Raw genomic sequence first — 135,104 nt, forward strand, 5'->3', positions numbered from 1 at the left:
CGTGGCTTCGGCGTGCTGGAAAACTATGTTTGAGTTGCCGTGACTGCATGTCTTCAGGCTGTTAGACAGCCGCAACACATGCAGGAATTGCCTATTTGTTAAAAGTTCGGGCAGTACTCGCTTCAGTGAAAAAAAACGGTTGCAACTAGGGCGTAACCTCAGAGCATCATTGTTCTGTCTCTCTTGGATGGTCTCACAGGGATGTGTGAACGGAGCCCAATGGCCCCAACAGAGTCCTAACTCTGCGCTCCCATCTGTTATGTCAGACACAATGGAGCAGTTGACGTCACCATTGTCTCTACATAAAAGATGAAGGACACCGGAAACAAGGTCAAAGGGAGTCCAAAGTGGAAGACTGTGAGCTCAGTTTTCCAAGGGCTTATACTGCTCCTCTGATTGTTCCTCTCCTGGTTTTGGGTTAGAAATACTGATGTGAAATACTGAAGTTCAGGCCTTACAGCCATCATTGGTATTTTTTTGCCCCGTTATACTCCATGTTTTCTTTTAGGCTTCCATCTGAGATCTCCTGCACACGCTGCTTCTTTTTCCTTACAGACTTGAACCATCAAAATATTTTTTTCTTTTCCATACCTGCAGTATATCAATCCTTTCAGTGTTTTATTTTCATCCATTCAAGTGAACGGGAAGAAAAAAAAAACCTGCACATAAAAGCAAGTATAAGTTACTATGTTTGTCTGCCAGCTAAAACCTGCTATATTTACTCCATTTAGCTCCATTTTCATAGAGTTCTGTGCAATTTTTTCGCTGTTTTTTTTTTTTTGGGGGGGGGAGGGGGGTGCAGATTACTGTACATGTGATTTATCTACAGTACACGTTTAATAAAGTTTAGTTTTATTCACTACAAAACTTTTGCATGTTTGCACTTTCTCATTTGTTTCTGTGCAGAAATGCTGAAAGGATAAGATGCAGATTACAAAAAAAATCTCAATCAGGAAGAAAAATAAAGTGTGCGCATGACCTTAAAAAAACGCTGCATGTGAACATAGTCTTAGGCTACGTTCACATTAGCGGTGCGTCGGGCACAGGTGCGGCATCATGCGCCCCTATATTTAACATGGGGGCGCATGGACAAGTGTTGTCTTGCGTTTTGTGACGCATGCGTCTTTTTTGGCGCAAGCGTCAGGGCGCAGAGGACGCAGCAAGTTACATGTTTTTTGCGTCCAAAAGCAAGCCAAAAAATGGACGCATGCGTCACAAAAACATGCGTTTTTGCACGCGTTTTGCATGCGTTGTGTCGCCGACACAAAGCAAATGTGAACGTAGCCTTAGTGCTGATGGAGATAAAAAGTAGGAGAAAACCCACAGCATTCGCGCTATATGTGGACATGGTCTTATGAAGTACAAGTAAGTCTAAGTTCACATTTGCGTTGTGCGCCGCAGCGTCGTCGCCGCAACGCACAACGCAAACAAAAACGCAGCAAAACGCATGCACATGCGGCCCCAATGCGGCGCCAATGTTAAAGATAGGGCCGCACGACGCATGCGTTTTTTAAAAGGTCGGCGCCGCACAAAAAATCCAACATGTTGCGTTTGCCGCGCCCAGACAGGTGCGCCCTAACGCCGCATGCGGCGTAAAACGCAACACAACGCATGCACATGCGGCCCCATGCGGCGCCAATGTTAAAGATAGGGCCGCATGACGCATGCGTTTTGTTGCGGCGGCGACGCTGCGGCGCAAACCGCAAATGTGAACGTACCCTTATCCTCCCCCAAGCTTTGGTGCCTCTCTGTGCAGGAATAGGTTACAAGGTAAGGTTTATTCTGCGCAGACATTACAGTGAGTGAGTGAGTGGTGGCTGCAGTTAGCGGCAGCGCCAGCAGGTGGCGCCGGAGCTCAGGCCACGGTCGGGCCGCGCCGGGAGCGGAAGAGTTACAGCTCAGGCTGGGGGAACGTTAGTGATTGTCGGGGAGGAGGATGCGAGCAGCGCACACAATACAGCGCGGCGCAGGCGGGGAGCAACATGGAGGCTTGTGCCTGATGCGGCATTGTGATCACCCCTCCCGGGTGCAGGCGGCGGCTGCTGCAGACTCCTCTGCGCTCCTCTCCCCCCGGGATCCTTCCAGGAACATCTAGGGCTAGAGGAGAGGACATGACCGGCTCTGTGGCGGCGCTTCTCCTCGGTCTGCTGGGCTGCAACGTGTGGAGAGTGGCCACCAAGACCCTGCAGGAGCAGAATGCAGCAGCTCAAGGTCGGTGGACGACAACCCCCACCATCCTCATCCTCATCATCCTCATCCTCCTGCTGCTGCTGCTGCCGGTGCAGGGGATGATGCTCCGCACTCACACACCCCGCGGGCTGCAGGGAAAGGGGATTATTAGCCTCAGCAGCAGGGGTTAAATATCCCCCCCAATGACACCGGAGCTTTCCTATGTGCGTTTAACCCCTTCCATGTCAGATTGCATGGCTTCATGCATTATATTCTTTTTATGTTTAACCCTTCCCATACCTGCTTTCAAAAACAACAAAAAAACGTTCCAGGATCCTGCATTCCTACCACTCAGCAGTCAGAGTTCATTGTCAGCCTCGGGATTGACCCTTGCAGTGCCGGGCTGCTGTGATCTACCCTTGACATGTTGAGTTTTTTTTTTTTTTTTTTTTCTTTAACCTTTTCTCTTGCCGGATTGCAGGAGAATTTTGGGAGGGGGGGGGGGGGATTAATCTTGAGATGACGGGGAAACATTGTTGCTTGGGTTTGATACAATGTGATCCCTTGCAGTTAACCCTTTGTGCGAGCTTTCTTGTTTTAACCCTTTCAATAGGAAGTTCAAATTTAATTCTCATGTTGTTTCTGTTTATGGGTGTAATAATAATAATATTATTAAAAAATATATATATATTCAAACAGGATCAAATTTGCTGATATATATATATATATATATATATATATATATATATATATATAATTTATTTTTTTTTTTTTTATTTTTTTTTTTCCCAACGACTCATAGAAAAAGATGAATTTTTGGATTGTGGCGTTGAGCGAAAAGATATGTAATTTTATACTTTCTTGGTTAATCCCACATGCCAAAATTGATCCTGTTTTATGTGATAAAGAAAAAATTAAAATGTTTTCAAACAAGAACCATTGTGCTGAGAGCTGAATGTAAGTGCTAAACTCTGTGTGTGTGTGTGTGTGTGTATATATATTAGAGCTGTTAGTGAAAGGGTTAAACAAAAAATGTTGTTTGAACTGTTAGTGAAAGGGTTAAACAGAAAATGTTATTTTCGATAGCGCATAAGAACAAGATGAATTTTGCGGAGACCTGATGACAGTGCTGAGCGGTAACCTTGCTTTTTTTTTCCTTGCTTTTTTTTTTCTTGCTTTTCACCCTTTCACTGCCAGTTTAACATTCAGCAGAAGCTGGAGAAGGAAAAACCAAATCCTGGCTACAATGTTAAACCTCCTTGTAAATATTGTGAAACTGTATCCATCTGGGTTTATTATTTCTGTCTTTGGAGGAAGAGGGGGCTTTCTCTCCTGGATGCGGTTTCCTTCCATTGTTCTAATGTCATTTTGCTCAGGAAACTTTGGCGCTTTTCATTTCTGTTTGTGCTGCTTCTTGGACAGATGGAAATTTGAGCCTTCGCTGCTGCAGCCCCCCTTTTATAAGTCGTAAAATGAAAACAGTTTTTCAAAATGCCCTCTGATCCCTCGCCCTCCACCCCCACATCCCCACTCCTCTCCACGTTTTCTCTATCAACAAAGGGGAGAGGGGGGGAGAAAAACTTCATTTTTGGGGCCTTTTTTTTTTCTGTTTTCAGAAAGCGGGGATGACTTTGGTATGTGTCGGGTGCATGTCTCCCCAGTTCCATAGTGTTCAGCTTCCAGCCCAATGGTATTACAGTAAATATTGATTGGAATTGTAGATTAGAGTTACAATATTGTAAACAAAAATATATTGTGAAATATTAGCAAAAAAATCATGACTTTATTTGGATGTAGCAATCTTACCTTGCGCAGGCGTGTACTATGGAGGACAGAGAATGAACTTCAATCCAATATTGCAGCCAGCGGGTAAGGAAAGGGTGAATCAAACACCCGAAAACCCTGCCCCTATGGCTGAAGATTGTTCCCTCCAAATTCAGGTGACAGTGTCCCTTTAAGTGCACAAGGTGCTGGGGTGTTGTTTTAGTTAGGGGGGGGAGGAATGTGTAAATTATAGCGTTCTTGCTGCTTGAATTGATTCAGAAGTCAAATTGGGAAGATTTTTCTTTTCCAAGACAAAAAGTCATAAGTCACACTTAAAATTTGCCAAAAATGTAGGACTCAATTCACATGGGCACTCTTCTCGATGAATTTATCCCATCTTACGCCAGTGCTCCTTTCATTAAAGGGAGTCTGTCGCCTCCAAAATGCCAAATAAGCTGCCCAAACATTTATATATAGGTCACCTAATAGGTGATTATGTATTTAATTAAAAAAACAACTTTTATTTGATATGCAAATGAGGGCGCTTCAGTGCACCTCTGGCATGGCCTATGACTTAATGCACCAGACTTGGCCTGCAGAACAATTGCCCCAAAAAGTGTGAACATAGCCTTAAGGAAGCTTAATTGTCATTTTGGGGGTAAGAGACTTCCTTCAATAGTGGTGTGCAAAAAGCAAATCTTAATTGTGAACTTCGTTTTTAGAAGTGCAATTTTTTTTTTTTTACCTGTAGTTTTCGGCCACTAAAATCCACGCAATATACTGTATGAACATATCCATGCTGATTTTTCCACCTGGGGGAGAAAAAAATGTGCATAAAAACTCACCATGTGCTAACTAGGCTTCATCTCTCATTGCAATCAATAGGAAGCTTTTTCAAAGAGGCTTTTTTTTTTCTGTGTGGATTCAGTAGCAAAATCAGCTTTGAAATCCATGGGGGGAAAAAAAGTCCCTGAGAGCATTCTCTAAGTTTCCTGCAATATGCAGATTGTTCTCCCTTTTAAAAATTAGCAATTCTGCAAGTAAACTGTGAGTATGTGGAACCTTTTCATTATTGTTCTACTTCTTGGGGTAAAAACAGAGGGGGAATAACTGAGAACTGTAGTGGTTGGCACCGGTTGTGATACATCTCCCACAATGGCTCTTCCCTCCTCTAGAGTAGGTATTGTTATGCACTAAGATGGCCATAAAGTGTTGTTTTTTTTTTCTATTTTTTTTCTCTCCCATTTTGTTATGTCCGCTTGTTATCCTTTTCTTGTCACCCTTTTTGTCTTGAGCCCTTTTTTTTTTTTTTTTTTTTTTTTCATGAGCCTGGCCTTGCTCCAACCCTCTCCTGAGTATTCACGTAACGTTGTGATCTCATTTTGTAGAATGTTCTAAATCCTGAACGATTCTATTTGATTTTATTTTTATACATTCCGAAGTTGGGTTGACTCGTTCGTCAGGTATCAAAATGCGTTGTATGAATGGATGAAGATCCAGAGAACATGCACCCTCGTCTTCTCTCTGTGGCAGCGCCCGGGAATCGCCGCCCTTTTCCTGTTTGGTTTGAATACATAGATGGCGGTTATCATATCCATTATGGTATGATTAAAGCTGAGCGATTGATGGGTTACGAGAGGTTAATGCCGTCCCCTCAGACAGGAGAGGGGCTTTTAGGATGATGGAGAGGGCGATTGTCCATATAGTGCAGATGGGGATGAGCATTTTGCGGCAGATTCGTCCATTCCTGCTGATAATAACTTTCTCGCTGTATTTCCTTTGTCCAGTTGGATTTTCTTTTTTTTACCACTTTTATGTTTGTTTGTTTTTTTTTCCTTTTCCTCTCATCATTACATTGCTTATTGGATCAGAGGGATTTTCCAGTTTTGGAAACCCCTGTCCACAGCTGCTGTTCATAACAAAACAACAACAACAACAACAAAATCCGATCTTTAATCACCCCCCCCCCCCATGTTCAGCGTCGATCTTCTGCAGCTGCTCCCAGTGTTGTTGATTGGCCGCAGCGGTGCAGCTAGTCAGTGAGCTCAGCAAGTCTGATTGGCTCACGCCATCAACTCGGGCACAGGTTGTAATGGGTATGAGTTGCATCCATGAGAAAAATAAAAAAAATAACACCGACGTGCAATACGGAGGTCTGAATGAGGCCTACAGCAGTTTACGTGTTTGTTTGTTTTTTTTTACTTATTAGATACCAACTACCTTAATTGCTAATATCTGCTACAGACAGGTGAAATCTAAAAAATATAAAATAAACTCTGTGCAGGATTTAAAAAAAAAAAATAAATAAAAAAATGTTTTCCTTATTTTTCCCATGAGACGTTTCCAATTTTTGTTCTATTGAAAGTGTCTGGTGTTGCTGCAGCATGAATGTGAAAGAGCTGCAATAGCAGACGCGTTGCGTGGAAAAGGGAGGCGCTGTGTCCTAAGCAAAGCCTGTTCCCTAAATTCTAAAGAACCTCTTCTATGAGCGCAGATGTAAGTTGTCAGAACCAAACCTGCGTCCTGGTGGAGTCGGATGGGACGGTGGAGGCAGTGGTTCTTCTGGTCTGATCTCCTCCTTGGATGGAGGGTTACCCTTGTACGAGACTCTGGACAAGGCTACGTTCACACTAGCGTTATGCTAGTGTGCGTCGGGCGACGCACGCGTCATGCGCCCCTATACTTAACAAGGGGGACGCATGCGTTTTTGTTTGTTGCGTTGTGCGACGCATGCGTCTTTTTTGCCGCAAGCGTCGGACCAAGAAAACGCAACAAGTTGCATTTTTCTTGCGTCCGATTTTCGGCAAAAAACGACGCATGCGTCGCAAAACGCAGCGTTTTTGCGTGCGTTGTGTGTTGCGTCACCGATGCAGCAGCGCACAACGCTAGTGTGAACGTAGCCTATGTGACCACTTCATGCTCCGAGGCTGCTTTCCTCTGTGCTGCTGTTCTGTATGGAGATGATGGGTGTGATTGTGGATGGCCGCCGTCGTTAGCCGCAGAGGGGAACAGATCTGTGTGTTGCGCGGAGATTCTTGTTGATTGGTTCTGTAAATCTAAGATCACTGTGTGCGGTGATTATACATGGAGACAACGCTGATCAATTTAACAGGAGTTGACTGGTGTCCAGATCAGGTTTACCATTAATTCAGCAATTACTCGGCCTCTTAATTAAGGTCCTTTTTACACAGACTGATAAATTGGCGGCAATGATTGCCGACCGGCGCCTGTTTACTTTCCTTCACACGTGGCAATGATGGTGAGAAGGTTCGTACTCCCCATTGACCATTTGTTCCCCACTCACTTTTGTTCTTGTCGGCAGCAGAATGATTCCACCCGATGTGCCCACCTAAAAATATGCCGCCATCAGTAGGAATGTTTTGTAGCTCGTTCACTGGGCAGGATTAGGCTGAGGCCACATGCGGCTGTGGTAGTCGGTTGTATCACAGCGAGTGGGTGAAGAATTGGGCACATCGTCGGCCACAACCCTTCCATTGGGCAATGATTGGGAGTGTAAAGGGTTATGGCTACCAATTAATTTGTGTTTTGGATGGTGACACCATTGGTTCTGGTTTTTGCTCAGAATTATTTATTTTTACACCTACAGCACCTGAAAATGATGAAAATTAAAAAAATCCACCATGATGGATCAAGTTTGTGATAGATATCTGCTGTCAGTTAGCATCTGTCATGCTTGTTCACCAGTGGTCCACATCTCCAGTCGGAGACCCCATTAGAGACTTTAGCCTATGGGGCTTGCTGACTTTCCTCCAGCAGATGATGGTAGACGGAAGCATGGCTTTGTTGTATTTCCAAAGTGTGATCTTTTTATTTGGTGGGGAGATAAGCTGCTGGCAGAGGAGTGAGCAATGGCTGTGTCCTAGAGAACACAGGAGCACTCGGGTGAGCAGAGGGTCCCCGCGTATATGGGAAGATGGCTGACGGTTCATTATAGCTAATTCTTTAAGGCCATGTTCACACAGTGCGTTTTTTACCGCGGAACAGCGGCGGTTTTGCCGCTGCGGTTCCGCAGCTGTTTTCCATGCAGGGTACAGTACACTGTACCCTATGGAAAACAGGACACACTGTGCACATGGTCCGGAAATTGTAAAAAAAAAGACGCGCTGAATAGCTCCCGGAAAAAAGAAGGAGCATGTCACTTCTTTTTCCTGAACCGCAGCGGTTCTGCACCCATAGACCTCCATTGTGAGGTCCAAACCGCAGTAAAACCCGCAGATCAAAAATATATCTGCGGGTTTTACTGCGGTTTGATGTGCAGAACCGCTGCAGCAGGAAGTGCGGGGAGCGGGCGGAAGTGCGTGGGCGGAGTGTGGCTGCCCCCCCCCGTGTTCCGATCCCGCCCCCCCGTGCTCCGATGCCCCCCCCCAGTGCTCCGATGCCCCCCCCGTGCCCTAATCTCCCCCCCTTATACTCACCCGGCGTCCCGGTGTCCGTCCGGCCGTCTTCTCCCTGGGCGCCGCCATCTTGCAAAATGGCGGGCGCATGCGCAGTGCGCCCGCCGAATCTGCCGGCCGGCAGATTCGTTCCAAAGTGCATTTTGATCACTGAGATATAACCTATCTCAGTGATCAAAATAAAAAAATAGTAAATGACACCCCCCCCCCCACTTTGTCACCCCCATAGGTAGGGACAATAAAAAAAATAAAGAATTTTTTTTTTTTTTTTTCACTAAGGTTAGAATAGGGGTAGGGGTAGGGGTAGGGTTAGGGTTAGGGGTAGGGTTAGGGTTAGGGGTAGGGTTAGGGTATTTTCAGCCATTTTAACCCTAAAAAAATTCCTAGAAAACACAGAGACTCTGGCTAGAAAACTGCATCAAAAAAACGCATCAAAAAACGCATCAAAAAACGCATCAAAAACGGACCAAAAAAGGACCTGCGTTTTCTGCCAAGAGCTGCAGTTTTTTAAAAAACAGTCAGGAAAAAAAAAGGATGGAAATCCTGAACGTGTGAACATACCCTAAGATGGGTTCAGAAAAGTTTTCAGGATGAGGATAGAAATAATGCCAAACTCCTGTAAGCCTCAGGAGCCACTTTTTGTGGGGGCTTTTTTTTTTTTTTTGCACTATGCCGACCTCAATCCACCCAAACATTGAGTGCCAAGAGCAAACTTCTAGGTGGCTGCCAGGTTCCTGACGTCTACTTCTCCAAGTTTCTGATTACCGCGATACAATGTTCTTCCATTCGCTGAGCAGCTGATCTGTTGCTTCGCTCCAGGCTTTTTCAATGGTTCTTTTAGTAGCCTGTGTTCTACAGTTCCGGATGACTCCGATGGATGTTGTGGTTACTATGGCGAGCGTACTATAAAACATCCTGCAGAAAGGAACCTTTTCTGGAAAGTCCTCGAGTGTTGTCCCTTTTTTTTTTTTTTTTTACGCCGATGCTTCCGCATTCAAGGCATTCTTTGCCAGTGATGACGAATTATCCGAGAGATACGTGGCCATCGGGATACCTCTGATCATCATGATTGTGTAGCTGTATGACCACGCAGTGGTGATGAGCGCCCATTCCCAGAGATACACGTGCTTCTCACAAAATTAGTGTTGAGTCCATTTACTGAACAGACATTTCAGGAGGCCAACATTTTGGATTTTAAAATAAATTTTCAAGCTGGTGTTATAAAGTATTCTCATTCAATGAGACTTTTGGGTTTTCATTGGCTGTAAGCCATAATCATCAACATTAACAGGAATAAACACTTGAAATAGATCACTCTGTGTGTAATGACTCTATATAATGAGTGTCACTTTTTGTATTGAAGAACTGAAATAAATTACCTTTTTGATGATCTTCTTCTAATTTTGTACCTTTGTGTTGGTTAGTCCTGTCCTGGAGAAGGTCCATCCGTGTGTACGTAATATAATGACTCAATAATCTGATGTTGTGCCGGTAGCTATTAATTTGGTGGCAGAACCTCCTGTAAAATACTGTAAATCCTCGCTCATTCCTGTTGCTGCATTGGTGTGGAAAATTGTGCAGGCCAGCATGGATTTCAAGGAAATATAGCCTGGATTCCAGTATGAGACCGTAATAAAGTTCCATATTACCGTCTCATTACCGTAGATTAGTCAACTTTTAGAGCTGATGAAGTTGTGATTTTCTGTGTCTCTTAATCTGATTGCATAATGCTAAAACTGGGAAACCCAGCACCAAAATCTGTAATTCGCATGTTCTGGTTACATCAGTTGATGATCCTCACCCATTGGACAAAATCTTAAATTATGGCTTCTAAGGATTTTTTTTATTTTATTTTTTTTGTTAGAAGAGTCCTTGGAAAATTAGACCCCCCCCCCCCCAGGGTGTCGATCTACTACAATCCTTACCAATTTGTTGAAAGTGTACAGCTTTCCTGCAGTGCCTCCGCAGGAGAGATGAGGCATTACACCGTTTCGTCAATAGGGAGGCTACTATATTAAATGATTAGGGTCCTGAACGGTTAACCCGGAGGGATTTAGATTTCTGTAGTTTACTGCTCATTGGTTAGGTTAACGGCCACTTCTGCAGTCTACCAGAAGAGGCCGGTTTCCTAGGCAAGCAGTGCAGCACTTACAGGCTTGTTGTTTAACGCTATGTTAGACCTTCCGCTTCAGCGGCCCTGCTCTCCTGCGATTCTGTAGCTGCAAAGCTGCAGCATTAAGGAGCGCCAGTTCAGACAGCAGTTCGCAGCCCCGGATGCAACTGGTCAATCAGGAGCTACTGCCCCTGTGCAAGCAGGAGGCAGGGGAGTGCTGCGCTGTTGAAGAGAGCAGTAAACGACTGTATATAAAATGTTGGGTGTTTGTTTTACTGCCTAGTGGAGAAAAACTTCTAACCTTGGGTTAGGTCATCTAAAAAAAATAAAAATAAAATACTGTTGAGGGTCTAATATTAAGAAGTTTCAGTTTTCGGTGACATGGCTCTTTCTACACCGACGTCTGCTTGTTTGGTGGTAATCCCTTCTCTCAGCCAGAAGCTTGATGTTGGTGTTTGTCAGCAAAATTTAGTAAACGTGCATTTCCTATTTAGCTTCTTCCCCCTAGAATCTGTCTCGCCCGTAGATCTTAACAGTTCATTTACATACTAGGAAAATAGGAAAAATATGGAATTTTTGGGAATAAAGGCATCGGATCACCGATATCAAGATGTTTTATTCAGCTTCCCATGACCTACATGTATGTATGTATGTATGTATGTGTGTATATATCCATCATCCTACTTATAGATTTCCTTTTACCAGTTTTGGCAACTTTTTAAGATCAAAATTTACATATACCGTACTTTAGAAAGCGCCAAATTGAAAACTTCTCGAGAGACCTTACTCCAGTGGGAGACTGGAGTGATATGACCCAACAAATACGACATTTGGTTAAAGTCTGAGTTCATGAATCTAAAACATCTAAATGAGCAAAGTTGTTGAGAAAAAATACTAAAACAAAACAAAAAAAAACAAACTTAAAAATGTCATAAAACGTGTAGAGAATAAGGTGTAAATAATGACACTATCAGCAAAATTCTACAGGACTGTAATGAAAAATCTATGGCCGTTTACTGGTGCTTTACTGACAACTACGGTATTTAGCCCTTTTTTCTGATTTTGCGTGATCTAACCTTTCTAAATTAGATGCTAGTACTCATGCACGAGCAAAGTGGAAGATGTCAAATATATAAAGGTGCAAAATTCATCTCCCGGGCCCTAATACAAAACCTATAATGGGGCCCCATTTCTATGGCTCCTATACTACAGACAGTGATACTTATAGAGACGTATCGGTGTGTGTGTGTGCACCGTATGGAGATACAATCTGGCTCTTGTCTAGACCTTTAGTTGAATAGATGGGTCCTCTGGCTTCTGCTTATTCTGTCCCAGTCTACACAGCAAAGCTGACAAATGATCTGTGCCAAACATAAAATGGCAGGTGATTTTTTTTTTTTTTTTTTTTTTTTTTTTTTTGTGCATGCGCAATGTGAAATCTAAAATTATTTGATTTGTTCAGGTTTTTTTTTTTTCTGCTGCCAAAACCGGCTTGTCATTAAAATCCATAACCTTTCCAGAGAGGGGACATATCACCCTCACATTGAACATAAGGGATAAATTTGGGCTGTGGAGGGAGAGGAACTAATTATAAATAGAGAAGTGAGAGAGAGATGACATGTCAACCTCCTTTATAGTAGTACCTCCTGTAGTCACCAGGTAATTACAATAGATTTGCTTTTGGGAAAAAGACCAAGAATGAGATTCCTTTACTCAAAGGTGGGGAAGTATGCTTCCCTGGCAGTAGAGGAAGCAGCCGCGGCTTTGTCCATCACTTGTCAGTCTATTACGTAATTGTCCTGACGATTGGAGGCAGCGGAGTTGCATCCCGTAACAAGCTGGTGACAGCGATGGGATCTACAAGACTCCCACAACTGTTATCCAGAAGGCTGTGTATGTGCCGACACCAGCGCCATTTTCTTGAAACTCACCGCTGGGAGACAAATGGCTCCTGCCTCGCTCCGTCGTGATGCCCCCTCCTCCCAGCCCATGGCCCGTATCATCGCCCAACTCCTGCTGCTGCCAGCTTCGTGCAGCGGCAACCCTGCTCCCTGTGACCTTACTCCACCTCTGGCGCACCCCTATTTCCCTCCCAAATTTATTTTGAGAAAACAAAAGTGCGTCTTACAGTCCAAAAAATACTGTAGTTCTTCAAACGCCGCCAAAAAAAAATTCTGTAAGAGAAAAAACAACGCTTCATTTCTCAAATTCAATCACGAAAAGCAAAAAAACAAGATGTTAAAGAGATTTCTAAAGTGCGGCGCTGGCCCTCCCTAAAGTGCGGCGCTGGCCCTCCCTAAAGTGCGGCGCTGGCCCTCCCTAAAGTGCGGCGCTGGCCCTCCCTAAAGTGCGGCGCTGGCCCTCCCTAAAGTGCGGCGCTGGCCCTCCCTAAAGTGCGGCGCTGGCCCTCCCTAAAGTGCGGCGCTGGCCCTCCCTAAAGTGCGGCGCTGGCCCTCCCTAAAGTGCGGCGCTGGCCCTCCCTAAAGTGCGGCGCTGGCCCTCCCTAAAGTGCGGCGCTGGCCCGCCCCATGGAGAATGAATAGAGCGGCGGTTGCACATACGTACTACCACTGCATTCTAATGGGGAAGGAGGGGGGGTAAAAGTTCAGACAATCGGTGCAGGTGCCATCACTGGGGCCCCCACTAATCAAGAACTTATCACCATTCTTGTAGATGGGTAATGATTCACTGTACAAAATCTTTGATAAAATCTCCCAGTAAAGTCAGGTGGGAGGGGCTTTGTAATATAATTATATTTCTACCTCTGTGAATAAACCCGTGAAAAACATACTAAGAACCTCTGCACCTTTTTCTTCCAGTCGGGCAATATTGTTGTTTTTGCCCACTTTATGGAACAAAAACCTAAAATGTTGTCATGGGATATTTGTGTCTAGCGAATTCTATTCTAAGCCTTATGTTCCAGTTATCAGCTGCCTGACTGATTAGTCTGCAAGTCGGAGAATGTGATAACCTTGGATGAAGTTCTATTTTTGACTTTTGTTGTTTTTTTTTTTTGTTTTTTTTTTCCACTTGTTTTCTTTTCCAGTTGTGGGAAAAATGTTTGTAATTGTATGACCAAGGTGCAGAAGTACAGACTCGTCGCCTGTTGGCAAATTCTTTTTGGAGTTTTTCTGTCCAGAGACTATGTGGACTGACCGATTTATTTTTATGGGTTTTGGTAATCCCTTTTTTGCCAAGGGTCGGTGATTGGATTTTTTTTTCCATTTGCCATTCTTTGCTTTGTAATGGCATTAAGGCCTCGGTAGCATTGGGATGATAATGAGGCAAAGCATTATTTGTCAATGATTTACTCCGCCGTCGGCATATTTTGCATCGTGCAGATGCCATCGCACTCACCTTCTCTATTGATCTCGACTCGAAGACACTGAACCATCTGGCTAATGAAACTGTCTGGACAATCCTCGCACTCCCAAAGCCATTTATGCCGGATTACATCTAATTATATTACATCTATTTATCAAAGTTGCTGGTAGAATGCCTGTCATGTCCTCTAAGAGCCTCTTTATACACATGTGAAGGCGAACGATTAGATCGTCATTAGCCTTCAAGAGTCATCAGACAATAACCTATTTTGTGTTGCGTGTATCTTTTTTTATTTATTTTTTTACAAAATTACAAATTTTGCTATTGCCACTATGGCAATTTTAGGCTTACCGTATGTTTTCTGTCTTTTCAGGATGAGTTTTCAGCAGGCTCTCTGTATCATCACAGGCAGGATTACATTGAGTAACAACTTTATACACAGCTGATAACACAGGTGATGTCACAGCTCACCTCCTCCTGTACAATGACTGATGACACCTCTATATACAGCAGATAACACAGGATCCACCATTCACAATAGGTGATGTCACAGCTCACCTCCTCCTCCTGTACAATGACTGATAACACCTCTATATACAGCAGATAACACAGGATCCACCATTCACAATAGGTGATGTCACAGCTCACCTCCTCCTCCTGTACAATGACTGATAACTCCTCTATATACAGCAGATAACACAGGATCCACCATTCACAATAGCTGATGTCACAGCTCACCTCCTCCTCTTGTATAATTACTTTCGCACATGCTCATTAGATGCTTCAATATAAAAGATAGGGTTGTAGTCTGTTTGTTGCGGCTAATGTGCAAGTGAATTTGCTGAAGCGGGAAGTTAGTCTGAAAAAGCCCCAATGACCAGTGTGAAAAGTTTGCAAGATTTCTCATTTTTTATTTTTAATAAGGCTACTTTCACACTAGCGTTGTTTGGCGTACGTTGCAATGCGTCGTTTTGGAGAAAAAACGCATCCTGCAAATGTGCCCGCAGGATGCGTTTTTTTCTCCATAGACTTGCACTAGCGACGTATGGCCACACGTCGCATCCGTCGTACGACGGCTGCGTCTTGTTTTGGTGGACCCTCGGCACAAAAAAAGTTACATGTAACGTTTTTTGTGCGTCGAGTCTGCCATTTTTCGACCGCGCATGCGCGGCCGAAACTCTGCCCCCTCCTCCCTAGACCTTACAATGGGGCAACGGATGCGTTGAAAAACTGTATCCGCTGCCCCCGTTGTTCATTTCTTTCACAACGTGCGTCGGTACGTCGGGCCGACGCATGGCGACCGCCCCGTACCGACGCTAGTGTGAAAGTAACCTAAAAGTACTGATGTAGAAGAAAAATTGCCTAAAATGTTAAATACACATAAAACAAATCTGATTTAAACATTTGTGATGATAAATTCACTTTAAGGGCGTGCTGGTTTTGTGGTCTGGTTTTTTTTTTTTCTTTTCTTCTTCTATTTTTGGCATATTGGTCAAAAACACTGCAGTTTTGCAGAACAATGGCAACATTTGTATGGTAATGCATGGTTCCTGCAGTGCGTTATTCTTTTCTTCTGTTGGATTTACACATATGACTTTATAAAATTGGGAGCATGAAGGGGGTACTCTAGGCTAAACTAGAAGCATGTAGACATAGGTCCTAGAAGTACCGTATATACTCGAGTATAAGCCGACCCCCCCCCCTAATTTTGCCACAAAAAACTGGGAAAACTTATTGACTCGAGTATAAGCCTAGGGTGGAAAATGCAGCAGCTACCGGTGAATTTCAAAAATAAAAATAGATGCTCCATACTGTTCATTATTGCCCCAAAGGAGGTTCCATGTAAAGCTGTGCCATATATAATGCTCCATACCGTTGATTATTGCCCCATAGATGCTCCATATAAAGCTGTGCCATATATAACGCTGCTGCTGCAATATAAAAAAAAAAACCACATACTCACCTCTCTTGCTGCCCGCAGCTCCTCAGCGTCCGGTCCCGGCGTCTCTCTGCACCGACTGTTCAGGCATAGGGCGCCGCGCACACTAGTACGTCATCGCGCCCTCTGACCTGAACAGTCAGAGCAAGAGGACGGGAAGAAGGAGCGGCGCCCGGCGGGTGGAACGTGGACAGGTGAATATAAAATACTCACCTAGTCCTGACGCTCCCCCTGCCTGTCACACTGTCTTCGGGTGCCGCAGCTCTTCCTGTCAGCGGTCACTGGCACCGCTCATTAGAGGAATGAATATGCGGCTCCACCCCTATGGAAGTGGAGTCCATATTCATAAGTTTAATGAGCGGTGCCAGTGACCGCTGACAGGAAGAGCTGTGGCACCCGGAGACAGTGTGACAGGCAGGGGGAGCGTCAGGACCGCCGGGACTAGGAGTATGCGACAATCCTCTCTCCCCCTCACCCGCCGACCTTGCCACAGACCGTGACTCGAGTATAAGCCGAGAGAGGCACTTTCAGCCCAAAAATTTGGGCTGAAAATCTCGGCTTATACTCGAGTATATACGGTAGGTTGTTTGGAGCCATAATATAGCCATGTGTGTTTTTTTTTTTTTTTTTTTTTCACACACACGTTGGGACTTGATAATCCAGAATGTTTGATAAATTGGCATATTTACGCCCCTTTTTTTGTTACAAATTATGATGAATTTGTCGGCCATAACCTTCCATGGCCGCTCTCATCTATGCTCTCACCCACTCTGCATAAACTCATGTAAAGACGCCAGTTTGCAAAATTTTTGAGTTGCGTAAAAGTTTATTTTAAAAATTGCAACATTTCAAGCGAAACTGCTTGTTCTTTTGGGGGACGGTTTGATATCAATTTTAGGCAGTGTATTCTTGGGGAGCTACAAGGTCAGGGATGTTCTGAGGGAGGCGGCTTTGCAGTCTCTCGGGTCACTTTTGACTAATGGCTTATTATTTGGAGAGTGGACAGGAACGATCTGTCATCTTTTCAGTGGCTGGAAGTTAATTTCTTTTCGTTTCTAATTGAGAACAAAGCCTCTTTTCTTTGTGTGCGACACCAACGTAGCGGCTGTGGACAATGGACGTTTGCCCTCCACCACCCCACGGCAAGCCTCGGCCTTTATCTCCTCTCTAATTAAATCTGTTTCCCTGCTTTTTTGGATATTGGCCAAATGGCTGTCCCACTTCATAGTGACGCGCCTGAGAATAAAAGGCCGCTCTGAGGTTTCCCTATAACTTGGCCGCACGCGGTGTAGAATAGATCTCTGTAAACTGAAAAATGTATCCGTAGATTACAAGACAAAGTGCGCATGATAGAACCTGTCTTCTTGACATTGGCTCAAGCTATCGATGTTCCTAGACTTTTGCAGGCTGGATTAAGGAGTACGGTAATTGTCGTTTTTATTTGTTTCCATCAATCAATGTGAAAATAAGAAACTTTGTAAAATATCTTAATACAGACTTTCCCTTTGCTGAGAGAGATGACAATTGGTGCTCATAAAGTTCTATGGAGAAGTGTCACTGTCTTTTCAGGAGAACTTGCAGCAGAATGTCTGTTCCCCTCCATAGAACTTTAGAAGCACCAACTGTCTAGTGGGAGAATCTGTCTTCACAGAGTTTACAGATTTCATCAATGAGCTGAGAGTGAAGGATCAATGCAGGATGAAGAACAATCCGACTTCTCTGATCAGATATATTAGAGTTGCTTATTGTAGTATGTACTATTGATTTATGACATACAATTTAAAATGATGGTTACTCTATGAAGGCATATTGGTTTTTTTTTTTTTTTCTTATCAAGCTGCTGGTGTGTGTACGTAATGAGGAATACCATTATCTCTGACCATGATATGTATCCAGAATTTTTCACTAATTTCTATCTATTGGAATGGCTTGGTCTTTGATGTTCAGTTTTCTCTGAGCTAGTGGGTGGAAACTCACTACTATGGTGTTCCCATATACTATATACACACACAGATATGAGGGATTACCTCTATGTAACACATATTCACAAACAGCAACAGCATATGTAGGACATACAGCAGTACTGAGCAGTGTGTCTGTGAATCCAACTCCAAGGTGAGAGAAAACCCTTCAAATGATCTGTACCTTCCCTCTCACTAGACTTCATTAGACATCTGTAATCTGACATCTCAGATGGATATTAGTTTTTTTTAAAAGTACATAAGTTCAGGTGGCGGAGAGGGGAGTTAGTGGCTCATAAATGGAGGTATACCGTAAGTTTATTTCTTTTTATATCCTAGTTAGAATGGAGTGGTAGTGGCACATATGTGACAGCCACTCCATCTATTCCCTATAGGGCTGCCAGGTCTTCTTTCAGCTTTTTCCGACAGTCCCGCAGAGAATGAATGGAGCGGTGGTCGAACACGCCCTTCTTCTGCTCCATTCTTACTGGGATAAACGTGCCCAATTCTACTGATCGGAGCAGATCCCAGTGGTCAAACACCAACCAATCTATATATAGGTTATACTGGACAAATATATATATATATATATATATATATAATTTTTTTTTTTTTTTTTTTTGCTGTGATAAGCTATGTGTATTATCCAAAGATGTCATCGCATCTGGCTCTGAGTAATGGAAACCGTGGTCTGGATAGTTGGAGAAGAGCGGCTTGGACTCTGTTACTTGACTGAGATCAGTGATTGCTGCTGACACGTACGTTATACAGTTATCTGGATGGGATTGTTGTGTTCCGACCATCTATAGCAGCTGGTTTCAGTCAGATGCAGTAACTTTAACTACTTTTAAAACCAAACTTTTCTCCTCCTGTTGATGATCTCTACTTTTCTGAGGTTTCATCTGACTGGTCTCATTCTCACAGGGCCCGAGGCCCCGGGGTGGAGGTGGCATCATGGCCAGATTGCCCTCATGTATAATGTCTTTTTTCTGACCCCATCGAGGCGCCTCCTCACCAGCAGAGAGGGTTCCTGTTGCTCAGCTCTCAGCAATAGTAGCGGCTGCCTTTCACGCTCTCTGACTCCATCCGGTACGATGATGTGCACGTCTATATTTAGCGGCGCAGTGTGGGAGATTATTCTTTTTTCAGGGGATCAAATATGTATATTACACTGGTGATCATTACATAGCGTACCCTCTTGTTATGTATAGCACCTTCCCTTATTAGATAGTATCCTGCATTGCTATGTATAGCCCCGTCCCTTATTACATAGTATCTTCTAGTGTTATTTTTAGTGCTGTACATAACGGAAAACATTTGGCGTCTGCAGATGTGCACCATAGCACCTGTGTTTATCACGTCGCTTGTCACATGACCTCCCAAAATATCACGTGACCTGTCACGTGATACATCGGGTGCTGAGGGCCCCATGCCCCTAAACTGCCCAGGTCCCTGACTACTGTCTGCCCCGAGTCTGAGGCCTCTAACCAGAGAGTAAAACTTCCTTCCTTTTAAAGAATATAAAAGGCTCTTAGATTAAAGGTAGTGCAGAATGGGGGGTAGTGCGATTTCCCATTCATTTATAGTAACGACTGACTTGTGTGGACTACCGTAGCTGCCATAATGACACAGTGACTATTTTTCTTCTAGGTTTCCAAATTTTATTAATGTCAAATTTAAAAATATAATGTCTGATTCCTCCTAGTGAGGCGGACATAACGCGCCTCCCGGCTTTGTCCTTTTTAGCAGACCTAGATGGGATCTTGACATCTGAAATCCTATTATAAAAAGAAATGGGATTTTTATTTTTAAGGGTAAGATCACACAGGGCGTTTTTGCTGCGTTTTTTTAATGCTAATTTTCTGCTGCTTTTCACAGTACCAGCAAAGCCTATGAGATTTCAGAAATCTCATGCACACACATTGGTTTTTTTGTTTGATCGGTATTTTGTGCTTTGCTGCGTTTTTTGGACATAGGGCATGTCACATCTTTCAGCGTTTTTGCTGCGTTTTTTCACCCATTGACTTGGGTGTTGAAAAAAAACCAAAAAACGCAGGTATCATTTCTTTCCTGCCAAGATGATCAGGTTTTGCTGCAGAAAAAAAGCAGCATAAAAGCCCTGTGTGAACTTACCCTAAGACTGGTTAATTTTTTTTTTTTTTTTTTAAGGGTCCTTCTACGTTCTTTGTTTTTCTAGATTTCTGTTTGGAACAAATGTGAGAAATCTGCTAGGGCCTAAGTGGCCTGGCGGCTGGCTGCCCCTGTGCCAAGGCGGAGGAAGGGGGCCCTTTGGCGGGCTGTCTCTGTGCTGAGGTGGAAGGGGGACCCTCTAGCCGGCTGACCCTGTACCATGGTGGAAGGGAGGTGGCCCTTTAGCCAGCTGCCCCTGTGCCATGGCAAAGGAAGAGGGGCCCTTTTTACATTCTGCCTCTGTGCCATGGTGGAGGGAGGTCACCCCTCTAGTTAATTGCCCCAGTGCTGAGATGGAAGGAGGTGGTCCCTCTAGCCGGCTTCCCCTGTGCTTCCATGTCAACCAGTCTGTTTTTTTTTTGTTTTTTTTTAACTTTATGCATTTATAATAAAACAATATTATATAATTTTCTGTTTGGCGAGGTTGCTGAATCTTTCATTGAAGAACTCTGTCCAGCTCTATTAAAGGACACCCGTGCCTCACTATTGTCCCTCTTTTTGCTTGCACGTACTCGTAGGCTGTAGCACTGACTTTAGTGTATGACCTGACAGTCTCAAACAGTTGTACAACAATCTTGTGTGCGTTTATTTTCTGCTCTGTGTCTTGTGTTTGGCGCAGAGGTAATTCGGAGCCCCAGCTCCACACCGCCGCTGCCTCCTCACTGCATTCACCAAGATATGCTTGGAACTGGCCAGTCAAGAAGTGGCTATCCCGGCTTTAAAACAAACCGCAGCTTTCTTATCTACATGTTGTACATAATGTGTTTTTTTTTTTTGTTTGTTTTTTTTTAATCGCAGAGAGATGTTGTTCAGATGTCTTTTTTTTTTTTTTTTTTTCTATGCAAATCTGAAGATAAAACAAATGAAAATGATCCTTGTAACTACTTTGCATATTGGTTGCCAGATACAATTCTCCATTGTTAGGACAAATGTTCCTTTTTTCTTCCCCCTTGTAAATCTCATTGGCAACTGGCAGTCTGGGACCATAAACCATAAAGCTCGAAATACAAGTTGTGTAAGAACTAAGTTATGTTTTGTGATAAGTTTTAGGCTATGTGCACACGTCAGGAATCTTAGCAGAAATTTCCTGACTCAAACCGGACTTTTTTCGCAGAAAATCAGCATGCGTTTTTATTGCAGATTTTTTTTAGTTTTTTTTTTTTCCGGAGCTTCCCCAATGCAATATATTGCGGCAAAAACGCAAAAAATCCACAAAATTAATGAACATGCTGTGTTTTTTACCGCAATGCGTTTTTTTTTTCGCCGAAACACGCAACATGTGCACAAAAATTGTGGATTGCATTCTATTAATAGGATGCTTATCCCTCCGTCAGGGGAAATATGCTTCATAACGAGTTTAGGGGCATTACGCCTGTCCGGCACAGGCTAGAAAATTGGCTATATTTTCCTTTTTTTAAAAATGTCAATGCTCTAAAAGTGATCAGTTGCCTTAACCCCTTTACCCCCAAGGGTGGTTTGCACGTTATGGACCGGGCCAATTTTTACAATTCTGACCACTGTCCCTTTATGAGGTTATAACTCTGGAACGCTTCAACGAATCCCGGTGATTCTGACATTGTTTTCTCGTGACATATTGTACTTCATGATAGTGGTAAAATTTATTTGATATTACTTGCGATTATTTGTGAAAAAAAACGGAAATATGGCGAATTTTGAAAATTTTGCAATTTTCCAACTTTGAACTTTTATGCAATTAAATCACAGAGATATGTCACACAAAATACTTAATAAGTAACATTTCCCACATGTCTACTTTACATCAGCACAATTTTGGAACCAAAATGTTTTTTTGTTAGGGCGTTATAAGGGTTAAAAGTTGACCAGCAATTTCTCATTTTTTCCAACACCATTTTTTTTTAGGGACCACATCACATTTGAAGTCATTTTGAGGGGTCTATATGATAGAAAATACCCAAGTGTGACACCATTCTAAAAACTGCACCCCTCAAGGTTCTCAATCAAGACGTTTATTAACCCTTCAGGTGTTTCACAGGAATTTTTGGAATGTTTAAATAAAAATGAACATTTTACTTTTTTTCACAAAAAATTTACTTCAGCTCCAATTTGTTTTATTTTGCCAAGAGTTACAGGAGAAAATGGACCCCAAACCTTGTTGTACAATTTGTCCTGAGTACGCTGATACCACATAAGTGGAGGTAAACCACTGTTTGGGCGCATGACAGAGCTTGGAAGCGAAGGAGCGCCATTTGACTTTTTAATGCAAAATTGACTGGAATTGAGATGGGACGCCATGTTGCGTTTGGAGAGCCACTGATGTGCCTAAATATTGAAACCCCCCACAAGTGACACCATTTTGGAAAGTAGACCCCCTAAGGAACTTATCTAGAGGTGTGGTGAGCACTTTGACCCACCAAGTGCTTCACAGAAGTTTATAATGCAGAACCGTAAAAATAAAAAATATTTTTTGTAAAAAAATAATGATCTTTTCGCCCCCAATTTTTTATTTTCCCAATGGTAAGAGAAGAATTTGGAACCAAAAAGTTGTTGTACAATTTGTCCTCAGTACGCTGATACCCCATATGTGGGGGTAAACCACTGTTTGGGCGCATGGGAGAGCTCAGAAGGGAAGGCGCGCCGTTTGACTTTTCAATGCAAAATTCACAGGAATTGAGATGAGACGCCATGTTGCGTTTGGAGAGCCACTGATGTGCCTAAACATTGAAACCCCCCACAAGTGACACCATTTTGGAAAGTAGACCCCCTAAGGAACTTATCTAGATGTGTTGTGAGCACTTTGACCCACCAAGAGCTTCACAGAAGTTTATAATGCAGAGCCGTAAAAATAAAACAAATTTTTTTTCCCACAAATATTATTTTTTAGCCCCCAGTTTTGTATTTTCCCGAGGGGAACAGGAGAAATTGGACCCCAAAATTTGTTGTGCAATTTGTCCTGAGTACGCTGATACCCCATATGTGGGGGGGAACCACCGTTTGGGCGCATGGGAAGGCTCGGAAGGGAAGGAGCGCCATTTGAAATACAGACTTAGATGGAATGGTCTGCAGGCGTCACATTGCGTTTGCAGAGCCCCTAATGTACCTAAACAATAGAAACCCCCCACAAGTGACCCCATATTGGAAACTAGACCCCCCAAGGAACTTATCTAGATGTGTTGTGAGAACTTTGAGCCCACACGTATTTCACTACAGTTTATAACGCAGAGCCGTGACAATTAAAAAAAATTTTTTTTCCCACAAAACTTATCTTTTAGCCCCCAGTTTTGTATTTTCCCAAGGGTAACAGGAGAACTTGGACCCTAAAAGTTGTTGTCCTATTTGTCCTGAGTACGCTGATACCCCATATATTGGGGTAAACTCCTGTTTGGGCACACGGGAGACCTCGGAAGGGAAGGAGCACTGTTTTACTTTTTCAACGCAGAATTGGCTGGAATTGAGATCGGACGCCATGTTGCGTTTGGAGAGCCCCTGATGTGTCTAAACAGTGGAAACCCCCCAATTATAACTGAAACCCTAATCCAAACACACCCCTAACTCTAATTCCAACGGTAACCCTAACCACACCTCTAACCCTGACACACCCCTAACCCTAATCCCAACCCTATTCCCAACCGCAAATGTAATCCAAACCCTAACCCTAACTTTAGCCCCAACCCTAACTGTAGCCTTAACCCTAACTGTAGCCTTAACCCTAGCCCTAACCCTAGCCCTAACCATAACCCTAGCCCTAACCCTAGCCCTAACCCTAGCCCTAACCCTAGCCCTAACCCTAGCCCTAACCCTAGCCCTAACCCTAGCCCTAACCCTAGCCCTAACCCTAACCCTAGCCCTAACCCTAGCCCTAACCCTAGCCCTAACCCTAGCCCTAACCCTAGCCCTAACCTCAGCCCTAACCCTAGCCCTAGCCCTAACCCTAATGGGAAAATGGAAATAAATACATTTTTTAAATTTTTTTTACTTTTCACTAACTAAGGGGGTAATGAAGGGGGGTTTGATTTACTTTTATAGCAGATTTTTTAGCGGATTTTTATGATTGGCAGCCGTCACTCACTGAAAGACGCTTTCTATTGCAAAAAATATTTTTTGCGTTACCACATTTTGAGAGCTATAATTTTTCCATATTTGAGTCCACAGAGTCATGTGAGGTCTTGTTTTTTGCGGGACGAGTTGACGTTTTTATTGGTAACACTTTCGGGCACGTGACATTTTTTGATCGCCTTTTATTCCGATTTTTGTGAGGCAGAATTACCAAAAACCAGCTATTCATGAAATTCTTTTGGGGGAGGCGTTTATACCGTTCCGCGTTTGGTAAAATTGATAAAGCCGTTTTATTCTTCGGGTCAGTACGATTACAGCGACACCTCATTTATATCATTTTTTTATGTTTTGGCGCTTTTATACGATAAAAACTATTTTATAGAAAAAATAATTATTTTTGCATCGCTTTATTCTGAGGACTATAACTTTTTTATTTTTTTGCTGATGTTGCTGTATGGCGGCTCATTTTTTGCGGGACAAGATGACGCTTTCAGCGGTACCCTGGTTATTTATATCTGTCTTTTTGATCGCGTGTTATTCCACTTTTTGTTCGGCGGTATGATAATAAAGCGTTGTTTTTTGCCTGGTTTTTTTTTTCTTTTCTTACGGTGTTTACTGAAGGGGTTAACTAGTGGGCCAGTTTTATAGGTCGGGTCGTTATGGACGCGGCGATACTAAATATGTGTACTTTTATTGTTTTTTTTTTTTTTTTTTTATTTAGATAAATGTATTTATGGGAATATTTTTTTTATTTTTTTTTCATTATTTAGGATTTTTTTTTTTTTTTTTTACACACTTGTAAAAAATTTTTTTTTTACTTTGTCCCAGGGGGGGACAATACAGATCGGTGATCTGCCAGTTTGCACAGCACTCTGACAGATCACCGATCTGTCTCAGAGCGCTGCAGCGTTACCAAGTGCCTGCTCTGAGCAGGCACTTGGTAAGCCACCTCCCTCCCTGCAGGACCCGGATCCGTGGCCATATTGGATCCTGGACTTGATGCAGGGAGGGAGGTAGGAGACCCCCGGAGCAACGCGTTGCTGCGGGGGTCTCAGGGAAGCCCGCAGGGAGCCCCCTCCCTGCGCGATGCTTCCCTGCACCGCCGGCACATCGCGATCATGTTTGATCGCGGTGTGCCGGGGGTTAATGTGTTGGGGGCGGTCCGTGACTGCTCCTGACACATAGTGCCGGATGTCAGCTGCGATAAGCAGCTGACACCCGGCCGCGATCGGCCGCGCTCCCCCCGTGAGCGCGGCCGATCGGCTATGACGTACTATTCCGTCCTTGGGAAGTAAAGCCCACCCCACATGGACGGAATAGTACGTCTAATGGCAGAAAGGGGTTAATAGGAATGTAATAAATGAGAATACACATAATGAGGTGTGTAAAAAAGAAAAAAAAATTAATAACCAGAAAAGTAATGTTTCTATGTCTTGAGCATCCTCCTCACTCTCTCCATCTTGATCTGTATCAGACACCTCTGGACATTCTTCCACATGATCTTCTGAATCAATGTCACTTTCTTCCCCCAAATCTTCTAGCTGTAGGGGGTCTGTCTCATCATCAAGCAGTTGCACTTGCTCAACATGAAGGACATTGGACAAGTCAAATATTCTCCTCGCCATTTCATAAGAAAAGCTGAAGCAAGAGAGAGAATGTGTTAGGGCGCAATGTGCCTGAGAAGCGCACTCTTATTTCTAAGAACACCTTCTATGACAAATCCACATATTTAGCACTAGCTATTCATAAAACAAGCTAAAAAAACAATTGGGATGAATAAAAACAGCAAATTCTAATTGTCAAAGGTGTGACGCATTCAGGGGCAATGAGCCTGAGAAGCCAAAACACTGATATCTGATCTCCTGCAGCACAAGAGGCTTCTCAGGTTTCACACAGCCTGCTGCAGACAAGACCATGGGGACAGTCTTCTGCTGCAGCCAGTTGTCTTACCGCCAGACTCAGGACTTTGAGGCAGAACATGACTGATCTCCTGAGTCTGGCTGTAAGACAACTGGCTGCAGCAGAAGCTTTTCCCAACTGGTTTGTCTGCAGTAGGAGAAAAGATGATAAAGGGAGAAGTTCCTGCAATATAGTTTTGTTCCTTTTAATGAAGGTACTAATTGCACGCTGGTTTACGTTACTGAAGATTGCATAGTATTTGGAGAATGTCTTACGTCGGAATGATTGTAATCCCATAGTATAGAATAAACTGATTCATTTTTTTTTCTACATAAACTCAGATTTCCCTTAACCAAACGTCAGTCCTTTCCGAGGAATAGTACATCAAAAGCCGCAAGTCTGAAGAATATTCAGCCTGTCACTTAGAGGAAGTGTGATCGGATATAGATAACCACATTTTGTGCATTATGTTGGTTTTACCCTCCCGGAGGAATCTCCTTGGTAAAAAAAAAAAAAAATCTTGGCGCGCCTTGCTATGTGTTCAAAGGGAGCTGGGATATTATTAGCCGAGTGCTTACCTCCGGTGTTTATTTTAGGTAAGTTAATGCTTCTCCTTTTGGGGGGAAAAAAAAACCCCAAACTTTTGTTTCCAAAGTATTGCGGTTTACATATCGAGGATTACTCACCACCAGGCTTAATGGAACAATGCGTTATGAGCGGCACATGTTATTTATGGCTCTGCATCATTCCGGTCTCCCCTGGGGCCTCTTTACCGTGACTGTAAAATTTGTAATGGGACATAATGACGTTGGCGCACGGGGTCAGTGATGATGTGTCGGGATGAAGGCTCAACTGCTGGTGACCTCTTCCATCGTATTACCATCTTCTTTGTGGCTATGGAGTTAGAAATCGAGTCGTGGATGTATCCGGAGCACCAACACCATTTGCATGGCTTCAATGCAAAGCCGTGGGCGCTATCTTGTTTTGTTTTTTTTTTGTTTTTTTTTGGGAGGTTTTTAATATACCATATATATTAATTTATTTTTTATTTTTTTGCATAGTTATTTCTCCCAATAACCGTCTGAAAGGGGCTATTTCAGCAGGGCTTCCCCAGCATGGTATGTGGGTGTCGGGGGAGCGGTTTCCCTTGCCTAAACCCACTTTCTAGAAGACCAGCCACAAATTTCGGTACAGCTGCCCTTCTAGTGGTCACGTCCTACTGTAACCTGTGTAGGTAGCCCAAATTTTCACCAGCAAAATAATTTTCCTACCTTCCCGAAGGCATTGCAGAAAACGTACATAAAAGCTATGCTATCGGATGCTGTACTACGGAGGTACCCTTCCTTAGTCATACGATTCCTAGAGGAGACCACCTTTTGTAATTGATTCTGTTGCTTTGCAATTGTTCTCTTTTTTTTTTTTGTTTTCTGCACCTTTTGGTATCCTGCGTTGACATTCTGACCGCTGAATTTTTTTTTTAATTTTTTTTTCACGCAGTCAAAATGCAACTTGTGAGCTTGGTACTTGGCTGAAGTGCAGTCATTCATGGTGAAATGTCACTTGGCCTCTTGAATGGAGGACACCACTCACAGCGGAGAGCAGGTGTCTGTCATTATCCATAAAGAATGGAGGCCAGCGGCTTCCTGTCGCGGGGAAAGCTCTGCTGGGGCTTCCACTCAGTGAGAAAGTGCTCTCTCCTGTCCCTGGAGATGTCTGATAAACAGCTGTGTCCTGCACAATGTCACACAATGGATGAGCTGTGGACCAAAGAAAAAGCTTTTTCATACAGCAGCAAATTGTGTAGTGATCAGTTTCAATATGGAAGTCGAAACTTTTTTTTTTTATAAATGCCTTTTTTTTTTTTCTTAACGTGCAAACCACCCTTGGGGGTAAAGGGGTTAAAGGGATCCTGACAGCTGATGCATGCTGCCCAATCCATGTTTCAAAGGGGAAAAATACAGTACTTTAAAAGCCACCATGGTCTGAGCTACACTGTAGATTAGTTGGACACGTGGCTTTCCTGCACTGATCGCTCTTTGCCTACTTAGCATATAGGTAGAGACCGGTGAGAGGACCTGACTGTCCAACTAGACTACAGCGCAGCTCTGCCCTCGGAGGCTTTTTTTTTTTCTTTTTCTGTCGAACATACCTGGCTGGCTGAGGTCATACCGCCACTGTATGCTGCATACTGCTCGTGGTTATGACCACCCTCACCATCCACAATACAGGTACCGTAAGGCCCCCGAACACATAAGACTAGTCTGCCAACAGTAATGTGTATCGGGGCACCTCCAACTCTCCCCTGACAGATGCAGTACTGCAGTGGATCCCAATATAGGGCCTCATGCACACAGCCATATTCTGGAGCGCTCACAGGTGGGCTGGGAATTGTCTAGGCCCCCCACAACACTTACAACTCAGTTTAGGTTCCTTGAGCTCTGTTCACATCTGCGTTGTGGCTTCATTGTGTAATGGAAAGCACATTACTGTACAGGATCCAAGGTATAGTGTATTCGACTGGCGTGTAATATCGATTGCGTTATAATGGGATCTGTTGGAGGTCCTAAAGAGTATCACCACTTTAATAGCAAACTTAGCGTTACTTGATCTGTCATTTAACTAATAGCACCTATCCCTAGTTCACTGCTTAGTGGTGACATCCGCATTTGGCGTAGTGCCCCACTGATCCAGCCACGGGCCCATCCATCTGGTCCATCAAAAGTCACTCTGAACTCATTACTCCAGTGCTCAGAGACATGAACACCTTGTTCTTCTGTGTCTTGCTCAGTGGTGGTCGTGCTCAGCCTCCTCACCTCGGCCGGATCTCTGAGCACTTTGTTCTTCTGTGTCTTGCTCAGTGGTGGTCGTGCTCAGCCTCCTCACCTCTGCTGGGTCTCTGAGCACCTTGTACTTCTGTGTCTTGCTCGGTGGTGGTTGTGCTCAGCCTCCTCACCTCGGCCGGGTCTCTGTGCACATTGTTCTTCTGTGTCTTGCTCAGTGGTGGTCGTGCTCCGCCTCCTCACCTCGGCCGGGTCTCTGAGCACCTTGTACTTCTGTGTCTTGCTAAGTGGTGGTCGTGCTCCGCCTCCTCACCTCGGCCGGATCTCTGAGCACTTTGTACTTCTGTGTCTTGCTCAGTGGTGGTCGGGCTCAGCCTCGTCACCTCGGCCGGATCTCTGAGCACTTTGTACTTCTGTGTCTTGCTCAGTGGTGGTCGTGCTCCGCCTCCTCACCTCGGCCGGATCTCTGAGCACTTTGTACTTCTGTGTCTTGCTTAGTGGTGGTCGTGCTCCGCCTCCTCACCTCGGCAGGGTCTCTGACCACCTTGTTCTTCTGTGTCTTGCTCGGTGGTGGTCGTACTCAGCCTCTTCACCTCGGCTGAGTCTGTAACCACTGAACATCTTGAAGTTCTGGAATATGACAGCACTCTAGGATAATGGCTTCCTGGTCTCTTCACATTTTGATTCTTCACCTTTGGCAGTTCATGGTTTGTTTGTTTTTTCCTCATCTTTTCATCCTAAGGAGAAATATGAAGTGTTTTCTAGTAAGATGCACCAAGTTTGGCACAGCTGGTGCCTCTACGTTTGACAAACTTTCTGCTGCACTTATCTAGTGGTCTCTCCTCTCCTAGTTTCACATTGACCCAACGTAGGTCCTGCCAACACATCTTACTCTTCTCTCTAATGCAATCAGATCCTTTTATATCGCAACATCCTGCACTTTGTTTTTTTGTTTTTTTTAAATTTACCATTAGTCATATCTGCTGATTTTTCACCAGCGGAGCACAATGGTGGCCTTTACCACAAGGATGGTTGTGTGCAGAATACCAGACAGCAGACCCCAGTATGGACGTCCTCATCGGGGGATTGACCGCGTAGCAGTAGGGCGCACCTGTTCTCTAGATGAGCTCTACTTGACTGCATTGAAGTTGGTGGCCTATTTTTTAAATTTATAATCTCCCAACTTTTTTTTTTTTTTTTTAATAAAACAAAAAAACTTTTGAAACATTTTAAGTGGTAACACATGTGAAGCAGCTGGCTGCAGGGAGGCCGCGGCCTGCAAATCTAAACCAGCTGACTGTGACATCGCTGCTGACTGCTCTCCAGCCAGAACTGTCAGCGTTGGATTTATTGCGAGCCTTTCCACAAGAATGGCACACTGTGTACTGGAGTAATGGAGTTTCCTGTGCTGCTGTCTAATAACTGGGATATCGAGACTGCGGGAAGAAAATACCAGGTCTATGGCATTGTTATCGCAATCATGGGGGTGAGGGGGCTTGGTATTATAAATGTACAAGGATAAGGCTTGTATAAGGTGCCGGTCACACAGCCATTGGAGCCTATTGGTCCTACCCATATCTCATAGCTCTGGGCCGCCCGCCTGATGGAAATGCTCCCCACCAGGAGAGACCTCCTAATTCCCCCTACCAACAATAAAGATGAAAAAATCCTTGAAGTATTTGTTGATATTTTGGCAAAAATAAACATGCATCCCAACGTGCTTCAAGGGTCCTCATTGTCTTGCGAATCCCAACACTAAAAGATCTTTTTGATCTATTACTGGAGATACTAGATATTCAGAGGGAAGAAGAGGCTGCTCACACTGCTGTCCACCCTGTCTATCTGATCTAATACTGGAGATACAAGGGGTGCTGAGAGAAGAGGCTGCTCACATTGCTGCCCACATTGTCCATGTGATCTAATACTGGAGCTACCAGGAGTGCTGAGGTAAGAGGCTGCTCACACTGCTGTCCACCCTGTCTATCTGATCCAATACTGAAGATACCAGGTGCTGAGGGAAGAAGAGGCTGCTCACACTGCTGTCCACCCTGTCTATCTGATCCAATACTGAAGATACCAGGTGCTGAGGGAAGAAGAGGCTGCTCACACTGCTGTCCATCCTGTCTATCTGATCTAATAACGAAGATACCAGGTGCTGAGAGAAGAAGAGGCTGCTCACACTGCTGCCCACATTGTCGATCTGATCTAATACTGGAGATACCAGGGGTACTGAGAAAAGAGGCTGCTCACACTGCTGTCCACCCTGTCTATCTGATCCAATACTGGAGATACAAGGAGTGCTGAGAGAAGAGGCTGCTCACACTGCTGTCCACCCTGTCTGATCTAATACTGAAGATGTCCGGGGTGTTGAGTGAAGGGGCTGCATGAGCTCAGTCTCTCTCCAGGTCACAGCAGCAGAACTTTCGACTGCATATGCTCACAGGCACCTGTCCTATTCACGCTGTTGGGCTGGTGTCTGCTAGTGTAACAATACCAAGATGTCATCGATTTTAATGTACTATATAGGTTATCCATTAGACAAAATGTGCGTGCAATCTGCTAATTAAAGTTATTTTGGAATTTATTAGCAATGATTTACCTTATCTATTTTTTTCCTCATTCATGGGAAAATCCCTTAGTGATCACCAATACATCTTTTTACTGACCTCACAAATCAGACAATGGCTTCCCCAGACTGGTGAAATTTCAGCTGCTGCCCACTGTACACTATAGCGGACATCTTCCTATGTCAGCCTTGATTGGTATTGGTACCAACCATGGCTTTTTAACCCCCTTAGATGCTGCTTACATTTCCCCCTTAGATGCTGTTTACATTTCCACTGTCAGTAATTGACAGCGTGTATTCGCATGTGTTCATTGAACCGTGCGGAATCACAGTGCCCAATACATTGGATGGGTGATATTTATCTTGTGGAGACTACTTATCTCTGCAAGATAAACATGCTGCGGTCTGGAAAGACGCACCACATGTCCGTCTCCATGGGTGAGCCACGGGCATCTGTACACACATAGTGGACATGGGATTTCTTGAAATCCCATCCACCATGCGGTAACATCTGGACGCTGTGGATGTACAGTGTCCAACCCGCAGCGTTTACAGACTGTCACAGCTCTGCCAAAGTTACTTCAAAACCGAATATGTCCCTAAAAAAGTACGTTTTGTAAATTTTCTTGAAAAATTGCTGCTACAATATTGAACCTTCTAACATCTTAACAAAATAACAGGATATTTTAAAAATGGTGCTGATGTAAAGCAGACATGAGGAAAATGTTTAATTACTATTTATTCGGACTCCCATGACAGCACTACGAGAGAGGGTGTCGTCAACCTGCACGGCAAGGTCAATAATGGTCTGGCTGGACCAGTTAGAAACCCAATTAAAACAGGGGGCCTCTAGAGATTCCATACTTGCAGCGTTACCAGTAATCCAGGAGGGGGCAGCTTTTTTATCAGATGCCTCAATTGACTCTGTTAAATTGGCGGCTAGGGCAGCAGGTCTTTCTAATGCTGCGAGAAGAGCCCTATGGTTGAAATGCTGGCCGGGGGATATGCAGGCAAAAACAAAACTCTGCGCTATCCCTTGTAAGGGCGAGTATCTATTCGGACCTACCCTGGACGAACTCCTGGAGAAGGCAGGAGATGATAAGAAAAAATTTCCTAACCTTTTCAATCCATATCGTCGTCCCTTCAACAAAAGAAGGTTCAATCGGGGAGGAAGGCGGAGCTTCTCACTGGGTAGGGATCGTTCCAGATGGGATGATAAGCGAAAAAGAGGCACAGGTCTCATGTTTCGCCGTAACCCGACGGAAAACAAAAAACAAGACCAATGACTGGCAATCCCGGTGGGAGGGAGACTGTCGCATTTCTCAGCAGAGTGGTCAAAAATCACAAACAGTGTTTGGATAAAAGACACTGTTTCCCATGGTCTCAGACTTGAGTTTGTCCATACCCCACGGGACAAATTCCAGTTAACACCCTGGCGCTCATCTCCCACTGAACAATTTGCCTTAGAAGAGGAAGTGAGGACTCTTTGCTCCAAAAATGTTTTGATTGAAGTGCCGTATTCTCAGGCAGGGAAAGGGTTCTACTCTCCCCTTTTCCTAATTCAAAAGCCGGATATGTCTTATAGGACCATTATAAACCTTAAGGGTCTCAATAAGTTTTTGGTGAAACATACCTTCAAAATGGAGTCCATCAATTCAACAATAAAAATGCTTTTCAACAATTGTTTTATGGTAGTAGTGGATTTGAAAGATGCCTACTATCATGTACCCATTCACGCTGATTTCCAACGATACCTAAGGGTAGCAGTACTAATGGGGGGTAGGATTCAACATTTTCAGTTCAGGGCACTCCCCTTCGGGATAACTTCTGCTCCTAGAGTGTTCACTAAAATAATCGCTGAAGTCATGGCACACTTAAGAGAATCAAACGTCCTTATAATTCCTTACTTGGATGATTTCCTCATTGTAGGGAACTCGATAGATCACTGTCTGTCACAATGGGAGGTTACTAAAGCCAAGCTAGAACACCTGGGTTGGATCATAAACTTCGAAAAATCTAAGTTACAGCCCCTAAATATTCAAAAGTTCCTGGGTCTAATGTTGGATTCAGTGACACAACAGTGTCTCCTCCCCATAGAAAAAATGGATCTAATTCAAATTTATGTGTTAAATGCAATTAATACACCTTCCATGACACTTAGGCAAGCAATGTCCCTACTTGGGTCACTCACATCTTGCATTCCAGCAGTTAAGTGGGCTCAGTTCCACACCAGATCCCTACAAAGAGAAGTCTTGTTCCATGACAGAGCCTTGGGAGGCGTGTTAAATGGGAAAATAACGTTAGAGCCAACCACGCTAGATTCCCTTAGGTGGTGGTCAGATAAAAAGAATTTATCAGCAGGGGTCCCCTGGATAGTAAATGTGTCCCGGGTGATAACCACGGATGCCAGCTCTTCAGGGTGGGGAGCCTACATGGGGGACATGGTGGTCCAGGGACAATGGGAACCCTTCACAACATTCTCATCCAACCAGAGGGAGTTGTTGGCGGTTGAATTGGCTGTTAAAAAATTCCTCATATATCTGCAGGGCCAGCACGTCAGAATTCTGTCGGACAACAGAGTTGCAGTCGCTTACATAAACCGGCAAGGGGGAACTCGTTCCGAGACATTGATGCAAATCACGGATCGATTGTTCCAGATGGCAGAGCTCAATTTTCTATCTTTGACGGCTCTCCACATCAAAGGAAAGGAAAATGTGGCAGCAGATTTCCTCAGCCGAAACATGTTAAGGCAAGGAGAGTGGTCTCTCAACGAAGACATTTTCAATCTGATCGTCTGCAGATGGGGTCAACCAGTGGTAGACCTGTTCGCCACCAGAAACAACAGAAAAGTAAAACTTTTTTGCTCGCTAAATCCCAGGGAAAATCCCTTGGCGGTGGACGCGTTTCTGATAAAATGGGATTTTCCACTGGCCTATGCTTTCCCACCACTGAACCTGATACCTCTAGTGGTGAGGAAAATCAGGGAGGATCGAGCGAAAGTCATCCTTATCGCCCCCTTTTGGCCCAGAAGAACCTGGTTTGCCTGGCTCAAGACAATGTCTGTATCGGTTCCCTGGGTACTACCAGAGATCCCGAGCCTGCTTTCTCAGGGACCGATCTCCCATCCACAAGTGGCAGCACTCCATTTAACGGCGTGGAGTTTGAACGGTCACTATTAGTGGGGAAAGGCTTCTCTCCAAATTTAGTCGAGACACTCCTAAAGAGTAGAAAGCAAGTAACTACAAAAATCTACTCTAGAACTTGGAGGAAGTTCTTGTCTTGTTCAAGATTTGACATCCAAGACGGGATACCAATACAACAAATCTTAGAGTTCCTACAGAGGGGTTTCGAGTTAAAACTCTCTACTAGTACCCTTGTTTTCATGCAATATAGCAAACAATTATTGGATAGCGAGGTTTATGAAGGCAGTTAGTAGATCTAGACCGGTATATAAGGATAGGACAGTTCCATGGGATTTAAATTTAGTACTGTCCTCTCTAACAAAACCCCCCTTTGAACCTCTGCAAGAGGCCTCAATCAAAATGTTGACACTTAAGACCGCCTTCCTGATTGCCATAACCTCAGCTCGCAGGATAGGGGATATCCAGGCGCTTTCCAGAGCTTCTCCATACACAGAAATCTTATCAGACAGAGTAGTCCTTAGACCAGACCCGGCATATCTGCCGAAGGTAGCGTCACGTTTCCATAGATCACAGGAGATAGTTTTGCCATCCTTTATTCCTAATCCCTCTAATCCTAAAGAGCAGGAGCTTCATACGTTAGACGTTAGGAGATCTCTCCTTCAGTATATCTCAGCTACTGATAATTGGAAGAAAGATGGAGCACTGTTTCTTTCATTCCAAGGTCCAAGGAAAGGATTTAGAGTGTCAAAATATTCACTAGCCAAATGGATTAGGGAAACTATATCTCTAGCTTACACAGCAGGTGGGGGGCCAGCTCCGCAGAATCTAAAGGCACATTCCACCCGGGCCATGGCGTCATCCTGGGCAGAGAGATCTGGAGTGTCAGTGGAGCAAATATGTAAGGCGGCCACTTGGTCATCTCCTTCCACTTTCTTTAAACACTATCGGTTGGATTTGGGGTCCTCCTCTGATCTCTCCTTTGGGTTAAGGGTGCTGCAGACTATAGTCCCTCCCTAAGGTAGCTTACATCTCTGTAAATCTCTCGTAGTGCTGTCATGGGAGTCCGAATAAAGCTACTTACTGGTAGCGGCATTTTTCGGAGGCCCATGACAGCACCCTTAGTTCCCTCCCTATTCACGTGGGGGTAGCACTTCCTGATATGTAAATAGTGTAGTATGTAAATCTCACATATGGTGTCTGGTTACAATATAGTAGATTATTTTTTGGTTTCCAAATGTATATAATGTATGTTTGTGTACCACTAACCGCGGTAGTCCTCTCAGGCTCTGAAATACAACTGATGCATGGGAGAGGTGCCGCCCTTTTGTATCTGTAGGTTTCCTGTTCCTTAAGGGCGGATCCCCTCTCTCGTAGTGCTGTCATGGGCCTCCGAAAAATGCCGCTACCAGTAAGTAGCTTAATGCTTTTATGTAGTATAACTGTCTGGATTAAAGGGATAATTGTTCAAAGTTTGAAAATTTCACATTTTTAAAAAAAAAAAAAAATTTCACAAATTTGTTATTTTTATAAATAAATGCAGAAAATATTGACAGTTATCATGAACATAAAGCACAATGTGTCATTAAAAAAAATCTCAAAATCGGAGATCTATTGAAGCGTTCTAGAGTTATTACCACTTAGAGTGACACTGGTCAGTTTTGAAAAAGTTGGCCCAGTCACCAAGGGGTTAAAACAATTCCGGAGACTATCACCCGAATGTCACTTTTACATTACATGGAGCTCACCTATATAGTGAAATATCATTGTCACAATCCATTTTTGGATTTGTGGCAGCTCTGGTTCCACTCTGTTTTAAATGTAGCTTTTTTTCCTTTCAGAACCAGTGGGGGTAATGCCAGTTTTTTCCACGCTGGCAATCTTCTGCAGGTGTAGAGTTGCTGGGTCAGCTGATGTGGGTGGTGACAACTCCCACCATCCTTTAAATGGTCAACTGATGCATCAGCTGACTGTTGGTGATAGTTTCTCTGTGGAGACCAGCCTTGCAGTTGCAGTTCTCTGGTGTCAGCTACTTCTGGAGTTTGGAGTGCTGCTTCTGTGTTATCTGTGGTGTGGAGCTTGGCAGCAGAGTCTGAAATCTAAGTGTAGTGTTTATTCCTTGTCCGTCTCGTGTTTGTCATTGTCCCCTGTGTGGTACCATTTGCATTGTTGAGGCTAGCGCCCTTGCCAGCCAGGGCAGTGCTAGGTGGCAGCGAGGAACAAGGTTCCTGATGGCGGTGGGGGGGAAGGACCCACTTAGGGCGTTAGGTGAGTGCAGGGACAGGCTCAGGTTTGAGCAGGAGGTGACCATCCCTCATTCCTTATTGGTAGGGCCTTCCTCTCCCCTATACCTTCCCTGTGTGTGTGTGTGTGTGTCTCGTTCCGTCTGCTGACCGACCCCTTGGTGGGATCGTGACAGTCATGGCCAGGTAAATGGTGGCTCTACTAGGGGAGCTGTCATTTGTCATCCACTCTTTTTGGAATTGTGTAAAAGGGCACAACTCTACGAACAAATATCCGGCAATGATCCCCGATGGCAGTTTGCTGCCAGTGTGTTTACTGTGGACCATTCCTTAACAGGGTTCCAATGCCAATGTGCAGTCAGTGGAGAGGATGAAGAAAACCAAGCCCAGGCATTACCACCTAAGATAGCAAAGATCCAAAAAAACGATGCTGAAAAATAATTCTAAGCCGTCATTGTTGGAATATAAAACATACAGAAGGTTAAAACACAACGCGTTTTAGCTCTCCAGCCTTCATCAGGTTTCTCTAAAAATGCAATGTTTAGAAGTTTTTTTTTTTTTTTTTTTTTTTTTTTTTTTTTTTTTTTTATTACCGTAAGTTTTTTGGATGTTTGCTTTCTTGGTTGGTAGCACCTGGGCTTGGCTTTCTCTATCCTCTCTATAGACTGTAGAGGTAATGCTATAAGGTCTCTGTCGGCACCACATATTTTACTAGTCAGTTACCAGGGGACCAGATGACGTCACTCTTGTCTAACAGTTGGAGGGGGAAATTCTTGAGCCTGATAACATTGTACAATTAGTAAATGAGAATAGGACGGGGATTGTTTTCTGTTGCAAAACCTGCTCCAGATTGTGACAGCTGCAAGATTCATATTAATTTCATGATGATGTAACCTCCATCAAGTTCTCGGGGAACTTGGTGCAAAGGTTAATATTCTGTGGTGTAATGGGTTGTGCACAGTAGCGTAGCTTCCTTGGGGTGGCAGAATGAGCTCCTATGTACTGGATAGTCAGGTGAGATATCTGCCGGTGAAACGTTCATTCGGCCGACCGCTATCCATAGTGCATGGGAGCGCATATTTCTATAAGCAATGCAATATTTATCAGAATATCCATTCAGATTGCGAAAATACCATTACTGCTTACATGGGCATTTGTTTTTTTTATTCCAGCGTTTCATGAACTAGTATGGGTTACCAACACGCAGAGCTAGAACAAACCTATTTGTTCCCTATGGTTTTTCAGGAAACGAACAGTATTGAAAAGTGATAGTGGCAAAGTCCGTGATTAAATATTCCACACAATCGTGCTAAAGAAATCCAGCATCTGGCATCACAAGAGGTGGCGTTGATACATAACATGATCCTATAAGGCGTCCTTCATTGTGAACATTAAGCCTCGTCACTACCGGTCTACAACTGCCAGTTCATGTTCCTAATCGCATCGCAAAGAAATGGATGTCATTCTGCAAACACTTTCTTTTTTTTCTTTGTCTATTGATTATGTCACGTGTTGTGGACTCAAACAATAAAATATGGCAAGTGGCGAGGTCACTGTAGGGAAACCCAATGTCCGGATTGTGTTACGAGTGTTTTGATGCTGAGATATAAGCTTGTTTCCCTTCACCACTTGGCCCCGTCTAGGAGTACAGAAATTATCATTATTAGACTAAATCCCCGCGGGATCCGTTAATGACCCTCTTCTTTGAAAAGAAATGAAAGATCTTAGTTTATGTTGCACTTTGCCCATTTGGCAGGTTAACCTTCTTTTCCAACGAGAACATCGTGGAGGGATTTACATTTAGTCTGTCTTGTAAGCAGAACTTCCAGTGACCTCTTCTTGCTCATCATTTTTGTTTTGTATTATGGTTTTGAAAAGTTGGGATAAGATTTTCCAAAGTTCTTAAACTTTTTACTTTTAGATGAAGTTTGTACCAGAAATCGTAATTGGGATAGGTTTAAATTTATTTATTTTTTTTTTTGCTTTTTAATTCCACAGTGCTTTACAGACATGATTATCATTATCTCCATTGGGGCTCACTATCTAAATTCCCTAATAATGTCTTTGGAGTGTGGGAGGAACCGGAGAAAACCCACGCAAACATGGAGAGAACATACAAACTCCTTGCAGATGTTTTCCTTCGTGGAATATTAAGAACACTGCTAACCACTGAGCTGCTACAGACTGACTTTTTCTCTTCTCATTCTTCTCTTCTTCGTACTACTTTCTTCCGTCGCTCTTTCTTCCGTCGCTCTTTCTTCCGTCGCTCTTTCGTCCGTCGCTCTTTCGTCCGTCGCTCTTTCGTCCGTCGCTCTTTCGTCCGTCGCTCTTTCGTCCGTCGCTCTTTCGTCCGTCGCTCTTTCGTCCGTCGCTCTTTCGTCCGTCGCTCTTTCTTCCGTCGCTCTTTCTTCCGTCGCTCTTTCTTCCGTCGCTCTTTCTTCCGTCGCTCTTTCTTCCGTCGCTCTTTCTTCCGTCGCTCTTTCTTCCGTCGCTCTTTCTTCCGTCGCTCTTTCTTCCGTCGCTCTTTCTTCCGCCCGCTGTCTTTCTCCCACACCAATCGGGGAGCTTGTGGGTGAGTATGTATAGCAAGGAGGACATATAGACTTGCCACCAATACCATTCTGCTGCATGTAAAGAATCATTAGTGCTTTACAACATGCTGGTGAAATGTGTGCACTTACTGTGATTATAAATTATTCCTTATGATTTCTTGAATGCTATGTTATAAAGGTTTTCAGCCCCCCCCCCCCAAAAAAAAACAAAACATTAATGAGCTTTAAAAATTGTCACATAACAGCACTATATTCCTAACTTATCCAGGTGCTCCCATCATTTGTAGTTGCTTCATCCTGGGTCCCAGCAGCTTGCCTTCGACTCCAGTCCTCGACGTGACCGGCTAGGCGCACGTTACCTGCCGATCGCGCATGTGTCCCTCCTGGCATCTGAAGGTGCTGAAGTGAGAGCCCCTGAGAACCCCTTTCCTCAGTGCCTGCACAGGGCATGCAAACAAGACCCTTCCACAGTGTGCGAGGAAGGGGTTAACTGAGAATTCTGTAACTTAGTTTTACAAAATGTGCTTTATTTTTTTTGGACTTGAACTTGCCCAAATGTGGAGCCTCCTTCAAGCTGTGGCTGTGGAGTCCGTACTTCTAATTTGTTCACATGTTAAACTTATCTTTTCTGCTTTTTCTTCTCTTCCCACTGTAAACATTTGTGACATCAATGGAAAGTTCATGACCTTAAGACTAAAATAGAAGCGTCCCCCACTCCTGAGAGATTTGGATGTCAAAAATTCCCAGAAGGCAAAAATTGGAAGAAGAATCTATTAAGCATGAAAGAATTAACAGACACGGTCACTAAGTTTGTTTTGTTTTTTTAATCTACAGAAGATGGCGAGTGTTGAGCTGGAGCATGAGACGGTTCAGAGATTTAGTATTGCCTGGGTCTCTATTGCAAAAAGAGAACTTGGGGAAGTTTCTGTATCGGCAAGCTGCCTCCTAGTCTGGGTCCATCAGCCCAAACCCCATCCAGTCAAAACTAATATGGTCTTTGGCTCATTTTGTTGTGTAAAGTGGGAACTGGGTGTTGCTGCTATAGCTATGGCTGCACTATACAGTGGACACCTTGATCAACTTATCGGACCCTCCTACAGATCTTACGTTCGGTGCTACAATACAGTACGCAGTCGCGGCGGCTAATTTCACTGTTGGTTCTGACTTTCTCTTACGTGCAGACCCTAACAACGTATAAAAAAACAGCGAGTAGGCCTAACAGATGACTCCTCAAACATCTTCTGAACATTCCGAAGCTGATGGGTGAAGGGAAATTGAGGAGAGGTGAATATTTTACTGTAGGGTTACTGCCATCCAAAAAAGCTAACAAAAAACAGTACGGCCCAGTCCAAAGCCTGTGTGTCGTTTTTGCATCTCGGATCTATTGAAGTGATTGGTGGGAACCATATGGATATGTTTTTTTTGGGAAATGATCAACCAATGTTTTCTTATCATTGCCACTTCCTTCAAAATATCCCATAGGTGCCCAGAAAGATTGTTTGGATAGTTTCTTTAAAGCAACCATCTACCCTGGGACTGAAAAATGACTGTACATTTCTCATGAATAGTCATGATATCGTTTGGACTCCCGCTACCTCCTATGGTCAGATCCACGTTTCATTCCCCCTGATGTCACCTGTGCCATGGGGAGCATGGCACATCTAAACCAAGCCTCAAGCCTTCCCTGTCTTTTTTTTTTTTTTCTTTTTTTTTTTGCACTCTAAGGCCATGTTCACACAGTGCGTTTTTTTCTGCGGAACCGCAGCGTTTTTGCCGCTGCGGTTCCGCAGCTGTTTTCCATGCAGGGTACAGTGTACTGTACCCTATGGAAAACAGGAACCACTGTGCACATGATGCGGGAATCGGGGGAAAAAAAGCCGCGCTGAATAGCCGCGGTAAAAAAGAAGTACCATGTCACTTCTTTTTTCGGAGCCGCAGCGGTTCTGCACCCATTGACCTCCATTGTGAGGTCAAACCCGCAGTAAAACCCGCAGATGAAAAAAATATCTGCGGGTTTTGCTGCGGTTTGTGGTGCCGAACCGCTGCAGCAGGAAGTGCGGGGAAGCGGGCGGAAGTGCGTGGGCGGAGTGTGGCTGCCTCCCCGTGCTCCGATGCCCCTCCCCAGTGTTCCGATGCCCCCCCCGTGCCCTAATCTCCCCCCCTTATACTTACCCGGCGTCCCGGTGTCCGTCCGGCCGTCTTCTCCCTGGGCGCCGCCATCTTGCAAAATGGCGGGCGCATGCGCAGTGCGCCCGCCGAATCTGCCGGCCGGCAGATTCGTTCCAAAGTGCATTTTGATCACTGAGATAGATTATATCTCAGTGATCAAAATAAAAAAAAATAGTAAATGACACCCCCCCCTCCCCCTTTGTCACCCCCATAGGTAGGGACAATAAAATTCCACTAAGGTTAGAATAGGGGTAGGGTTAGGGTGTTAGGGTTAGGGGTAGGGGTAGGGTTAGGGTATTTTCAGCCATTTTAACTGCATAGAAAACTGCATAAAAAAAGGATAAAAAAAGGATCAAAAAACACATCAAAAAAGGACAAAAAAAGGACCTGCGTTTTCTGCCAAGAGCTGCAGTTTTTTAAAAAACAGTCCTGAAAAAAAAAGGATGGAAATCAGGAACGTGTGAACATACCCTAAAATAGGAAAGGAACGGGAATGTGAAGTTTAGACATGAGACAGCCTGCTCACAATGCAATTGAGATGGCCAACTGGAAGCCGGTGGGAGACAAATTGAGGGCGACTATTCAAGAAAAATGTATAGTGCAGTAGAAGCCGTAGAAGAAACTGGACTATCTTCAACGGCGTTCCTCCAGTGTGGAAAAACTTTCGATACCAGGGTGCAAAAGCAACCATTTTATTAAGCAACGCGTTTCGGCTCTAAAAGGAGTTTTCATCCAGTACCGAAATGCGTTATGTTCCATAAAATGGTTGCTTTAGCACCCTGGTATATCTGCTTTTCTACATCAGTTTCTTCTTCTGCACTTTGCTCCGAAATGGTCTATCTCGACCACCGATCGGACTCTGGTGGCTTGAAGCCCCTTGATGTCTCGGCGCTCAGTGGAAATGTTCCCATCTATTGCACAATGACTCATTGGTTTATTATCCATTCGCGTTCACTCCCGTAGAAATGCTCAGTTCTAGAAATTGGTTTTGTCTCATGGCTAAGTTGCAAATTTTCCATCATATAATGAGCAATGATCTTCTCTCCGTATGCCTACATTTCTCTAAGATGACCACAATGCGTGGAAGTAAAAATGGTGGAATCTGCAAGGAGTGGAAAGTATGTAGAAACTTCAGCTATTACTCCAGGGAGTTCAGTCGGATACACCCTTACGGCCGATGGTGAATTCATCTCTGAGCTATTCCATCACAATCGTGGTCGCTGCAGCCCAACCCGTTCCCCAGCAAGGAACGTATCTTTCAGCAGCCTTCATTCAGCCTGCTGAGATAAAGACGCTGTGGTGGATATTGCTTTTTTGTTAATGGCTGTAATGGATGCTTTCATTACTCCGTAGCATTGTGATTATCCGTGGGTGCATCAATCATTTTATTCCATATCTTCACATCTAATTATATTATACCGGGGGTGAAAATTGCTTGAAAGCTGCACTAAAGTATAGGCTTGCTTGCCACCTGTCTTGCAAAAAAAATTGAGTAATTTCTTTAAGAGAATGTGTTATCAGAAGGTAACTAAATCAGATTTTTATGCTAAATGAGATCATCTAAATAAAAAAATAAAAAATCAGAAATCTTGAACATTTATACTGAGCTCATACTTTGTTTTCTGTTCAGAAGACTTTTCAGCAGACTCATTATCCTCACTGACAGGAATTACATAATTTAACAATGGATGGAGCGCACATGGATCCACCAGTCCTCCATTCACACAGGGCTCGGAGCCCCAGTTTTCAAGATCAGTGGGGGCCTCAGTGGTCAGACCTTCAGCAATCGGGACATTATCCCCTTTCCATTGGATAGAGGATAACTTTCAAATGACAGTACCCCTTTAGTGCGAAAGAGTTAAAATGGAAAGCATGTGAACCCGGATCATATAATATAAATATAATATATACACACTAGTTTATTTTATTTATTTTTTTGGATAATCCGTTTTCTTGGAAGACTCATAAAGGGCCGTAGATTAATTATACACATGGGGAAACATTTGTTAAAAAAAAAAAAAATACACAAGAAATAAGAACAATATTTGAAAAACTAACAATGGAAATTTCAATCTGTTCAGTTGAAGTTTTTGGACTCTGCCAGTGCGGCTCTTTCCTGCTTTGTGCACAGACCAAGACATCTGTACTGAATTGAAGACATCTGTTTGGCAGGATGACTCTTCCTCACTTCCCATCTCTGGTGCAAGTGTTTTTTGTTTTTTTGTTTTTTTTAATACATTTAGAAGTTCGGCCATTGTTTCTGGAAAACTAATAATCTGTATTTATGATCACACTAGATGGTGGCCTGATTCTAACGCATCGGGTATTCTAGAATATGTATGTACGGTAGTTTATTTATGAAGATTTTCGAATAATACATTGAATACACAGGATTCGGTTGGGCGCGACCAATTAGCGAAGCGTGGTTCAAATCCCACGCCAATTTGCAGCCGGACTGCATCTGTCGCTGATTGTTCGCGGACGGCCACGTAGTATATAGCACAGCCACGTAGTAAATAGCACAGCCACGTAGTATTTAACAGCCCGCGTGGTAAATAGCACAGCCACGTAGTAAATAGCACAGCCCACGTAGTAAATAGCACAGCCCACGGAGTATACAGCAATGTGGGCATCATATCCCTGTTAAAAATAAGAATTTAAAATAAAACATAGTTATATACTCGCCCTCTGTCGTCCCCCCGGATCCAGGCGAGGCGTTTACTGATGCTCCTCGCGAAGCTCCGGTCCCAAAAGTGCATGGCGGTCCCGCGAGATTGCACGTCATCATCTCGCGAGATCGCAATGCATGGAGCGGTCACCGGAGCGTCGCGAGGAGCGGGAAAGGCCTGTTCTGGATCCGAGGGGCTGACGGACGGTGAGTATATAACTATTTTTCATTTTTTTTAATTATTTTTAACATTAGATCTTTTTACTATTGATGCTGCACAGGCAGCATCAATAGTAAAAAGTTGGTCACACAGGGTTAATAGCAGCGTTAACGGACTGCGTTACACTGTGGCATAACGCGGTCCGTTAACGCTGCCATTAACCCTGTGTGAGTGCTGACTGGAGGGGAGTATGGAGCGGGCGCTGACGGCTGGGGAGTAGGGAGGGACTAATTCTCGGCCGGACTGTGCTCGTCGCTGATTGACGCGGGATTTCCGGGACTGACAGACAGACAGACACAGGCGGAAGTGACCCTTAGACTATTATATGACCCTTAGACTATTATATAGTAGATGGTCTTTAATTTTTAGTGCAAGAGTGGTGCAGTTCCAATCTAAAATGGTGCAGCTGCAGGGAGTGGGAGCTTGCCAATAAACACAGTGGTGCATCATCTATTAATGCACAAATGGGCATTGGGTTTTCACCAAATCACATCCATTTTCACTTCAACTGTTAAATGCAGCATATTTTTTGCACAAAACGACAGTGGGGGATTAAAAAAACAAAGTTTATTCCCTAAAGAATATTGTCTCTAGGCTGCATTAAACTTTTTATTTAACTCTGGAGTCAAAAGGAATACACTAAATTGTGTGCAATCTTGTGGCTGCAGTTGGTAAGCCTGCAGAAAGTCTTGGTGTAGCATTAACCTAAGGCGGCATTTAGAATGATATAGGTATATGTTGTATGAGGCAATTATTTCGGGTTGGTAGACCCGCGATCAGTCTGGGTGGTGCCAAACCCTAAAGGACCGTTCCATTGATGGGTATGGTGCATAATACAAGGGGTTCAGCCATACCCTAAAGGACTGCTCTATTGATGGGTGAGGTGCGTAATACAAGGAGTTCGGCCATACCCTAAGGACCTCTCCATTGATGGGTAGGGTGCATGATACTAGGGGTTAGGCCATATCTTAAAGGACCGCTCCATTGATGGGTGAGGTGCATGATACAAGGGGTTCGGCCATACCCTAAAGGACCGCTCCATTGATGGGTAGGGTGCATGATACAAGGGGTTCGGCCATACCCTAAAGGACCGCTCCATTGATGGGTAGGGTGCATGATACAAGGGGTTCGGCCATACCCTAAAGGACTGCTCTATTGATGGGTGAGGTGCGTAATACAAGGAGTTCGGCCATACCCTAAGGACCTCTCCATTGATGGGTAGGGTGCATGATACTAGGGGTTAGGCCATATCTTAAAGGACCGCTCCATTGATGGGTGAGGTGCATGATACAAGGGGTTCGGCCATACCCTAAAGGACCGCTCCATTGATGGGTAGGGTGCATGATACAAGTGGTTCGGCCATACCCTAAAGGACCGCTCCATTGATGGGTAGGGTGCATGATGCAAGGGGTTAGGCCATACCTTAATGGACCGTTCCATTGATGGGTGAGGTGCATGATACAAGGGGTTCGGCCATACCCTAAAGGACCGCTCCATTGATGGGTAGGGTGCATGATACAAGGGGTTCGGCCATACCCTAAAGGACCACTCCATTGATGGGTAGGGTGCATGATACAAGGGGTTCGGCCATACCCTAAAGGACCGCTCCATTGATGGGTAGGGTGCATGATACAAGGGGTTCGGACATACCCTAAAGCAGAGGTCCCCAACTCCAGTCCTCAAGGCCCACCAACAGGTCATGTTTTCAGGATTTTCTTTGCATTGCACAGGTGATGCAATTATTACCTGGGCAAGACTAAGGAAATCCTGAAAACATGACATGTTGGTGGGCCTTGAGGACTGGAGTTGGGGACCCCTGCCCTAAAGGACCGCTCCATTGATGGGTAGGGTGCATGATACAAGGGGTTCTGCCATACCCTAAAGGACTGCTCCATTGGATGGGTAGGGTGCATGATACAAGGGGTTCTGCCATACCCTAAAGGACTGCTCCATTGATGGGTAGGGTGCATGATACAAGGGGTTCTGCCATACCCTAAAGGATCACTCCATTGATAGTTAGGATGCATGATAAAAGGGGTTCGGCCATACCCTAAAACAGGGGTCCCCAACTCCAGTCCTCAAGGCCCACCAACATGTCATGTTTTCAGGATTTCCTTAGTCTTGCCCAGGTAATAATTGCATCACCTGTGCAATGCAAAGGAAATCCTGAAAACATGACCTGTTGGTGGGCCTTGAGGACTGGAGTTGGGGACCCCTGCCCTAAAAGACTGCTCCATTGATCAGTAGGTTGCATGATACAAGGGATTCAGCCATTGGTGATCTTTAAATCCCGGTGTTATAGGCTGTTTCTTAAGGTCATGCACTTGGCTCGACAAACCAGTATATAGCGTTAGTTTCGCACAACTGTAGTATAGTCCTGTTTTAGCTTCAGCATTGGTGCTACAAAGCCTTATAAACTGCGAAACCTTCCCATGAAACTCTACCAGCTCTTTGTGTGAAGTGGTTTCCACTCTTGTTAGTCGCTTTTACTACATACTGGCATCACTCTATTCCTCGGGGAGAGTTCAGACCCTTCAGTGAGCACTTGGCAATATGTGCTGCTGGTTCATGGATCTCTGATTCTCATACCATCCTACTCCTCTTTGTGGAAAATTCAATGCATGCTTGGCTTTAATAGACTGTGCAGACCGGAATATCACTGACAGGCGCTAAGCTGCTATGGGGGCTTAAGTTCAATCCTAGCGAGACTCCCATCACTGGAGGCAAAAAATTGAGTTCGGCCTTAGTTCTGTATCAACATACCTTAGAGTAGGGTGGATTGTCTGTGCTCCTCTTGGTAGCCATCACTTGAGCACATACACTGATGGATCCACCCACTGCTATGCCCTTGGTGTGGTCTTGCATTTTAAGGAGGTTAGCTCTATAAATGGTTAAAACAAACATTGCAATTTACTTGTTAATTTTTGTCTGTTTTCAAGAACGGGGATTTTTAATTCAATAGTTTATACAGTTTACTGGCCACCTCTGCAATCTGAGATGTGGCCGATCTTCAAGACAAGGAATGCAGTTCTTACAAGCTTTGTTTATCGTAGATCTTGCCAAAGTGCTACTGGATGGATCAGGCCAGCTTCATTGTCGCTGTGCTTCTCGGATGCTGCGGAAGTAAAGCTACATCTGTTAATGGCATTGGAGAGTGGGCAGTTTAGGTCGGCGGCATGGATGAGACTCTGGCCTGAGCTGTCAATCTTCAGGAGCATACTGCCCCCCCAGAAAACAGGACCATGAGACAAGGCAACAGGCGCACTGGGAAAATGACCTTGTGAAAACTGGGTACTTTAGGTTTATGGCTCTCTTCGCATTGATTTGGAGATGTCCCTACCTAAAGTTCAGTGATGTCCTGCCCGCACCACTGACATCTCTCTTCCAACTGTACCACTAATCTTTTTAAAGGCTAAATTATGCAGACCCCCGGCCATTGAGACATTTCTTATGGTGCTCGTACACATTAGATAAATCTGCCAAAATGGTTAAGTTTCACCTTTTTAATGAACGATTATTTGTTATCGTTCAAAACGCCGGTTGTAAGTGTCGAAATTTTTTCTTTGTGCCCTTTATCAAACCTAGCCAGATCATTGGCTTAAAAAGTCCAATATTGCAGTCTTGGATGTATTTTGGGCCATAGGTGAATGGCCATTCGTCCAAATGATGAATGATCGTCGGTCCATTTTCATTCAAAGTGTTTGGTGGTCTTAAACCAAAACAATGAGTGCGTAGAAAAACCCCTTGAACTGAATGGTCTCCTTTGATCCCCCACTGCAATATTTTTCTGAAATGTTAATACTGGGTTGTCAATGTACCCAACTTTCTGATGCCAGGAACTGTTCCATAATAGATAGTTGATCCAGTAGCAACCAAACCACCATCACCATACCCTAACCCTTCTTGTATAGAAGACCTAGACGGCACAAAACCATGTATATAAAATGTTTAAAACTGAACATATTAGGAGGTGCTTTAAATATTCATCCCCGTGGGTGCTTAACTATAAAAATGGGGAGTACCCAGAGAGGGTAAGACTGCGATCATTCTGTAAGTGATACAATGATGTGGGGTATTGTGATTGCGCTCTGCTATTTAAGCAGTTGACTCAACACAGGATTTCCCTCGTTGCTGCCTGTCACTCAACATCAATGAGAATCGCACCATGCCATCTGTGAGCCCCTCCTTTTAGGAGCAATTTCAGGCTTTAGTGCCCCAGCTGACATTCCTGTGCCAAGCCCTTCCACATAACATTGTGCTGGAGGTTCTCCGGCTCGGACGTCTGCTTTTTGGTGAGTGCAAGTTTTTAAAAAAACTTTTTAAACTTGTTTTGCAAACTTTTCACATGGCGGCAACAATGGCCGTCTTCATGTTTTGCTTTTTGTCTGCTGATTCTTTTGTGTAGTGATATTACTATAGGGGGGCTGTCTGACTCCAGCATTATTGTAAAGGGAGACCCTGATTTTGCAGGAGAGTTGTGTACCAGCGATGATTCTCCAATATGGTGTCTCCTTCCAATGTATAACGTTGTATTGGCATTCTGCTTCGAAGGAGCATTCATGAACGCAAACCAGGTTGGGATTTTGATTTCTGGAGTGGCCATTTATCTGATGTGTACGGTGAGTGTTGGGGACATCGCATAGGCTCCAATGTATGTGCATGAAAAATAATTCCTCCTTCTTCCCAGTGTTGTGTGACTACCACGCTCACAGGCTGAATCGTCTTCTTTTTAGCTGCTGATTTGACGTATTCTCACATTAGCATTTGGCATTTAGATCTGAATACATTACGACGTTAATTTGCAATTCTAAACCTGCAGTTTTCATATTTTCTATTAGCAACTTGAAATTTTATGCATTTCAATGGGATCAGTATTTTGGTTCATTTGCCCCTTTTATACATAAATTAGCAATAGTTCAGCAACAATTTATGCATTTTTTTTTTTTTTTTGCAAAATATATTGCTAGGCTTTATGAAATGCATTACATTTTACTACCAGTTTTATACCCCCTTTGTATAGTCTAAAACTACAGAGGGAGAGGACAGCAGTGGGTTGAGATCTGTTGCTTCGGCTTGTCTATTTGCTTTTTATTAAAAAAAAAAAAAAAACTATATATATATATATATACATATACACACACACACACACACACACACACACACACACACACACACACACACACACACACACACACACACACACACACACACACACACACACACACACTAGATTGTGGCCCGATTCTAACGCATTGGGTATTCTAGAATATGCATGTCCCCGTAGTATATGGACAATGATTATATATTTAATATTGTGTCCTGCTAGGTCATCATCACCACCTTTTTGGGATAGTATAATGGTTCCTGTTCACATTAGAAGCTGAACCTGCCGATTTTAGTGGGACTGGCTAAGAATCTTTGTATGATGGTCTCTCCTGGCTGTCCCTGAGACAGTCCTAAGTGTTAGTTTTCTCCAAACTAACCCCGGCCGAACATGCTGATATCGACAGGTTCGGTTAAGTCTGTGTATGGAGGCCCGACAATTGTAGTAGGAGGAAAGGATTCGGCAGGCCGGATTTCGTTCTGACTATCCTTCTTAGTTTTCAGAGAGAGAAGCCGCCATAGACAAGTCTGGCAGCGGCTCTCTGAGAACACAAAAGCACTAAGCCGAGTGAGCTCCACTGCAAGGGAGCGATGGCCAAGATGGAGGATCGACACACGATCACGCAAGTAGTCTCTGAGACAAGAGTTACAATCATTGTAACGGATAAATCAATGTCTCTTGCAGACATGAAAAATGTGATCATTCGCGGGCTAGATCATTTATGCTGGCCTATAATCGTTGTTGGCAGCATATCTCCTCATGTAAACATTGGATGTGCTTCCAAAAATATGAAAAATAAAAAATATGGAGCTTCGACAATCAATTTAGTGATCGCTCGTCCCAGTACTGTTTGTGCTGGCTTGCATGAAAGGGAGTTCAAACCAGCACCGATCAACTGATCATCAATCAACACTCGCTGTTTGTGGAAATGTAGCCAAGGCTTATGGACCCTGAGCTGTTGTGGTGATTTCTCTGCTGTTGTGTGATGGACAGGAAGTGGCCATGTTCTAGTAATTACCTGTTAAAGGGTCCATCGCTGAATGCTGTCAGATAGTGGGTGACTGATTTCCATAGTGAAGTGTGAAACAGCTGCTGATGAAGGCTTTCTTTCAAGAATTGTTTCCATGGTGGTCAATTCCTCCAGGTTTAGTCCAGCTGATGGGTGTCGATGTCAGATAATGATGCCGATCGGTCAAGATGCAACCACAAATGTCCTCTCCTCACAGTGGTAAATAACAAGATGACCCCCATTGTACATTACTCTGTTTATTTTTAAGTACCCTTTAAAGGCTTTTGGTGTTGGCCAAACAATGGATCAACCAACAGCTCAGTCCTTGCCGACTCCACCATACACGTGATCCCTTAGCTCGGCCGCACATTCGTGTGGTTTCATTGATGAGCGAGAAGAAAGCCATCACCGGACACCTTCAGCGATATCTCATCTTCCCTGAAAAATTTTGACTGCCTTATCCTTGCCTCCCTCGATGACATCTTTCTGGGTAGCTCCTACACAAATCGGATGGTCTGCCAGTCTCGCTGAAATTGACAGGTTTGGCCAATTTTCAACTACTCTATATGGGGGCCTTAAAAGAGGTTATTAAGGATGATAAAAAGTCTGCTTTCTTTCAGAAATGGCGCCACCCTTGATTACGGTTTGTGCATGGTATTGCAGTTCAGCCCCGGTCACTACATTGGAGTCAAGTTGCAAAATCCAATCCATGCCATGGTCAAGGGCTTCTTTCTCTGGTAGGCTCGACATGTCTAGGCATTACATAGACAGCCTGTTCATTTCAGTGGACACTGTGCAGTACTGTCTGTTTGCCCTGTGGTGGCGCTGCAAAAGAATAAAGAGCTTATGAGCAGCTTCTCGCAAAGATTAGCATTGAGCTGATCTCAGGGGCAGCAGGATAATTTAAGGTCATCATCCGGGAACCCTTCTTGACAAAAGTAAGCACTCCATTAAACAAAAGACTTTATGGGGATCTAAACTGGTGTCCTAAATATATATATATATATATATATATATATATATATACATACACACACACACACACACACACACACACACACACACACACACACACACACACACACACACACACACACACACACACACACACACACACACACACACACGGGCAAAAAAGTATTTAGTCAGTCAGCAATAGTGCAAGTTCCACCACTTAAAAAGATGAGAGGCGTCTGTAATTTACATCATAGGTAGACCTCAACTATGGGAGACAAACTGAGAAAAAAAAATCCAGAAAATCACATTGTCTGTTTTTTTAACATTTTATTTGCATATTATGGTGGAAAATAAGTATTTGGTCAGAAACAAACAATCAAGATTTCTGGCTCTCACAGACCTGTAACTTCTTCTTTAAGAGTCTCCTCTTTCCTCCACTCATTACCTGTAGTAATGGCACCTGTTTAAACTCATCAGTATAAAAAGACACCTGTGCACACCCTCAAACAGTCTGACTCCAAACTCCACTATGGTGAAGAACAAAGAGCTGTCAAAGGACACCAGAAACAAAATTGTAGCCCTGCACCAGGCTGGGAAGACTGAATCTGCAATAGCCAACCAGCTTGGAGTGAAGAAATCAACAGTGGGAGCAATAATTAGAAAATGGAAGACATACAAGACCACTGATAATCTCCCTCGATCTGGGGCTCCACGCAAAATCCCACCCCGTGGGGTCAGAATGATCACAAGAACGGTGAGCAAAAATCCCAGAACCACGCGGGGGGACCTAGTGAATGAACTGCAGAGAGCTGGGACCAATGTAACAAGGCCTACCATAAGTAACACACTACGCCACCATGGACTCAGATCCTGCAGTGCCAGACGTGTCCCACTTCTTAAGCCAGTACATGTCCAGGCCCGTCTGAAGTTTGCTAGAGAGCATTTGGATGATCCAGAGGAGTTTTGGGAGAATGTCCTATGGTCTGATGAAACCAAACTGGAACTGTTTGGTAGAAACACAACTTGTCGTGTTTGGAGGAAAAAGAATACTGAGTTGCATCCATCAAACACCATACCTACTGTAAAGCATGGTGGTGGAAACATCATGTTTTGGGGCTGTTTCTCTGCAAAGGGGCCAGGACGACTGATCCGGGTACATGAAAGAATGAATGGGGCCATGTATCGTGAGATTTTGAGTGCAAACCTCCTTCCATCAGCAAGGGCATTGAAGATGAAACGTGGCTGGGTCTTTCAACATGACAGTGATCCAAAGCACACCGCCAGGGCAACAAAGGAGTGGCTTCGTAAGAAGCATTTCAAGGTCCTGGAGTAGCCTAGCCAGTCTCCAGATCTCAACCCTATAGAAAACCTTTGGAGGGAGTTGAAAGTCCGTGTTGCCAAGTGAAAAGCCAAAAACATCACTGCTCTAGAGGAGATCTGCATGGAGGAATGGGCCAACATACCAACAACAGTGTGTGGCAACCTTGTGAAGACTTACAAAAAACGTTTGACCTCTGTCATTGCCAACAAAGGATATATTACAAAGTATTGAGATGAAATTTTGTTTCTGACCAAATACTTATTTTCCACCATAATATGCAAATAAATTGTTAAAAAAACAGACAATGTGATTTTCTAGATTTTTTTTCTCAGTTTGTCTCCCATAGTTGAGGTCTACCTATGATGTAAATTACAGACGCCTCTCATCTTTTTAAGTGGTGGAACTTGCACTATTGCTGACTGACTAAATACTTTTTTGCCCCACTGTGTGTGTGTGTGTGTGTGTGTGTGTGTGTGTGTGTGTGTATATATATATATATATATATATATATATATATATATATATATATATATATATATATATATATATATATATATATATATTTATATTTATATTTTTTAAATTTTTTTTTTTTTTTTTTTCTTTTTCTTTTTTTTTGTTGTAGCTTGAAACAGCGCCACTCTGGGCTGTGGTTGGTGTCCGGTATTGCAGCTTAAACCAATACAATAACCATTCATGTCGTTCCATTGAATCACCTTGGTTAGACGGAAAATAAAATGCGTTGACCTCTAGAGCTTTGGTTTCTTTGTGGGGATTGGCAAAATAAAATATAAGTTGATTTATTAACTGTGGATTATGAGGCCGGTAATTTTAGGCACCACCTGAATTATTCAACACTATTTTTTCTTTTTCTTTACAGAGGTGACGTTAAAAGTCCAGGTGAGTGACGTGAGTACCCACCAGCCGCTCAGTAACGCCGTGGTAGAGATATTTGCCAACCAAGTCTCTGCAGCCACTGGGACCACCGGATCAGATGGGACAGCTCTTGTCAAACTCCAGTACAAACTGGGAAGTCAACTGATAGTCACAGCCACCAAACACGCCTACGTGCCAAACTCCGCGCCCTGGAGACCAGTCCGGTTACCAGGTGGGATATGAATTTTTTTTTTTTTTTTTTTAACTGAAAATGTACAATCAAAAGCTATCCCTATTCCTCTAGCCTGTGGCAATGACCAGGATGGAAAAAATCTCTGATCCCGAACATAAGTGAGGGGTAAACAAAAAGGCTTGTAGTTCTGGCTCCCTCGTAGCCACCGGCAATTCTGAATTTGTTGGTAATATTCAAATTTTTAAAATATAGTAAATTTTGGGCTTCCCTAGGACGAGAGGGGTGTTCCCCAGCTGGTCAGACTTTCCTATGCTACCAACCATAATGTTCGTAAGAAAGCTCTTGGGATGTGGAGATGGAAAATGACAAGTTCTTGAGATAAAAATTTGTTCTTAAAAGGATTTAATTCCCCAAAATATTTAAAGGGGAAGCTCTTTGAAAGACAAGTCTAGCAATACCTTTACATAGCCAGTCCGTTCCTCCATTACTGAGAAATCGGTATTTGAATTGTCTGAAGAGCTAGGATAGATCTGAAGCCTCTGTCACTCCATCTCTATTCCTGCCTCCTGCTTGATGGCTCCTTTGCTTGAAGTCACACAGCATAGAGGTTGTCAAGCAGGAGGCAGGAATAGAGATGGAGTGACAGAGGCTTCAGATTTATCATGGCTCTTCAGCCTCAATTCACATACTGATCTCTTGGTAACGTAGGAACGGACTGGCCATGTAAAGGTATTGCTGGACTGGTCTTTGAAAGGGCTTCATAAGCATGTAAATAGTTTAGGGGTGAAATCCTTCTAACAGATTCCCTTTTAAAGGGGTTGTCCTCTACTTTTTAGCATTAACAACCTATTCGTTGGGTAGGTCCTCAATTGCTGATCTGTAGGGGTTGGACACCCTGCACCCCCACAACTGGGCCAGCTGTTATGACCTCTAAAAATTTCACATAGCAGGCTAGGTTTTTTGGTGTGTACAAGGTGGTTGAAATATTAAGTAAAGGAGGGGGGGTACTCATGAAATCTGTGCTCCAGGACGACCATTTTGTTGAAGCACATATAAAACATGTGCCATGCTCTGTGTGTTGCCGGCTCTGGTCTCATCACTACCAATGATCATGGCTAGTGATGTTAATTGTTTTTCAAGGTGTTTTCTCTCCAATGTTCTCTCGCTATGTAGAGGTTATCTCCCTCATTATTGGTAGATGGAGTCTCCTCCTTGACCTTCTGTAATTTTGCACGAATCAGATTTTCTTGCTATTCATTTTTTTTTTTTTTTTTTTTTTTTTTTTTAATTTTGGAGAATTACATGCAAAATAGACCCAGCTGATTAGACTTAAAGAATATGGATTTTTTTTTTTTTGTACATGTGTTTTGTACTATAAATTAAAGGCATTGTCCAATACTCGCACAACCCCATTCTTAAATACTATATTCCACCTTGTAAAATATAAACCCTAAATGCTTTCCTTCCATACTGGTGCCATTCCAACGATTTGTCTGTGTAGGGTTTTGGGTTACATTATGTCACATGACCCCAGCAGCCAATCAGAGTCCGCTATTCACCTGCTATCCTCGCACATCCTTGGCCATCCGGGGATGGTGTGACCGCCGCTGATGATTGTTATGCCACGTGAACTCTGAAGGCAGTGTCATGGTAGACCCATGGCCAACATCACTGTTTCGGCAACCTATATGGGAGAAGAGTATATAGCGTTATCATTTTACAAGGAATAATATATAGTATTTAGGCAGGGGTTGTCCGAATTGTGGACCACCCCTATAATTTTTTGTATATTGCTTTCATTATAAATGTGCAATGTTTTGCTTCTACGGACTTTTTTTTTTGTTTGTTTCACATTGATAACTACCCAATGAGTGAAGTGAGTATCCTCCTGTGAGCTCGATCTGATGGGTGGTTGTCAACTGTCCAGGGCGCCATTCACACTTGTGTTTCGACATTCTGTTTTGTTTTTCGTGAACAGAAAAAATATAATGTATGTGGAAAATGGATCGGTTGCATAATTGATGCAAATGGAAACACGGAGGCCCTACTGATTATTACTGGGTGTGTTCGACTTCCGTTCCTCATCCGTTCTTAGAGCAGAAGGAACCCAGGCGTGCTGCGCCTTTTCTTTCGATCAGATCACTGGCACATGAAGGAATGCAGATGGGTCACCTAATCAGTTCATCTTCCTCCGTTTGCATCAGTTATGAAAAAGGTTTTTTTTTTTTTTGTTTACATACATGAATCCCTACTTGCAGTAGCCATATTTGTTTTTCCTGACAAAATCGCTGTCTGTTCACAGGGGCTCTTAAAAGCTGAACAGAAAAAACGAATATCAGAACGGAAGAGTGAACTTGGCCTTATTTGTCTTTTATCTGATCATCTTTATGAACACAAAGTTAAGCTCACTGACATATTCTTAGGGTGGTTTCACACTTGCGTTTTTGTCTGCAGCGTTTTTTTCCCTACATTTAACATTGAAAACGCATGCGTTTTTGTTTGTACGCGTTTGGTCGCGTTTTGCAACGCATGCTTTTTTTTACTGCATGCGTTCATTTTCAGAAATGCAACTTGTAGTATTTTTGAGAGGCGTTTTTTGGACCCAAAAAAACGCATGCGTTTTCATGCGGTTTTTTTGGGGGTCAAAAAATACATTGGAGTCAATGGGGACGCATGCGTTTTTTTGTGCATGCGTTTTTTTGCGTTAAAAATGCGTGCGTTTTTATATTAAAAAAACAGAAAACACACTGATATGCCACCCCCCAACATAAAGGTGATAAAGGGATCCTAACCCTACCCCTAACTCTAACCCTAATCCCTTTAGGGGTAGGGTTAGGGGTAGGGTTAGGGTTAGGATCCCTTAGGGTTTGAGGTAGGGTTAGGGTTAGGATCCCTTTAGGGTTAGCGGTAGGGTTAGGGTTAGGATCCCTTTAGGGTTAGGGTTATGATCCCTAACCCTAACTATTTCTGTTTATAGTGGGTTTTTTACTTTATTTTGATGATTGGCAGCTGTCACACATTTCTCAGCATGCGTTTAAAAAACGCAAATGCATGAAAAAACGCATGTAAACGTGTCAAAATGCCGCGTTTTTTTTCACCACATGCAAAAACGCATGCGTCAAGAAAACGCAGCGTTTGCACGCGTTTACATGCGTTTTTTCAAAAGAACCACTCAAAGCAAATAGTATCAGGATCCTAGAAAACAACCAAAAAAACAAAACGCAACAAGATGCACCTTGCATCTTGATATCTCTGTGGCATTGATCCATGTCCCCTGATGAACCCCCAGGATTTTCACGGGGGGGAAACGCGTCGGGCAGAATAGGGAGGACATCCCGGCAGAAGTCTTAACGGAGCTGGATGATCGCATCACCACCCACAACGCCTCTGGGACGCAGATGAGTAGAAGCGTTGGATACAGTATTGAACTATGGGGTGTCTTTGGGACAACTTTTTCAACCGGCTTTGATGGTCCTCTGTTTTTTCTTTTTGCTGGGATGTCTTTGGTATGAGGTGGGCCACTGTCCTCTTGTGAAATCCATTTATTTGGGAGTCATTGGACTGATTTTGGATTTACTTTCTGGACTATACTTATTATTATTTTTTTCTTCTTGCAAGTATAAATATACGGGATGGAGTGGCTCGCTGATATTTTATGGATAAACGAGACATTGGTATTTGTACTTATTGGGATGTGATTTTGGACTATTTCCCTTTAAGGGACTTTTTTCCTCTGGCAGACAACAATTTTGTGTTTTTTTGCTGTGTTTATTTTTTTCATTTTTTATTTCTATTTTTGTAGTTTTTTTTATTTTTTATATTTCTTTCATTCTTTGGGGGGTATTTATACTGGATACGTCCCTTTTTGGGAAACATCATTGAATGTACAGAAGCACATGATCACCCTGAAGTATATATATGTGATGGTGTGGCCCGCTGATATCTTTCTGGATTAAAGAGACATGGGTGTTTTTTCTACCCCTTTGGCAGTGACATTTCCAAATATCCCTATTTAAGGGACTCTCTGATTCGACGGATCAAGAAAATTTATTTGTGTAGTGTTTTGATTTTTTATATTTCTTTCATTTTTTCTGGGGTGGATAGATTTGACACGCCTTTTTTAGGGAATATAGGGTCTATTTAGGGCTATTAGGGCCAGTCGTCGAGGAGCGGGGGCGCCTACCGCAGAAACTTAGGGTGCCAACCTCCGCTGTCAGGTAGTGATTGAGAATAGGCTACCAGACAGGGTAAGGTAGTTTGTATCTGACTTTCATGGGTTATAACTTGTAATACCTTTGTTGCATATATTGGAACAAACTTTTTTAAATATTAAAAGTTATATTTTAAGGATCCTTGTTGCGTTTTGTTTTTTTGGTTACATGCGTTTTTTCACCATGCGTTTTTTTTGCATTTTTTACTGGAAAAACGCACCCAAAAAAACGCAAATGTGAAACCAGCCTTAGTTAACTATTTTTTTTTTTTTTTTTTTTTTTTTTTTTTTTTTTTTAGGAAGGAAAATAGTTCAGAACTTTAAACTAAAGTACAAAAGTGTGTTGTTTGTTTTTGTTTGTTTTTGTTTTTTTTTTGTTTTTTTTTTAGATTAAAATACATGCATTCAATTTAAAAAAATATGATGTGTCAATATCTTTTAATAGCCTGGAATTGCATAGAATATAGAAAACAACTTGATGTTCCAGCTCCTTCAGGTAAAAATCTTCAAATGTATTGTAAAATATTTAAAACATGAAATGCTCGTAGACCGCACTACAGTGCACTCTGGGACTTTGTACGACACAAAGAGCTGGAACATCAAGTTGTTTTCTCTATTTATGTACGGCTCATCAGGACGGAGTTCCGTGCACCATTGAAGTATTGGTGAACTGTCCTGATTTGAGGACAATAGTACAATAGGCAGATATTCTGCTTTAAATTTCAATTCTTTAAAAATATAAAAAATATATATATATATATATATAATTTTTTTCTTTCTTTTTTTGTTCATCCTCAGTGTTCTCCTCTTTGAGCCTCGGTTTGCTGCCTGAACGGTCGGCTACCCTCATGGTCTATGATGATTACGTGCAGATAGTCTCAGGATTTCAAGGTGAGTACAACGCATGGAATTATGCCAGAGAAAAAAATAGACAAAGACACAAATGTGATCGTTTGATCTAGATTCATTATCTTCTCCTATAATTCAGAAGCGCCCTGCTCTGATCAGACATGACACCCTTTTTTGACACCTTTATGCACATAGATAGAGGATGTCTTCACAAAAGAACCCTACAAAAAGCCTTAATTTGTGCCCGAGACCTTCCACACAATTTTGGTGCAGTGCCGCCTGTTAAGTCACACCAACTTCAGACGGAACCCTCCTTTTTCCGTGAGATCACATTCCTAGTCAGACATGGTCTTTATTACTGTAGCTTTTCAGCACTGGGGTCCTGGGTTCAAACCCCATCAAGGACAAGGAGTTTGTATGTTCTCCTTGTGTTTTGTGTGGGTTTCCTCCATGTACTACTACTCGAAAGACATACTGATTGAAGAATAGAAAAAATTGGAGTCCGGCTCAACAGGACTGGATTTTCTTTTTCAAAAGATATTATGGTGCATACAAAAGAAAAATTTACATGGTCGACGCGTTTCGACTGCACTAGGCAGTCTTACTCATGACTTGATACATACTGATTGGGGCTCAAAATCTAGATTCCATATGGGGACAGTGATGATAGTGTCTGTAAAGCGCTGCGGAACATAATACCAATATAAAAGTAAGCAAAGTATATACAGCTAGTGTGTGTATATGTATACATATATATATTATATGTACAGAGGGTGAATTAAGTATTAAACACATCACTAGTTTTCTAATTGAATATATTTCTAAAGAAGCTATTAACGTGCAATTCTCCCCAGACGTAGGTAACAAGCCATCCAATCCACACAGGCAAAGAAATCAAACCATAAATGTCCATAAATTAAGTTCTGTGTAATAATGAGAAATGACAAAGAGAAAAAGTATTGAACACACTTACTGAAATTTAATTACCGTATATACTCGAGTATAAGCCGACCCCCCTAATTTTGCCACAAAAAACTGGGAAAACTTATCGACTCGAGTATAAGCCTAGGGTGGGAAATGTAGCAGCTACCGGTGAATTTCAAAAATAAAAATAGATGCTCCATACCGTTCATTGTTGCCCCATTGATGCTCCATATAAAGCTGTGCCCCATATAATGCTCTGCACCGTTCATTATGGCCCCATAGATGCTCCATATAAAGCTGTGCCATATATGCTCTGCACCGTTCATTATGGGCCCCATAGATGCTCTATATAGAGCTGTGTCACATTTAATGCTCTGCACCGTTCATTATGGCCCCATAGATGCTCCATATAAAGCTGTGCCATATATAATGCTCTGCACCGTTCATTATGGGGCCCCATAGATGCTCTATATAGAGCTGTGCCACATTTAATGCTCTGCACCGTTCATTATGGCCCCATAGATGCTCCATATAAAGCTGTGCTATATATAATGCTCTGCACCATTGATTATGGCCCCATAGATGCTCCATAGAAAGCTGTGCCCCATATAGAATGCTCTGAACCATTGATTATGGCCCCATAGATGCTCCTTATAAAGCTGTGCCATATATAATGCTCTGCACCGTTCATTATGGGGCCCCATAGATGCTCTATATAGAGCTGTGCCACATTTAATGCTCTGCACCGTTCATTATGGCCCCATAGATGCTCCATATAAAGCTGTGCTATATATAATGCTCTGCACCATTGATTATGGCCCCATAGATGCTCCATAGAAAGCTGTGCCCCATATAGAATGCTCTGAACCATTGATTATGGCCCCATAGATGCTCCTTATAAAGCTGTGCCATATATAATGCTGCTGCTGCAACAAAAAAAAAAATAAAATCGCATACTCGCCTCTCTTCGCTCAGGGTGCCGGCGCTTTCAATATTTACCTGCTCCTCGTGCGGCTCCGTCTCCAGCACTGATGCTCAGCAGAGGGCGCGCACTGACTACGTCACCGCGCCCTATAACCTGAGCGTCATCACAGCCAGGAGACGCTGCAGACGGAGCCGCACCGGAGCGAGGAGCAGGTAAATATCGCGCAGCGCTGCGCTCCCCGTATACTTACCTGCTCCCGGAACGGTCCCTGCAGTCCCTGGCTTCCCCGGCGCTGCATCTTCTTCCTGTATTGAGCGGTCACAGTTACCGCTCATTTACAGCAATGAATATGTGGCTCCACCCCTATGGGAGGTGGAGCCGCATATTCATTTCTGTAATGAGCGGTGCCATGTGACCACTCAGTACAGGAAGAATCTGCAGTGCTGGGGAAGGCAGGGACCGCGCCGCAGCAGGTAAGTATAACTACACAGCCCCCGCTCCCCCTCCCCTGCTGACCTCCCGGTATATGACTCGAGTATAAGCCGAGAGGGGGACTTTCAGCCCCAAAAAATGGGCTGAAAATCTCGGCTTATACTCGAGTATATACGCAAAACTCCGTACAAAAGCCTTTGTTAGTCGTGAAGCTTTCTGTATGGAGAAACTAGTCGCAGGCATTGCTTAGGTGTGATTTTTATTTATTTTTATTTTTTTGGCCCATTCTTCCACACCAACTCTTTACATCCTGAACATCCCGTGGGCTCCTTCTATGAACCGAGCTTCAGTAACTTTCATAAATTCTCTATTGGATTCAGACCGGTGATCGGCTCGGCCATTTTAGCAGCTTTATTTTTTTCTCTCAGAAACTAATTGTTGGTTTTCTTGACTTGATGTTTGGGAACACTTATCTTCCTGAAACGTCCACCCTTGTTTCATCTTCATTATCCTGGTAGATGTCAGCAGATTTTTATCAAGAATGTCGCAGTACATTTGTCCATACATCATACCTTTAATTAAGAGGTTTTCCAGTGCTGTATACTGAAAACGGCAATACAGCATGATGTTCCCACCTCCAAACTTCACTCTTGGCATGGTGTGTTTGGTGTGACATTTTTGCAGTGCTTTTTGGCCTCCAAACATGTGTAATAAACTAATATGGCATCAAGAGTTCTATTTTTGTCTCATCTGACCAGGCTATATTCTCCCGGTTTTTCTCAGGCTTGGCTAAATGTGGATGAGCAAACTTAAAACGCGTTTGAACATGCTTTTTGTTCAGTTATGGAGTCTTCATGGTGTGCGTGCATACAGGCCATGGAGGTTGTGTGGTGAGAGTGCATACAGGCCATAGAGCTTGAGTGCATTACTTATGGTTTTCTTAGAAACAATTGTACCTGCTGATTCCAGGTCTTTCTGTAGCTCACCATAGGTGGTCCTTGGCTCTTGGACAACTTTGCTGGTAATTCTTTTCACTCCTCTGTCTTAAATCTTGAGGGGAGCACCTGATCACCACTTCTGGGTTATGGCCCCAACAGTGCTTACTGGAACCTTCAGTAGTTTAGAAATTCTTCTGTAACTAATGCCATCCGTATGTTTTGCAACAATAAGGTTGTGAAGGTCTTGAGACAGCTCACTGATTTTAACCATTATGAAATGTTGTGTAAGCACCTTGGTAATGCGACACCTTTTCATAGTCCATCAGTTGAACCAGCTGATGACTATGTTTCACTAAGTGGCAGGATTGCTTTCTAATTACTGATAATTTAAGCTGGTTTCAGGACTTTACATGGCTTTTTGCACCTTTGTCTTCATACGTGCAGTACTTTTTTTCCTGTGTCATTTCTCATTATTACACATAACGTATGGACTTCTATGGATGATTTCTTTGCTTGTGTGGATTGGATGGTTTAACGACATCTGGTGAGAATTTCATGTTAGTAGCACTTATAGAAATATATTTACTTTGAAAATTGACGTGTTCAATACTTGGTCAATACTTATTTCATCAGCTGTATGTATGTATATGCATATACACACCCTAGCTATACTGTATAATTTACTTTTATAGCGCCATCATATACCAAAGTGCTTCTAACGCACTACATACAATCTCTAAAGTGATTTACTCAGCTCCATTCATTTTCCACATTAATAGTGAGTGTGACATTACGACCCCACACATCTGCCAAGACGTACATGATCAGCAGGCTTCGTATATGTTTTATTCTAATGAACAGGACATGTGAACGATTCCTGTCGATCGTGCACTCATCTTGGCAGGGGTGTGGGGTCATAGCGTTATCAGCACCGCTTGCCCTGATGTAGCGCGGAATAACCCCTATAAAATGCTTCAAGGGCGATAGGTGCTACTTGGTTGTGATCACTCAGTTTTAGTGCCAAAATGACCGTGTGGTGCCTTTTGGCATCCCCTAAGATTTTATTTCTTCCAAATGGTGGCAATGAGAACCTGTTTCTTTTTATTCATTTCTAAATTACGGTACTCCACACAAGTAGAAGCCGCAGATTTAAGAACCCTCCTGGTGCATTTTATGGATGCCCTGGTATTACAGACTCTGTCACATATGAGGAGGGTAGAGTTGTCCGGCCCTTCGGCCCCGTCACACCTAGGCCCTTCGGCCCCGTCACACCTAGGCCCTTCGGCCCCGTCACACCTAGGCCCAGGAACTACAAATTGACGTCTCTGATCCCCAATATGAATCCGAATGTGCTCTGTGGGGGGACCTTTTTATGGCTGTGTACAAAGCAGAGCTGTAATATATCCCCATATATGAGGCCTTCTTTAGTCCATCATTTGCATAAGTGTTAACCGATTCGCAGGGTGCGAGAAATCATTATCTCTCAACAACTTGAAGGCGATGAGGAGCCGCAGCATTGCTGATGTGTGATGCCTCGCACCCCAGGAGCTCTCCTCTCATGTCGGACCTTTTTGTGTACAATTTCAATCGAGCTAATACTTTATATTTCATTAATCCGCAGGAGGGGTTTGAAATGTTAATAGGAGAAACCAAATTCTGTTTAAACAAATAAATAGATTACAGGAGATGGGTTGTAAAAACACTGATCATTATTGACATCAAAGTCCAATCTAACGATGTCATCAGAAAATGACCCGTTGTTTAACTGGTGTTTGGCAAGTGTGTGCTTTCATTTTTTTGTTTGTTTTTTTTTTCCAGTTTTTAAGAGTTTTCTATACTTCCCTATCACTATATAACCCCTACATGCGCACGCACGCACGCACGCACGCACACGCGCGCAAACCTTGCCATTTTAACTACGGCCACTAGGTTTTATATTGGATTCGTATTTCTCTTCTGTACAGAAGATTCTCCAGCAGTCTCATCATTACACTGTTCCAAATTATTATGCAAATAATATTTCCTCATATTTTCTCTAAATTACCTATCTGAATTGCAGTCATTGTTATTTTCCAGTCATCTACTATTCTAGTATAATTGCAATGTTTTGGAACAAACTGCCTATGAAAACAGTATCTTTAAAAAAAAAGAAAAAAAAATACACTCAAAATGCATGTTCCAAATTATTATGCACAGCAGAGTTTTCAACCGTTTTTTTTTAAATTTTGATAAAAAAAATTGTAAATTGTGAAGTTATAAGCATTATCCGCTTATTACAAAATGAAATCAAACAGTTTAAGTGAAGACTTTATTCTACAGTTAGGTCCATATATATTTGGACAGAGACAACCTTTTTCTAATTTTGGTTATAGACATTACCACAATGAATTTTAAACAAAACAATTCAGATGCAGTTGAAGTTCAGACTTTCAGCTTTCATTTGAGGGTATCCACATTAAAATTGGATGAAGGGTTTAGGAGTTTCAGTTCCTTAACATGTGCCACCCTGTTTTTAAAGGGACCAAAAGTAATTGGACAATTGACTCCAAGGCTATTTCATGGACAGGTGTGGGCCATCCCTTCGTTATGTCATTCTCAATTAAGCAGATAGAAGGCCTGGAGTTGATTTGAGGTGTGGTTCTTGCATTTGGAAGGTTTTGCTGTGAAGTAAACATGCGGCCAAAGGAGCTCTCCATGCAGGTGAAACAAGCCATCCTTACGCTGCGAAAACAGAAAAAAACCCATCCAAGAAATTGCTACAATATTAGGAATGGCAAAATCTACAGTTTGGTACATCCTGAGAAAGAAAGAAAGCACTGGTGAACTCATCAATGCAAAAAGACCTGGCGCCCACGGAAGACAACAGTGGTGGATGATCGCAGAATAATCTCCATGGTGAAGAGAAACCCCTTCACAACAGCCGACCAAGTGAACAACACTCTCCAGGAGGTCGGCGTATCAATATCCAAATCTACCATAAAGAGAAGACTGCATGAAAGTAAATACAGAGGGTTCACTGCACGGTGCAGCCACTCATAAGCATCAAGAATAAAAAGGCTAGACTGGACTTTGCTAAAAAACATCTAAAAAAGCCGCACAGCTCTGGAAGAACATTCTTTGGACAGATGAAACCAAGATCAACTTCTACCAGAATGATGGAAAGAGAAAAGTATGGTGAAGGCGTGGTACAGCTCATGATCCAAAGCATACCACATCATCTGTAAAACACAGCGGAGGCAGTGTGATGGCTTGGGCATGCATGGCTGCCAGTGGCACTGGGTCACTAGTGTTTATTGATGATGTGACACAGGACAGAAGCAGCCGAATGAATTCTGAGGTATTCAGAGACATACTGTGTGCTCAGATCCAGCCAAATGCAGCCAAACTGATTGGTCGTCGTTTCATACTACAGATGGACAATGACCCAAAACATAAAGTCAAAGCAACCCGGGAGTTTATTAAAGCAAAGAAGTGGAATATTTTTGAATGGCCAAGTCAGTCACCTGATCTCAACCCAATTGAGCAGCATTTCACTTGTTAAAGACTAAACTTCAGACAGGAAGGCCCACAAACAAACATCAACTGAAAACCACCGCAGTGAAGGCCTGGCAGAGCATCAAAAAGGAGGAAACACAGCGTCTGGTGATGTCCATGAGTTCAAGACTTCAGGCAGTCATTGCCAACAAAGGGTTTTCAACCAAGTACTAGAAATGAACATTTTATTTAAAAATTATTGAATCTGTCCAATTACTTTTGGTCCTTTTAAAAACAGGGTGGCACATGCTAAGGAGCTGAAACTCCTAAACCCTTCATCCAATTTTAATGTGGATACCCTCAAATGAAAGCTGAAAGTCTGAACTTCAACTGCATTGAAATTGTTTTGTTTAAAATTCATTGTGGTAATGTCTATAACCAAAATTAGAAAAATGTTATCTCTGTCCAAATATATATGGACCTAACTGTAGGTGATGTTACATTTGCACATCGGACCCCTTGTTCGAAAGAAGCTTCTGAACTTTCTCGTCCATTGAATTTGTCAGTTTTTGGATGGTTTCTGCTTCCATTGTTTTGCATGTGGACAGAATACCCTCCCAGAGCTGTTGCTTAGATGTGAACTTCCTCCCGCCATCATAGACACTCCTTTTGATGATGCTCCAGAGGTTCTCAATGGGGTTGAGGTCAGGGGAAGATGGTGGCCACACCATAAGTTTGTCCTCTTTTATGCCCATAGCAGCCATTGATGCAGATGTGTTTTTTGCAGCATGAGACGGTGCATTATCCTGCATGAAAATGATCTTGCTGCGGAAAGCACGGTTCTTCCTCTTGAACCATGGCAGGAAGTGTTGTTTTAGAAACTCCACATAGATTATTGAGTTCATCTTTACCCCTTCAGGGATCATAAAGGGGCCGACAATCTTTCTCCCCATGATTCCAGCCCAGAACATTACTCCACCTCCTCCTTGTTGGCGCCTTAGCCGTGTTTTCATGGGGTGTCCATCAACCAGCCATCCTCCACTCCATCCATCTGGACCATCGAGCGTTGCACGGCACTCATCATTGAACAAAACAGTTTGGAAGTCAGTCTTCATGTATCGTTTGGCCCACTGGAGCCCTTTCTGCTTGTATGCAGTGGATAGAGGTGGTCGACAGGATGGCTTACGCACAGCTGCAAACCTCTGAAGGACACTGCAGCTTGTTGTTCTGGGGACGTTGGAGGCACCAGCAGCTTCAAAAACTTGTCAGCTACATACTTCTTGATTGTGCGATGATCACGATGAAGTGTCTTGGCAATGTTGATTGTACTCATGCCTTGACCTAAATACTCCACAATTTGTTGCTTCTCAGCAGCCGACACATCCTTTTTTTTTTTTTATTTTCCCATTTTGGCAAAAAATGTAGGCTGCTAATAATGTGGAACAGCCTTCTTAAGTAGTTTTGCCTTTATTTGGACACACCTGCCAAACTAATGTGCACAGGTATCTGCAATAGCTTTCAGTGATATAAAGAGCCCTGACACACATCACCATCAATGAGTTTAAATGACAAACCAAAAAATTCTAACCTTATCACTCCAAAACTTTTTGCATAATAATTTGGAACACCGTGTATAACAAACAGGATTGCAATGACTGATAACACCTCTATATACACTGTGTTCCAAATTATTATGCTAATTATATTTTTCTCTGATTTTCCTAAATAGTTGGTGCAAATGAGTCAGTCTAATAAGTCATCACCCGTTAGATTATACATCGAAATTTATTGAAGAAACCTCCCAATGATAACAGTATAATCTCCAAAATGAATAAAATCTCAAAATGCACTGTTCCAAATTATTAGGCACAGTAGAATTTCTATACATTTGATATGTTTTAAAGAACTGAAAATGCTCATTTGTGGAATTTGCAGCATTAGGAGGTCACATTCACTGAACAAAAAAGCTATTTAACTCCCAAACCTCCTAACTGGCCAAGTTACATGTTAACATAGGACCCCTTCTTTGATATCACCTTCACAATTCTTGCATCCATTGAACTTGTGAGTTTTTGGAGAGTTTCAGCTTGTATTTTTTGCATGAAGTCAGAATCGCCTCCCAGAGCCGCTGTTTTGATGTGAACGGCCTCCCACCCTCATAGATCTTTTTCTTAATGATACTCCAAAGCTTCTCTGTACGGTTGAGGTCAGGGGAAGATGGTGGCCGCACCATGAGTTTATCTCCTTTTATGCCCATAGCAGCCAATGACTCAGAGGTTTCTTTGCAGCATGAGATGGTGCACTGTCAGCATGAAGATGATTTTGCTCCTGAAGGCACGTTTCTGCTTTTTAGACCATGGAAGAAAGTTGTCAGTCAGAAACTCTACATACTTTGCAGAGGTCATTTTCACACCTTCAGGAACCTTAAAGGGTGCTACCAGCTGTTTCCCCATGATTCCGGCCCAAAATCATGACTCCTCCACCTCCTTCCTGAAGTCGCAGCCTTGTTGGGACATGGTGGCCATCCACCAACCATCCACTACTCCATCCATCTGGACCATCCAGGGTTGCTCGACACTCATCACTAAACAAGACTGTTTTAACATTAGTCGTCATGTATGTCTGGACCCACTGCAACCGTTTCAGCTTGTGAACACTGTTCAGGGGTGGCCGAATAGTAGGTTTATGAACCAAAGCAAGCCTTTGAAGGATCCTACACCTTGAGATTCGAGGCACTTCAGAGGCACCAGTTGCTTCAAATATCTGTTTGCTGGTTTGTAATGGCTTTTTAGCAACTGGTCTCTTAATCCGATGAACTTGCCTGGCAGAAACCTTCCTCATTCTGCCTTTATCAGCACAAACATGTCTGTGCTCAGATTCAGCCACAAATCTCTTAACAGTACGATGATCACGCTTATGTTTTCGGGAAATATCTCATGTTTTCTTCCCTTGACAAAGGCATTGCACTAGTTGATGCTTTTCAGCAGCAGAGATCCTTTTTCTTTCCCATGTTACTTAAAGGGACATTGTCCCCCCCTCCAGCCGTTATAAACTAAAAGAGCCACCTTGTGCAGCAGTAATGCTGCATTCTAACAAGGTGGCTCTTTTAGTTTTTGGTGCCGTTATTGCCAAAATAAAGCGTTTTATAATTTTGCCAAAATACCTTTCTTTAGACAGGGAGGCAGGTTTTAACCCCCTGCTGGAAACGCCACACTGCCGTCACTCATATCTTCTGGGGCGCCGCCCCCTCCGTGCTGTTTTCCCATGAAATCTGGCGCCTGCACTGTTTAGTACTGGCTGGGGCAGGCGCCGTCTGCAAGACTGCATGTGAGGTCAGACGGCCAGAGCTCACTGCGTCTGCCCCAGCCAGTACTAAACAGCGCAGGCGCCGGATTTCATGGGAAAACAGCGCGGAGGGGGCGTTGCCCGGAGCTCAAGAAGATATGAGTGACGGCAGTGTGGCGTTTCCAGCAGGGGGGTTAAGACCTGCCTCCCTGTCTAAAGAAAGGTATTTTGGTGAAATTATAAAACGCTTTATTTTGGCAATAACGGCACCAAAAACTGTGGCCTGCTTAATAATGGGGAACATCATTTTTAAGTAGTCTTCCTTTAATTAGAATCACCTGGAAAACGAATTATCACGTGTTTAAGATTGATTTCAGTGATCCATTGAGCCCTGACACACAATAACATCCACGAGTTTATTTGAAAAACAAAAAAATTAAATCTTTATGAAACGTAAATCCAATTTGCATAATAATTTGGAACAGTGTACAGTAGATGACACAGGATCCACCATTCACAATAGGTGATGTCACAGCTCACCTCCTCCTCCTGTACAATGACTGATAACACCTCTATATACAGTAGATAACACAGGATCCACCATTCACAATAGGTGATTCCTCCTCCTGTACAATGGCTAATAACCCTTCTATATAGATCTGCCATTTACAATAGGTGATGTCACAGCTCACCTCCTCCTCCTGTACAATGACTGATAACTCCTCTATATACAGTAGATAACACAGGATCCACCATTCACAATAGGTGATTCCTCCTCCTGTACAATGGCTAATAACCCTTCTATATAGATCTGCCATTTACAATAGGTGATGTCACAGCTCACATCTGCACCCTCCATTCAATGACCTCTGCCCTGCTTAGAGCATGCTCTAATCAGCTTGCAACACCAAGATGGAAAAGATAGACCTGTAAAAGATTAAAAAGCGCCGTTTTCTAATCCAGAAGTTCGAGTTTTTCTTTTCCTCTGTTTTCACAGTGGGTTGGGTTTTTTGTCCGTTTAATACCAATGGCTTCACTTGTTGATTTATGATGAGAATTTGTTAAGCCTTATTTTGGAGAGGAAAAGCCGTACGTTTATGTACATAGATTTGCGACTAATTGGAGTAACTCGATGCGCTGTACCAATTTTTTTAGATGTGGAATATCATAAATAGTTTGAAAATGTGCGCTTTCCCTTTAAATCATTGACCTGGTAGATTTGTCCATGCGTTGTGTGCTGCGTGGACATTGTGCTCGTTGATGAGAATCCCATATGTCCATGTCTGAAGCGTCGGGCCTGGAACCAGCTCTGAGCCTTTTGGCCGCGGTACATCTGGACGCTGCTCCCAACATGTTATTTTGAGGTCAGTTCAAAAATAAAACTCTGCTTTTTACTATACGCAGCCTTCTGTCATCCTTCTGGTATTAAGAGGCAGAAATAAGGAACTTGTCCGACTCTCCCCCAGGAAATGTCACGGCTCTGATGGAAAGACCGCTTCTCTTTGTACCGTGCATGGCGGATTGTGAATTGCCTGCTCTATGGGACACGCGGGCTCACTTACAGGATCATCATGTGAATGTCGTTGTGTTGGGATTTTTCTTTTTTTTTTTTTTTAAGCAGAATCCACTCAAAACAGGATACTACAAAAGCTGCAAAAAAAAAAAAAAAAAAAAGGGTGAAAATAACCCTTAAAAAATCACAAGATCAGAAAACCTTTATAAAAAAAAACAAAACTGTGGATTTCTCTTTAGTCTAAGTTCACACTAGGCATTTTTTTTTTTTAATCTTAATTTTCAGCTGCGTTTTTCAGTACCAGCAATGCCTGAGATTTTTTTTCATCAGTATTTTGTCCTTTGCATTGTTTTTTTTTTTTTTTGCACAATGGAGCATGTCCCTCTTTTCATCGTTTTTCTTTTTTTCAACATTTTTGACCCATTGACTTAAACGGGTGGTGAAAAAACGCACCAAAAACGCAGGTGCCATGCTTTGTGTGCCAAAACCTGATTCTTCTTTTTTTTTTTTTTTCTTTTTTTCAACATTAAACTTCATCGTCTTGCACAAGAGACAAATCTAGCATGCCAAAACTACCGCAAAAAAACATGCTTCTTTCCTGCCAAGAGATCAGGTTTTGCTTCAGAAAAAAAAACACTGAAAAAAAATCTTAGTGAGAACTTGCCCTAAAAAACTTGTCAAGTTTGTCTGCCACAAAAAAAACTCCATGTGAACATAAGCTGAGGGTTTGTTCACAAGGATATTTTTGGGGTGGGTTTCACTGGTTTAAACATCTGCACGAAAAAAGTTTCCTGGTACTTTTTTTTTTGTTTCTGATAATTTTTCTCTGTGTACGAGGCGTTTTCTGCTCGCTATTATTAAGTGGTCATATTTGGAACTGTTTGTGTTTTTCCCTACTTTAAAAAAAAAAAAAAAAAAAAAAGCACCATAGGCAAGTTTTTTTTCTTTTAATATTGAAAATAAGCAAATTTGAAGCCTTTGTGATGTGGATTTTAAAGCTGAATCCACTCCAAAATCCATGTAAAAAAGACCAAAAATAAATAAAAAAAATGTGTGAATATTCCCGTAGCGAGTGTAAGTGTTAATGCTTCATCTTACCTGCTTAGGGTAAGAAGTTTTTTATTTTACACGGATCTTCAGGCTGAAAAATTAACTTGCCAAAAAGGATATGTGTTTTTTTGCGTTTATGTTCTTGTGTATCTTTTGTGTACGAGACGCTTTCTGCTTGCTATCAGTGGCCAAATTGGTGCTGATTTTTCTGGTAGAAACTGCTCAAGAATTGACATTATTTTTCTATGATGCAAAAAAGAAATGCAAAGTAAAAAAAAGTGAGTAAAAATTAAAAAAATAAAACTTCACCATGTTTAGTATAAAAATATTTACTTGAGAAAATTTTCCCACAGAAGTTTGTTTAAAGAGTATTTTTTAAAGTGTTTGATGCAAATTTTGAAACTGAATCCACGTCAAAATACGGTAAGTGAACAAACATAAGGATGGAAGTTTTTTTCTTTTTTTCCCTAAATGTGGGAGTTTTTTTTTGCAGATTTTGAATAACAGAAGAATTTTTTTCTACCGCTATCTGTTCACAATTGTATGGTGTGAGCTCAGATTCCAATCGTTTAGCCATAGACCTTAATAAGATGTCGTGGAGATTCTTGCTTGTGCCTTAAATCTACGTCGGTTCATTATTGGCGTGGATTTAATTTCTGGCACACGGACAACACAATTTATCAGGAGCCATGTTGCTTTTAATAAATTTGGCGTGCCTTCTGCGGTTAATTGTTGTTTTGCAAAATAAGTGTTAAAAATTAGATTTTTGAAGCAAGATATATGAAATCTAAGGTCATGACTTATGAGAAATCCATTGATTTGAATGCTGACGTTATTGCCCAAGAGAAATGATACATCGGCAATGTTTTTTTTTTTTTTTCCGAAATGGCAGATTTTTAATTAAAGCATGTGCCAATAGTCAGCTAATCAAGACCTGCGCCAATTTCCTGGGAAGTTTTGTAGCTGCTTAACCTGGAAGGCATCGTATAGTGTTTTGTGCTAATGAGAACCACATGTGGAATCCACGGTACATGTAAATGTCTGGTGCCCGGCGGTAATAAAAGCCCGGCTGTACCATGGAGGGGGTGTTATAAGGTATTCACTCTGACGAGACCACTAGAAGACGTCTGGGAATCCTGCCTGCTACTTAATGTTGATGTGTTTTACAGGCTAAAAGTCTGTCCCAGAGCAGCATTATTTTTTTTGTGCACTTTTTATTGTCCGGTAATATCGTTGCAGTTTCTTATATGGCTGCTACTACACTGAGTATTTATTGTATTTTTGTTTTTTTTGTAAAAAAAAAAAAACCTTCTAGAAATCTATTTCTAGAAGTCAATTAGAATCGCCCATAAAATTTCATTTGGAAGCTAAAGACCAGCGTGACGGGCATGAGAATGTATTTGCTTTTTTTTTTTTTTTTTTTTCTTCTTCTCCTTTTGCTTCACTTTTGGTTTATGGCCAAAAATAAGTGGTTTGTGGTTTTGATTCCCCAGATGTAAATTGTAGAGATTTGTACAGTTGGACCACTGGCCGTGCTAGTGCTGCTACTTCCACACATCCACTGCAAAGTATAGCTGATTATTGTATGCCTCTTGTATGCAAAAGTGTACAAAGCTGGACCAGATAAAGTATAATAATTATTTTAGAACGGCCTTAATGACTTCTGGACTGCCCATAGACTGCACATTCTGGCAGACACAGCCAGACTCCCCACAGAGAAGGCAGACTTGGTTTATTACCATATTTACCTTCTCGATGTCTATATACACCATGCTGAACGAGTGACAAATATAGACTAGAAAGTATTGGAATTGCTTCCTCCTCTGAACCCTGCGTTCATGTGATCGTAGGGTGTAGGCAGGGAACATGAGCTGCTCGGTCCTAGAAGACACTGTCTGCTCTGCTATTATTATTATTATTTATTATTATAGCACCATTTATTCCATGGCACTTTACATGTGAGAGGGGAGTACATAATAAAAACAGGTACAATAATCTTGAACAATACAAGTCACAACTGGCACAGGAGGAGAGAGGACCCTGCCCGCGAGGGCTCACAATCTACAAGGGATGGGTGAGGATACAGTAGGTGAGGATAGAGCTGGTTGAGCAGTGGTTTGGTCGATCGGTGGTTACTGCAGGTTGTAGGCTTGTCGGAAGAGATGGGTCTTCAGGTTCTTTTTGAAGGTTTCGATGGAAGGCGAGAGTCTGATATGTTGTGGTAGAGGGTTCCAGAGTAGGGGTGATACGCCAGAGAAATCTTGTATGCGATTGTGGGAAGAGGAGATAAGAGGGGAGTAGAGAAGGAGATCTTGTGAGGATCGGAGGTTGCGTGCAGGAAAGTACCGGGAGACTGGCAGGAAACTGAAATTCCCCTGTAACTGGGGGCTAATATAGCAGCCCTTGTTACAGAGGAAATCTGCAATTATAAAAATATATTACTGTATGTTTAAAATGCTTCCCAAATGTCCTTTAAGACCTTATAGGGAGTCACAGTGTGTAAAATAAATGAACAAAAATGGAAAAAAAAAAAAAAAAGAATAAATAAAACCATTGAAAAAAAAATGATTGCAAGTCTAAATCACTATTTATAAAACAAGTACAACTAAATCGGGCTAAGTGACAGACGGGATGAGGACCCTGCCCATGAGGAGTTGCAATCTGCAGAGAAGGGGGACATATCTGCCAAACAAGGGAAAGTGAGATGCCAACAGTGACCAATCGGGTCGTGACTGTGAATACGATTGGATGTTTTGGATTGATTCCTCTGCGTCACGATTTTTCTATTATTCGTGGGCAAGGATACTTTTTTTTTTTCTACAGAAATCCACTTAAGGAAATACTGCTTTATTTTATTTTTTTAAGCAGTCTGGATGTTTTTAAAGCTGTTTTTTTTTTTCTGCACTGTGCACTGGAGCCTTATGACATAACAGTTTTTATTATAAAAGTATTATTAAATGTTAAGTTTTATTGGGTATATTATTCTATTCTTATATGGTGTTCTTTTGTTGTGAATTTTTGAAATTTTTGGCACCTTCATTATATGTTCTGTGATATAAGACGTTTATGACATAACAGTGCCAAGTTTGGAGCATAGTCCACAAGGAATCCACCTCAAAGAAACGACCTATTCCTTTTTTTTCCCACGACCTTTTTCTAAACCTTGTTCGCAAAAAAAAAAAAAACTTGCCGTAAGTGAGTGGTTTTTTTTTTGTTTTGTTTTTTTTTAAAGCATTTTGAGGATGATTTTTGGAGCAGATCTGCTTTAAGTCATTATTTTTTTTAAAAAAAAAAAAGGAAAGAAAGTAATAACGGAGACAAGACTTTGGTTATGGGCACAATCTTTCAGGCGGATTCTGCCATGAACCTGCCTATAAATAAAAAGAATAAATTTTTGCATTGACGAGTCAAAACCACTTGCTGTGCCTGTGTTACATCTTTTTCTCAGTTTGTGGCTAAAAACTATAGAGGCTAAAAGTGACCTGACCATCCTTCTGGCAGTTTACACTTGGAAACCACCACTATCTTTTATATAAAATTAAATTAAAAAAAAAAAAAAAAACTGCCACAAAAACTTTAAAAAAAAACTTCAAATCCCTCCAGAAGTTTCTTGAAGCATCTTCTGCTTAAGAAACAGTGCAGGTACATCGGCATCTAAGCCGCATATTGTGGAAAGCCCAAGTAAGGTTGGGGCAAACTCCAGGACGAAAAAAGGTGTGGGTTTTTTTTTTTGTTTTTTTTGTGTGAGCGCCCCTACTTAAATCCCTATGCAGATACATATAGGAGAGGTGACTGCATGAGCCATTAGCGGGTGAAGGAAGCCCTGGAACACACAAATACAACTTGGTTTATTATTTATTATTATAGCGCCATTTATTCCATGGCGCTTTACATGTGAAGAGGGGTATACATAATAAAAACAAGTACAATAATCTATATACGGTATATTAACGGTAAGGCTGCTAAAAGAAAAAGGAAAGTATTGAATGAACATAAAGGGTATTTTAAAGAAGATATTTTTGCTACTTGACCTTTCCCATTGAACCAGCGTGTGTATGGTCACAATTATCCGGATAATGTGCATATCATCCTTTTAAGGAACGGATTCCTGTGCATCTTTCTTCCCTCTTTACCAATTTTTTTTTTTGCAGGGTTTTCTTATACATTTTTTTTTTTTTTTTTATCTAACGAGCAAATTTGAGACCTCAAACATACAGAAAAAAAGCACATTGACAATTGAGTATTACCATTCTCCCGCTCATTAGGGTGTGTACCTACACATTGACATGATCGGCAACGATAGGACAGCGCAGGGAAATTCCCCATTGACCAACATAATTGCAGCACCCAACAGATTACACTGAGCTGTCTAACAAGTCTTTGACCTCACCCGAAAGCTGTATTCACATCTATACTGCTCATTACTGCTGTATAATGTCCTCCGTGCTACTTCTTCTGTCTGTGATCAAACGGAGGGATAAACACCAGGAATCCGACATGTCTGTGCATGAGATTTTAGCAGCTAGTCTATACCCTCTAGCTTAAAGCCTATTGCCAATTAAATAATGGAGCTTTCCAAGGGGAAAAAAACTGGTAAAATGTAGGTAGAAGGGACATAATGGCTAAAGGTAGTAGTATTTCTCATGTACACATACAGGACAACTTCATCTGAAAAGTTACTTGCAAGTACTTTTACCCTATAAAATAAGATGCTGGAGAGCGGACAGATCCTCTAAGTAATGTACCTTCATTATTCATTGTATCTCTTCCAAATGGATTAGTACATTCTGGGCAGTAACTGTAATGGAGAAACTTCTTTCCATCGAGCATTTGACATAAATTGATGATTACAGGAAGTATCGTGGCCGTTATTCATCAGATCATCAGACCTTAAAATCAGTTTTTATATATACGAGGCCAGAATTGGATACTGGATGCTTTATGCTGGAAAGGATTCACTACCCTAAATGTACTTTTTTAGAAAAATCTGATTACTAAAGCAGGCTGAGATGAGGAATGTCACCTATGAGATGAGGAATGTCACCGCTTGACAGCTGCATCCTCTTTATACAAATCTAACTTGGTGCTGATTAACAAAGCCATTTATGTGACTTTTTGCTAATGATTGTCTTGTGTTTTTTTTTGTTTGTTTTTTTTTTTTTTACTGTAGCAATCCGATTTATTTGACCTGACTATTTCATGTTTGTGGTCCATACAGGGTCTCGCCTGCAGCCTCGAGTGCACTTTGACAGGAGCGCCCTGGAACTCCCTGGAAATGCTACCTATAAAGATCTGAATGCATTTTTGACTGTTGCCAGCACTTCCTTAGAAGTGGAAAGTTTTCCTTATTTACAAGGGACCGATGGAAACTCATCAGGTAGGACATCTGCCGAACTCCTAATTAAATGTAGGAATGGTGGACTTTCTTACCATTGATCCTACCCTTGCAGACAACAGACGCACTGTGTGAATACCGTCGTGCAGTTTTATTTGTAAAGGTAACGTGTCTAATGTGATGTACAGTATACAAGGTGTTAATGCATAATGTGAGTATAGCATAGGATGGCATAAGATATAGGATAATAGTTTTAGTATATAATATGGGAACTGGTTAAGGATAGAACTAGCCCAGTGGGTGGGCACTAGTGCTGGTGAAAGGGGCGCACTTCCTGGGTAGGGGGGAGTTCAGTGTCGGTGTAGGCTAAGTTGAGGTGTAGTGGGCTGCTAGGGGCAGCATGGGCCAACCGTTTGAGGCAGTGGTAGGCGAAATTGAGTTCCCTGCTGGACTCTCCAGCACCGTCTGGAGCCTAGGGCTAGGGACAGGTACCAAGAAGCAGGCCTGGTCGTCTGACATCAGGAGGTCGGTGGACGTGGAATTAAATGGGGCAGAAGGCCGGTCCTAGGCGCACTGCCGGAGTGGACAACAAATCCCTGAGGCTGTTGGAGTCTTTGGTTTGGGAGGTAGTCCAGGACGAATGGGTGACACAACTAAAGAGGAATTGTACTAAAAAGGAAGAAAGTGTGAATTGCTGAGCCCTAGCCCACCTGTACCCACCTGATGAACTTGAACTGCTTAGTAAAAGTTTGACTGTTACAATGCTTTGGACACCAAGTTCCTTGTACGCGGTGAGCCCTGAGGACAGAAGCCTGGAGGCCTAAAGTCAGTGTGATGCACCCTACAGCACACTGGGACACCGCTTTACTGTAAGGTGCCAGAGCAAATTCGGACAGCAGCTCGTTTGCGACTACCGCTCTGCCCCACTTAACATAACCATATGTAAAATAGGATGTGACCGCAGCCTGCACCTTGTGCAGTTCAGCAAAAGCTTAGAGGACATGTCACTTGCCATAAGTGTTTATTTTTTTACGTGGTGTAAATGCTGGTATTCTCCTGAATCCGGCGGTGTTTTTTCGTTTATTGTTCACTTTTCCATTCCTGAGAAATGGCCCCATCTTCCTTTATAAAATTTTAGACTTTGATAGCCAAGGGGGCCTGATCCTCAAGAAAATGTCCACATGGGAAAGGTGAGTGCCGCACCCACTTAGCTGAAAATACTAGTTTTATAAGCAAGGAAGGAGGAGCCATATCTCTGGAATGAAGAGGCCCAGGGACATAAAAAAAACATTCCAGGTTCTAGAACGACAGCATTTATGTCAAATGAAAAAAACAAACACACACATCTATGTTTGAGGCAGTATGGGAAGATAACCGCCGCTGCAAATGTGTAAAGATACAAAGTTCAGTTCTGCTGTACTGTTAGTTATAATCACGCACAGCTTTGCAGTAAGATCAGGAGAGCAGCTATTACATATTGCACTGGAACACTCCCTTTCAAGTAAAATAAGCCATGGAGGTAGATTCTCAGGGAGATCTATGTCCGGCCCATAGATCTTAATAGCTCATTTACATATTGGGGAAAAATGTGGTTTTCTCTGGAATAAGACATTGGATCACAGATATCAAGGTATTTCTTTATTCAACTTCCCTTTTTAAGGATTACAAATTGTTTAATCACTAGCTAAAGGTATAGGTCTAATTCAGGGGCGTACTACCAGAGCTGCAAGCCTAGGGCTCCCTGCTCCACCATTAATCCTGTGTGTGAGTCTGAGACTTGATGGACTCCAGGCATGATGACCTCACTACATCGCGCCTGCTGTGCTGAAGTCTCAGTACGCACATTGCACAGACTGGAGCAGAGCGCTGGGGGGACAGGGTGAGGTGAGCAGTGTTTTGGGGGGTTTTGTGAATATCATTAATTGTGGGGGCCAATCATACAGAATGTGGGGTTTGTGGTGGGACCAATAGTATTGATTGGGAGGCTTTTGAGGGGCCAGTCATACAGAGTGGGCCATTATACTGAGCGAGGAGCCTCAGGGGACTATTACACTGAGTAGGGGACTGGTGGAGGCAATCATACTGAATAGAGGCAGTTGGGAGCCAGTCATGCTGAATGGCGGGCTGGTGGGGCAGTTAGAAATCACAGGGCCCCATTGCAACAGTTCTATGTATGCCGCTAGCCCAGTTTCTAGAGTTTTCAGTATGATAACACTACTTTTGTATTCTCTTTTTGATCAACCTCGTCCTAAGTGTGAATTTGTTCTTTCCATCCAGATCTACGCTTTTGTAGAGAGTAGAGCTTAGTACAAGAAGTGTTGACATGGGACACCTACTTTTCAGATATTTTTTTTTTTTTTTTTTTTGACACGTAATTTAGCAAAAATTGTTGAAATGCCTTAACTGTTCTGTCCAAATAAAATTAGAAAGTGTTATTCCGCTCCGGTTGCATATTTTACGAGCACAGGGACGGATATGTGGAAATTGCTACTTGGAAGAGCTGCACGTAGTACGGAGTTGCCAGTAGGTCCAAGCCAAGCTCAAAATAATGAGGGCATGTTTAGTAGTTTAAGAAATTAAATGAGTGAGGAAGCTGACATATTGTGCGGCTGGACGAGACTTGGCAAGACGTGTAAGCGAAGTGTCATGTATGGTTCAGGGTAACGCGCGCCAGGTGCGCCAAGTGTGTCACCATTTTCCTGCTTAATCTGCAGTTTCTTTCTGCCTAGGACGGACCGTGGCCAAACATTTCACGCTGGCTCTAATACTTTTATACTGTGCAAAAATGTGTGGTCATGCTTACTATTATTGATCTGCTCTTTGTATGTTTTTCATAGGGAACAGAAGCCGCTTTGACCTCACCCCAGTCACCGCAGTCAGCATCCATTTATTCGGCAGTGATAAGACGGACATATTGGTTCAGGGCCCAATCTATGTGACTGTTCCTTTGCCCTCCCATAGTAACCTTAAACACAATGCACATGTGCCCGCGTGGAGATTTGACCAATACCATGGTAAGATGCCTTACTGTATACTTTTGTGCATGCGGGGGGGCATTTTTTGTGTTTATTTTTGCAGGTTTCCTATGCACAAGACTTAATGGGGAAGTTAACCTAAAAAGAAAATCAACATGTACATAACTTACAGTTGCATGTAAAAGATTGGGCAAGTTGAAAACTAAATATTCTCTAAAATGCCTAAAGTTGTTATATATTTTTTCATCTTTTTCATTTTAAAAAATTACAAAAATGAAAATGGGCCCAAGGCAAAAGTTTAAGCAGTCTTTCAAATCTTATTTGAGAGATTTTCATCCATTCTTCCTTAGAAAATTCTTCCAATTCTGTGATTCCCCGGTTGTCTTGCATCGTCTGCTATTTTGAGGTCTAGCCTCAGATTTTCAATGATGCTCAGATCGGGGGACTGTGAGGACCGGTGGAAAACCTTCAGTTTGCTCCTTTTGAGGTCGTCTGTTGTGGATTTTGGCTTGTGTTTAGGATCATTATCCATTGGTAGAAGCCATCCTCTTTTCAACTTCAGCTTTTTTTTACAGAAGTTATGAAGTTGATTAAATTTCATTGAATCCATTCTTCCCTCAACCTGTGAAATGTTCCCCGTGCCATTGGCTGCAACACAACCCCAAAGAATGATTGATCCACCTCTATGCTTAACGGTTGGCGAGATGCTCTTTTCCTGAAATTCTGTGCCCTTTTTTCTTCACTGATACCTTTTTGATCATTGTGGCTAAAGAGTTTTATTTTAACCTCATCCATCAACAGAACTTGTTTCCAAAATGCATCAAGTTTGTTTAGATGTTCTTTTGCATGCTTCTTACTCTGAATTTTAAGGTAAGGATACAGGAGAGGTTTTCTTCTGATGACTCTTCCATGAAGGCCATATTTGTGCAGATGAATGGTAGAATAATATACCACAACTCCAGAGTCTGCTAAATCTTTATGAAGGTCTTTTGTAGTCAAGCGGGGAGTTCTGATTTGCCTCTCTAGAAATGCTGTGAACAGCTCTCACTGGAATTTTGTTTGGTCTTCCAGACCTTATCTTAACCTCCACTGTTACTGGTAACTGCCATTTCTTAATAACCTTTTGAACTGAGGAAAGGGCCGCTTGAAAACTCTTTTTTGCTATCTTCATGTAGCCTCCACCTCCTGCTTTGTGGGCTTCCACCATTTTCATTTTCAGAGTGCTAAGCAGCTGCTTAAAAGAACCCATGGCTGCTGTTTTTTGGCACAAGGTTAGAGGAGGCTGGGTTATTATAAAGCTGGGAAATTTGCATCATGTGGCCTTTTCCCATCAATGATGGTGAACAAGCCATAACCATAACAGGCTAAATTAAGGTCTGAAAGCTTGGTCAGAGTTATCTTGGCACACAAATCTCCACGGGTGCCCAAACTTTTGCATTGGCCCATTTTTCTTTTTTTTGTAATTTTTAAAATGTAAAATAGGGAAAAAAAATGTATGTGTCTATGTAACTTGCTTAAAGGGAACCTGTCACCCCCCTCAGGCGTTTGTAACTAAAAGAGCCACCTTGTGCAGCACTAATGCTGCATTCGGACAAGGTGGCTCTTTTAGTTATGCTCCTTGCACACGCCGAAATAAACACTTAGAAAATGTGCCCCCTCATACCGTGAAATAGCCAGGGAGGCAGGCCTTTCCCCTCTAATTAGAAGCAGCACAGCCGTCATTCATGTCCCTTTTGTGCCGGGCGCCGCCTCCTCAGCGTCGTTTGAAACTGTCCCGGAGCCTGCGCTGTTATGTTATCCCTTGGGCATGCGTAGTTAGCGCTGCCCGTCTTCTGACATCATTTGATATCAGGCTGACTGCGCCTGTGCGGCCGCGATGCCCGAGATCCCACCCCGCAGTGTCTTCTGATTTATTCACACTGCGGGGCTGGGATTCATGGGCATGCGCAGTGCATATCTTCGCCTCTCACTCATCTCCCTCTGCCTTCTTCAGACTGTGCGGCGTCAGGTGATAGGGATCGCATGCCACGGTGATTAGGGATGAGGGGGCACATTTTATAAGTGTTTATTTCAGCGTGTGCAAGGAGCATAACTAAAAGAGCCACCTTGTCGGAATGCAGCATTAGTGCTGCACAAGGTGTCTCTTTTAGTTACAAACGCCTGAGGGGGGGTGACCAGGTTCCCTTTAACTGTTCACAGTAACAGTAATTTTGACTGGGGATACTCAAACTTTTAAATGCCACTGTATGTTTTACTGACCCTGAGTTACAGCGTATAACTATACTCCAGAGCTGTATTCCTAGAGCTGCATCATTCACGGCTCATCTACACTGAGCACATTCTCTGTGATTCTAAGAATAAGGGCTCTTTTCCATTTGCGAGAAACACGTCCGTATCTCGCATGTGAAAACCAAGCTCTGGCGCCGGCACTCCAGAGCGGAGCGTGCGGCCACATAGCAATGCATGGAGCTGCACGCTCCGCTCCCAAGTGCTGGCGCCAGAGCTTGGTTTTAACATGCGAGACTCGCACGTATTTCTCGCAAGTGAAAAGGAGCCCTAAGATAAAAAAAAAAAAAAAACAATGAAAAAGAAAAATGGCTTTCTGTTATGTTTGCTGGGATCCTAGATATGAGCAACCAGGATATGACTGATCAACCAGTTTTAATCCTGTATTTGGCCTTTTTTTTTTTTTTCTTTTTTGTTTATCCTGGGAGTGGAGAAGCCATGACATTGACCAAGACGTGGCCGGACACATATCTGATTAAGGCGTTTTGTTAATACAAGTTCTGTGTGTTCATATTATCAGTCAGATTGTGTTGCACAAAGGACTCTCTTTTTGTAGTAGGAAGATATGTTGACTAAGCAAACCAGACGAAGCTCTTGGTGGAGAACTAGTTCCTGGCAACTTCCTTTCCACAAAATCAAACGAGTGGAATTGTTTTAAGACTTTTTATACTGTTATATATCTTCATTCCCGATTATCACGTCTTTGAAACATGGCAGCTTTTAACAGGAGACATTTGAGTACTACACATCAATCGTCTAAGCTCCATCCTGCAGTGCATCCTGCATGTCCCATTAGGACTCCTCCTTGCTGACCATGTGTGACTTCTAATGCTGACATAGACAATACAGCAGAGGGCAGAAAAGACACCAACACTCTGCTAACTTCTTAACTGCAGAATCCAGAACTCCTCTGGTATTAACATCTGCACAAATACTGTGGCCATGAAGCTCCCGACGGGGGCAATCAGCTGCATGCAGCCGTACATCACCAAGCACAATGCTGAGCGTCTGATGGAGTGGTATAAAGCTGCCGCTACTGGACTCTGGAGGAAGTGTGTTGTGTGGAGATCACTCTTCTCCATCTGGCATCTGATGTACAAGTCTGGGTTTGGTGATTCAAAGAGGATGTTAACCACGCGACAGCATTGTGCCCGGTGTACAGTTTGATAGAGGAGGATGTTTTTCAGGGATCAGTTTTGGCACCTTAGTTTTAGTGAAGGGAAATCTTAATGCTTCAGCACAAGACATGTAGGACAATTGTATCTTCCAATATTGTGGGAATGTTTTAGGGAAGGCCCTTTTCTGTTCCCCATGACTGTGTCCCAGTGCACAAAATCTATAAAGTTGTTGGGGGGAGTTTGGTGGGAAAGAACTTGACGTGGCACTGAGCTCACCCCCATCCAACACCTTTGGGGCGAATTAGCAGGAAATTGTCAGCCCGGGTCTTGTACAAATCTTGTGGAAGCTGTTTTGGTTGAAAAGGGGAATCGAACTCCATATTAATGCCCATGGCTTTAGAATTGAAAGTCCTAAAAGCTTCTCCTCCATACTTTTGCCCATATAGTATATGTATTCTATAAGACCTCTTCCACGAATGCCCCAATTTTTGAGCCTGAAAGTGTTCCACCGGAGGCTTCCATTTATCTTAATGATTGTTAGGACACCAATAGGTTGCCGTCCAACTCATCTGATTCCTATTTGTAACTTACGACAAATTCGCACTAGGTAGTGAATCCCATCAAAATAGGTTGGATATATTGACGATTAACCGAATTGTTTACGTCATTAACGGCTTATACATAATGGTCCTAGGATGAAAATGTTCATCGGTTATGACTAACTGTACAAAACATTATTTAATGCACAGGTTGAGAAATGTAATGTTTGGGCAACCGAAAACCATCATGTAGGTTAATGAGTGCCAGTGTTGCCTTGTTTTCCTGTCCTTCAGAGGTGACCCTTGGGAGGGCTAGTACGGCTACTGGATTTAGGTCACTGCCGACTGTTAAGAAGCTCCGATTAGCTGTCCCCATGTAGAAGGAAATTAATAGGCCTCTTCATGCTGCCTCCGCAGTAATGAGATCGGGAAATTTTTTTTGCTGACTACACAAGGAGACAATGACCTGGTCACTGCGCTTCCATGTGAGAAATCCTGTCTTTCTGCCAATTTAGAAAGTCCTTCTGTTACACAGTATCTAACCTGTAATATTTATTCTGCGGGTCACGGTGGGACAGTTTGATCAAAATTGGACATTTCTTGACTTTATTTTATTTTTTTTGCATTGGTCTGGAAAAAATATGGGCATGGTAAAAGGCTCATGGACAATAATGGGTACGTGTTTTATCTAGACAGAAGAAAAGAATAAACCGCATAATGTATGTGAAACTCAGATGTGTGAATGGGGCCTACAGCTGCATTTACACCCGGAGAGGTCCTTGGTGTAAACAGGCTACCGATCACTTTACAAACGAGCAAATGATCTTTTGGTTTGCACAAAAGATCATTGTACTCAGCTGCACATTGTGCTGTGGTAAGCAGGACCTGTGCTGTGGTGAGCAGGACCTGTGCTGTGGTGAGCAGGACCTGTGCTGTGGTAAGCAGGACCTGTGCTGTGGTAAGCAGGACCTGTGCTGTGGTAAGCAGGACCTGTGCTGTGGTAAGCAGGACCTGTGCTGCCGAGTTTAGTGACACTGAATGATCTGTTACCGACCATTCAGTGCGCATGTGAAGTGCAGTCTGCTTGTGTAAACTGGCTATTAAACGATCTTTATCATATTATCCTGTCGACGGTTGTTTAACACTGCCATGTGGTGATAGATTAGTAGCGGCTCGACTGCTAGGACCCCACCGATTCAAGGACGACAGGTTTCCGTTTATTCCCTATTTACAAATGAAATGTCAAAGTAACCAATGTCTTTTTTTGGTTTTTGGCATCCAGGGGACTCTCAGAGGTCGAACCCCCCCACCGATCATACCATTATTGCATATCCCGGCTGAAAAATCTTATGGCCACCATTTATGTAATGCATACGGCCTGCTTTAGTGCAAACCACTGGGGACGCCCCGAACACTAGTAAACTCTGAGCAGACTCATTTACAAAAAAGTGAAAATAAAGATGCGGGTTAGCGAGCCGTTTACAGGAAAATTATCTGTAACCTTTACGGGCACTTTGGGAGTCATTCACTTTTTTTTTTCCTTAGGAACTTCTTCCATTTTTAGTTGTAGACAAACCCGGGCTTTGTTTTACGTCTACATTCTTTTTTTTTTTTTTTTCCTTTTTACAAGTTTCTGTAGCCAGGCTTACTATATATAATAATATTCATTAATGGTAATGTGAAGTTTTCCAAAACCCCCAGCCATCATGTGATTTAAACTTCGAAGAAGAACTCCTCTTCATCAGCTGCAATATCGGCAAGAGCCTGTAGGTGAGTGTAGCACTGTTTTTTATCAGAAAGCTGGCACGGTTTTCTTATTTATTTTTTCTAAACCTTAATTTCCAGCCACCTAATTGGATTCACTTTAAAAACCCCTTTAGCTCGGTAAAGCTTGGATTTTATAAGATGATTAAGGGACATTAACTCAGATCCAGCAAACACCTTGGAATAATCTGATAATTAATGTATAGGATAAATAATGAGACCAGCTGGAAAATGGTAACCTGAATTTAAAGAGCTAGTACACAATTATGAAAACATGACTGCTTTGGTTTAAATACAGCACCACCCCTGGCCATGTGCGGTACTGCAGCTCAGCAGTGTTGACTCCTTTCTCTGTAAAAACAAATTTAAAAGATATAGTAAAGATATTTTTTGTACCTTGTTAGCCAGTAGATAGAAAGATATTTAGATTTGAGAGGCGTCAGTGGTTGATACCTTTTTTTAATGGCTAACTGAAAAGATGGTAACAAATTGCAAGCTTTCGAGACTACATAGGGCTCTTCATCTGGCATAGAATAACATATTTATACCCAACAGAACACAAGAATAATGCAATAGATAAGACAAATGAAGTGAAGCAGAACTATTATTATGGGAGAGGGATAAACAGTAAATAATGGAACAGATCATAGAATTCATAGGGAATATGAAAGTTTTATTGTCGTGTGATTGAGGTCTAGTCCAGGGTTGTGATGCCCCCACGGGGTCTGAGGAGCGCCTTCCTTTGTTGATGTTGCATGGATTTATGTAGTTCTACACATTCATTCCTGCACGGAGTGTGTCAAAGGTTGTCGTGAGTTTATACTCCCAGATCCGTCTGTCTCTCTGAGACTTGAAGTTGCCTTTTAAATACCAGTAATTTCATGTCCATGCTGTGATCAGGGATACAAAAATGTTTGGCCACAGGTAGATCCATTCTTTTTTTTTTCTCTTATTGTGACAATGAGAATTCATCCTTGTTCTCAGTTTCTGCCCTGTCTCCCCCACATACAGACCCCCAGTTGGACATTTAGTACAAATAATTAGGTACACCACATTAGATATGATGCAGCTGAAGGAACCTGTGATCTTTTAGTCCTGATGTGAATTGGGGATCTTTATGTTGTCCATGGGCATTATAAATGGAGAGGTTTTACGTTTTTTTTCTGGTTGCAAGGAAGGGTTCCTGAAGAGGACAGGGAGCTTCTGACAATGAGGCTTCTTAGATTTGGGGGCTGCCTAAAACACAGTAGTGGGGGGTCTGGAAAAATGGATTGTAATTTCCTTGCAGCTCCCCTTAGCACCTCCAGATTTGGATCGTAGGTGACAACTAGAGGTACCCGGTTATTTTCTTCTTCAGCTTTGTAATGTAGGAGGTGATTCCTTGATACTCTGGTCTTTCCACATCAACTAACGAATGTGCTCCTCAGACCTTGTGGGGGCATCACAATTATTGACCCGACCTCAATCACAGGACAATAAAACTTTCACACTCCTTATCTATGAACTGTTCCAATATTTATGGACACAACTGTTTATCCCTCTCGCATAATGATAGTTCTGCATCGCGTCACTTGTCTTATCTATTGCATTATTCCTGTACCCTGTTGTTTATAAATAGGTGACTCTTCAAATGTTGTATTATTCTAGACCGGATGGAGAGACCTGTGTAGTCTCGAAAGCTTGCAATTTGTTACCATCTCTTCACTAAAGGTACCGTCACACTAAGCGACGCTGCAGCGATACCGACAACGATGTCGATCGCTGCAGCGTCGCTGTTTGGTCGCTGGAGAGCTGTCACACAGACCGCTCTCCAGCGACCAACGATCCCGAGGTCCCCGGTAACCAGGCTAAACATCGGGTTACTAAGCGCAGGGCTGCGCTTAGTAACCCGATGTTTACCCTGGTTACCAGCGTAAACGTTAAAAAAACAAACACTACATACTTACCTTCCGTGTCTGTCCTCCGGCGCTCTGCTTTCCTCTGCACTGTCAGCGCCGGTCAGCCAGAAAGCAGAGCGGTGACGTCACCGCTGTGCTTTCCGGCTGGCCGGTGCTGACACAGGATGCAGGAGGAGTGCAGAGAAGCAGAGCGCCGGGGGACAGACAGCTGAAGGTAAGTATGTAGTGTTTGTTTTTTTAACGTTTACGCTGGTAACCATGGTAAACATCGGGTTACTAAGCGTGGCCCTGCGCTTAGTAACCCGATGTTTGCCCTGGTTACCAGTGAAGACATCGCTGGATCGGTGTCACACACGCCGATTCAGCGATGTCAGCGGGAGATCCAGCGACGAAATAAAATTCTGGACTTTCCTCAGCGACCAACGATCTCCCAGCAGGGGCCTGATCGTTGGTCGCTGTCACACCTAACGATTTCCTTAACGATATCGTTGCTACGTCACAAAAAGCAACGATATCGTTAACTATATCGTTATGTGTGACGGTACCTTTAGCCATAAAAAGGTATCACCACCTGAGGACTCTCAAATCTAAATATTTTGCAACCATAAACTCCCCAACCCTCCTCCCCCCCCATAATGTTTTATGGAATTATGTTCTTATGGAGTAGAGCAGTGAAGAAGGGGAAAAAATAGCTCTGGATTGGGGAAAGGTTTTTTTTTTTTTTTTTTTTTTTATAAAGACATATCTCTCCAAAACAAACACTATAAAATGTATTTGAGTCGCTATTTTAGAGATGGTAGCAGAGGAAGTTATATGGCTAGAAATAGGAAGACTGTGTTCCTGTTCCTTGGCAACTTGAAAATAATTTAAAAGTGAAAGATTTCCAAGAGTTTGGTCTATATCGTGTAATCTGTTCTTTCTTCTGAACTTTTTATCAAAATTTTAACACACATGAAAATTTATTCCAACCTTACGCAAGTATTTGCAACCACCAGTATGTTCACACAAGTGAGGTTTAGTCCAATGTGGGAGGTGGGGTCGGCTTTTAGTACAAGCCATAAGTTTCTGAATTAAATAGAATCTGACAGCTGTATGAAGTAGGAACAGAGAGCCTGATTTCAGGGATGTGTCACGTATTAGGCTGTGTGCTGTAGTTTCAGTACAATCAGTGGTTTATCAGCAGGATATTATCACTGCCGGACTAAGTCTCACCTGCAAGCAAGTCAGGCTAATCTGTGGAACCCCACCCCCACCAGCTTGTTGACAAATCACAGTGTACAGAGCTAGCTGCTAGTCTGGTGTGGGCGGAGTTATACACAGCTCAGCATTCTGAGCACTGCTAAATCTCCAGCAGGGAAAACTGGATTCTAACTAGACTGCTTGGTGCAGTATTGAAAGTGACGCATCGCTGGAATCAGGCTTTCTTGCCCTACGTCATGCTGCTCTCAGATTACATGGCAAAAACCTGCTGACAATTGCTTTTGAAAACCCATGTTGAGGTTCTCATCGGCTTCTAATATCATCCATAGATAACGGTAGCGAAGCCAGCCAGATGAAGTTCAGCGCTCTCTTCCGATGGAGTAAACTTCACTTTGGTGAAAAATATTGGTACTTGAAAATACTTGGGGAAAGTTTAAATAAGTTTTAGGTTTCTTTACTAAGACTTTAATAAAAATTGCACTGAAAAAGAATTGAAGGTGTTGCAGTGTATTGTTTCATTGATATCACAATTTGAGAGAATTTGTTGCAGATATACCGTATTTTTCGGACTAAAAGACGCACTTTTTCCCCCCCAAAAAAGGGGGGGAAATGGGGGGTGCGTCTAATAGTCGCAATGCAGGCTTACCTAGGTGTCAGAGGTCCGGTGGCAGAGGTGCGGTTGCGGGGGTGTGGCGGCAGAGGAGGCGCAGTAAGCGGGGTCCCTTTCCCCGGTATGGTGATGCAGCAGGTCCGGTATGCAGCAGAGCCGGGTGAATCCTCTTATCGGTGGTGGCGGCCATTTTCCGGAGGCCGCGCGTGCGCAGATGGAGCGCTCTGCTTCCCGGGGCTTCAGGAAAATGGCCGCCGCGATCTCCATCTGCGCACGCGCGGCCTCCCGCGGCCCTTTTCCTGAAGCCCCGGGAGCAGAGCGCTTCATCTGCACACGCGCGGCCTCAGGAAGATGGCCGCGCCCACCGATAACAAGAGGATTGACCCTGCCCTGCTGCATACCGGGCCTGCTGCATCACCATACCGGGGAAAGGGACCCCGCTTACTGCGCCTCCTCTGCCGCCACACCCCCGCCACCGCACCTCTGCCACCGGACCTCTGCCACCGCACCTCTGCCTCCTAGGTAAGCCTGCATGGTACGCCAGGGACCCCTCTCACGCCATACCTCACACTGCACCTCCTGATCCCAGCACCTCCTGATCCCAGCACCTCCTGATCCCAGCACCTCCTGATCCCAGCACCTTCTCATCCCAGCACCTCCTCATCCCAGCATCACCCCACCTCTGCCGACACCTTGCCTCCTGTGACCCTGCTCTGCCACCGCCATAAGATACTGTAAATTCGGACAATAAGACGGACCCCCCATGTTATAAAAAATCTTTTTTTCTGCAATTTTCACCCCAAATTTGGGGTGCGTCTTATAGTCCGGTGCGTCTTATAGTCCGAAAAATACGGTAATTTGAGGGTCATGTTTTATTGGTCCCAGAAGCTCGGCCATGTCCCCTTTTTCCTTCACTTTATTGCCCGTGTGTGGCTCTAAAACAACTAGCTGCAGCAGGAGCCTCCCCCCTGGCAGAGCTCTCAAACACTTTGGACTTGTTCACGGGCAACTAATATCTTTATTCCGAAATGGCAAGTAGTTGGAGTAGTTGCCTATCTTTTCGTCATACACTGAAGATGCTTTTTTTTTTTATCTAACGTATCGTATCTCTTTATGGACATTAAGCCTAGAAATCTAAACTATATATGCTGTAGGGATTCCCACTCTTTGGCAGCCGGTAGAGTACACACAGTGATCCAGTTTGTGTCCAAACAGTGAACTGCTTAATTAAAGTCAATAAACGATCACTGCTCAGAAATAAAAGCAGCCTTTGCTGGGCACAAAGGTGTGACAGAATAAACAAAACAGTTCACATAGCAGATATGGGCTCACCTGTTTAGAATAAAGTCCACTCTCTCTCCCATTGGTAGAGATTGACTAGCACAGAAAGATCCTTTTCTCCTACACATAGACTGCTCAGTCTGCTCAGCTACCTTTTTATAAAGCACCTGCAAAGCCTGGACTGGAGATTTGGGAGCGACCATTCCCACCCAATCTCTTCTGATCGCTCCTAAAACCCGGACCTAAAGTCTGATTCAGTTAAAAGCTTCTCGGAAACCTACTGTTGCTGGAACCTTATTTCTGGTACTTGCACCACCGAGGCTAGCCACCTCGGTGACTCATACCTCCCATCCAGGTGTTGGAGGTATGAGGTACATGTGTATGTATGGTGTGTGTGTGTATATAGATAGTTGTTGTTTTTTTTCAGAATTTGTTGTGCAGTTGTGATTTTTTTTTTTTCCCGCTGCCTCTTTAAGGGGGTTTTTGTCCAAATCTGCATCGGCATCACCCCTTAATGTAGTCGGAGTGCTGTTTTTCTTGCACTTTATATTTATCACACATCATTAGGACCCTTCAGTATTTTTGCAGATTTTGTTCTTCGCCTGTCAGTGCTCACTTTGCCAATATGTTAATCCTCTACATTACCTCAATTCCCACCCACTCAGCTCATTAAAACAGAGAACAGATGTCACATTTGCTGCTATAAGTTGGGGCTGCAGGTTTGGTCAGGGCATTCCCAGTCTGTCAGAGGCCTTTTATGTATGAGTTGATTAAAATGATGATTTGTTAATTCTGTCAATCATATCAACCCGCCGTCGATACAAAATCATTAGATTACAATGAGTGTAGGGGTGCTTGACATTCACATATCACTTGATGGAATGTGAATGTGTCTAGCGGTGATGTGCAGTAACTGACTAATCCTGCGGGGGCACTCTGACTTTTTTTCTCTAGATGAGCAGCTATCACTGTATAGGTCACTGGTCATCATAGCATTCTGACTTATGGGGGACTTGTCTGTGGGTACAGTTTTTACGTATAAACCTTTTTTTTTTTTTTGTCAGCTATGGTACACATACTTATTGAGTATAGGGTGGAAAGAGTGCCACTTCTCCGCCAGCGGTGTGTGGAATGAGGTATTTAACATTTTACATCTCATTCAGTTGCCCATAATTCTGACCAAAAAAGCTTCTGATTATCTCCTTTAAATTACAGTGGGACTAAGCCGAAATGTAGATACCCTGGCGAACACGCAGCAAAAACTTGAATTTACCTATGACAAATCCATTCTGTGTGGACATGGCCAAAGGATTGCTTTACAGGGGTTCTCCAATGCACAGTGGTGGTGCTGAAAGCCATGAGTTGTGCACCTCGCCTATTTATTTAGAATACAGTAGAAAGGGTGCACGATACCTGCCGATTATTCCTCGCGGCAAGCTCCTGCCGATGCAACGTCATCAGCACTTCTTAATAACGGTATGTAGGTAGAGGGTGTTGGAGAACCCCTTAATGGCCTATATCATTGAACATTTTTTTTCTTGGCCTTCTTTGCTCTGCATTGGTAATTTTCAGCTGAAGATGTGTTCTTTGTAGATGACATCAGATTCCCTCCCCATCAGGATCTTTTCAACCCATGTCTTCTGCTTCTTACATCCATTTAGCCCTTTTACAAGACGTGACTGCTTGTCAACCTTCTGGATAATTACTTGACATGGGGTTATAAACTGAGACTTGGGTAGTGTGTACCCAGGGTGCAAGTGAATGCAAAATGACAAGTACTGTAATTAACCATGCGGGTACATTAGCCTTTGCCCTATTGTCTGTCACCATGTGAAATACTCGGTGGAGGGATGGAAAAGTTGTTGGTTTCGAATCGCTGTTTTATTTGCCGATGGAAAGAATAAAGGTTGTCTTGTTACTATGAGTAAATACACAACAGGAAATATCCAGATACATAACGTCATCGTAATAAATGTGTTACTATTTCCGAATGCTGGCTTCCCAAAAGATGGCCCTTTAATAGAGATCAGGTCCCTAAGGAACTCCACCCTGGTCTATGTAGGGGGTTCCTGAAGAGAGGACACCTCTTCTCTCTCATCTATATCTTTTTAGACCGTACTTGGACAATGCAATACAGACATCTAAATGTAGGACTGTGACAGAGGGTCTCCTGACCGAACTCAACAGCCTCATGTAAGTATATCGGGCTGACCAAAGACCAATGGTCAGTCTTGAATTCACAGTCCATCCTTGGACCATGATATAGAGACGTCTGAATTTGGCCGTACGTGGCATATAGAGGAGTTCTGATATACGACATATATGCAAGTTGACACGTAAAAGGCCATGGCCACATTTGTTTTTCAACATCCATCATAAAGAGCGGCCCACCGACCTCGTTGACTTCTCATTAGCTTAAACTTGCGCTTTGCCGTCAAATGTGACAGAGCCGCCGATGATCGCCTGAACAGACTACCCATTTGGCTGATCTGTGAACAGTTCACGGTGTCACAAGGAAACCTTACCCTTATGTTAATAAATAATAAAAAAGAACAGATTATATCTACTTAATTCATATTTTAATTAAGTTGAGTTGTATCTCTCCATTATTATAAAATTTCATGATATGGTTGTAATAAAATGTTCAGTCATTTTAAGTGAGAGCATGAATTATTGTAATCTAATTACTGCGACTCTGGTGGGTGTGGGCCCACTGGCCAGGCTTACCCTGGAGGGGCGTGAATAAGTGACTACCCGGTTTTCTCTAGAGCCTCTGATGGTGAGGGTAGATTTGGGCCGTAGGTAATCACTAGGTGACACTCCAGGGCAGTCCCCGGATCTTGAGCAGCAGACCAGTGGGTCAAGGCAGGAGTGCGGAGGGCAAAGACTGAAGCATAGTCAAGTGGTCTGGAGTCTGGGCAGGCAGCACAGATTCAAGATATGTAGCCGGGATCAGGAATGGAGAGATCCGATAGAACGGGGAGACCAGCCAAGTTGGTAACAGGATAAAAGGAGCAAAACACCTTGCCAGAGTACAAGTTACTACCTGCAACAGAAGCTAAGCTCCGGTAAAGTGGAGGACCTGCTGGCAAGGGGATAGGTCAGGGAAGCTAATTACTTCAGGAAACGGCAGCTCAAACACTGGGAGGAGCAAAGCAGTACACACGGTGAGTAGGGTGGCACTTACTACCTGTGCGAGACACCGGCGTAACTATTACTTTCTTCTCTCCCAAACACTGTATGCTGCTTTTGTGCTCCTTTTAGAAGCTACTTTCAACTTCTGCTCAGAAAAATCAATACATCATGTTCAAACTGTATAGTGGGCTTTTGGGCTTTCCCTGCCTGAGTATCTCTACTTCCTCCCTTATACTCAGACAATGTACGGTACTTCCCATTCTCTGATTGTTTTACTATATTGTATAGATCTTTGCCTTGCAGCAGTTGAAAGCGGCTTCTAAAGGAGCTTGAAGTGTGCATTCAGACATCACTGCAGCAGTGTTTGAGAGAAAAGGAAGCAAAGTCAATGAAGTACATAACAAAAATTCAGAACGTTACAATGCCTAGAGGATAATTAAATTAAAAAGACAAAATTGTTACTCCTTTGTCTTAATGGGTGGGGTTTTTTTGTTTGTTTTTTTAATTTTGCCTTGACAAAAAAAAAGCAAAACTAAAGTATCCTAAAGGTGCTTATACCATTCTGCAAAAATTGATATATTCTAAAAAATATATCTGAAAATCTAAAATATTATATAAATTTTACATGAAATTTCAACCACTCCGATGTGAAAATATAATAAAATGGAATTTTGTCCAAAATGTAGCTTTTGATATTAAAAGGTTAATATTTCATTTGAGCCTCGTTGTCTGTATTTTGCTGATTCAGTGGTAAAATCGGAGTAATGGGCAGATTTTTGTTGTTAAGCATTTTGTGGGGAATAAAATATCAATTCCAATTAAATATTCATCAGCCCTCATCACACAAATGTCTTGGTGGTGGAAAGCCGGATTTTAGCTGATTCCTTCTTTCATTTGCACTACAAAGTCTTATACGGTTCTGAGATCTCAAAGAAAAAAGAGAAAAAAAAAAACAAGAAATTTTTTTTAAATGAAAAATGAACATCTGGCGTACGGCTAACAATGTACGAAATGCAAATATTTCACATCCGCTATTTTTTTTTTCTTTTCCTGCTAGGATTTGCAGGTTATTTGCGAATTCTTGTCTCATCTGACACATGAATGAATATTAACATGACAATGCCGGGATGTCAGATGGTACCCAGGGATGGTTAAAAGGAGCAGTTGTCATGTCTTATAAGCGAGCATTTAACACATTAAGGATGATTAAATATTCCCAATTACTGGGGGCTTCTTATACTCTCATCTATTGCTCATTGAGGAAGTTGGCACTGCGGTATATCAGGCCAGCACTATGTCAAAGATGACAATGATGTACTGAAACAGGGTTTTATAAAGTGGGACAAATTAAAATGTCTCCTACAGGGATACAGTCTGCGCTGCTCCCATCATAAATATGGCTTGCCACACACTATTATATCGCTTTTGGAGAAATCCTCCAATTTTGCTGGATTCATGTGTATCGAATCGCCAAAAATTCAGATTCTGGTGTGTATGTATTTCACTTTGCATCAATTCACTCATCTCTAGATCGGAGGGATCCAACTGCTGAGACCCCCAGTCAAAATCAAAGCTGGGTACTTTTTCCCTGTTAAATTGGGGCAGAAGTGTGTATGCGTGTCTGTAGCTCCATTCACTCCTATGTCGCGATCCAAAGAAGTTCTGCAACAAAGGAGAAACGCAGTAATTGAGATCTATCAGTGTGGAAAAGGTCATAAAGCCATTTTGAAAGCAGTATGTATGGATGTATGTGTGTGTATATATGTGTATATATATATATATATATATATATATATATATATATATATATATATATATATATATATATATAATATATATATTTTTTTTCTTTGCTCATGCTTGTGATGTTGCAATATTGATCTCGCTGTTATGCAATCTCAGAATTTTGATATTAACAGATTCAATTTGGTTCCTTTCAATCTGCCATTTAATGATCTAAAAATTAATGCAAGATTTTATTTTTTTAAAGATTTTCAAAATCCAACTTCTTAAATTGGGTCTGTTTTGTTCAGTTAGTGTCAAATTGTGGACCCAAGTGGTGCGGAGTTATCACATATTTTGGGTTATTGGACCACCATTTGCTCAATTTTTCAGTTCCCTTTTTTTAGCAATTTGCTTTCCCGTTATGTTATCCAGTAGATCTGATGGAGGATGTGCCGAAAACGAGAGGCAGACAGAGAAAAGCCCTGTGATGCCTTGCTTCACTGACTGCCATGTTCCCTGTTGTTTATCCGGCCCTGTCATCTACGTAGCCATTGAATCATGTGTACAACGTTCCCTGCCAAGCACAAGTGGGTTAAGAGGCTCTGACCAGCACAAAGATGCCATCATTAATGGAGCGGATTAAGCATCTGTTAAAAAGCCAGTCAGGAAAAGACAGGCCCGAGGCCTTCTGTGGGGCAGGGACATAGGTAGCAATCGCATGTGAGCTATGGTATGTGAAGGGGCCCTATTTAGCTTTGGGGCCCAGGCGCTTAACGGTACAATTTTGGTAATAAGTATTGCTCCATATTCTTTACACTGAACCGTGCAACATTAGTCAATAGCAAACACGAATGAAGGCCTAAAACGGTCTTCGTTGCCTATAGCAACCAATCAGAGTTCAGCTTTTATTTTTTCAGAGCCGTTTAAAATATGAAAGCTGATCTCTGATTGGTTGCTATGGACAACCCTGAATCTCTTCCTGTTATTTTCCATATATGCCGCCTACATCTTTTGTGTGATGCTACCATATTTATAGACTTAAAGCCTAATGAATGCTAACCATTTTGTTTTGCACTTTTTTTTTTTCCTTCCTTCCTTTCTTCCAAGAGTCATAACCATAACTTCCCCCCCCATTGACGTAGCCGTGCGAGGACTTGTTTTTTTGCGAGAGTTTTAATGAAAAATAAAATTAAAAAAAGAGCCTTAAGAAAATTCTGGACTTAAAAAAAAAAAATCAATAAAAGCGATGCACGTTTTTTGCATGCTGGGAGAACTACAACACCCAGATAGATTAGCGAAATTAGGATTATTTAGTCTAGAAAAAAGACTGGGGGGCGATCTAATAACAATGTATAAGTATATAAGGGGACAATACAAATATCTCGCTGAGGATCTGTTTATACCAAGGAAGGTGACGGGCACAAGGGGGCATTCTTTGCGTCTGGAGGAGAGAAGGTTTTTCCACCAACATAGAAGAGGATTCTTTACTGTTAGGGCAGTGAGAATCTGGAATTGCTTGCCTGAGGAGGTGGTGATGGCGAACTCAGTCGAGGGGTTCAAGAGAGGCCTGGATGTCTTCCTGGAGCAGAACAATATTGTATCTTACAGTTATTAGGTTCTGTAGAAGGACGTAGATCTGGGGATTTATTATGATGGAATATAGGCTGAACTGGATGGACAAATGTCTTTTTTCGGCCTTACTAACTATGTTACTATGTTACTCTTTATTGGTACCAGTTTGCATTTTGATCACTTACTATTGAATCACTAATGAGGGTGGTGCAGCCCTCAAAAAATGTAAATTCTGGTGTTCTTGATTCTTCTTTTTTAACCTTTTTATAGGTTAAGCAATGTTATATTTTTATATATCGGACTTTTATGGATACAGCAACACAAAATATTTTTATTTTTAGATGGCCAAAGGAGGGGTCATTCACAGAGGCGTAGCTAGAGCTTTTGCCGCCCGGGGCTGTTCCCGAGTTTGGCGCCCCCCCCCCCCCCCCCCCCCCCCGGCTCAATACACACAAAGGTTACCAAAAACGGTTTTCCTGTTTTGTAGAACTTAAACTGGGCCTAATGGTGTCACCCCCACATGCCACACCTGTGACTTAATACCACCACACCATGACCAGGCCACATAGTGACCGAATAATACTACATACAAGGGACAAATACCACAACACCATTTCCAGACCACATATTACCACCACATAGTGACTGAATACTACAATACTGATCAGTAATAAAAAAAAAACCCACAATACTATCACCATAAGTGCCAGTATTCACAGGAGATCTGTACTTAGTATGCAGTGTCTGTGTAGAGGTAATACAGAGATCACTGGTGACATTATACACAGGACCTCTATATAGTATACAGTGTATAGTGTCAGTGTATAGGTAACACTGACTCACCAGTGACGTCTCTAGGTGAAGTCCTTCATCTTTCAGCCAGCACAGACCGCCATCATTCCTTCCAGCCAGGACTCGTTTCTGCAGGAAATAACACAGTTATCTCGAGCTCCGCTTGCAGAACACATTACTTAATTTTTCACAACTTCTACATTACATCACATGAAGAAAAAAAGGTGATATAGTGTCACTCTGCACAGTAACAGGACCGCCCCCCCATTTAAAACAGTATACTCAAAAAATAAAATAAATACATCACTGCAGTAATAATATCCCTTAATTAGCCCCTATGGTAATAATATTCCCCACCCTGGCCCCGTTTCTCATTCCTGGCTCCAGCCATATGTTCTCGCATCCTGCCCTCATGAGTATCCATTCTACCCCATATGATCTCCACATCCTGCCCCACCAGCCTCCATCGTATCCGTCCTGCCCCATGATCCAATCCTGCCCCGTGTCTCCAATCATGCCCCGTATCTACATTCTGCCCATGCCTCAAGTCCTGCCCACAGTGTGTCCAGCATATTACCCCCATGTTGTCCAGCAATCTGCCCCAGTGTGTCCAGCATATTACCCCCATGTTGTCCAGCAATCTGCCCCAGTGTGTCCAGCATATTACCCCCAGTGTGTCCAGCAATCTGCCCCAGTATGTCCAGCACTGCCCCCAGTGTGTCCAGCAATCTGCCCCAGTGTCCAGCCTTTCCCCAGTGTGTCCAGCAGTCTGCCCCAGTGTGTCCAGCATATTACCCCCAGTGTCCAGCATTGCCCCAGTGTGTCCAGCATATTACCCCCAGTGTGTCCAGCAATCTGCCCCAGTGTCCAGCATTGCCCCAGTGTGTCCAGAAGTCTGCCCCAGGGTCTCCAGCATTGCCTCAATGTGTCCAGAAATCTGCCCCAGGGTCTCCAGTATTGCCCCAGTGTGTCCAGCAATCTGCCCCATGGTCTCCTGTATTGCCCCAGTGTGTCCAGCATTCTGCCACATTGTCTCCTGTATTGCCCCAGTGTGTCCAGCAATCTGCCCCATGGTCTCCTGTATTGCCCCAGTGTGTCCAGCATTCTGCCACATGGTCTCCTGTATTGCCCCAGTGTGTCCAGCATTCTGCCCCATGGTCTCCAGTATTGCCCCAGTGTGTCCAGCAATCTGCCCCATAGTCTCCTGTATTGCCCCAGTGTGTCCAGCAATCTGCCCCATGGTCTCATGTATTGCCCCAGTGTGTCCAGCAATCTGCCCCATGGTCTCATGTATTGCCCCAGTGTGTCCAGCAATCTGCCCCATGGTCTCCTGTATTGCCCCAGTGTGTCCAGCAATCTGCCCCATAGTCTCCTGTACTGCCCCAGTGTGTCCAGCATTCTGCCCCATAGTCTCCTGTATTGCCCCAGTGTGTCCAGCAATCTGCCCCATCATGGTCTCCAGTACTGCCCCAATGTGTCCAGCAATCTGCCCCATGGTCTCCAGTATTGCCCCAGTGTGTCCAGCATTTCCCCAGCCCCAGACAGTCAGACATAAAGAAAAAAAAAAAAAAGTAAAATCCTCACCTCTCCCGTTCCTAGCGCAGGTCCGGTGCAGTCAGCGTCTCTCCGGCTCTGCGACGCTCAGGACAGAGAGGCAGAGCGGCGCGCACAGTAGTGACGTCATCGCGCCCTCTGCTCTGAGACGTCGCAGAGTCAGAGGACGCTGCAGCTGCCGGCGCCGCAGGAACCAGGAGAGGTGAGTATAGAGCGGGGGGCGGGGTCCGGTGGTGGGGGGAGCTGGCCCTGGTCGTGGCGGCGGACGGCGCCGCCCGAAGATTTAAAGGGGCGTCTTTTTTTTTTTTTTTTTTTTCTTCAGCGCCGGCCGCCCCCTGCATTGTGCCGCCCGGGGCGGACCGCCCCCCCCGCACCCCCCTTCCTACGCCACTGGTCATTCACACTTGAGCTTTGTCTGTAAATCAAACTTGCTTGACTTGAGCATGCAGTGAGTTTTTATTTTTTTTCTATGCTATTGCCATACATTGGTTCGTGTGCTGTTCATCATACACACAGACCGAAAATACGCTAGTCCGAGCTCCGCCTTATAGGATCTTGTTAAAAATGCGAAGTCCAGACTAGAAAACGTCTCCTATATTGCAAACTCCTAGATATACGGATTTGGGAGATCATATATTTTTTAGAGCATGGTTGTCTTGCTGTCCATTGTTTTTGCGTTGTATAGGGTATGTTCTGAGTTTTTGACCCAACAGCTCCACCTAGTGGTCATCTTGAGTATTTGATTTTTGTTGCAGTAGGGGACTGCAATATTCTTATTGTGGTTATTTCATAGCACAAAATTGTTTGTTCCTTCATTGTTTGATCCTTCATTTTGCTAGAATTATTAATGCTTCCATATTTGTCATTGACAGGAACGTGGGTAAAAAGTAGTATCGGGATCATCCAACAGGAAGGACACCAGCTGACCTGGACCTACATTGCTCCGCAGATGGGATACTGGGTTGCAGCCATGTCTCCTTCAAACCCAGGTAAGAAGTCTAGTAATATATAAGTACACCTATCATTCTTATTAAAGAGATCATGTTCTTTCAAATAAATGGCCTAGCCGTACAATAGACAATCGTACTGGACCCATGAGGGTCTCGCTCTGTGCCTGTTCAGCCAATTAACCCTTTAATGTGCTGCAACGTGTGCATGCGTGTCACTGTTGTATGGAGGGGGCTGTGTAACACAGCCAGCACCTGCCTCTAACCGCAGCGATCAGAGTTGAGCTCCCTTCTCTGCAGTTTACCCCGTAAATGCTGCTATCCGAGATTGTGGTAGAATCCTGGCGGAGAAGTCCTGTCAACTATGTCAGCTATGGCTTTAATATGCAAGAGTGATTTTAAAAAATAAATAAATTAAAATAACTGCATACTGCAAAACTAAAGCATTGCAGTATATAATATTGCGTAATATAATTTATATGCGATCAAACAATGTGAAAAGTAGTCACATTTTAAAAATAAACTGGAAATTTTTTAAAGGGTTATTCCCACAATCACATTATTTTTCACAAAGCACAGTAAATGTATTCTTAATTTTAATGTACAGACTTTCTTGTAGCTTCAAACTATATTTCCAAGCAGCACTTGCTTATCTTCAGTGCTGCAGACCCCTCTCGTGTGTTTGTGTGTGTGGTCCTGACTAGACCCACCTCTAAGTTAGCATCATAGAATTTACCATACGTTTCTGTTCCCTTTCTGCTCTTGTACCTATATGCCTGGCCTAGTCAGTTATCTATTGCCATCTACATCAGTACAGCTGCAGTGCGTTTTTTTATTATCAGGTTTCTAGCGGAGCTCAACTGTTCTGCAACCCTCCAAAATGTAACTTGTAAATACTACTCAGAGCTGAGCTTTGTTTGTTGCCTGCTGCTGACAAATCAGTGAAGTGAAATGGCAACTGCTGCTCTGCTGATGCATGTGATAAATGATTATCTTCTGCCATATGCATCAACAGAGCAGCATTTGCAGCCAGCTATGCTGCCAGGATGCCAACTGAGAAGAGCATGCATTGTGCATGATTGACCAGGGACCTTGAAACTGCTATAGGACGGTTTCAACGGCAATTGTGGGGAAAATAGAGCCTGTAAGGAGGCATCCTTTTAGAGACTGATATGCGCAAAACAGGGCAAATTTAAAAATGACATCTATTGGCAGAAAGGAATAAATGTATCCACTATTATGACCATTCTGGTCATGATAGGGGGGGAGCTCCAACTATAGTAAATGTATTATGCTGACTGTTTTGTTGGAAAATCCTTTGAAAAATGTCATCTGTGTTCCCTTTTGGTTTTCAGATCCTGTGGTTACACAAGATATCTCGAGCTACCACACATTGTTCCTCCTGGCAATATTAGGAGGGATTGTGTTCATTCTCCTGGTTCTCTTCTGCCTCCTGCTTTACTATTGTAGGTAAGTGAGCAGTGCTGTGATACAAGTGCTGCCATTATATGCTCATACGCTTGTGTATGAAGTTTGGACTGTAAAATTGCAAAAACTGAACCTGGCAATGTTGCTTACATGCATTGCATTTTCCGCTGCAGAATGACTTACTGAAAATCCTCTGCGTTTTACACTACCTCTACACGACATACATTGCATGTGCCATATTTATGATGAATTCTAGACACTTCTTCTACCTTCTTTTAAGAATAACCCACCACAGCCAATTTTCATACATCATTTCCTCGCCTATTTTTTTTTTTCCATCATGGGCTTGTTTTTTGTGGATTTTGAATATAATATACCGGAAACCGTGAAAAATATATATATTTTATTATCTTTTTTTATATTATTTTTATTTTAGTCTGCTTGTAATGTGTACTGCTATGCTACGGCAATGCCGAAAATAATAAAATTACTGGTCTCCTAGGGAGCATATAGATCAGCAAAATGAGTAGAGGTGCAAAACCTACCCAACAAATCTCAGATGATCAAGTAAAACAGCAAAAATAGTGCGGTATAAAATGTAACTTTTAATGTTTAACATTAAAAAAAAAAAAAAAAAATGTTGTTGCCTTATTAAAGATTAAGCACAAAGCCAATTAAAAAAGTAATCAGAATATCAAAATGGGCGTTCAGGTTATAAGAGTAACTACCAGTATATACATACTGCGTCTATCGGACACTATAGTGACATATAATCCTTATTATCACAGCGTCAACAAGACATACAGTGTATAGAAAATCCAATTCCGCTTTCACTAAGACACTATAGCCAAAAAAACTTATCGAGAGAGGAGACATAATTGTATAAGGAAAGAAAATGGCAGATATGCAAGGAAAACTCCCATGTACTTCAAATCCAAGGCTATAGTGTATTGGACAGCTGGTGGGTACAGACGGCGCTATATAGAAGCATTTTCAGAAATGAAGACAGTGGTCCGAAACACTTTTATAAACCTCAACCTATAAAACCCTACACAGGGCTAACATGACCTACGACCCCAACTCTCGCCTTGACCAGGGAGGTCCACATCTAGCCCTGCTAATTAAAAGTTACGTTTTATACCTTACTATTTTTGCTGTTTTACACGTCTCCCAAGAAGCCCATCAGCAGCGGGGGGAGGCCTTCAATAGCTGCCATGACAGTGCCGTCGACCCTTCGCAGTAGCCCATTAACCGCTGTAACAGAATGATGCAAAATGATTGCGCCACACAATCGTTCAATTTAAATGGCAAAACTGCAGGGATTGGTACTCGCTGCAGTTTCTGCTGTTTTTGACAGCTGCTGGTTGTATAGCACATTGCCACCTGCCTGGTGTGGAGCTGGTTCATCTCCTGAGCTCACTCCATATCTCTGCAGCCAACATAGGACATCCTATGTGTAGGGGACAGGTTCAAGCCAGACAACAGGTAGGAGAAACGTGTCTAACATGATCACCACTCCTTACCATAACCTGGGGCTTTCTTATTTTTACGTTTGAAGTCTTGGATGTGGCACGACTTACACACCTGTATATTTTCTTTAAATGTCTGTTTCTTTCATTATTTCTTTGCCTTTACGTAATCTTTTTTTATGTACTTAGGAGGAAATGTTTGAAGCCGCGTCATCACCGGAAGTTGCCGCTCACATCTGCTTTGGATTCTTCCAAGAAAGATCAAGCCACATCAATGTCTCACATCAACTTAATCAGCCCCGTCCACATGGAGATGATGTCCTCCAGCGGAGAGGTCGATATGCACACTCCGATGTTAAAGCCTTCGTATAATACCTCACGGGACTTCAGCTCAAGAGAAGAGCTGCTTTCTCATCAAGACGAGAAGAGCCGACTGTCGTTGGATAACTTGACTCCAAGCGGGACGTTGAGACATGTGTATAATAAGTCATTGGATCAGTTCATATTGAAATCGAGAAAGTCAGCGGACATCTCAGATGGCTTTGTGTCTCCCATGAAAGACGAGTATCGTCGGAGTTACAGCTCTGTGATCTGTCAGCCTTTATTTGAAAACAAAGATCAATCTGTAAACCATGTTATGGCAGGAAGTAAGCCAAACCTTCAGGAACAAAGTCACCCCGTGCCTTCTGCTCCTGAACAAGAGCAGGCCATAGACCGACGGCCGAATGAATGTATGATGTCAAGGTCTGTGGACCACCTTGAAAGACCAACCTCTTTCCCACGTCCAGGTCAACTTATATGTTACAATTCTGTCGATCAGGTGAATGATGGTGTTTATAGAAATGTTTTGCCCACTCTGGTTATTCCCGCGCACTACATGAATCTACCAGGAGAACATCTCATCGTGTCTGCCGAACAACCGTATGAACTCGAACGTCTTCAAGCCGAGCTTTCCAAATCTCACGCTCCACATCCGCAGCAGGTACAAGCCTCCCAATTAAATTCTCAAGCGATGTCGCAGCAACATCTACAAGATGGAGAAAGCATGGAATGGAGCGGGCAAAACACTGTGATGTCTGAATCTGTGTCGATTCCGGCTTCTTTGAACGATGCAACGATTGCTCAGATTAACGGCGAAGTGCAGCTGCTAACCGAGAAAGCGTTGATGGAGCTGGGTGGAGGAAGACCCATGCCCCATCCCCGTGCCTGGTTTGTTTCTTTAGATGGCCGGTCGAACGCACATGTTAGACATTCATACGTTGATCTCCAAAGAGCAGGGAAGAACGGGAGCAACGATGCAAGTTTAGATTCTGGCGTTGACATGAACGAACCAAAATCTGGTCGAAAAGGAAGAGGTGAAAAATTTTCATTGCTTCAACATCATCTTTCTTCGCAGCACCCAACATTACAGGAGCACCAGCAACAGGAGCAGAAGATGTCTGACGGCACGGCTTACACGCAGCTTGTTTATCTAGATGATATGGACCAAAGTGGTAGCGAATGTGGAACAGCTGTGTGTAGCCCTGAGGATAATAGACCTTTCATTGAGGCACCAGCAAAAAAGAGCTGTGGCCAACTACCCAGCCTTCAGGAAGAAACTCTAAAACGAACTGCAGACTCCTCACCAGTGCCATTAAACAGCCCTGACCACGAGTACTCCCTTCATGACGATGGATCTGACGACCAAGGAGAGAATAAAAAAAGCCCGTGGCAGAAACGAGAAGAGCGTCCTCTTCTGGCCTTCAATATGAAATAAGTTTCTGGGTTACAAAAATGGAGTAGATAATTGCCAAATAATTTTTTCTTTCTTTCGGGAATGCTTACTTTGTAGGGGATTGGGTGGGTAGGGTCTCTGCAAAATTGGACCTGATGTTCTATGACGAAGACTATGCTCAGAAGAGACGCAGGATGGCTTTTATGGAATCTTTTACACTTAGTTAAGAAGTGAATAGTGAAGTGTAGCAGTACCCCAGCCTTTCTTTTTTTGTACCGAACTTTAGGAACTTAACCGTTTCTTCCTAGGTTCTGACCACTAATCTCTCCGTGACGGGAACACGTGATGACAAGTTGTAGTTTTGAAACCAATAGTATCACAATGTTTACTGTATTTCTGCATTTTACAGAGGCGATGTAGACATTATCGGAAAAGGCTATGCATTGCTGCTTTTACACCAATTGACACTTTTGCCTAGGCGCCGCTTTATATTTTTATTTTCCTCTTTCTTTTACTCTTCCGCCTTTTTTTTTTTTTTTTTTTGTACACGGCTGTAAAAAATATATATACACTCCTTTTATTTTTCATTTTAACCTGCTTTTACCTTCTTTTGTAATATATTTGTACACAAAAGCTGTGAGCTTGGTCTTTTTTTGGTATTAAGTTTTTGAAGGTTTTTTTTTTTACTAAAACAAAAAGTGCATTGTACGCTTTGTGTCCATAGAATTCGATCCCTATTCTCCAAGTGCCTTTTTTTAAAAAAAAGAAACTTCCCAAATGTTTAATTCGTCCTTTTACTTTTTTTTTTTTCTTCATATTTTTATTTTTTATTTCATTTTATTTATTTTTATTTTTTACATGCATCAAATTTCACTTTTGCTCACCTCTTCCATATCAGTATGATGTATGCTCTGAATACCGTTGTGGACTGTAGAGATCGACATAGCTGAGAAGTAGAAGACATCTAGACTCCACTTAGCGTCACATGCATATTTATGTAAATATGGTTTTTTTTTTTTGTTAATTTCGAGAATTGATTCGACTGCTCCCTGTTGACTTGGTGGGCAGAGAATGTATGACTTACTCTAACATTGCTGGAATGACTTTTCTGTGCATTCTCTTAAATGAACTGCTTGGTTATACAAGAATTATTAAAATAAAACCTTTGAAAAATGCCTGGCCGGTGACTCATTTTAGACTATATCTTTAAAGTGAAGCGATCTTCAAAAAAAGTCCTAATGTGGGTTTTTTCTTTTTTTACTTTTGGAAATTTTTTTTCTCCCATCACAAGCTGTAATAATTAAAAGAAGAAAAAATACAATTCTTCCAATTTTCACACTTACAGTTAAAGCATTTTTAGACTGACTTCCTGTAGTTTCAGGGAACACATTAGCCACAATGAACAGACTTTTATGTTATCTTTTGTATTGAAACGAGTTATGCACATGTGCAAAGAGCATTGTGAAGGGAGGGTGAGGAGGTGAGCTGTGATATCGCCTATCGTGATTGCTGGAAACTGTAAGATTAGATGAATATAGAGGTGTTACCTGTCACTGTGATCCTGCTTTTGACAATATGGAGTCTCTTTAAAAAAAACAAAATACAATTATTGTTGCTTAGTTTTAGAGATGAGGATAGTTTGTTTATAGTAAGTGATCGTCATATACATTTTTGTGAGTATCGCCCAGTCGTTACCTATGACTCTAATCTTCATTCCAGGTCAATAACAGCACGGCATTACATTGATTTGGTGATTGAACCAGTGTGTGACCATTTTTCCAAAAGTGTCCCAGGAGCAGTGTTCAACATGGCAATGCCAGCTCGCATGTTGCTTGCGGTACTGCGTGACTTAAGCGTGCTACCTCCAGAATTTCCAGACATGTGGGACGTCATTGGTCGCTAATTGCACAAGAGCTGCCAGCAGTGGATCTTGATGATTTGCCCAAGGGCATTCAGTGGTAGAAGCTTCCTCAGATGACCTTTAATAACCTCACAGATAGTAGCCGAGGTTTGAAGTGTGGGGATTTTTGCATGTGGAGCTCATACTAGATGTTGAATAAATTGAGAAGTGTTTTTGAAAAATTGTTACCATTTTCACATCGTTTGCATCATGTGATTTCTTTAATTTCACAACTTTTCCTTCTTAGTGTTGCCTTTTCAATATTGAGGAGTGTGGTTTCGTTGAAAACATACACGTTATGCTATATCTTTTTTTTTTATTGGAAAATAACTTTCTTTTCCTTCCACTTTGGTGTTTTATATTGCTTTTTGATCTTTTTATTCCATCTTTTGAAATGCAAAGTGACAACTTTCCAATGTTTATTTCCGTTTCCACATCCAAAGTTTGAAAGTTAAATTTTCATTACGCTGGAAAATTAAACGGCAATGTCACATGTTGTTTTGAATATTTTTTTCATTTCAATAATTTAAAATAGGGATTTTTGTGTACTCACCGTAAAATCCTTTTCCCCGAGCCAATCATTGGGGGACACAGGACCATGGGTGTTAGGATGCTACCACTAGGAGGACACTAAGTTAACACATAAAGAATAACTCCTCCCCTGCAGTATACACCTTCCTGCTGGCTCTAAGTGAACCAGTTCGGTAACAAAGCAGTAGGAGCTTAACATTTAACAAGAATGAACTATGTCAAAACCAAGTCAACACAGAAAAAAACTAAAGCCAATAGGCTAACAGTGGGTGCTGTGTCCTCCAATGATTGGCTCAGAGAAAAGGATTTTACGGTGAGTACACAAAAATCCCTATTTCTCCTACGCCTCATTGGGGGACACAGGACCATGGGACGTCCTAAAGCAGTCCCTAGGTGGGAAACAATCCACTGCAATTGCTCTTTGTACCTACAAGTTACAGATGCGGCACTGCCGCCTGCAAAATTCGTCTGCTGACACGTATCTGCCGAGGCCTGAGAGTGGACATGGTAATGTTTTGTAAACGTATGCAGGCTAGATCAAGTCGCAGGTCTGCAGACTTGTGCTGCCGATGCTTGGTGCCAGATGGCCCAAGACGCACCCACTGACCGAGTAGAATGAGCCTTAATCCCTGCTGGGACGGAGTGACCTCTGACTCAGTAGGACTCCTGGATAGCTGAACTAATCCACTTGGCTATCGTAGCTTTGGAAGCGGCTAAACCTTTCCTTGGCCCTTCCCGGAGCTCAAACAGGGCATCTGACATGCGGGAAGACGCCGTCCTCGAGACGTATCTCCTAAGAGCTCTCGCCAAGTCCAGTGTGTGAAGGGCCTTCTCGGTGCGATGTACTGGTCCCGGGCAAAGTGAATGCAAGACAATTTCCTCATGGTGGAAATGAGGTGGAAAGATGAGACAACTTTCGGTAGAAAAGATGGGGATGTTCTCAAAACCACCTTATCCTGATGAAAAATGAGGAAAGGAACTTGACAAGACAAAGCTGCCAGCTCTGAGACTCGTCGGATGGACGTGACCGCAACCAGGAAGGCAACTTTCCTTGACAGGACAGGGAAACGTCCTGCAGAGGTGCAAAAGGAGCCTCCTGCAAGACTCGTGAGGACCAAATTAAGGTCCCATGGTTCCAACGGCATCTTATAGGGCGGCACCACATGGGAGACTCCCTGAATGAATGTCTTTACCTGTAATCTGTTGGCAATTTTACGTTGGAACAGGACTGACAAGGCTGAAATCTGCCCTAAGTCCAAACCCGACTGAAGGAATTCAGGGATGGAAGGAATGGAAAACTCAAGAGGAGGGCATCCTCGGTCCGTGCACCATGCGAAGGTGGTCTTCCAAATGCGATGATGTATACGCATAGATGTAGGCTTTCTAGCACTGATCATGTTAGAAATGACCTTCCGAGAGAAGCCTGCCTGTGTTAGCACCCAGGATTCAACGGCTATGCCATCAAACACAGGGCCTCGGGAATTCTGGTGGTAAATGGGGCCCTGGGACAACAGGCCTGTGCGATTCGAAAATCGCCAGGGGGCATCGGCGACTAGTTGAACTAGTTCGGCGTACCAGGCCCTGCGCGGCCAATCTGGCGCAATCAGAATTACTGGTATCCCCTCCGCTCTGATCTTCTTGATGACTCTCTGCAGCAAGGGAAGCGGGGGAAATATGTACGGAAGCTGGAACTGATGCCACGAGTGAACAAGTGCATCTGCCCTGATGGCCGCTGCATCATGGGACCGAGCTATGAAGTTGGAAACCTTGGAATTTAGCTGTGAGGCCATCAGATCCACGTCCGGGGTTCCCCAATGACAGCAGATCTGGTGGAAGATCTCCGGATGGAGAGACACTCTCCGGAGTCGAGACCTTGACGGCTGAGGAAATCTGCCTCCCAATTTTCCACTCCCGGGATGTGAACCGCTGATATCATTGAGCAATTTTCCTCGGCCCAACGAAGAATGTGGCCTACCTCGGACATGGCTGCCTTGCTGCGTGTTCCCTCCTGCCAGTTGATATATGCCACTGCCATGGCATTGTTAGACTGAATCCTGATGGGACGACCCGTCAAGAAGGGGTGGAATTGAAGAAGTCAACTTGATTGCCCGTATTTCCAGGATGTTGATGGACAGGCGAGCTTCCTGAAGAGACCAGCGGCCCTGAGCAGTGTGATGGTGGAACACTGCTCCCCAGCCCAGAAGACTGGCATCTGTTGTCACAACTAGCCAATGTACTGGGAGAAAGGACTTCCCTTGATTCAGGGAGGACTTCAAAGTCCACCACCTGAGAGACTGTCTGACTCGGTGGGGAAAGAGGAAACGACAATCGAGAGAGAACTGGTTCCTGTCCCACACAGCCAGGAGAGCATGTTATAAGGGGCGGAGGTGTAGTTGAGCGAATTGGACCGCCTTCATAGCTGCTACCATCCTGCCGAGGACTCTCATATTGAAACGAAGAGCGTGAGAATGAGGTTGGGAGAGCTTCTGAGCTTCTCGCTGTAAGACAGATCTTTTCCGGGGAAAGAAGTACCAACTCCTGAGACAAGTCCAGTATCATTCGCTGAACCGGTACTGGGGAAGATTTTTTGAAGTTTTATCTTCCAACCCAGGCGAGAAAGAGTATCTATTGTGATGTTCACGGCCTCCTTGCAGGTGCGGAAAGAGGGGCCTTTGAGGAGGATATCGTCTAGATACGGTAACACCACCACACCTCGGATATGAAGGATGGCCACGGCGGCTGCCATGACTTTGGTAAATACCCTGGGAGCGGTGGCGAGGCTGAAGGGCAGAGCAGCAAATTGAAAGTGATCTTCCAGAACTGTGAAGCGAAGAAACCGTTGGTAAGAAGGTAAAATGGGAATGTGGAGGTACGCATCCTGGATGTCTATGGACGCCAGGAACTCGCCTTTTTCCATGGAGGCGATGACAGAACGAAGCGATTAGATCCAGAACCGTCGCACCCTGACAAACTTGTTCAGCAGTTTCAGGTCCAGTATGGGCTGTACTGTACCGTCCTTCTTTGGAACAATGAACAGGTTTGAATAAAAACCTTGAAACCTTTCGCTTTGAGGGACCGGGATAATAACCCCATCTTCCTTTAGAGAGCTTATGACCTGGAAGAACTCTGATGCCTTTGCCCTGGGAGGCGAAGACAGGAAGAAGTGATTTGGTGGAAGAGAGGAGAATTCTATTTTGTATCCGGAGGACACTCTGTCGCGGACCCATTCATCGTGAACGACCGAGAGCCACGCGTCGGTGAAGGAAAGCAGGCGGCCGCCTACTTTGAGGGTGTCCTCCGGATACTGCAGGGAGTCATTGTGTGGGAGTCCTGCCCGGTCTGGACCCTGACTGCCTAGGTCTACCTCTCCAAGAAGGGGAAGGTTTGTAAGAGGTCTGAGGACCTCTATCCCTACGTTGTGCCCGGCCAGGTCCGGAAGATGTGGAAGTAGAGGACCAATTTGAGTTGAAGCGAAAAAATCTCCCCCAGAGGATCTACCGGGGGAGATTGAGACCAATCTTTTCTTAGACCCTAGGCAAAGGGATATTTTGATTCCATGAGCTTTTGCCCTGTGAATCGTTTATCGGGACGAATCCTATGAGATTCAACGATTTTCTTAAATTCAGGATGAGTAGCGAATACTTTGTGAGCTCGCTTGGTCCTCTTAAAGGACACTGTATAATCCATTTTAGATAAAGGTTCCTCCTCAAGTTTCAAAGCCTTATTCACTGACTCAGAGAGTCGAGAGTCGACTGATTGTGATGAAATTCCTGATCTAGGGAAGTATCAGAATCGTCCTCTGAAACAGGTTCTCTGCTAGCCCCAATGGAAGGGGATCGAGAATTGGAGCTCTCAGAACCCGAAACCCGGTGATGATCTGGGGATATAGCATGAGTCTTTTTTCTGGAAGGGCGAGAGCCCCTTAGCAAGGTACGACCCCTAGAGTATGAGGGGTTTTGAGGATCGGAAGTGTCGTCCGTAAGAGTGCCCTGGTTAGAGGAGGAGTCTCGAATCGATTCTAACGCTTTTGCCAGGGATGCCATAGACTGGGTAAGGGAGGTAGCCCACTCAGGGGAACCAGGCTCGCTAGGTTCGGTACCAGTAACAGGTGGTTCCTGAACAGTCACCGGTTCACAAGCTGTGCACAATGCAGTATTGTGACCCGGGGGGAATGAGACCTTACAAGAGGTACATGCAGCGAAGAATACAGTGTGGGTTTTCCCAGACTTTTTGTGAGGCCTTGATTGAGACATAGTAGCCTTGAGGAGAGCGCTTACTAGCAGGGAAGGGTTAAGCTATGTATCTGCAGTTTACCCGGGTCCTGTGTCTTGAGTCCCCAGGAGAGGTCCACAATGTATGGTCCTGAAGGCTGTAGACCGTGCCTGGAGATTAGGTGAGCTGAAGCAGCGCTGCAGGATCAGTGCTGTGGGTGTCCCAAGATGGCCACCGAGATCTTTTGAGAGCGCTTCTCAGGGAACGAGAAGTACTGGAAAAGATGGGCAGCAGTAATTGCCGGTGGGCGTGGCTAAGGACTCCAGCCTGGATGAAGGGGAAAAGCCAGGGACTAAATTTTTAAGAACTTGCGGTTGCGGCCTGTAGCGTCACGACCGCTATTGGTGCCCCTGAACCACACTCCTTCATAAAAACGCCACACTGCGAACCACCCATGGACCCGGTCTTTATGCCCTGCTAGAGATGCGGACCTTCATACCCCGGGGACCAGGACCCCCCAGCGCCTCGGCCCCTGCAGTGTACTCACGGTACATGCGGTGGGCTGGTGCTCAATCCACCGTCGCCATAGTCAGGGAGGGGGTGGAGAGCTTCTGCTGCCATGCGTCATCCGCTATATCAGTGGTGATGCAGAGAGGGGCTGCACGGACGCCATATATATCATGTCCGGACATGCACCTGGCTCCAGGAGAGGTAGATGGAGGGCTACTCCATGTGGTCACCTGCTGTGGAGGGGGGAGATCGGAACGCGAAGGAACCGTCGCCCGTAAGGTGAGCTCAGGGCTGGCATCCAACGTTGCAGGAAAGGATGCTAGAGAAACGCTCCACGTACTTGCCTGTTGATGGTTTGGGGGAGATCTGAACCTAGAAAGGGTCCGTCGCCCCCATCTGCTCCGTTAAGGAAAAAATAGAATAAAAATAAAAACTGTGGGGTCTAAAACAGACCCAAGTGCCTCCTACAGACACTAAGCAAGAACTGGTTCACTTAGACCCACAGGAGGGTGTATACTGCAGGGGAGGAGTTTTTTCTTTGTGCTAATTTAGTGTCCTCCTAGTGGCAGCAGCATAACACCCATGGTCCTGTGTCCCCCAATGAGGCGTAGGAGAAAAAGTGATTTTTAAATTTTGTTTTTAGGGTATTTTAAATATTTTTAATCTGTGATTAAATTATTTTTTATATATGTATTTTAGTTAGTCCTCTTACAGAACTTGAACCTATATCAGTGATGCAAATTACTGGTCTCTAATGCCTAGCCACATGAAGGGCTTCATAGGAGTAATACCATGGCTGAAACGGGACTTTCAGTAGGCCCCCTGCGATCGTGTTGCATCAAGGGGGAATGGGGTGATCAATGGACTTTAAACTGTTGCGATCAGACCTAGCGCCCATCACAATTACTCTTGGTGCTGGCTATGTAGCACTTCCGGAACCTGCACTGTTTGGAGCTTTTGAGCTCTTGTCATGCACCAAGGGTCTAAACTTCGTCTGCACATTTTCTCACTGTCGAAGACGTGATGGGCTAAGCTTGGTTGTCATTTGATTATAAAGGGTCCCTCTAGTCGAAAAGCTTACAGTGAGGTGAGCATGAAGAGGAAAGGGCAAAGAACTAGGGTTAAACCAATGATTCTCAATAGTGATGAGCAAACGTGCTAGGCTGAGGTGTTATCGTCTCCTGCTCAAGTGCTAATTGAGTGACTTCGACGTGCTCGAATAATATGTTCTAGTCCCCGCTCCTGCATGTCTCACGGCTGTTTGTTAGGCAATCCCCACGTGATGCAGCTGTCAAACAGGAAAACCCTCTGTGTTGCTGCTGTCAACCAGCTGTGAGACATGCAGCTGCGGGGCCTAGAACATATTTTTCGAGCACCCCGAACTCACTCGGTTAGCCATTGAACATGCGCCAATAACCCGTTCGCTCATCACTACAGCTGAACCTAAAGCTACCAAATGCCCAAGCACGTCAATGCAGGGATTGGCCATTTAGTCAGAATTAATCATGGGATTTTACTGGGGCTATCGGAGAAATTTTTCAGAGGGCCACCCTCCATCGCTATAGAACACATGCACGTCTTCTAGTTTATTTATTTTACTCACTTATATAGCGCCATTAATTCCACAGAGCTCTACAGACATAATCACTGTCCCCAATGCGGCTCACAATTTAGATTCCCTATCAGTAGGTCTTTGGAGCATGGGAGGAAACCGGAGAACCCGGAGGAAATCCACGCAACGATGGGGAGAACATACAAACTCTTTGTAGATGTCGTCCTTGGTGAGATTTGTACCCAGGACCCCAGCGCTGTTAAGCAACATAACTAACTACTGAGCCACCGTGCTGCCAATCATTGTATCTGTGTCATCCTTGTAGAGTCAATAAAATCTAATGGGTTATTTATGATCAGGGAGAGGCACTAAAGTCACATCCTTCGCGGCGGGCAGGGTCCTTTCTCCCCCTGTACCAGTTGGTGACTTGTATTGTTTAAGATTACTGTACTTGTCTCTATTATGTATACCCCTTTTTCACATGTAAAGCTCCATGGAATAAATGGCGCTATAATAAATTAAGATAATCCAGGTATAGGATTATCTTCGGTTACCCTCATTGGTGCAGAAGGAGGGTTGGAGCGGTTTCATTTTTGCCATACATTTCCTGTGTAATATTTCTCCTCCTAGGATGTCCATAGATCCTTACAGCGCTTATAGATAGGAGTCGTCTTCATCGCATGACCCTAGTAACTGGACTTTACTAAATATAAACAATTTGTCCTACGTTTTACTTTAGAGTAAATGTAGTAGAAACGCACAGTCGTGCTGTCATCATTCTCCAAAAATTTGGTGAGCATATCGGTATATGTCCAGGAACGGTCTTGACTCATTCTTTGTAACTAGCCATTCACTCTTCTCCATCAAAAGCATTCTGACAGCACTACAGGTGCAGGGACTTTATTACCCTCCCGCACACGCCTGTCATCGTCCAATGGCTTGCCTGCTTCGAACTGAAAGCCCTCGCGCACTTGCTGTAATCTGTCATGGCGTCTCTACTGCTAGAGATGGATTGCGCTTAACTGGCAGTGGGCAGCAAGTTATACAGGGGAGGAAACCAGAGGCCAAAGCTTTGGAGAAAATTTTCAGACTGTATATCACATTCACCTTAAGTCCATGGCCGCCATGGAACTAATACCCAGTACTTTTGATAGCACCATCCTGATCAATGGTTCCTAGTTTTATATCTACATTATAAAGAATTGTGAAACGATACTATATTCTTCAGTATATTCATTAGATTGCAGTCAAGCCAAGTATCTGCAGGATGAGTCAGACTTTGCTGCAACGTATATTTATACAGAAACCATGACCACGAAGGACGATAAATGTACCCGTCCAACTTGGCATCAGATAGCAGCAGCACTGAGGCAAGATGTCACCTGCATGTAAGGATGAAATGTTCCTCAGAGGTCGCGTATGATGAGATAACGTACCACGAATCCAAGAAATCATGAGACCACACCAAGTCCATGCAGATGATACCTTCTGCAAGTTAACCCCCGTCCATGAAGTTGGGTGGGTTGGCGCATTTGGCTACGGTGTTAGGATTATAGTTCTAAATCTTGGGACTACAAGACAGATGGTAGCCTGCAAGACAAAGTAAATGTGCCCCGCATTTCCGGTCAAGTGCCAATACCGTAGGATTTAGTGGTAGAGCAGGGAACCGAAGATCTCCTGCCCCAACACTCCAAATGGCATACCTAGGGGGTCAGGTGGGGCATGCCAACGGGCATCGTCTGGCTACTTAATGTGGTGAAGAAATCCTATATAGAAAAGAAATACCAAATAATATTGAAAATATATCTAATAGCGTAAATATTACACTGAAAGCCTATACCCCAAAGAAAATATTTACTGACAGCAATTCATAAGATTTGATCAAATAATTTTATTTTTAAAAAGGCATAACACAATCAATAACACTTTTTATAAAAAAATATATATATGATGTAATATGAAATAGAAGAAAAATAAAAAAAAAATTTTATAAAAAAATATGTACAATTTAGATTAGTATGTGGGGGTGCTAGGGCACACAGAACTGATTGATAACAGATAAATAATATACATATCAAGTAAATATAAATATAATCTAATAAAACAATCAAATAATTACACGGCTGAAAAGATACATTACATGTTATTCACAATAAAAGTTAATAATAAATATTAAATTAATAATATTTAATGTGATAAATGAAAAAAACAAATTAATATATATACACACAAAAAACCATACGTCTAACTTAATGAGATTCAATAATAATCAGACACATATCCACATATGGTCATACCTATAAATGATATATGATTGGTGGTGTAATGTGAATAAAAGAATATGAATGGAAAATAAAAATAACAGAAAAAATAATAAAAATAAAAACTAAAGAATATGGAAAAATAAATAACTGTATATACCAGTGAAAAATTTTAATACAAAGCAACTATGTGCAGGAATACTAAAGACCAACTAAAGTGTAAAAGGGTATAATGAATATGAGTGCCAAAAATTAAAATATGATGTGTATGCAAACACAATAAATGTGATAAAAAAATAATAATTAATTATGAACACAATGTGTATAAAATATTAAAACTAAATGTGTATACAAGTACAATGGATGTGATAATATGTGGGAAAAATTAATAAGTATTAATGAAAAAAATGTGATAAATTATAAAATATGTTGGAAATGATGAACTAAAGTGTAGATATGATGTACGACCTATGCGGTCGTGTGATCAGAAAAAATGATAATGAATGAATCAGAAAAAATGATAATATAAAGATATATACAAATAAAGTGTATGATTATACAAATAAAAAAATATATATGAATAAGTGACCAATCATATATCATAAATTGATAGTATATGGTATGACCTGATCTCATATAAATCCTCCAAATAACAAGGGTAAGTTCCTAAATAACATAAAATAACCAATTCATAAATTTAATAGCGTGCACATGAATATATATAGATAAAAAAGAGAGATAAAAAATCATCCGTGTATACCAACCAGATATGCGCGCCGCAGCCCCCACACACACCACTCCAACGCACGTTTCGCAACCGCTTCGTCAGATGTGGTGATCTGAGATATCTTCCCAGGGATGGCATTTTGCTGTGCCCCTAGAAGGGGCATTCAGTCCTTCTCCACGCTGGTTGTCAAACTGGCCGCTTGCCGCCTGCATTCAATTGGACTTGCGTCTTTTACATGCAAGTACAATTGAAGAAATAACCGCCAGTATGTCTGGGGTAAGGGCACCACCACCAGAATGATTAGGTGACAGGATCACCAGACCATGCTGCTGAAGTCACTCCTACACTAGAGGAGAACGGTCGGCAATAAGGTTCGTGCTGAAGATAGAGGAGTTTTATTGTGGATGGGAAAGTGTGAGGGACAATGGGTCGGAGCGAAAATTGTGAAGGGACTGCATGAAATATCTGTCGGGGGAATATGAGAGGACAATACTGGGGTGGGGTTAGAAAATTATGAGGACAGTACGGTGGGGGAAGTGTGAGGAGTATTAGAATGAATACTGGGTAGTAAAGAGACGGGTAGCAAGTATGGAAAAGTATGGAGGGGGGAGTATGAGAAGGGGGCGCAAAATAGAGACATTTCAGTATAGGGGACAGTATGGAAACGGGGCAGTGTGGTGGTTATAGCTAATGGAGGACAGTGTGGCAGTTGTAGTTCATAAAGGCAGACAGTGTGGAGGCAACATTTTATAGAAAAGAACATTGGAGGGCACGTATCATAACAGAGAGTAAGCTGGTAGTATTTTGTGCAGAGAACACAGTGGGGGCAATTATTCAGGGGGCACGGTATGGGCAGATATTTGTATTCAGGGGCAGTACAGTTTAATCACATTTAGTTTTAAGGGCACCATGTCAAGGTGTTCTGCAGAAGACCAGAATAGTTGGAAATCTACATAGATGATCAGTGGATGTGACAAGTCATCATGGACCAGGTAGAGAAGAAAAGAAATGGAACAAATCCAATATGAGAAGAGATCACGTACAAATTACCTAGGGGTAAATGTTTATTTGTGATACTGACTACGCCTCCTCAGTACTGTGGTTCCTATATGGTGATAGTCTGCAGTCTGATAATGGTGATGGTGATACAACTGGATATGGGGCTGACCTGACATTACAATTGGTTGCTGTACTGAGGGCCGTATTTGCCACTAGGCACGTGAGAAGTATATAAATCGCATGCTTGTGCTGACATGACTGTCCACCGGCAAGGGAGAATCCTAAAAGTGTGCAGTGCATGCGTTGTGAGAATTCAGTAGCTGCGATGTCAGGATTCAGCTCTGCAGGTTCCAGTAGTCGTCACATGGACACTTCACTCATATGTGATTTTCATACTTGTGGTCCTGTGACAACGAGCTTCTCTTCTGCTTCTCTGTTTTTCACTGAACATTGAGAGCATTAGGGAGAGGAGCTCGTCGGTACATGACTAAGTGGGCAAATCGCGTATGCCCCGGGTGCCAGAAAACCTAGATACACCTCTGCTGGTATGCTACTGCGAGCGGCGATTACCGGGTCAGGTGGAGGGATGTCTGTGCACAGTGCAGTCAGTGAGACAGGGACTGAGGGTGTGCACAGAGAGACCATGGAGACCCGCCGTCCCAGTCTACGCCGTAGCCTGGAGCCCTCATTATCATAGGAATATGGCAGTTAATAAATTGTTTTTCTAAAGCTTAAATATAGTGTAGTTTTAAGTTAGAGAGAGATTGTTAGGGATGAGCTAGCAAGGTGCAGGGACAGGTAGTGATGGCTACTTGCGGACATGTGCGGCACTTTTGGTTTTGCACTTGCGGTGAGACAAAAAACACTGCTAGCAGTGTTTTTTTTCCATTGCTGCAAATACCGTATTTGCCGGATCGAGGCAAAACTGCCGATAGTGTCATACTCCCCAATGGGGGAGGCAGCACTAAAAGTGCCTAGGGCAGCAGAAACTCTAAATACGGCCCTGGCTAAGCTTTTTATTTATGTACTAAGGGTGGGTTTAGTGATGTTTTACTGTACTGATCGTGGTTTGGTAATGTATACATGTACTGATGCACATCGGTGATGTGTACATGTACTGATGGTGGTTCGGTGATGTATATGCAGCGCCCCAGAGTCCTGGTCGTTGCAGTAATGTCGCTCTTCCACCAGGGGGAGTGATGTTGCGTCTGATGGCACCAAAGGAGTTCACCTTGCCAGGTATCACAGCCACACACACGCTTCACACTCCAGTCCACCAGGGGGAGCTACTAGGCCACTCCTCACATAGGGTAAAACTGGTGGGTTGGTTAGGAAGTTAGTCAGTAGAAGGGAGTAGGAGAAGCTGACTGGGCTCGGCCCAAGGAATACCTGTCAGGCAGACATAGGAAAAAGGAAAGAACATCAGAGACTCAGCAAGACAGAAAGACACGGAGCTGCGCCTGCAACCCATGCTGCAGCATCCTAAGAAAGGACAAGAAAGGAATTGTGCTGTAGTGAGTGAGAAAAGAAGTCATAGCAACAGGAGTGAAACATCAGTGGGAAACCAGCTAGAAGCAGGCTGCTTCCATCTGAAGTGCAGATCCGGTGGCCGGAACACCGAGGGAGTAATAGACTCTACGCTTTACTTCAGAGACCGGCAGGGCAGTCAATTCCAAGTTGGCTGTCTGACCTAAACACCTAAGCAAATAGGTAAATGGCTGCACTCAACTGTACTAAAGCAAGGAAATGTGCGATATATGAAATGTGAATAGCTTAATGGCTTGTGAAATCTATGAAAAAACACATGAGATGCTTAGCACAAGATTTGGCCAAAAATTGTGAGCCCATCCACAAAACGTCAAGGTAATCTCAGATCGGATGGGTACCTGACCTGACTGCCTAGTGTGAACACTTACCTATGGCTAATAACATGGTAAAGCCTGCATTTATAGGAAGGTCGGAGCCAACTGTGTTTGGATGTAATTAAAATGACAGCATGGTGAAGGGTGGGGCGTTCAAGTCAGAAAAAATAGTACATAGTAAATATAGGAAAACTGACTGAACAGCAATCTAGTCTGAACCATGCTGTGATTTTAATTACATCCAAACACAGTTGGTTCCGACCATAGGTAAGTGTTCACACTAGGCAGTCAGGTCAGGTACCCATCCGATCTGAGATTACCTTGACGTGCAGCCATTAATCTATTTGCTATGTAAGCCTTTTTTGGTTATGCACCAGTTCAGACTAGATTGCTGTTAAGTCAGTTTTCCTATATTTACTAAACACCTAAGCAGACACGGTGGCAATTGTGGAGGAGGGGCGTCTCTAGGGTCCCTATAAAATAGCCTCAGGCCATCACCGTCATACGGGTTTGTCCTATCCATCTGGGGGACAGAGAGAAAGAAGTAACAACAGTGAGGACCTTATTGGAGCTTATGCAAGTAGGGACCTACTACGTTACTGTGCGCAAGGGGAAGGCTATTGAATTCCTCCTGGATAAGGGGACTCTGGAATTGCCATCAGACCGGCCGGACCCTGCCTACCCTGTGATCTGGCACTCTGGACTGTGGATGCTGAAGCCTTCAGTAAAGGTAAAGAGACTGCACCCATTGTGTCCTCGTTATTCGCCGCGCCTTACATCCTTCACCATCACCATCTACACTTCTGGGAAGCCCTGGGGACATATTTCACCTGTGGGAAGGTATACCATCTAGCTGCCATAACATCACCCCAGCGGACCCCTAAGCAGCGTCGGTCACTCTGACCGAATACCACAGGTGGCGTCACGAACACTACCGTTATCTACGAACTCTGCCTTTTATTGGGTGCCCCTCATAGGGCCACGGTCCGGGTCGGGCCACCGTGACATCCTCGCTGAGGGAACTGAAGGACCCGGTACCGAGTACCCCATTGCCCTTACATGGGAGCGATCCACATACATGTACTGATGGTGGTTCGGTGATGTATACATGTACTGATGGTGGATCGGTGATGTATACATGTACTGATGGTGGATCGGTGATATATACATGTACTGATGGTGGTTCGGTGATGTATACATGTACTGATGGTGGTTCTCTACTCATATACTGATGGTAGTTGCGATCCCATATTTATATACTGTTGGGTCTGGTGGTGTATTCCTGTACAGTTTTTTGCTTTCATCGTGTACACATATAGCAATCCATAACTTGTCAGATACCGTGATACATGATGTTACTAAAATATTGTGTTGTCTGACAAGCTTAGGATTATTGCATCTCTATCTGTTAAAAGCCTTAATTATAACTTGAAGCACTGTAGCATTCCACCTATATTCTCACTGTCAGGATTTGGCTCTGCTTTCCGGTTCTAGCAGTCATCACATGACCAACTTGTATGTAATTTTTTATTTTTTTCATACTTATGGTCATGGGCCGACTAGCTTATTTTCCTGCTTCTCTCAGTGAAGCAGGAGCTGTAGTATTTCACAGAGCATTGAGAAAGTTAGGAAGAGCGGCTCGTTGGCCCATGACTGTGTATGTGCAAATCGCATGACCTGACACATGACGACTGCTTACACTGTGTATAGGAGGGAAGCACCGTAGGTACATTTTTGCCGTGTGTTGGATCTGACCAGTTCTCCATTATGTAGGTTTACAATTTGCAAAATGTTGGCGTCCATGAGCCTGTGCCTGTCTGCTCTATGTGCAGGCGAGAAGGGGAAATAGGTGGGTCTAAACTTTTATTTTTTTTGTTTTTAAGTGGGTGGCACAAAAAATAGAATTTTTGAAAGAAGTATTCAGGAGCATGATTCCAGGGTTAAGGGCTGGTATTTCCCCAGGCAATGGCAATCCATGCTACAACACTAGCTGCATCTAGGACGTTAGTCGTTTTTTTCCATTTTATAGTAATGTATTTTAATCGCTGCTCCCACTTGGTGCCTGAGCACGGACCCAAATACAGCACCATCAACATAACATATAGGCTATAGAAATAAATGTTAAACGGCAGATGATGGAACTATATAATCTATTATAATATGGTATTTCATTGCTCAAAAAATAGCTAAAATTTTAAAAAGAAATCACGTTTGGAAATTATATTTTTGGAAAGTAGAAACTAATATTTTTTAATTAAAACTATAATTTTTAAAGTTTGCAAGAAAAATGACTTATGGTTGTGGAAAAAAAACAAAGCAAAAACTGTCGATATAAAAAAATAAATTAAAAAAAAAAGTAAATTAAAAATGAGCAGCTGTTAAAGTCACGCAAGCTAAAAAGTGTCCATTCAGAAATTGAGTATTATGGTTCTTCAGGACCTAAATAAATGTGGCACATGGCTTGGAATGGAAGCGATTTCAGAATTGCATTTTTTTCACAAAGTGTTTTAAGTTCCTTGGGTTTGTGCATCAAAAACGCAGCAAAACCTGATACCTGTGTGTTTCGCTGCGTTTTTTCCACTTTCCCATTGTTTCCTGTGGGTGAAAATAAAAAAAGCTGAAAGAAGTGACCTGCTGCAGTTTTCAAACAACCAAATCAGTCAGGAGAAAAAAAACAAACAATGTGTGCATGAGATTTCTGAAATCTCATACTTTGCTGGTACTGTAAAACGCAGCTTTAAATTTGCATTAAAAAAATGCAAAAACGCAAAGTGTGAACATAGCCTTACATGGAGGATATGGATGCCTTCAGCCGATCGATCAGCACCCGGTGGGACCACTGGCCATCAGTAGCAACAGGCGCAATGTAGAAGGGTGTTAAATGTCGCTGTCGCGGTTTCCTGCACTCTACGGCACTTTTCCTCTTTTCTGCTGTGGGCCCCACATAAGTTACACCCTCCTACATGCCATAATCGAACCACAGAATACCTAAATAATCAGTGTCCTTTACACTTCTCCTTCGCACTTGCTGAACTAAGCTTACACCCTGAAAAATTGTTAAATTGTCTTGATGAAACCGCACAGACCACCAGCTCACTGAGGAATCAGATTACAATGCCTATCGAACTGCGAAAAGGTTGGTGGGGCAAAGTGAGAGTATGGGTAGAGAGGCACAGTGCTTTCTAGTAAGTGTTTATCTCACCACGCAAGAAATAACTTGAATCTGACAAAAGTAATAATAAATATCTATGAAAATGAACAAATGAAAGTCAGACATTGCTTTTCCACCATGCTTCCACAGAATTAAAATAAATAAATAAAACTCATGAAATAGTCCTGGACAGAAATGATGGTTCCCTTAACTTAATATTTTGTTGCACAACCTTTTGAGGCAATCACTGCACTCAAACGATTCCTGTAACTGTCAATGAGACTTCTGCACCTCTCGACAGGTATTTTGGCCCACTCCTCAAGAGAAAACTGCTCCAGTTGTCTGGTGTTTGAAGGTCGCCTTTTCCAGATGTTTCTGCTCTTTCCAAAGATGCTCAATAGGATTTATGTCAGGGCTCATAGAAGGCCACTTAAGAATAGTCCAATGTTTTCCTCTTAGCCATTCTTGAGTGTTTTTAGCTGTGTGTTTTTGGTCATTATCCTGTTGCAAGACCCATGACCTGCGACTGAGACCAAGCTTTCTGACACTGGGCAGCACATTTCTCTCTAGAATCCTTTGATAGTCTTGAGATTTCATTGTACCCTGTAGAGATTGTAGACACCCTGTGCCAGAGGCAGCAAAGCAACCCCAGAACATAACAGAGCTTCCTCCATGCTTCACAGTAGGGACAGTGTTCTTTTCTTGATATGCTTAATTTTTCCGTCTGTGAACATAGAGCTGATGTGCCTTCCCAAAAAGTTCAATTTTTATCTTATCTGTCCATAGGACATTCTACCAGTAGCTATGTGGCTTGTCAACATGTAGTTTGGCCGTATAAGTTTGTAGATGGTCGTATAACTTTTACCTTTAACATGTTTGTCTATAATTTTCTTTCTAATCCCCTGAGACAAATCTTTCCTTCGCTTCCTCTGGTCCATGTTGAGTGTGATATGTAACTCCCCAGGTAACCGGTTGTTACAGTGATGTTGCCTTCCCTTCGGGGAGGGTGATGTCATGCCTGGAGGCAAAGAGGATTCCCTTTAACAGGTAATGCACCTACATACAACACATTCTGAATCCAGGCCAAAAGGGGGAGTTCTGAACCCGGATTCAGGGGAGCTTTCCCAGATATATATATTCTGGTCTGGAGGAGGAGTTAGGCAGTTGTTGAGAGGAGTTGGAGGAGAGAGGAGTGATAGCAGAGAGTGGAGCCGTGCAGCCACGAGTGGTGCTGCAGCTCCAGGAGCGGAAGAGAACCTGAAGGGTTGCAGTGATAGCACGTGTTGGAGGGGAGAAGCAAACGAGAAGCAAGGAGCTCTGAGGGGAACTGTGATTTGGGCACCCTCTGAGCTGAAGCGCAGGAACCTGGAACCAGGAGCTCGAGGCTGTATCATACTTCAAGTCCCACTGCAGAACCGGAAGGACAGAAGATTGTAAGTCGTCTGTCCGCACCCACATCTGAAGGTGCAGCAGTACACAGAGAGGCCGGGTCATGATGGAGACCCTATAAAAATGCTCACATTGCCCACTATATGGGGTACTGTCCCAGGACGAGAGAGAATAAGGGAGCCACAGACAGCAAGGACCTCACACAAGAGTGTGAGTAGGAAGGCTTACAAACCTCACCTGGGAGAGGACTCCACCATTGCCTCCAGGCCGGCTGGATCACATCACCACCTGTTGCTGGTACCCTGGACTGTGGCTTGCTACAACCAGTAAACCAGGTAAAGAGACTGTAATCCTGTGTCCTCTGTTTATTCTGGCACCTCACCACCCTTGCCAAACACATCGGTAGCCCTGGGGACCCAGCTTCACCTGTGGGAAGCTATATCATCCCAGCTGCAGTACCATCATCCCCAGAGGACCTCCTTTAGCAGCGTCAGTCACCCTTGACCGAGTACCACAGGTGGCGTAACAAACTTTTATTATTTTCGCAACCTCTTTAAAGACTATCCCTTTTACTTGGGCACCTAGGGCCACTGACCGGGTCGCCACCACCGTGACCTCCCCTTTAATAACAACCAGACCTGATACCGAGTACCCCACGGCCTTGGCGGGCATTCCATGATACACACCATGTCACCAAACAGCACAGTGAGGATCTGTAGCCCTATATACAGGCCACTCACTGATTCCAAGATTGTAGACACCTGTGATGCTAGTTAGTGGACACACCGCGATATAACATGTCCCTTTTGTCACATTATTTTCAGGGGTACCATCATTTCTGTCCAGGCCTATTTCATGAGTTTTATTTTTTTTTTTTTAAATTCTGTGGAAGCCTGGATGAAAAGCAATGTCTGACTTTCATTTGTTCATTTTCATAGATTTTTTATTTATTATTACTTTTGTCAGATTCATGTTATTTCTGTGACCATTGTGTGGTTTTCTGTCATTAAAAGAGGGGTTCCAACACTTTTGACCATGTGAGTAGAACTGTATAATGTCATCCATGCTGCTGCTACACAGAGACCGGAGAGCAGCAGTCTGTGTGTGCTGCGTATGGGAGACATCATAGCCGCTAGTCTCCACCCACTAGCTCAGAGACAATTGAAAATTAGAGATGGAGCCTGCAGAGGGGAAACATGGTGAACATATGCAGGAAAGCAGTCATATAATGGCTAGAAATAGTGTCACTCGTCGTGTACACACACGATAGTCTATTTTCTTGAACTGGAAAGCGTGTAACTTTTGTAGTGTAAACTATAATGAACTGGTTTACTGATCATGCCTCTTGCTAAACTCCCCCTCCTTACCAAAAAGTTGGCGTAAAAACATCAAAACCTGCAAAATTTGTGTGCAGTTACGAGAACACGCAAACATTTTACATACGGTAATTTCAAACAATTTGACATCCGGCTTCTGTTCCGGCGCCAACTGTTCGATGAATCCGACACTGTGCCTTTAAATATCCCCTCTGTATTGGAGGACTGTTTTTTTAATTTTTAATAGCCAGAGGACTAAACTTATTTAAAAAGGTAAATTAATTTTCTCTACAGCTAATTACTGAGAAACGAGGACATGTTTTTGGAAGTCATATCATTTAGGTCAACCAGATACAAGGTCTGGACTGGGACTGAAATTCAGTGCTGTCCCCCTTTCCCTAGATGGAGGTCTCTATAGCTAATATTACACTGCCTGCAGGAAACCAAGATCTCCAATCATACCGCCATATAAGATTAGATAATACCGTCACACCATGACTTCGTAACACCTCATAGTGACAGAATAACGCCATCATGGTCATCACTAGGGATTCTACACCCCTGAGTAAATGTTCGGCATGGAGTAGTGCAGCCTGCCGAATCCTACCGGTATACAATAGGCAGCCCAGGATCGGTTCTGCTCACCGATTCCAGCCATCATTACGTGCAATGAGTCTCCGCTGATTCACTCAATGTTTTATTCTAGTCGGGACCGGACTGCTGAAAATTTTAACCAGAATGCTTTACAGCGGGGGTGTCAAACTGCATTCCTCGAGGGCTGCAAACAGGTCATGTTTTCAGGATTTCCTTGCATTGCACAGGTGATAATTTAGTCACCTGCAGAGAATGATTCCAGCACCTTGTGCAATGCTAAGGAAATCTTGAAAACACGCATGGTTTGAGGCCCTCGAGGAATGCAGTTTGACACCCCTGCTTTAGAGTATCGGAGCTCTGGGTCCATCATACTGTGTATAAGGGAGCTGCGGGCCCATCATACTGTGTATAAGGGAGCTGCGGGCCCATCAGACTGTGTATAAGGGAGCTGTGGGCCCATCATACTGTGTATAAAGGAGCTGCGGGCCCATCATACTGTGTATAAGGGAGCTGCGGGCCCATCATACTGTGTATAAGGGAGCTGCGGGCCCATCATACTGTGTATAAGGGAGCTGCGGGCCCATCATACTGTGTATAAGGGAGCTGCAGGCCCATCATACTGTGTATAAGGGAGCTGTGGGCTCATCATACTGTGTATAAGGGAGCGGCGGGCCAATCATACTGTGTATAAGGGAGCTTTGGGCCCATCATACTGTGTATAAGGAAGCTGCGGGCCCATTATACTGTGTATAAGGGAGCTGTGGGCCCATCATACTGTGTATAAGGGAGCTGCGGGCCCATCATACTGTGTATAAGGAAGCTGCGGGCCCATCATACTGTGTATAAAGGAGCTGCGGGCCCATCATACTGTGTATAAGGGAGCTGCGGGCCCATCATACTGTGTATAAGGGAGCTGCGGGCCCATCATACTGTGTATAAGGGAGCTGCGGGCCCATCATACTGTGTATAAGGGAGCTGCAGGCCCATCATACTGTGTATAAGGGAGCTGTGGGCTCATCATACTGTGTATAAGAGAGCGGCGGGCCAATCATACTGTGTATAAGGGAGCTTTGGGCCCATCATACTGTGTATAAGGGAGCTGCGGGCCCATCATACTGTGTATAAGGGAGCGGCAGGTCCATCATACTGTGTATAAGGGAGCTGTGGGCCCATTATACTGTGTATAAGGAAGGCGTGGGCCCATCATACTGTGTATAGGGAACTGTGGGGGATATCATACTGTTTGACAGGAGCTGCAAGCCCATCATACTGTGTATAAAGGAGCTGTGGGCCCATCATACTGTGTATAAGGGAGCTGCAGGCCCATCATACTGTGTATAAGGGAGCTGCGGGCCCATCATACTGTGTATACGGGAGCTGCAGGCCCATCATACTGTGTATAAGGGAGCTGCGGGCCCATCATACTGTGTATAGGGGAGCTGTGGGCCCATCATACTGTCTATAAGGGAGCTGCGGGCCCATCATACTGTGTATAAGGAAGCTGCGGACCCATCATACTGTGTATAAGGGAGCTGCGGGCCCTTCATACGTGTATAAGGAAGCTGCGGGCTCATCATACTGTGTATAAGGAAGCAGCGGGCTCATCATACTGTGTATAAGGTAGCTGCGGGCTCATCATACTGTGTATAAGGGAGCTGTGGGGCCATCATACTGTGTATAAGGAAGCTGTGGGCCCATTATACTGTGTATAGGGAACTGTGGGGGACATCATACTGTTTGACAGGAGCTGCAGGCTCATCATACTGTGTATAAGGGAGCTGTGAGTCCATCATACTGTGTATAAGGGAGCTGTGGGTCCATCATACTGTGTATAAGGGAGCTGTGGGCCCATCATACTGTGTATAAGGAAGCTGTGGGCCCATCATACTGTGTATAAGGGAGCTGCGGGCCCATCATACTGTGTATAAGGAAGCTGTGAGCCCATCATACTGTGTATAAGGGTGCGGCGGGCCCATCATACTGTGTATAAGGGAGCTGTGGCCCCATCAGACTGTGTATAAGGGAGCTGCGGGCCCATCATACTGTGTATAAGGGAGCTGCGGGCTCATCATACTGTGTATAAGGGAGCGGCGGGCCAATCATACTGTGTATAAGGAAGCTATGGGCCCATCATCCTGTGTATATGGGAGCGGCGGGCCCATCATACTGTGTATAAGGGAGCTGTGAGTCCATCATACTGTGTATAAGGGAGCTGTGGGCCCATCATACTGTGTATAAGGGAGCGGCGGGCCCATCATACTGTGTATAAGGGAGCTGCGGGCCCATCATACTGTGTATAAGGGAGCTGCGGGCCCATCCTGCTGTGTATAAGGCAGCTGCGGGCCCATCATACTGTGTATAAGGGAGCTGCGGGCCCATCATACTGTGTATAAGGGAGCTGCGGGCCCATCATACTGTGTATAAGGGAGCTGCGGGCTCATCATACTGTGTATAAGGGAGCGGCGGGCCAATCATACTGTGTATAAGGGAGCTTTGGGCCCATCATACTGTGTATAAGGAAGCTGCGGGCCCATTATACTGTGTATAAGGGAGCTGCGGGCCCATCATACTGTGAATAAGGAAGCTGCGGGCCCATCATACTGTGTATAAGGAAGCTGCGGGTCCATCATACTGTGTATAAGGGAGCTTTGGGCCCATTATACTGTGTATAAGGAAGGTGTGGGCCCATCATACTGTGTATAGGGAACTGTGGGGGACATCATACTGTTTGACAGGAGCTGCAAGCCCATCATACTGTGTATAAAGGAGCTGTGGGCCCATCATACTGTGTATAAGGGAGCTGTGGGCCCATCATACTGTGTATAAGGGAGCTGCGGGCCCATCATACTGTGTATAAGGGAGCTGCGGGTGTTATGTCTGCTAATGAAAGGTGTAATGAAGGCAATCCAGAGACACAGTGTGCCTAGCGATCAGAGCGCACACAGTGATCTGACAAATACCCAAAAACAAAAGAACGAGCTCTGAGACGTGGAAACTCTGTAGACTGCACACCTGATCCTATCCTAAACACAACTAAAAGTGGCTGTGGATTGCGCCTAACCACTACCTATGCAACTCGGCACAGCCTAAGAAACTAGCTAGCCTGAAGATAGAAAAATAGGCCCGACTTGCCCCCAGAGAAATACCCCAAAGGAAAAGGCAGCCCCCCACATATAATGACTGTGAGTAAGATGAAAAGACAAAACGTAGGGATGAAATAGATTCAGCAAAGTGGGGCCCGATATTCTTAGACAGAGCGAGGACAGTAAAGCGAACTTTGCAGTCTACAAAAAACCCTAAAGCAAAACCCACGCAAAGGGGGCAAAAAAGACCCACCGTGCCGGACTAACGGCACGGCGGTACACCCTTTGCGTCTCAGAGCTTCCAGCAAAACAAAAGACAAGCTGGACAGAAAAAAAGGCAACAAAATAGCAAAAAAGCACTTAGCTATACAGAGCAGCAGGTCACAGGAACAATCAGGAGAAGCTCAGATCCAACACTGGAACATTGACTAGGAGCAAGGATAGCAGCATCAGGTGGAGTTAAGTAACGAAGCAGCTAATGAGCTCACCAGAACACCTGAGGAAGGAAGCTCAGAAGCTGCAGTACCACTTGTGACCACAGGAGTGAATTCAGCCACAGAATTCACAACAGTACCCCCCCCTTGAGGAGGGGTCACCGAACCCTCACCAGAGCCCCCAGGCCTACCAGGATGAGCCGCATGAAAGGCACAAACAAGATCGGGAGCATGAACATCAGAGGCAAAAACCCAGGAATTATCTTCCTGAGCATAACCCTTCCATTTAACCAGATACTGGAGTTTCCGTCTAGAAACACGAGAATCCAAAATCTTCTCCACAATATACTCCAATTCCCCCTCCACCAAAACCGGGGCAGGAGGCTCAACAGATGGAACCATAGGTGCCACGTATCTCCGCAACAATGACCTATGGAATACATTATGTATGGAAAAGGAGTCTGGGAGGGTCAGACGAAAAGACACAGGATTGAGAACCTCAGAAATCCTATACGGACCAATAAAACGAGGTTTAAATTTAGGAGAGGAAACCTTCATAGGAATATGACGAGAAGATAACCAAACCAGATCCCCAACGCGAAGTCGGGGACCCACACGGCGTCTGCGATTAGCGAAAAGTTGAGCCTTCTCCTGGGACAAGGTCAAATTGTCCACTACCTGAGTCCAGATCTGCTGCAACCTGTCCACCACAGAATCCACACCAGGACAGTCCGAAGACTCAACCTGTCCTGAAGAGAAACGAGGATGGAACCCAGAATTGCAGAAAAATGGAGAAACCAAGGTAGCCGAGCTGGCCCGATTATTAAGGGCGAACTCAGCCAACGGCAAAAAGGACACCCAATCATCCTGGTCTGCAGAAACAAAACATCTCAGATATGTTTCCAAGGTCTGATTGGTTCGTTCGGTCTGGCCATTAGTCTGAGGATGGAAAGCCGAGGAAAAGGATAGGTCAATGCCCATCCTACCACAAAAGGCTCGCCAGAACCTTGAAACAAACTGGGAACCTCTGTCAGAAACAATATTCTCAGGAATGCCATGCAACCGAACCACATGCTGAAAGAACAAAGGTACCAAATCAGAGGAGGAAGGCAATTCAGCCAAGGGCACCAGATGGACCATTTTAGAAAAGCGATCACAGACCACCAAAATGACTGACATCTTTTGAGAAACGGGAAGGTCAGAAATGAAATCCATCGAAATATGTGTCCAAGGCCTCTTTGGGACCGGCAAGGGCAAAAGCAACCCACTGGCACGAGAACAGGAGGGCTTAGCCCTAGCACAAATCCCACAGGACTGCACAAAAGTACGTACATCCCGTGACAGAGATGGCCACCAGAAGGATCTAGCCACTAACTCTCTGGTACCAAAGATTCCAGGATGACCAGCCAACACCGAACAATGAAGTTCAGAGATAAGTTTATTAGTCCACCTATCAGGGACGAACAGTTTCTCCGCTGGACAACGATCAGGTTTATTCGCCTGAAATTTTTGCAGCACCCGCCGCAAATCAGGGGAGATGGCAGACACAATGACTCCTTCCTTGAGGATACCCACTGGCTCAGATAAACCCGGAGAGTCGGGCACAAAACTCCTAGACAGAGCATCCGCCTTCACATTTTTAGAGCCCGGAAGGTACGAAATCACAAAGTCGAAGCGGGCAAAAAATAACGACCAACGGGCCTGTCTAGGATTCAAGCGCTTGGCAGACTCGAGATAAGTCAAGTTCTTATGATCAGTCAATACCACCACGCGATGCTTAGCTCCTTCAAGCCAATGACGCCACTCCTCGAATGCCCACTTCATGGCCAGCAACTCTCGGTTGCCCACATCATAATTACGCTCAGTGGGCGAAAACTTCCTGGAAAAGAAAGCACATGGTTTCATCACTGAGCAATCAGAACCTCTCTGTGACAAAACCGCCCCTGCTCCAATCTCAGAAGCATCAACCTCGACCTGGAACGGAAGAGAAACATCTGGCTGACACAACACAGGGGCAGAACAAAAACGACGCTTCAACTCCTGAAAAGCTTCCACAGCAGCAGAAGACCAATTGACCAAATCAGCACCCTTCTTGGTCAAATCGGTCAATGGTTTGGCAATGCTAGAAAAATTACAGATGAAGCGACGATAAAAATTAGCAAAGCCCAGGAACTTTTGCAGACTTTTCAGAGATGTCGGCTGAATCCAATCCTGGATGGCTTGGACCTTAACTGGATCCATCTCGATAGTAGAAGGGGAAAAGATGAATCCCAAAAATGAAACTTTCTGCACACCGAAGAGACACTTTGATCCCTTCACAAACAAAGAGTTAGCACGCAGGACCTGAAAAACCATTCTGACCTGCTTCACATGAGACTCCCAATCATCTGAGAAGATCAAAATGTCATCCAAGTAAACAATCAGGAATTTATCCAGGTACTCACGGAAGATGTCATGCATAAAAGACTGAAACACAGATGGAGCATTGGCAAGTCCGAACGGCATCACTAGATACTCAAAATGACCCTCGGGCGTATTGAATGCAGTTTTCCATTCATCTCCTTGCCTGATTCTCACCAGATTATACGCACCACGAAGATCTATCTTAGTGAACCAACTAGCCCCCTTAATCCGAGCAAACAAGTCAGATAACAATGGCAAGGGATACTGAAATTTAACAGTGATCTTATTAAGAAGGCGGTAATCAATACACGGTCTCAGCGAACCATCCTTCTTAGCTACAAAGAAGAACCCTGCTCCCAGTGGTGATGACGATGGGCGAATATGTCCCTTCTCTAGGGATTCCTTCACATAACTGCGCATAGCGGCGTGTTCGGGCACGGATAAATTAAATAATCGACCTTTAGGGAATTTACTACCAGGAATCAAATTGATAGCACAATCACAATCCCTATGCGGAGGTAGAGCATCGGACTTGGGCTCTTCAAATACATCCTGATAATCAGACAAGAACTCTGGGACCTCAGAAGGGGTGGATGACGAAATCGACAAAAATGGAACATCACCATGTACCCCCTGACAACCCCAGCTGGATACCGACATGGAATTCCAATCCAATACTGGATTATGGGTTTGTAGCCATGGCAACCCCAACACGACCACATCATGCAGATTATGCAACACCAGAAAGCGAATAACTTCCTGATGTGCAGGAGCCATGCACATGGTCAGCTGGGCCCAGTACTAAGGTTTATTCTTGGCCAAAGGTGTAGCATCAATTCCTCTCAATGGAATAGGACACCGCAAAGGCTCCAAGAAAAACCCACAACGTTTAGCATAATCCAAATCCATCAGATTTAGGGCAGCGCCTGAATCCACAAACGCCATGACAGAAAACGACGACAAAGAGCATATCAAGGTAATGGACAGAAGGAATTTGGACTGTACAGTACCAATGACGGCAGACCTATCGAACCGCTTAGTGCGCTTAGGACAATCAGAAATAGCATGAGTGGAATCACCACAGTAGAAACACAGCCCATTCAGACGTCTGTATTCCTGCCGTTCCACTCTGGTCATAGTCCTATCGCACTGCGTAGGCTCAGGTTTAACCTCAGGCAATACCGCCAAATGGTGCACAGATTTACGCTCGCGCAAGCGTCTACCGATCTGAATGGCTAAAGACAAAGACTCATTCAAACCAGCAGGCATAGGAAATCCCACCATGACATCCTTAAGAGCCTCAGAGAGACCCTTTCTGAACAAAGCTGCCAGCGCAGATTCATTCCACTGAGTGAGTACTGACCATTTCCTAAATTTCTGACAATATACTTCTATATCATCCTGACCCTGGCACAAAGCCAGCAAATTTTTCTCAGCCTGATCCACTGAATTAGGCTCATCGTACAGTAATCCGAGTGCCAGGAAAAACGCATCGACACTACTCAATGCAGGGTCTCCTGGCGCAAGAGAAAATGCCCAGTCTTGAGGGTCGCCGCGCAAAAAAGAAATAATAATCAAAACCTGTTGAATAGGATTACCAGAAGAATGAGGTTTCAAGGCCAGAAATAGCTTACAATTATTTTTGAAACTTGGAAACTTAGTTCTATCTCCAAAAAAACAAATCAGGAATAGGAATTCTTGGTTCTAACATAGATTTCTGATCAATAGTATCTTGAATCTTTTGTACATTTATAACGAGATTATCCATTGAAGAGCACAGACCCTGAAAATCCATGTCCACACCTGTGTCCAGAAACACCCAAATGTCTAGGGGAAAAAAAAAAAAAGTGAACACAGAGCAGAGAAAAAAAAAAAAAATTATGTCAGAACTTTTTCTTTCCCTCTATTGAGAATCATTAGTAGGCTCCTAGTACTGTTATGTCTGCTAATGAAAGGTGTAATGAAGGCAATCCAGAGACACAGTGTGCCTAGCGATCAGAGCACACACAGTGATCTGACAAATATCCAAAAACAAAAGAACGAGCTCTGAGACGTGGAAACTCTGTAGACTGCACACCTGATCCTATCCTAAACACAACTAAAAGTGGCTGTGGATTGCGCCTAGCAACTACCTATGCAACTCGGCACAGCCTAAGAAACTAGCTAGCCTGAAGATAGAAAAATAGGCCTGACTTGCCCCCAGAGAAATACCCCAAAGGAAAAGGCAGTCCCCCACATATAATGACTGTGAGTAAGATGAAAAGACAAAACGTAGGGATGAAATAGATTCAGCAAAGTGGGGCCCGATATTCTTAGACAGAGCGAGGACAGTAAAGCGAACTTTGCAGTCTACAAAAAACCCTAAAGCAAAACCCACGCAAAGGGGGCAAAAAAGACCCACCGGCACGGCGGTACACCCTTTGCATCTCAGAGCTTCCAGCAAAACAAAAGACAAGCTGGACAGAAAAAAGGCAACAAAATAGCAAAAAAGCACTTAGCTATACAGAGCAGCAGGTCACAGGAACAATCAGGAGAAGCTCAGATCCAACACTGGAACATTGACTAGGAGCAAGGATAGCAGCATCAGGTGGAGTTAAGTAACGAAGCAGCTAATGAGCTCACCAGAAACCTGAGGAAGGAAGCTCAGAAGCTGCAGTACCACTTGTGACCACAGGAGTGAATTCAGCCACAGAATTCACAACATGCGGGCCCATCATACTGTGTATAGGGGAGCTGTGGGCCCATCATACTGTCTATAAGGGAGCTGCGGGCCCATCATACTGTGTATAAGGAAGCTGCGGACCCATCATACTGTGTATAAGGGAGCTGCGGGCCATTCATACGTGTATAAGGAAGCTGCGGGCTCATCATACTGTGTATAAGGAAGCAGCGGGCTCATCATACTGTGTATAAGGAAGCTGCGGGCTCATCATACTGTGTATAAGGGAGCTGTGGGGCCATCATACTGTGTATAAGGAAACTTTGGGACCGTCATACTGTGTATAGGGAACTGTGGGGGACATCATACTGTTTGACAGGAGCTGCAGGCTCATCATACTGTGTATAAGGGAGCTGTGAGTCCATCATACTGTGTATAAGGGAGCTGTGGGCCCATCATACTGTGTATAAGGGAGCTGCCGACCCATCATACTGTGTATAAGGAAGCTGTGGGGCCACCATACTGTGTATAAGGAAGCTGTGGGCCCATCATACTGTGTATAAGGAAGCTGTGGGGCCATCATCCTGTGTATAAGGGAGCTGCGGGCTCATCATACTGTGTATAAGGAAGCTGTGGGCCCATCATACTGTGTATAAGGGAGCTGTGGGCCCATCATACTGTGTATAAGGGAGCTGCGGGCCCATCATACTGTGTATAAGGAAGTTGTGGGGCCATCATACTGTGTATAAGGAAGCTGTGGGCCCATCATACTGTGTATAAGGGAGCTGTGGGCCCATCATACTGTGTATAAGGGAGCTGCGGGCCCATCATACTGTGTATAAGGGAGCTGTGGGCCCATCATACTGTGTATAAGGGAGCTGCGGGCCCATCATACTGTGTATAAGGGAGCTGCGGGCCCATCATACTGTGTATAAGGAAGCTGTGTGGCCACCATACTGTGTATAAGGAAGC

At 43.5% G+C, this 135,104-nt stretch overlaps 1 protein-coding gene across 1 annotated transcript; it reads left to right on the forward strand.

Annotated features, from left to right (window-relative positions):
- Positions 1-1,951: 1,951 nt before the first annotated feature.
- Positions 1,952-105,724, forward strand: FAM171A1 (family with sequence similarity 171 member A1). The gene is made up of 8 exons (XM_069729451.1): positions 1,952-2,211; positions 53,419-53,646; positions 58,616-58,708; positions 76,426-76,584; positions 79,380-79,556; positions 99,864-99,980; positions 101,294-101,408; positions 103,025-105,724. Exons 1-8 carry the CDS (start codon positions 2,112-2,114, stop codon positions 104,589-104,591), a joined length of 2,556 nt encoding a protein of 851 aa, XP_069585552.1. The 5' UTR covers positions 1,952-2,111; the 3' UTR covers positions 104,592-105,724.
- The last annotated feature ends 29,380 nt before the right edge of the window (positions 105,725-135,104 follow it).

The sequence above is a fragment of the Ranitomeya imitator genome, chromosome 6 (genome assembly GCF_032444005.1).
Source record: "Ranitomeya imitator isolate aRanImi1 chromosome 6, aRanImi1.pri, whole genome shotgun sequence".
Classification (NCBI taxonomy): Eukaryota; Metazoa; Chordata; class Amphibia; order Anura; family Dendrobatidae; genus Ranitomeya; species Ranitomeya imitator.

Bases quoted from the DNA above. Each gene is read 5' to 3' on its own strand.
- FAM171A1 (XM_069729451.1), top strand. From the start codon at position 2,112: ATGACCGGCTCTGTGGCGGCGCTTCTCCTCGGTCTGCTGGGCTGCAAC. The intron at 76,585-79,379 runs GTAGGACATCTG...TGTTTTTCATAG, and splicing joins GACCGATGGAAACTCATCAG to GGAACAGAAGCCGCTTTGAC. The intron at 99,981-101,293 runs GTAAGAAGTCTA...TTTGGTTTTCAG, and splicing joins CATGTCTCCTTCAAACCCAG to ATCCTGTGGTTACACAAGAT.